General features: G+C 42.2%; 6 protein-coding genes and 1 pseudogene across 12 annotated transcripts; 1 reads left to right on the forward strand and 6 right to left on the reverse strand.

Annotated features, from left to right (window-relative positions):
* Positions 1 to 2,756: 2,756 nt before the first annotated feature.
* Positions 2,757 to 33,110, reverse strand: LOC106567871 (neuronal tyrosine-phosphorylated phosphoinositide-3-kinase adapter 1). The gene is made up of 7 exons (XM_014137703.2): positions 30,612 to 33,110; positions 10,460 to 10,707; positions 7,421 to 7,800; positions 5,582 to 7,294; positions 5,141 to 5,386; positions 4,628 to 4,734; positions 2,757 to 3,131 (listed from the first exon to the last, which is right to left on the reverse strand). The coding sequence occupies exons 2-7, from the start codon at positions 10,645 to 10,647 to the stop codon at positions 2,757 to 2,759; spliced, it is 3,009 nt and encodes a 1,002-aa protein (XP_013993178.1). The 5' UTR covers positions 10,648 to 10,707; positions 30,612 to 33,110.
* A 5,990-nt stretch (positions 33,111 to 39,100) lies between these two features.
* On the reverse strand, positions 39,101 to 45,963 carry znhit1 (zinc finger, HIT-type containing 1). The gene is made up of 6 exons (XM_014137710.2): positions 45,914 to 45,963; positions 45,381 to 45,551; positions 45,196 to 45,275; positions 44,908 to 45,077; positions 44,732 to 44,765; positions 39,101 to 39,884 (listed from the first exon to the last, which is right to left on the reverse strand). The coding sequence occupies exons 1-5, from the start codon at positions 45,933 to 45,935 to the stop codon at positions 44,744 to 44,746; spliced, it is 465 nt and encodes a 154-aa protein (XP_013993185.1). The 5' UTR covers positions 45,936 to 45,963; the 3' UTR covers positions 39,101 to 39,884; positions 44,732 to 44,743.
* A 7,512-nt stretch (positions 45,964 to 53,475) lies between these two features.
* Positions 53,476 to 56,656, forward strand: LOC106567873 (C-type lectin domain family 10 member A). Of its 2 annotated transcripts, XM_014137708.2 has the most exons (7): positions 53,476 to 53,612; positions 53,758 to 53,877; positions 54,562 to 54,657; positions 55,286 to 55,381; positions 55,630 to 55,769; positions 55,987 to 56,096; positions 56,197 to 56,656. In XM_014137708.2, the coding sequence occupies exons 1-7, from the start codon at positions 53,576 to 53,578 to the stop codon at positions 56,339 to 56,341; spliced, it is 744 nt and encodes a 247-aa protein (XP_013993183.1). In that variant the 5' UTR covers positions 53,476 to 53,575; the 3' UTR covers positions 56,342 to 56,656. The 2 variants fall into 2 exon arrangements, with proteins under 2 accessions (XP_013993183.1, XP_045548223.1); XM_045692267.1 differs by lacking the exon at positions 55,286 to 55,381.
* LOC106567872 (serrate RNA effector molecule homolog) lies at positions 56,532 to 67,557 on the reverse strand. Of its 5 annotated transcripts, none has more exons than XM_014137705.2 (20): positions 67,461 to 67,557; positions 66,551 to 66,676; positions 66,272 to 66,400; positions 66,049 to 66,195; positions 63,121 to 63,309; positions 61,409 to 61,578; positions 61,020 to 61,204; positions 60,762 to 60,902; positions 60,363 to 60,546; positions 60,090 to 60,256; positions 59,849 to 59,910; positions 59,632 to 59,710; positions 59,293 to 59,487; positions 59,038 to 59,208; positions 58,726 to 58,879; positions 58,441 to 58,634; positions 58,122 to 58,278; positions 57,791 to 57,880; positions 56,945 to 57,047; positions 56,532 to 56,787 (listed from the first exon to the last, which is right to left on the reverse strand). In XM_014137705.2, the coding sequence occupies exons 1-20, from the start codon at positions 67,535 to 67,537 to the stop codon at positions 56,712 to 56,714; spliced, it is 2,796 nt and encodes a 931-aa protein (XP_013993180.1). In that variant the 5' UTR covers positions 67,538 to 67,557; the 3' UTR covers positions 56,532 to 56,711. The 5 variants fall into 5 exon arrangements, with proteins under 5 accessions (XP_013993180.1, XP_013993179.1, XP_013993181.1 ...); XM_014137704.2 differs by having other exon boundaries at positions 66,272 to 66,415; XM_014137706.2 differs by having other exon boundaries at positions 56,934 to 57,047; positions 66,272 to 66,415.
* A 9,124-nt stretch (positions 67,558 to 76,681) lies between these two features.
* On the reverse strand, positions 76,682 to 82,353 carry LOC106567870 (E3 ubiquitin-protein ligase RNF167). Of its 2 annotated transcripts, none has more exons than XM_014137701.2 (10): positions 82,251 to 82,353; positions 80,918 to 81,114; positions 80,680 to 80,760; positions 80,443 to 80,586; positions 80,193 to 80,280; positions 79,881 to 79,971; positions 79,521 to 79,626; positions 78,790 to 78,883; positions 78,489 to 78,569; positions 76,682 to 78,383 (listed from the first exon to the last, which is right to left on the reverse strand). In XM_014137701.2, the coding sequence occupies exons 2-10, from the start codon at positions 81,014 to 81,016 to the stop codon at positions 77,956 to 77,958; spliced, it is 1,212 nt and encodes a 403-aa protein (XP_013993176.1). In that variant the 5' UTR covers positions 81,017 to 81,114; positions 82,251 to 82,353; the 3' UTR covers positions 76,682 to 77,955. The 2 variants fall into 2 exon arrangements, with proteins under 2 accessions (XP_013993176.1, XP_013993177.1); XM_014137702.2 differs by having other exon boundaries at positions 80,918 to 81,033; positions 82,251 to 82,345.
* An 11,719-nt stretch (positions 82,354 to 94,072) lies between these two features.
* Positions 94,073 to 94,828, reverse strand: defbl1 (defensin, beta-like 1). Its single transcript, XM_045692739.1, has 3 exons — positions 94,592 to 94,828; positions 94,280 to 94,400; positions 94,073 to 94,174 (listed from the first exon to the last, which is right to left on the reverse strand). Exons 1-3 carry the CDS (start codon positions 94,644 to 94,646, stop codon positions 94,150 to 94,152), a joined length of 201 nt encoding a protein of 66 aa, XP_045548695.1. The 5' UTR covers positions 94,647 to 94,828; the 3' UTR covers positions 94,073 to 94,149.
* A 1,016-nt stretch (positions 94,829 to 95,844) lies between these two features.
* On the reverse strand, positions 95,845 to 96,808 carry LOC106568043 (olfactory receptor 14J1-like; annotated as a pseudogene).
* Positions 96,809 to 144,179: the final 47,371 nt, after the last annotated feature.

The following is a 144,179-nucleotide window of genomic DNA, read 5'->3' on the forward strand; positions in this document are numbered from 1 at the left end:
TTTAATCCTAGTAAAAAATCCCTGTCTTAGGTCAGTTAGGATCACCACTTTATTTTCAGAATGTGAAATGTCAGAATAATAGTAGAGTGATTTATTTCAGCTTTTATTTCTTTCATCACATTCCCAGTGGGTCAGAAGTTTACATACACTCAATTAGTATTTGGTAGCATTGCCTTTAAATTGTTTAATCTGGGTCAAACGTTTCGGGTAGCCTTCCACAAGCTTCCCACAATAAGTTGGGTGAATTTTGGCCCTTTCCTTCTGACAGAGCTGGTGTAACTGAGTCAGGTTTGTAGGCCTCCTTGCTCGTACACGCTATTTCAGTTCTGCCCACAGATTTTCTATAGGATTGAAGACAGGGCTTTGTGATGGCCACTCCAATACCTTGACTTTGTTGTCCTTAAGCCATTTTGCCACAACTTTGGAAATATTCTTGGGGTCATTGTCCAATTGGAAGACCCATTTGCAACCAAGCTTCAACTTCCTGATTGATGTCTTGAGATGTTGCTTCAATATATCCATATAATTTTCCTCCCTCATGATGCCATCTATTTTGTGAAGTGCACCAGTCCCTCCTGCAGCAAAGCACCCCCACAACATGATGCTGCCACCCCCGTGCTTCACGGTTGGGATGGTGTTCTTCGGCTTGCAAGCATCCCCCTTTTTCCTCCAAACATAACGATGGTCATTATGGCCAAACAGTTCTATTTTTGTTTCATCAGACCAGAGGACATTTCTCCAAAAAGTACTATCTTTGTCCCCATGTGCAGTTGCAAACCGTAGTCTGGCTTTTTTATGGCGGTTTAGGAGCAGTGCCTTCTTCCTTGCTGAACGGCCTTTCAGGTTAGGTCAATAAAGGACTCGTTTAACTGTGGATATAAATACTTTTGTACCTCTTTCCACCAGCATCTTCACAAGGTCCTTTGCTGTTGTTCTGGGATTGATTTGCACTTTTCGCACCAAAGTACGTTCATCTCTAGGAGACAGAACGCGTCTCCTTCCTGAGCGGTATGACGGCTGCGCGGTTCCATGGTGTTTATACTTGCGTACTATTGTTTGTACAGATGTACGTGGTACTTTAAGGCATTTGGAAATTGCTCCCAAGGATGAACCAGACTTGTGGGGGTCTACAATTGTTTTTCTGAGGTCTTGGCTGATTTATTTTGATTTTCCCATGATGTCAAGCAAAGAGGCACTGAGTGTCACGCCCTGGCCATAGAGAGGGTTTTATTCTCTATTTTGGTTAGGCCAGGGTGTGACTAGGGTGGGCATTCTATGTCCTTTTTTTATGTTTTTGTATTTCTTTGTTTTGGCCTGGTATGGCTCTCAATCAGGGACAGCCTGTACATCGTTGTCGCTGATTGGGTGCCATACTTAGGTAGCCTGTTTTCCTTTGGGTTTTGTGGGTGGTTATTTTCTGTTTCGTGAGTATTACCTGACAGAACTGTTTGGCTGTCGTTTTTGTTATTTTGTTTAAGTGTTCACCAGAAATCAATACATGATGAGCACTATCCACGCTGCGCCTTGGTCTACTCTTTCAGACGGCCGTTACACTGAGTATGAAGGTACACCTCCAATTGACTCAAATGATGTCAATTAGCCTATCAGAAGCTTCTAAAGCCATGACATCATTTTCTGGAATTTTCCAAGCTGTTTAAAGGCACAGTCAACTTAGTGTATGTAAACTTCTGACCCACTGGAATTGTGATACAGTGAATTATAAGTGAAATAATCTGTCTGTAAACAATTGTTGGAAAAATGACTTGTGTCATGCACAAAGTAGATGTCCTAACCGACTTGCCAAAACTATAGTTTGTTAACAATAAATTTGTTGAGTGGTTGAAAAACAACTTTTAATGGTTCCAACCTAAGTGCATGTAAACTTCCAACTTCAACTGTAAGTGTGTGTGTGTGTGTGTGTGTGTGTGTGTGTGTGTGTGTGTGTGTGTGTGTGTGTGTGTGTGTTTTAAAGTGTCTGAGTCTGTGTGCTTGAACATAAGTTTGTATAAGATGTGTCTTGCTGAGGATCAGCCTGAAGTCTCATTCAAACTCTCCCTACCAATAGCCATTTGTGAGAGTGGAGGGAGAGAAAATTCATGTAAGCTGCAGTTAAATTAGGGGAAATTAGGCCTAATTAGTTAAACCAGCATTGCTCTTATAGGTTAAATTCTCAACCCTTTTTAGGCCTCAACAAAGTCTGAGTTGACTGGCATTTAAGAAATGAATAAAGAGTCAAGGAAGGGCTTGTACAATACTAAAACTAAAGTGTAAGAAATCACACTGTATTGAAAGATCGTACGTATGTCTCTTCCTGGTTTCAAATTGGATTGGTATATCCCTCAACTGAATCTTCCCAATCTTTTTATATCTCTACAAAGTAGAGTTGATCACTCTTGGCAAAATAACGATTTATGTTTCAGTTCATTATCTCTCTGGCCCACACACCTCAAAAAATCTCATTAACCTTGCAGACCTTGTATCAGCTCCAAATAAAGTTTATTTTACTATGTGAGAGCACAAAACTCTCATCTTACTCTCATGTATATTTTCACTCTTCTGTGGAGGTCGGCGGTAATCACACTGTCACTCCTAAAAGAGGAAATAGTCCTCCATCCTCTTTTCCTTTGTAGAGGGATTGTCACCATCTCTCTCCACGTGTAAACTTATTGATTCTCACCACAACAGTACCCAATAGTACTTATTTACTTGCCCCTGTTTTTCTTCTGTACCTCCGCAGCCCCAACAACCCCCCCCCTTCAGATGGCTGTGTCCCACACCACAGCCTGGGGCCTCTGACAGGGGGGCATGCCAGTCTTCTGGGGCTCAGGGGTCCGTCTCCAGCTGGGTAGGATGGGCATGCTGTCCTGCTTACACAGGTTCTTTTCTGGGCGGCGGTGGGCCTTGATCTCTTTGCATAGGCAGCGCTTCCTCTCAATGACCTCCAGCAGCTTGCCATCCCTCTGGGTTTGGGCTGCGGACGTGGCAGCGCCCCCGCTGGTGGGAGGCTGTCCCTGGGCCAGCTGGGCCAGGTGTTGGAACTGCAGCTGGAGGTGGTGGAGCTGGAGCTGCTGCTGCTGTCTGGACAGGATAGGACTGCAGGGCGTTTGGGAGGATTGGGACAGCCCATGCAACTGGACAGAGAGAGAGGCAGGAAGGGTGGAAGGAGAGGAGTTAAACAAAGATTTTTTTACCTAAAATCTAATGTGGGGTATGCATGAATACAGTTTGTCACAGTTTGTTACTTGTTATGTCAGTCACTGACAGTCATTCAATTAGCCATGTCAGCTAACAATTTTTTGATTGGTGAGATCAAATAACCAAATCTCCGGTGTTTCTATGTCAAACGGTTTTGTTATATTTCAGTCTTCTGTGTATAAAGAGTAATATTGGGATGCAAACTCAAAATGTAATACTTTCAACTCTATATCTGACATGTATTTTTTTAAGCCCATAACCATGTGTGTGAGGTGTATACTTTTGTTTCAAAGTAGATTTGTTTAAGACTATCAAGAAAGACTCTGTGTGACCATGATTAAGCCCACTGCAGTAAAAGGTTACGTCTAGCCAGCTATCTAAACTTGTAGTAATCATGGCCGAATACCAATCTGGTATGCAGGGCATGTGCCCCATTGATTTTGTTAGTCACTCTCACTCAGATATCATATTAACATGGCATAAGTTTTGTCAAAATGAGTAGAATTGCATGAAATGTGTTAGAAAATGTACATATATTGTCTCCGCCCCATGGCAAAATGTGTAGAATTGCAAATAAAATGTTTTCTCTCCGACGTCACGACTGGGCCAGTAAAATATCTTGCCCTCAAGGTGGAGGTGACCCCCAACCAAATCTCTTTTAGGGGCCCCAAAACGCTGGTATAAAGCATTTAGTTAAGAGAATTAAGTAGTTTAACTGCACAAATGGATTGATTGCACAAATCAGTAGACTGCATATGTGGGTATGGATGTGGGTACATAGACCCGTGAGCCACTGTGGCTCATGATGAGTTCAGATTTTTTTGTGGCCTCCAACCCCATCAAAGTTGCCCATCCCTGCTGTAAACACTGAATCTCTGTTGTAGCACTGAAGACCAAGCCCAGCAACCACAATAGCCATAAGAACGTGTTGTACCCAAGCCTGCCACCAGGCGGCAGTGTGACACTATATTCGAGCCTGTGGCTCCCTGTGGCGTGCAAGGGAGGGTTACGCAGCACACACGAACAGTCTCTGCAGCACAGCACAGCACACTCGAACTGCGTCAGCATTTGAGACGCAGCCAAGTGACTGGGCAAAATGCAACGCTATTGGACAGTGTCTCACTGCCCCAAAACACTGTAGAGAAGCATACTTCTTACGTCCATGCATCTCTGTATACGTCAATTAGAGCATCGCTCTCCCCTGGACTTATTCTTTAAGGCGCAACCTTATTCTGCTCACTGAACATATCTCCACACTATAAATAGCTCAGGAGGAGGGTTGTTGCTATCAGCACAGGGAATAATAAGAATGGCCATATTCTACAGAATAATTCCAATACTACTACTTGTACAAATGACAGTAATCACAGTAATACCAAAGATCATCTTCATTATAATAATCATCGTCATTATAATAATAGGTATTATTCACCTGATTCAGTACCTCTCGATGGGGCAGGCTGCTCTGCCACTGAACGTCGCTTCCACCCACCTGTCTCACCCCAGAGGTGGATGATGAGCGGCTCAATCGACCCAGTTCTGGAACAGAAAAAACAAGCACTGTTCATATAGCTGTCTATAACCACAAATCAACTGTGCTGTTCATGTTGTCAGGGTGAATGGCTGTGCGTATAAAATGGAGTGCATTATTTCATGTATCTATGTGCAACTATGCATACATGTGGGGGGAGGTATGATGTGCCTGACTGTGTGTGTGTATATATAGCTCTGGCACTACATATGCTGCCACTGATGATCTTAACCCATAACACCATGATGATGTGACTGTGGATTTAAGAAATGCACGTAATAGGATCTTCAGATAAATCTGCTATGTTGTCTCTTTTCTAAAGCGATTGTTGTGCGCTAGTGAAATCCTAGACATACCCCTTTCCTTGAAAATATTCTGGGTGAAGGAGTCTGTGCTGGGTGTCTTAGTGCTTACCTCCATTGCGGCAGGCTGGAAAGGTTTGGCAGGGGAGGGGGAGACCCCCTCTAGGCAGGGCTCGGAACCCCAAGGACCCCACCTCCATCCCGGTCAGGGACTCACTGTGGCCCAGCCCCCTTGCTCCAGTGAAGCGTACCGGGATCCCAGAGTGGCCTCCTCCTCCTCGACGTCCAGGGCCCAGGTCCTCCTTGTCTATCCTCAGGAGGGCATCGGCACTGCCATTCCACGCCCGCCCTTCATCCTCTGAGAGGGGAATGTCAGAGGGAATTGTTGAGTAAACATGGAATAATCGTCTATTGACAAAGTATATTGTAGTGACAGATGTCACTTAGCTACAGTCTAATAGTCTGATTATCCCTTCCCCAGGGATCTGAGGAACTTCTGATACATTTCAATACTCAATTCAAACCCATGATGCCGTCCAGCACGTTAACTTACTCTCTCTCTCTGTCTCTTTGCTGCCTTGGCTGAAGGACAGTTTCCTCTGCATGGGCAAGTAAGACCCGTCATCTCCAAAGCCACTGTTGTCCCAGGGCATGAACCCAGCCTTCCCCTGGACGGGCCCAGGCACCGTGCTGCTTTTGGAGGCCACATCCCCGTGACCCTGGTGGTGCAAGGAGGGCAGATGAGACCCTCCTCGCAGGCTGTCGTATGCCGGGGGTCTCCGGAAGCCCACCGAGGGGTAGGTCCAGAGCAGGGGGCTGTCTGAGGAGGGGGGCTTGTAGGCAGGTAGGCCGTGGGGGGTGTGGTAGCGGTGGAGTTGGGAGCGAGAGTGAGGGCGAGAGTGAGTGGAAGAGGAGGAGGACGAGGTTGTGGCTGAACTGGCACTGGTCTGGGATGAAAGGTTGTTGGTGGTGTTCTCAGCCTGAGAGGAGGTAAAGTGGAACCCTGCTTCTCTGTCTCTCTCCCTGTGTCGCTCTCTGTCACTGTCCCTGTCTCTGTGACTGTCCCTGTGACCATCTCTGTCCCTCTCTCTGTCCTTATCCCTCTCTCTGTCCCTGTCCCTCTCTGCTTTGTCTAACTTCAAGCAGAAGCTCACAGACTTTCCCTCCTTGCCCGAGCCCTGGGTCTGGGTCTGGGCAATGGACTTGGAGAAGGTCTCCGAGCCATTCTTGTTGTTGGTGTTGGGGTTGGGCGAGTCTCCTCTCTCTGGCTTGCGGTAGTGGTGGTAGTGTGAGGGGCGGTGGTGAGGGTGGGGATGGTGGTGGTGGTGGTGGGAATAGGGGGAGGTGGACTTAGAGGAAGGGGGCAGGGGTGTGGAGTGGCTCCTGGCCCTTAGCCCTGGTGCAGGGCCGAGCTGGCTGTCTCTATCTCTGTCCTTAGACTCCTTAGAGCCTGACAGGGGCACAGGGAGGTTAGAGGAGGGGGTGGTGGAGGAGGAAGAGGTGCTAGACGGAGCTGTCATACTGGAGGAGGTCTGAATGTTAATGGTCCCCAGTTTGGCAGAAGCAGCCTTGTGTTGGACCCCGACCCCACTGGAGGCAGCAGCAGGCTGGGGGAAGGCGAGCAGCGGGGGTCGGTGCTGCAGCAGGTTGGGGAAGGGGGCTGGGATCTTACTGTTGGACTCTGTCTCTGATTTGTTCCCCTGGAGGAGGTAGGGCGTAGGGGCTCGTGGGGGGTGCGGGCTGGAGGAGAGGGGCTGGGGGACAGGGGTGGAGGAGGTGGAGGAGGGGAGGGGCGAGGAGTGGGAGATGGACACTGTGGCTTTAGGTTTGGAGCAGGAGGGGGAGGAGGAGGGGCGAGGTAGATGGGCGGACATGCCAGAGGAGGAGTGGTGGTGTTTGGAGGATCTGAGTCTCTCGTGTTTGAGAGGGAGGCGTTTGTGTCCCTCTCTGTCCTCTGGCAGTGGGTACTTCATCTCCTCATAGATGGCCTCGCTCTGATCTGAGTCTGAATCAGGCGTGGTGGCTACGGGCGTGACAGGGTGAGGGGTGGCAGTCTGGCTCTCCCTGGTGAACACTTGGCCCACCATCTCTATGTAGACGGGCTCATTGTCCCCCTGAGGCTGAACCTCGCCCCCCTGGATGGGCGTGGCAAGAGGGGGCACACGGGGAGTTGGGGGCTCAAACGAGAGCTGAGTACTGGGGCTTCGTTTGGGCTTCAAAGGCGGCATCTTTTTGGACATGTCCCCTGAGTCAGACTTCTTCATGGCTACAGGGGAAAGGGAGAGAGCAATGAATGAGAGATAATTCAATAATTACAACGGGGACAATAATATTAACACACATTTTCACATTTCCCCACTTCACTACCCTCATTACTGTTTCCATAGCCTACCGTTCTTCTTCTCTGAGTGTTTGGCCTGCGGGTGAGTGGGCGGGGGTGGCGGAGGGGCGTCCGGTGGGGCGTGAGGTGCTCTGGGGTCCGAGGAGGAGCTGAGACGGGTGCTGGGATGGCGTTTGGGTTTAGCAGGGGGACAGCGCCCGCCGTGCTGTGACTGGGTGTCAGAGTAATCTTCCCCGTTCTCCAGACCTGTGTCTCCAGCGCCCACGGCGTGGCAGGACTGAGAGCGGGGGGCCATGGCGGAGGCACAGGAGTGAGGGGACAGGTCCTGGGAGGCAGGCATGGTCATGAAGCCCATGCGGAAGTGGCGCCGGAAGGATGCCAGGTCACGGACCTTGCCCACCGTGGCTGAGGAGGGGTCCTTCTGGCTGGAGCTGGACAACACAGGAAGAACAACATTCCCTCATTCAGCAGTTAATCACGTCTTATTGAAGGACGTTAATTTATTTTCCCATTGTGTTGCCTTCCCCTTTTCTGCCTCTCTCCTTTTTTATTTTTCTGTTAAAAAAATGGTCTCTACATAGCTTACATTCAATTGAATCTGCAGTCCTACGGCTCCCTCTACTCCTCTGCCTCTCTCACACACACACACACACACACACACACACACACACACACACACACACACACACACACACACACACACACACACACACACACACACACACACACACACACACACACACACTGCTCCTCATGCATGGATGGCACGGGGAGCGTAGTTTCCCGTTAGAGAGTGAGTGATGAGAGATTGGGCGAGGCAGTGCAGCAGCTGTGCATGCCGGTATCTGCATGGGGGGGGGGCCTCCCTCTTCAGAACTCTTCTATCCTTCCATTTCTATCCCTCCACATCTGCTCCCTTAGATCACAAGCACATTCAATTAGGAAATTGCTTCCCCTAAAACCCAGCCTTCCCAAATCTAGCTGCTCCTTTCTGACTATAATCCTCCTGTGTGTACGTTACCGTGTTACTGGGTTTCTCTAACTAATTCTTTATCTGTTTTATTTCATTGTCCCTTTACTACACTCATCATGACCTCTGCCAAGTATTGTATCTGTTTCCATGGCAACTGGTTTGCCTGTTTATTTGTTTAGTGGTTTGTCTCAAAACCTGAGAAAATGCACATGGTATTGCTTGCCAAAGTACTAAACATACTACAAACAAGCGCACAAAGGAAAAAGCACCCTTAAAACATATAATGTGTGAGGGGTGTTTAGTGCCTGAAGAAAGGTGTGGCAGTGCAGCATAAAAATCTCAACTGGAGTTTACTTGATGAAAAGTAAATACATCGGAATTTAATGTATCAACTACTGTACTGTTCCTTTGATTAAACAGACAACTAAATTCTTAATTGCTTTCTAAAGCCAATTTTACTTCAAAAAACGTCAAATGGATAATCCCTGAAGATCTTTTGAAGGTCATCATGACCTCATCCAAACTACCATCATGCAGGAATGCCACAGATTCAGAACATCTTTGGTTTCCTAATAGGAGAAACTAAACTCAATATCTCACCAATCAAGTTAATGATTGATTACATTTGAGCAGAATCCATACAACGGTGTACCTTAACGGACAATTAAATGGGATGAGGATGTTGCAGCTGACATGGTCCAAATCTGGAGTTATTACATATAGAATATACGGTATAGCTCTGTAAATGAACCTTTATAGAGGTGATTCGGCCATAACAACAGTGGCTGAAGTCAGTAGAAAAACACTGTGCTCAGCAATTACCATGAAAAGACCTGAAATGAAACCGTTCTTCACTACAACCGCCGAGAAGGGATATATTGGCTGTATAGCACAGTATATAAAAAGCCTCTACTTAGTGTGTCAACTATGGATCATCACCATTTCAACCTGTCTCTCCGATTCCAAGACCATTCCGAGAGGAAAGGAGGGGAGAGGTAACCATGGTGAGGAAGGAACAACGGGATGAATGGGTCAGATCTGACTTCCCTAGCAGGACCGGAGGAATGGAGCTGGATGCTACGACCACCTTTTGTTCCCTGCTTTGAAAGAGTGGGAACTGAGTGGGTGGGTGCACACATATGTGTGTGTCTGGTGTGTATGTGTGTATTAGAAAGAGAGAAAGAGAGAAAGAGAGAGAGAGAGAGAGAGAGAGAGAGAGAGAGAGAGAGGGGGAGAGAGGGAGGTAAACTGGGTCTCTTCGTGTGTGAAGAGAGGAGGAAGAGATGTTTTGCTTCCGAGCATGCAATCAAAGGCCTCATTTAGGAGGTTATTGCCTGTGAGTGATCCCTGAGTGCAGGTTGCCATGTTTGTTTGAGGTAGAGGAAGCAAGAGCGATAAAACGGAACAAACTACACACATCTAAATGCATGCCTTGTTTATAGGTCACAATGAGTAGTCTTGTCCTACTGATGTGCCTTAACTCTGCCATCATCCCTTATGAAGCAGTGAACCAGCAGGGAGACAATGTCATTGTACACCTTCCTATTGAGAGGGGGGGGGGGCTAGTGCAGGCAGCGAAAACAGCACTGAGCCTGTTCATCATGGAGAACAGAGATGCAACTGTTTTCTGTCTCATTGCATTACGTGAAGAAAAGCCAAGAGCAGAGCTCTGTGTGTATGTGTGTGTGTGTGTGTGTATGTGTGTGTGTGTGTGTGTGTGTGTGTGTGTGTGTGTGTGTGTGTGTGTGTGTGTGTGTGTGTGTGTGTGTGTGTGTGTGTGTGTGTGTGTGTGTGTGTGTGTGTGTGTGTGTGTGTGTGTGTGTGTGTGTGTGTGCCTGCGGGTGTGTAAGTGTGTGTACGCTTGCCATAATCTACATAGGCACCAATGGGCCACATTGTCCCTATAATGAAGGCAATAAAGCTCCTCCCTTCTGATCTTCTGTTCCTCTCTTCTCTTGTTTCTCTACTTCCTTTCGACATGGTTACACATAAAATATGAACGATAAAACTCTTCCACTTCAGCTCAGAGATTTACAACTCAACTCAACTGAATAATGTCATTCCTTCACTCCAGTCCAGCACGCTGCTGTGAGTTGAGATAGTTCACCCCTGCTCACCTCTTCTTATTGCCTTCCTGGTCCTTGTGCCTCCAGTCCAGCCGGCTCTTACGATACAGCAGGTTCATGTCGCCACGGGGACGCTGCTCCTCGCAACCAATCACAGCACAATGTAGCCGCTTGCCCCGCCTCTCTATGTCACGCAAGAAATGCTCCACCGCCACATCCTGGGCGGAGCCAGAGCTCATGGTATAGAAGACCAATAGGGAGAAGGGGATGGATGTCACTGCAGGCCACACTTCAATCACCTAGACACAGAGGAGATGGAGACAGTGGCATTGTTAATAGTCATCTACTACATGTTGAGCTGACATGACAGTCACTTCCAGTTCTCCTTTTACACAGCTCCCCTACACAGTTACACGGCTCTCATGTCGACATGCTGTATGTAGGGCAGTAGCAGTCACAGCACGATTATAGTACCTGGCTCCTCAGCCTGGTCTCATAGACTAGACATAACATAGTAAATGTAAATCTGGGACACTCAAATTAGTATGATACGGTATGGTTACATAAGACAGATGGCTACTTAAAATTAAAGTAGGATGGTTGGTCGTGATGGATGGGTAGGCGTATAATGCGAACGTCTAGCAACCACAACAGTTATGAGTTCGAATCTCATCATAGACAACTTTAGCGTTTTAGCTAATTAGCAACTTTTCAACTACTTACTACTTTTTTACTACTTTGCGACTACTTAGCATGTTAGCTAACCCTTCATCTAACCTTAACCCTAACCTTAACCCTTTTAGCTAACCCTTCCCCTAACCCTAACCTTAACCCTTTAACCTAACTCTTAAACGTAATCCTAACCCTAACCCTAACCTTACCCCTAACCCTAGCCAGCTAGCTAAAGTTAGCCACCTAGCTAGTATTCATAATATATCACACGTTTTGCAAATTCGTAACATATAGTACATTTTTCAAATTCTTAACATATTGCACATTTTTCAAATCTATAACATATGAGTTGTAATTAGTAACATGTCATACGAAATGGGTGATGGACATCCACAAATGAATATATATAATACGAAACGTCACATATCATACTAAATGGAGTGTCTCAGATTTACATATAGAATGAAATGAAATACTCCGAGACCACGTTGGGGTCTTGCTCTTCCATACAGGTGAACAGACCAGGAGGGATTCAGGGTAGGAGTTATGATCAGCGGGGAAAGTTAAAACCCAGATGAGACGCAGCATTATAAACTATGTCTGACAAAATATCTGACCAAAACATGGGAAAGCATCCAGATACGCTGCAATGCAGGAAACGTTGCTAATAAGGCTCCTTGTGTCATGGTGGATATCCTGTCCTCCAGGCTAAAACAAACTGTGCATTGGGCCAGGCACCCAGGCAGCCAGACAGTAAGGCACAGGTACTGTATATTTACTCAGCCACTGTGTTGTTTACACCAATGCCCAACCTACAGTTGATCACATGAAAACACTATTTACAGTATATGTTCATTATCCAATTATGACTATCTGAGTAAGCATGGTAACTCAACTGCTGTGTTGCTCTCTGGCTGGGGGCCTTGGGGTCGCCTGACTAGAACTGTCTGCTACCCAGGCAGTAATGTGGTTGGTCATATGTAGCGCACACAAGGCTTCGTGACCACGACATGAGGAGTCAGGCTTGTTGTGAGGCAGATATTTGAATGCCCAACAGTGTTGTGTGCATTGGAGTATGCAAGCACAGTGTTGCGATTGGCTAAGAAAAGCACAGCTGTCAGTGTGAGAGTTCAGGGGCTTTTGGTGGTTTTACTTATACTGCACGGGATACTCTTTCCTTGCTATTGGTTTTGGTTTGAGAAGCCTCACAAACACTGGATCAAAATTATGCCAACATCCAATGTGGACAAAATCAATAATGGTCTACTAGTACACATTTAATATAGCACTCAAGGAATCCACCCACACATAACTGTACCAACCCTTCTCCAACGGCACAGGGAATTAAACAAAATTTACTCCATTAGATTATACGTTTTTATAGGTTGGGATAGCCAATTTAATGTCTTATAACCAATATAAATCTCAACCTCAATCCGATTACAATAAATGGAAGATAGCAGAGCCATATACAGTATGCACTGTAAAAAATAAAATCTTGAGAAAATTCAGTCAACTTAAAATGATATGTTTGCTCAACTTGTCTCCTATGTTGATTCAAATAAAAAGAAATGATTTGGGCATCTTTACTAAGTGAGTCTGTGGAACTAGCTACACACGCACTGCTTTTGACATACAATGCTTTCAACTTACATATTTGACATGCATGACTACATTGTGCCTGTTCATTATAGAGTAATTATTATTCAACATGTCGCCACCTGGGATTTGAACTCACAAACTCCTGGTTCATGGCATATCATTCGTCCTGCTGCGCCACCTTGTCTGTGTCAATGACTGATTCCACATGTACTGTTACACCTTGCACTCCAAAGTAAATCTCAGCTTTGTTAAAAGTACTCTAAAGTAAAACAATTGTATTTATTATAGTGATTAAGGAGTCAAATTAAAACAAAGTAATATGCCCACCAACATTACACAACTAATACAGAAAACCATAAATGCTGAAATAAGTAAATCAAATCAATTAGGAGAGAATAGTCACATTAACTGATAATTGACACAGATAGCAAGAGATATAGAAAGTGAGAAAGGGAGGAGTGGGCATGGGAGAGAGGGAGAGAGAGATACAGGTGGGGAGGAGGGGAGAGATAAACAGTCCTCAAGAGTAGGATGGATAGAGATGCATAGAAAGACAGGGAGGGAGGGAGGGAGACAGCTCAGGCAGGAACTCGAGGGAGAGAGGAGAGGAGGTATTGGGAAAGATGAGGGAAGCCGATAAAGAGAGCAGGGTAGAGATAAACATGAATAGACAAAAAACGAAGTGGGGACAGATTGATAGAGAGAAAGGGAAAGGGGATAAGTAAATGGAGAAAAAGGAGGCGATAAATAAACAGTGAAAAAGGAGAAGAAGCTGGAATGTAAGAATTAGAGAATAGTCAGATTAATAGAAGATCGGAATGCCGTGAACCAAAAGGTTGTGAGTTCAAATCCCAGGTAGATTGCATGTTGAATAATAACTACTGTAAAAATGAACATGCACAATGTAATTATGTATGTCAAAATATGTATGTTGAAAACAGTGTATGTTAAAAGCACTGTTTGTGTGTGTGTAACCAGTTGCACAGACTGTTTTAGTTAAGATGCCCAAATAATAATTTCCAGTTGAATGAACATATGAGATAAGTTGCGCAAACAAATCATTTTAAGTTGACTGAATTTTTGCCTACGTTTTCTCAAGTTGGAGCTGCCCTGACCCTGAGCATACCTGCCGATCTGTACCTTTCGGACTCTGCTCTGGATTACTGACCTCTGCCTGCCCTTGACCTGTCGTTTGCCTGCCCCCTGTTTTTGTAATAAAATGTGTTACTTCGAACTGTCTACATCTGGATCTTCTCATTTTTTACATTTACATTTTAGTCATTTAGCAGACGCTCTTATCCAGAGCGACTTACAGTAGTGAATGCATACATTTCATACATTTTTTTTTCTTCCGTATTTCCGTACTCCTGAGCCGTGATAAGTTTGGGCCAACTACAAATTTTAATTTCAAGTAACATTTGAATGAAAAGTTGAGTAAACAAAAAAAAGGCTGTGGAACCAGTTACTTAATAATAATAAGTTGAAACAACTATATTGTTTTTGAGAGATCATACAGAGAGCGGTGTCATCCCATCATGGTTCTGAGATGGACCTGTGTGTCATCGTAGCTCCCGTTACTCCTGTTGTCCAGAGCCCTGGCCTCCCTACCCACAATGCCCCGCTGCATGCTGCGGCCTGGCTACCCTCCGTGGTGTGGCGTAGTATGGTGTAGCGTGCTGTGTGACTCAGTGTTAATTAGGTTAGGGAGCTGAGAAAGTGTAGGTCGCCTTCTGGCCACTGAGTTGGGCTTCCAGGATCTGGTGGCTGAGCAGGCAGCCCTGCAATTGTCGCATTACAGCTGTTGAGAAGTGTGCTGAGGATTAGGACACTGCATGGGAGATGGTTCATCAGGTTCACTACTCCACCATACAGCAGCACACCATACACACCATGTACTCCTAGAGCATGTTCTTATCAAAGCCTAAATGATCGTGGAGGCAAAAGCAGCACTCACATGCAGTCTTATTCAGCTCTTACATGTGCTACAGTATAAGCACACGGCACGTACACACATGCATGCACACATGTGCGCACACACACACACACACACACACACACACACACACACACACACACACACACACACACACACACACACACACACACACACACACACACACACACACACACACACACACACACACACACACACACACACACACACACACACTATATAGGCTATATTGTATATGCAGCCCACAATGTATATATATGCAACCAAAGCCCACACACTGACACATTAAAGCAGCAATTTGGGGATTTTAAAAGCAGTTTAAGATGCATTTACAGGGTCAGAAGTCATTCAAATCCACCTCATTAGAGCTAGGAGGCAGATGGAGGCAGATGGAGGCAGATGGAGGCGTGATGGAGGCAGATGGAGGCAGATGGAGGCGTGATGGAGGCAGATGGAGGCAGAAGGAGGCGTGATTCACATAACTGGATCTGCATGCAAGGCTGTAGATAATGTAGCCATTCAGGCACATGAGCAAACAAAACACACGGACACATGGACATATGGACATACAGACATGCACACACACTGACACATGGACACACACACTGACACATGGACACACACACTGACACATGGACACACACACTGACACATGGACACACACACTGACACATGGACACACACAAAACCCTTCGAGCTATAACCTCAAATGCTCACTGATTAAAAGGTAGAGAACTGATACAGTAAATTAATTGAGAAAAATATGAAAATGAGATATGCCCACAGTTTGAACTAACCAAACAATAATTACTGTGAGAATCATCTCTGGTTGTAAAAAGGGAGTGGCTAACCTTACAGGCTTACAGTATATTGAGGATCTGTGGTGTCAAAGGACTGTGTCTGTGGCTGTTTCTACATCTCCTATTTAAACTCAACCTTGGATGACTTCTGAATCCACGCTGTGCGTTCGCTGCCATCTGGGTTGTTTGTGGGAGACGGAGCTCCCGAGACAATGAGCCCTACATAAACTCCTCCTGTCTCCCCCTTCTCTCCTCGTTCCCTCCCTCTCGCCCTGCCTCTCTCTCTCTCCCTCCCTCATCCCTCCCTGTCTTCCCCTGCCACTCCTCCCCTCCCTCCTTCCTACCCTGCCTCCCAGTGGTGGCAGAGAGAGCACCTGGCTGTCAGGCCGTCTGCTCTATTGGGCCATGGGGCTGCTGTCTGTCACGCCACAGTGCTGGCCTGTTACGGGGCTCCACCACACCGCCACACTGTACAGCACCGCACTGTGTGCTATCATGGCTTGACCCCGCGCCGCACGCATCCACACTGTCACCCTCACCACACTCTAACAAGCCCGACTGTACGCCGTGGAAGCCCGACACGCTGCAGCCAATCAGCCTGGGAGAAAAGGACTGGGAAGGAGGGAGGGAGAGGGAGGATAAGAGGGAGAAAGAGAGGGGGGAGGGGGATGGAGATAGATAGATAGATAGATAGATAGATAGATAGATAGATAGATAGATAGATAGATAGATAGATAGATAGATAGATAGATAGATAGATAGATAGATAGATAGATAGATAGATAGATAGATAGATAGATAGATAGATAGATAGATAGATAGATAGATAGATAGATAGATAGATAGATAGATAGATAGATAGATAGATAGATAGATAGATAGATAGATAGATAGATAGATAGATAGATAGATAGATAGATAGATAGATAGATAGATAGATAGATAGATAGATAGATAGATAGATAGATAGATAGATAGATAGATAGATAGATAGATAGATAGATAGCAAAATGGAGAAAGGGAGAGAGGGGATACGTACATGGAGAAAAGGGAGAAAAGAGGAGACGATAGACAAACAGTGAAAAGGGAGAAGAAGCTGGACTGTAAGAATTGGGGGAGGGCTGCCTGTGAAACCAGCCAGTCTCTCACGCCAGTCACTGAGTGTGTGGTCTCCTAGCAACACTGTCTGCATGTGTCTCTCTCCATCTACTAAATATTCACAAAGGGGGATGTTAGCGCTGTCGTTCATTATTATCTGAATGGGAAAGTTAACATGCTACGGATCCAATTTTACCCTGCTTAATTAGTATTTCTGTGTACACCTACATCGTGTCTTAATTGTCATGGTATATCTGTAACAAATAGATACCATATGCTGTGCAGAGAGTGCCATTCTTATATATTCTCCAGATAATAGACAGTCAGCTCTCAGGCTACCAGCCAATTACACAAACATGAATTATGGAAATCCATATAGGCCTACTATGATATTAGATTGGGAGCAACCATGGTTACCATGCTGTATTTGGTGTATATGGTTGTTGTTGTTGTTGTTTTTGTTGTTGTTGTTTGGCTATAGAAAAGATAATGTACCTTTCTTATGACGGAAACAAGGCAAGAGAATACAGTGTGTTGAGTCACTGTGATGTGATGTATGGTCAGAGAGGAACCCTACTGGGATACTACATGAATTACTGCCAACCACTGGGCTGCTCACACTAAAACAAACGCATTCAAAGACCCAGGAAAAAGCATTCAATCATACAACGCATGGGAAACAGAGCGGTTTTGGGTTTCTCCAAAAGAAAAATGAATGCATGTGACAGGCACTTTTATTTATTCAGTGGAACCCATTGAGATCAGGGTCTCATTTACAATGGTGCCCCGAGGACAGCAATACAACAATTACAAATCTTCACCAAATTACAGAATCAACACTACAGTTTCAAACACCACAAGTACAATTATTTACATTCAATCCAAATCGCTGCAATTCTCATTAAATTCATTTAACATTAAAGTCCTAAACTGTCCTAAAGGCACCAGAGTCAAGATATAGGGAGATTTGTCCTCTGTCCAAAAATGGGGGGCACTAAACTGAAGGTGGATGTATCTAGATTGGTACGGACTAGTGGAACCTGGAGAGTTAACCATCCCTTTGAACGAGGTTTGGTGTCTGATATTTTAAAATGTTAACAGTGAACACACATACACACGCAAACACACGTGCACGCGCATGCACACATACAGATAAACACACTGCACACATGTAGTACACCCTCCTTGTTTGGTATATTCCCTCTTCCACCCTGCATTGGCTGCTCCTCTTCCTCGGCATTGTTCAAACTGAGTGACCAATGAATCTTTCATGGAGTTGGAACCAAAAATATACTCCAAATAAACGCCCTCTTTCCTCCTCTCACCCAGCCGTACCACTGGCTTTCTGTTCCACTAGCACACATAACTGAGTGACAGCAACTAATGGAGGATGATAATATGGCTAACTTTCATTTATGTGATGAGTATTCTGCCAATAACACATTAATACGCTACATATACAGTACCAGTCAAAAGTTTGGACTTTTATACTATTTCTACATTGTAGAATAATAGTGAAGATATCAAAACTATGAAATAACACATATTGAATAATGTAGTAACCAAAAAAGTGTTAAACAAATCAAAATATATTTTATATTTGAGATTTGAGATTCTTCCAAGTAGCCACCCTTTGCCTTGATGACAGCCTTGCACACTCTTGGCATTCTCTCAACCAGTTTCATGAGGTAGTCACCTGGAATGCATTTCAATTATCAGGTGTGCCTTGTCAAGGTGTGTGTTTGAGCCAATCAGTTGTGTTGTGACAAGGTAGGGGTGGTATACAGAATATAGCCCTATTTGGTAAAAGACCAAGTCCATATAATGGCAAGATCAGCTCAAATAAACAATGAGAAACAACAGTCCATCATTACTTTAAGACATGAAGGTCAATCAATGTGGAAAATTTCAAGAACTTTGAAAGTTTCTTCAAGTGCAGTCACAAAAAAACATCAAGCGCAATGATGAAACTAGCTCTCATGAGGACCACCACAGGAAAGGAAGACCCAGAGTTACCTCTGCTGCAGAGTATAAGTTCATTAGACTTATCAGCCTCAGAATTTGCAACCAACATAAATGCTTCACAGAGTTCACGTAACAAACACATCTCAACATCAACTGTTCAGAGGAGACTGCGTGAATCAGGCCTTCATGGTAGAATTGCTGCAAAGAAACCACTACTAAAGGACACCAATAAGAAGAAGAGATTTTCTTGGGCCAAGAGACACAAGCAATGGACATTAGAGCGGTGGAAATCTGTCATGAGTCCAAATTTGAGATTTCTGGTTCCAACCACAGTGTCTTTGTGAAACGCAGAGTAGATGAACGGATAATCTCCACATGTGTGGTTCCCATCATGAAGCATGGAGGAGGGGGTGTGATGCTTAACATCCTTATCATTTATCGCCCTCCAGGTTCCCTTGGAGAGTTCATCAATGAGCTTGACGCCTTGATAAGTTCCTTTCCTGAGGATGGCTCACCTCTCACAGTTCTGGGTGACTTTAACCTCCCCACGTCTACCTTTGACTCATTCCTCTCTGCCTCCTTCTTTCCACTCCTCTCCTCTTTTGACCTCACCCTCTCACCTTCCCCCCCCTACTCACAAGGCAGGCAATACGCTTGACCTCATCTTTACTAGATGCTGTTCTTCCACTAATCTCATTGCAACTCCCCTCCAAATCTCCGACCACTACCTTGTATCCTTTTCCCTCTTGCTCTCATCCAACACTTCTCACTCTGCCCCTACTCGGATGGTATTGCGCCGTCCCAACCTTCGCTCTCTCTCTCCCGCTACTCTCTCCTCTTCCATCCTATCATCTCTTCCCTCTGCTCAAACCTTCTCCAACCTATCTCCTGATTCTGCCTCCTCAACCCTCCTCTCCTCCCTTTCTGCATCCTTTGATTTTCTCTGTCCCCTATCCTCCAGGCCGGCTCGGTCCTCCCCTCCTGCTCCGTGGCTCGACGACTCACTACGAGCTCACAGAACAGGGCTCCGGGCAGCCGAGCGGAAATGGAGGAAAACTCGCCTCCCCTGCGGACCTGGCATCCTTTCACTCACTCCTCTCTACATTCTCCTCTTCTGTCTCTGCTGCTAAAGCCACTTTCTACCACTCTAAATTCCAAGCATCTGCCTCTAACCCTAGGAAGCTCTTTGCTACCTTCTCCTCCCTCCTGAATCCTCCTCCCCCTCCCCCCTCCTCCCTCTCTGCGGATGACTTCGTCAACCATTTTGAAAAGAAGGTTGACGATATCCGATCCTCGTTTGCTAAGTCAAACGACACCGCTGGTCCTGCTCACACTGCCCTACCCTGTGCTTTGACCTCTTTCTCCCCTCACTCTCCAGATGAAATCTCGCGTCTTGTGACGGCCGGCCGCCCAACAACCTGCCCACTTGACCCTATCCCGTCCTCTCTTCTCCAGACCATTTCCGGAGACCTTCTCCCCTTCCTCACCTCGCTCATCAACTCATCCTTGACCGCTGGCTACGTCCCTTCCGTCTTCAAGAGAGCGAGAGTTGCACCCCCTTCTGAAAAAACCTACACTCGATCCCTCCGATGTCAACAACTACAGACCAGTATCCCTTCTTTCTTTTCTCTCCAAAACTCTTGAACGTGCCGTCCTTGGCCAGCTCTCCTGCTATCTCTCTCAGAATGACCTTCTTGATCCTAATCAGTCAGGTTTCAAGACTGGGCATTCAACTGAGACTGCTCTTCTCTGTGTCACGGAGGCTCTCCGCACTGCTAAAGCTAACTCTCTCTCCTCTGCTCTCATACTTCTAGACCTATCTGCTGCCTTTGATACTGTGAACCATCAGATCCTCCTCTCCACCCTCTCCGAGTTGGGCATCTCCGGCGCGGCCCACGCTTGGATTGCGTCCTACCTGACAGGTCGCTCCTACCAGGTGGCGTGGCGAGAATCTGTCTCCGCACCATGCGCTCTCACCACTGGTGTCCCCCAGGGCTCTGTTCTAGGCCCTCTCCTATTCTCGCTATACACCAAGTCACTTGGCTCTGTCATATCCTCACATGGTCTCTCCTATCATTGCTATGCAGACGACACACAATTAATCTTCTCCTTTCCCCCTTCTGATAACCAGGCGGCGAATCGCATCTCTGCATGTCTGTCAGACATATCAGTGTGGATGACGGATCACCAGCTCAAGCTGAACCTCGGCAAGACGGAGCTGCTCTTCCTCCCGGGGAAGGACTGCCCGTTCCATGATCTCGCCATCACGGTTGACAACTCCCTTGTGTCCTCCTCCCAGAGTGCTAAGAACCTTGGCGTGATCCTGGACAACACCCTGTCGTTCTCCACTAACATCAAGGCGGTGACCCGATCCTGTAGGTTCATGCTCCACAACATTCGCAGAGTACGACCCTGCCTCACACAGGAAGCGGCGCAGGTCCTAATCCAGGCACTTGTCATCTCCCGTCTGGATTACTGCAACTCGCTGTTGGCTGGGCTCCCTGCCTGTGCCATTAAACCCCTACAACTCATCCAGAACGCCGCAGCCCGTCTGGTGTTCAACCTTCCCAAGTTCTCTCACGTCACCCCGCTCCTCCACTCTCTCCACTGGCTTCCAGTTGAAGCTCGCATCCGCTACAAGACCATGGTGATTGCCTACGGAGCTGTGAAGGGAACGGCACCTCCATACCTTCAGGCTCTGATCAGGCCCTACACCCAAACAAGGGCACTGCGTTCATCCACCACTGGCCTGCTGGCCCCCCTACCTCTGAGGAAGCACAGTTCCCGCTCAGCCCAGTCAAAACTGTTCGCTGCTCTGGCACCCCAATGGTGGAACAAGCTCCCTCACGACGCCAGGACAGCGGAGTCAATCACCACCTTCCGGAGACACCTGAAACCCCACCTCTTTAAGGAATACCTAGGATAGGATAAAGTAATCCTTCTAACCCCCCCCCTTAAAATATTTAGATGCACTATTGTAAAGTGGTTGTTCCACTGGATATCATAAGGTGAATGCACCATTTTGTAAGTCGCTCTGGATAAGAGCGTCTGCTAAATGACTTAAATGTAAATGTAAATGTAATGGTGTGGGGGTGCTTTGCTGGTGACACTGTCAGTGATTTATTTAGAATTCAACACACTTAACCAGCATGGCTATCACAGCATTCTGCAGCGATACGCCATCCCATCTGGTTTGTGCTTAGTGGGACTATCATTTGTTTTTCAACAGGACAATGATCCAAAACACATCCACCAGGCTGTGTAAGGGCTATTTGATCAAGAAGGAGAGTGATGGAGTGCTGCATCAGATGACCTGGCCTCCACAATCACTTGACCTCAACCCAATTTTTATTTTACCTTTATTTAACTAGGCAAGTCAGTTAAGAAGAAATTCTTATTTACAATGACGGCCTACACCGGCCAAATCCGGACGACGCTGGTACAATTGTGCACTGCCCAATCACAGCTGGTTGTGATACAGCCTAGATTTGAACCAGGGTGTCTGTAGTGATGCCTCTAGGACTGAGATGCAGTGCCTTCGATCGCTGCGCCACTTGGGAGTCCCATTTGAGATGGATTGGGATGAGTTGGACAGCAGAGTGAAGGAAAAGCAGTCAACAAGTGCTCAGCATATGTGGGAACTCCTTCAAGACTGTTGGAAAAACCATTTCTCATGAAGCTGGTTGAGAGAATGCCAAGAGTGTGCAAAGCTGTCATCATGGCAAAGGGTGGCTACTTTGAAGAATCTCAAATATAAAATATATTTTGATTTGTTTTTGGTTACTTTTTTGGTTACTACATGATTACATGTGTTATTTCATAGTTTTGATGTCTTCACTATTATTCTACAATGTAGAAAATAGTAAAAATAAAGAAAAACCCATGAATGAGTAGCTTGTGTCCAAACCTTTGAATTGTACTGTATATTTTACATTTATATGTTTATGTGTGTGTGTACACTTGCGTGCATAGTAAATTTGTATGACTTTTTTTGTATATTACCTCACAATTCTTTTCTATTTTTGCAAGCATATGAAAATTACAGTAAACTAGTTGTGCATTTACAGTAACCTGCCCTTGGCTTCATCATCTCTGGTTGGAATCTTCAGTAACCTGCCATTGGCTTCATCATCTCTGGTTGGAATCTTCAGTAACCTGCCATTGGCTTCATCATCTCTGGTTGGAATCTTCAGTAACCAAGGTGACTCAGTGCACTCAGTACATGAACATTCACTGGCTAACAACACACACGTGAACACACAGACACGTACAAGCACGTGCGCATTTACACACACACATACACACCTTGTGCTCAAGAAAATTTTAAATGGAGGAGAGGCCCCCCAGAGCTCCAAACACACACAACCACCTCTACTGTCTCAGACAAACACCCTCAGCAAGGAGTCCCAGACAATACCTTAGCTCTGCTTTGCTCTGCTCTGCGTGTGCATGTGTGTTTGTGTGTGTGTGTTTGTTTGTTGTTTGTGTGTGTGTGTGAGTGCGTGTGTGAGAGAGAGACAGAGAGAGAAAGAAAGAGGGAGGGAGGGAGGGAGGGCGGGAGGGAGGGAGAAGAGAGAGAGGAAAAGAGAGAGGAAGAGAGAGCGTATATACCGGCACTGGAAGCTCAGCATGTGTGGTACAGTATGTGCAGCAAACGCGCCATGATGAGAGGAGCGGCACAGCAACACACCACACTCCTCAGTGATACCATTGGGCTGCTGCTGAGTCTCTCATCCAACAGGACAGCCTGCCCTCGAGGGACAGACACAGACACACTCTGCCTCGGCTGGCTCTGTGAGCCTGAATTTACACACACTCTAAACGGCAAGGCCAGCATGACCTGCTGCTGGTGTCCCGCGTTGCCATGGGAAATTTGGTAGCCACCATCATGTCATAGACAGAAAGAAAGGCAGGCAGGCAGGCAGGCAGGCAGGCAGGCAGGCAGGCAGGCAGGCAGGCAGGCAGACAGACAGACAGACAGACAGACAGACAGACAGACAGACAGACAGACAGACAGACAGACAGACAGACAGACAGACAGACAGACAGACAGACAGACAGACAGACAGACAGACAGACAGACAGACAGACAGACAGACAGACAGACAGACAGACAGACAGACAGACAGAAAGAAACTCAATCACTCAGTCACATGCACGCACACAAATAAACAAACAAACAAAAACACACACACATACACACTGATATCCCTCCCACTTATAAATCTCTGGGGATCATCTTGGCTGGCTATGTCTGTCTACTGTCATGTGCTGTCTGTGCTGCTGAGTTCATCCCTCCCCTCTGGATAGCTGAGGAATAGAGAGGGCATGTGAGTGTGGAAAGAGGAAAGGTGTGTTTGTGTGTGTGAGAGAGAGAGAGAGAGAGAGAGAGAGAGAGAGAGAGAGAGAGAGAGAGAGAGGGTAGCAGTAATGACAATGGGAAAAATGCAGTTCCTCAGGGAGGAGGGGGCAGAAGCTTAAAGACGCACACACTCCAGAACACTAAGCCAGGATCCTTTTCTAAACAGGATCTGACTATCCTTTCGTATTTTATGCAAATTAACCTGCAACATTGCCCTGCCCCCTCCTTGTTGCTCTGAACTCCTCTATTGTATAATGCAGAGCATTTGTTTGTTTTATATGCAAACAAAATTGCATGGCAATGACATATGTACATATATTTTTAGGCAAACCTACAATGCCTCTGATATCATTGAAGATATTTAGTAGCATTATGAAGCAATGAACCAGGACTGTATGAATACAATCATCAATCGATCAAATGTATTTATAAAGCCCTTTTTACGTCAGCAGATGTCACAAAGTGCTATACATAAACCCAGCCTAAAACCCCAAAGAGCAAGCAATGCCGATGTAGAAGCACGGTGGCTAGGAAAAACTCCCTAGAAAGGCAGGAACCTAGGAAGAAACCTAGAGAGGAAGCAGGCTCTGAGGGGTTGCCAGTCCTCTTCTGACTGTGCCGGGGGATATTATAGGAGTACAAGGACATTAAGGCTAGATCGTTCTTCAAGATGTTCAAACCTTCATAGATGACCAGCAGGGTCAAATAATAATCACAGTGGTTATAGAGAGTGCAACAGGTCAGCACCTCGGGAGTAAATGTCAGTTGGCTTTTCAGAGCATTCAGAGGTCGAAACGGCAGGTGCAGTAGAGAGAGATAGAGAGTACCAACCCCTTTAACTTTATAATGGTAGTCTAACATCTCCCCAAATTGCTAACACATATTTTGTCTGAGAAGACACCAGTGTCTAAGAGTGACAACAAATACTGTAGTTGGGGTCTATTACTGAGTGGAATATATTTACATACTGTATAGCAAACCCAGATGAGAGCCATGACAATTAGCATGGTATAAGGAGAAGATAGAGCCATCCCCCTGCTGATTAAACAGCATGATCATTACACAGGTGCACTATGTGCTTAGAACAATAAAAGGCCACTCAAAAATGTGCAGTTTTGACACACAATGCCACAGATGTCTAAAGTTTTGAGGGAGCGTGCAATTGGCTTGCTGACTGCAGGAATCTCCACCAGATCTGTTGCCAGAGAATTTTATGTTAATTTCTCTACCATAAGCCGCCTCAAACATCGTTTTAGAGAATTTGGCAGTATGTCCAAACGGCCTCACAACCGCAGACCACATGTAATCATGCCAGCCCAGGACCTCCACATCTGGCTTCTTCACCTGCGGGATGGTCTGAGACCAGCCAATCGTACAGCTGATGAAACTGTGGGTTTCATCAGACTGTGTGCTCGTCATCCTCACCAGGGTCTTGACCTGACTGCAGTTCGGCATTGTAACCGACTTCAGTTGGCAAATGCTCACCTTCAATGGCCACTGGCACGCTGAAGAAGTGTGCTCTTCATGGATGAAGCCAAGCTAGAGCTCTGTTTGACATTCACAGCGACTGGGGCAGATGCTGTGATCAAGAGACCTTAAGAAAATATGCACATTTTCTCTAACCCTAAATTTACAAATATGTATTTTACAGTTCTAAGGAAGGTGAAATATTATAGTTAGTTGTTTTGTTAATTGATTATACTACGTTTAGAACAAATATAAGTCATTCCAAGCCTTACTCATCCAGTTTTGTTGAATAGGAAATACATCATATAAAATCTTTCATATTTGTGCTGTGTACTTGAGCTTGTGTCCTCAAAAGTGACTACACCTCAGAAATGTATAACTATTTTTACCAGAAAGGTGAGATTTGAACCTTTCTTGGAGTATGCAGCGTTACTAGTTATTGTTTATGGCCCTCTCATAATAAATCATTACTTTTAGGTATTATGTAGATTACATTTTCGATTACATTTCGTTACATTTAAGAGTTCATTACCATATTTTGTAAGCAAAACTATATGACTCATATTGCAATTAATTATAGATTATATTTCATAGAAATCTGGACACACTGGACAGCTACTTTAAATAGGCTACGTTGTGCACTCCAATCGCACAGCAATACTGTATGCTACCCATACTATCACATTTAAATAGGCTACCGGTCAATTTACTTTTGAGTAATGAGCAATGGATAAATGGTAGACTAATATTTGTTGTGTAGCAGGAATAAATCAGTCATGTCAGAAAAGGAGAGACATGTCCTGCAATATTATTAAGATGTAGGCCTATATAATACAAGTAAAAGAAACACATTAGGGTTAACAGACATGCTGCTATGCGATCTCCTTGCCAACGCCAAATGCATCAGTTTTATCATTAGGCCTCTACGTTATAAGGTTTTCTTTAGCATACCATTATTATAATTCCCATGCATCAAACACCTCCATTTCCCTCAAAAGAACAATATTTGCTTGCAATACAGTTGATCAACCACTAGAAGTTGTGCGTACGCATGGTCTGAGATTTTGCGTGGAGATATGCTTACTTTCCGGACAATTTCAAAATTGATAACAACCTTTGCGGGAAAACTGGCACACGCATGTTTTAGAGTCTTTTCTCTACCCACGCACTTTGATAAATGAGGCCCCTGAAGTAGAGCGAGCAGCATGGAGCAGCCTGTCTGAAATGTTTACCTCTGCTGTTTCTGGGCCAGCCAGCGGAAGAGAGGAGAGAGGGATGCTACTGGAGGGAGCTCTGCTGCTCTGCTGTTTCCCTCCCTCACTGTTGTGTATGATTCATGTTCCGTTAAACCACTTATTTGAAACATTTATGTCGCTTATCTGTTTTTCCCTATCGCTGTCCTCCTCTGTTCCTTTCAACCGCCTCTGTTGATGAGCAGGGATCGTATTCTAAATCCAACTCTCTACTTCTCTGTCTCCCTCCCTTTCTTGTTTACTATAGTCTAAATCCTCGATTAACCTTTCCCCTTTTTGAGTTTTTAGTAAATTCATGTCTGGGTTTCGATCAGATGGAGAGGAGCTCATCAACACAAACTGAGTACTATGAGGAGATGAGAGGGCTGTTAGGAGAGACACACAGCACAGTCTCTTATTGAAACACTCATCTCTGTCGTATTTATTAGTTGTATAATGGTAGTTATTATGATTGATCTAGACTTCCAGAACCTTACAAACTTTGAGGAGTTTCTGCGTAAACAAATAATTGCCATGTAGTTATGCAGGCTAGCTACTTCTCCTTTGCTATCTAGCCAACTAAATCTAACATGCATCAAGCAGCTGAAATGACAGCAATTTAGTTTGTTTTACCTTCGTTTCTATTGCCATTTATTTGAATATATCCATTATAATGATCCTGATACATGAATTTGCCTGGCTCAGAGAAGCTGTCAGTCCCGTCACGTTCATATGCATGGTACTGTGGAGATTTCACTAATCTACTACCAAATCTGGGATTGGTCTTCATCCTGTGAGCACCCAGCACCACGCTCCAGCTCCCATCCATCCCCAGCTTTAGAGAGGACTACAGCTGGACTCCACAGTCACTCTGCAGTCTGATATTACTGCACCTGCTCTGGTTCCTTAACCCACACTCACAGACACTCTCTCTCTCTCGCTCTCCCTCTCTCTCACTCGCTCGCTCCCTCCCCACAAACAGGGCTCCGAATCATACTGTATATAATCATACTGCTCACATTCTGGTCCGGTCAAATACAATTTTGGGATTCCAGGGAAACTGCAGTAAAAGATGAATCGCAGATCAGCCAGATCAGGAGCCCGGCAATGCCAGAATTCTAGTGGAGAAAGGAGCTTTAAACGTGAGCATCTGCCATGTCTGTCTGACACTCGCCAGTTCCTCCCTCCGTCTCCCTCTCTGTCTCTCTCCATCTCGCTCTCTCTCGCTCTCCCTCTGTAAGCCTTTTCTTGCCCCCTGTCTGTCGGCTCATTTGAGTATCCCTCCATCTTTCAATCACTCGTCATCTCTGGAATCCCACCACGTCTTTGTCTGGAACGACTAGCCCTCATCAAAGGGAAATGGCTAGATAGTGTGTTTGCCTTTCTCCCTTTCCCTCTCTCGTTCATTGCAGTGGACCCTCGTTTCCCTCCTTTAGTCATCATCCCCACTTACACACCTATTCACGCCGGTGTTGCTGTTTGCATCCTACTCATTGATATCTTGAAATAAAGGATACCAGAATTATGTGAGGTTTCCAACAATGCTGCTGAAACGTGTGTGTTTTTCATTCATGTTTCCTCAGTGAGAAACTGCTCAAAATATAGAGGGTTCATTGGGTTCATTGGCTCCAACTGTCCTTTCTCAGATGGAAGATAGCATTAGCAATGAAAACACTGAATTGTGTGACCTTCAGGGAGAAAGGGTTCGGTGGGAATTTGTACGTTACTACTGCATTGGCCACCTTTGTAGTAGGAGAAAGACTTTGGCGCTTTGTTCTTGTCCACCACCACTAGGAGTTGAGATTCTCTGTCTGCTATAATCACTGAATTTTGGAGGGGTTCAGGGATATTGGGTGAGGATGATGATGCTTGATGCTTTTAACTTCTGTCTTAAACAATATTGTAGGATACCTTTGTACCTAAAGCACTCTCTAATAGACACACCGACACAAACAGAGATGCAAACACACACAGAAATATCTATATGGGGATTGATTTTCAAACAGAAATATGATCCAACCCCAACATATACACGTACATCTATAGTATAATACACTATGTAAGTAAGCTTTCACTATAAAAGCAAATCATAAAACAAACATAGAAGCGAGTAAGGAGCGGTGCCATCTATATGCCAGTCAATTCATGTATTGCTCTGGAAGTTGCAGTAAATTCAACTGACCAGAAATTCAATGGACACATATTACACACATACACTCATAGGAACCTGGGAACTTTGGCAGGATATGGAATTGCAGCCTGGTCGCATAGACTAGACGTAACATAGTAAATGTCAATCCAGGACACACTCAAATGAGTATGATATGTAACGTTTGGTATGGTGCACAAGACAGAAGGCTACTTAAGGCAAAAATGAATAATGATAACGCGGATGTCTAGCAACCCAAAGGTTATATCAACTTTTCAACTACTTAATTATTTTTAGCTACTTTGCAACTACTTAGCATGTTAGCTAGCCCTTCTCCTAACCCTAACCTTAAGCCCTTTTAGCTAACCGTCAGCTAGCTAACATTAGTATTAGCCACCTTGCTAACAGTAGCCACAACAATTCGGAATTCGTAAACATATCATACATTTAGAAAACTCGTAACATATTGTACATTTAGTAAATTCATAACATATTGTACATTTTGCAAATTCGTAACATATCATACGAATTGTAATTCGTAATACATCATACAAAATGGATGATGGACATGCACAAATGAATATATACCATACGAAATGTAACATATACTAAATTGAGTATCTCGGATTTACCCAAAGAATAATATGAAATGCTCTGAGACCAGGTTGGGAATTGGATTCAGTAAAATAAATAATGTTAGCCTACAGATGTGTGTAGACACCATTGCGCATGTGGAGTTGAGCTTCTTAACTACAACTCATCGTTACGCCCATCCAAATAAAATGTAATTATGATTATTATTTATGAAAAGCTTATAATTATTTGCATAGAATGTGTGTGTAGAAATGCTCCACATTGCTCTGCAAGGGTGGGGACACATGTCTGCAGTCACAGTCACACAAAAAGCCTTGAAATCCCCCACCCCACCAACCCCCCTCCTGTAATTTAGTAGGTCTACGTTTGGTGCTTATTTGTCTGTCTCAACAACAACAAAAAAACAGCTTAAATGTATGTGTGTGTGAGTGAGCGGGAGTCACGTCTGAGCCAGTATCCAGCACTAAAATGTTACACACACAACCCGGCACGCCCCCACCTCTCTGTTTGTCCAATTTAACGACCGTGGATGTGTCATGTAGCATATGCATTCTCACGTTGGCATTACATTTATTTGAGATGAAATTATATTGGCTGAAGCAATGATATAAAATAGCTTCACGAACTCTTCAAAACAAATGATCATCCCAGCCAGACGAGCACATCCCCAACCCAACAGCCCAAATGGCAAACCAATTTACCTGACAACGCGCACAGGCGTGCGTAATGTCTACACCCGAATATTTAAACACATAAACAAAATCAACCATGTAATTATTATGAATTCCAATGAAACTATCGGTATGTTTTACGTGACGACAACGTCTGACGGGTGGTTTTCTGACACAGTGGCTCCGCTCATATGATTAAAACGATGCCATGCATGGGCTCCATCATCACAAGTCAGCTGATCGACTTCTTGTTTTCGTGTGAAATATTTACGAGCACTAGCCACTACTGAATTTAAGACCTGGGCTACGTTATCTTTATAGTTCTGTCGCAAATAAAGCAGACATGCTGACTACATTTTTTTGTGTAAAATTGCATCGCCTACAAACACACGATATGGCCTCTACTAGACTATGCTACTTGTGCTACAGCAGAAAGTGCGTAAATTGTTGTGGAAAAACACTTACACCTCTCACTCCTATAAACATTGACTTCACATGCAGTTAACCCGTAGGGTATATCACATGCAATTGCATATCAAGGGAATATGATTTCATCGATGGCGTTTGGTTATTCAAATAAGAGGCAACATTTGCTGTTCCTATAACATGTTGTGGGAAATAAATGTAAAGGCATTACCTTGTAAAAAAAAACGGAGGTATGGCTTGGCGCAGGGGTAAGTGCCGATATCCAGTAGTAAAATCAGACAACAACAAAACCACGCCGGGATGTTGATGATGACATTGCCGTCCTCTTGGAAGAACGGTAAAAAAAAAAAAAAAACTTTTTCCAGATGTGTCGAGAAATACTGAAAGATAGAATATAGAAATGGGCGGATCTTAGAAGATTGCTGGTTCTTGTTTACATGTACAGCGTTTCTATTTGTTCACCGATTAAATTGGCACTATGGGCTACCCTTTAAGAATTCTGATTGAAATCCATGGTGCAGTTCTATGCGACGTTACAAAATGCTATTCTGCCCCCCCCCAAAAAAACCATTCACAAATAAAATAATGGAACGCTCCTAAATTCTGCGCGTTATCTGAACCATCCGATAAAACATGGATGGCTAAACACAGAAATGTCGGTTCAAGCGGTGCGCTACCAGATATTTGCATTTATATTAATATTAATAATTGTTCTCCAGAGGAGGCCATTGGTTGATCAAATAGCGGATGCAACGAGGCAGGTTTATGAAGATTCCATAATGCGCGTCTCGCTCAACCGATGTGACGCTCAGGTTTTTTTAATTGTCGAGTCGACATATCTGACCGCCTTACCGAGTATACATTTTCTAAGTATTTGTTTTCTATATTTCTATGTCTGCCCTTTTCCCCGCCTCTCTCTATCGACTCAGGTTGAGTAGTATTTACAATTTCGTCTGCGGTCTCATTGCAGACGTAAGCAGTCTGGCAGCGTGTGCTTTTTATATCCGAGGTTCACAGCAGCCCATCTTTTTACCTTAGAAAATGACAGACAGAGGCTACAACATATATTAATTCACACATACAATCACACACGGCTTGGAAAAAGCACAGTGTTTACCGGTTGACATGACACATATTTACATCAAACTCATTGAACTCTAACAGACAGAGTCAAAAAAAATATTCAGAGATACATTCAACCACTTCAAGACTTAAGCAATTCATCAATTTATCTGAATAGGCAGTTATGTTATGAACAGTTATTTTAAAGAGTTATTCACCCTATCAACTTCATTGGGTTCTTCCTATTGCGCCCCTTTAGGTCTGTTTTCATATTGAGAACTGCAAACTAAATAGTGAGCAGAGTGAGTTAAATTGGGATTTTATTGGCGGTCCAAAAACTGTTTTACATTCCACGATAATTTTGAAAAACAGATATCATGTCTATTCAATTCCCCCTTTATAACAGTTGCCTATTATGCTACAAGTTCTAGGCTGTCTGTCGTAGTGAATTATTTTAATCCATTCACGTTTCTCCTCGCATTCTGCCTGCAATAAGAGGTTCCTCATTAGGCTGTCAAAGATCATCTATTATATTAACAACATAGTTGAGTGACCAGGAGGAGGCGAGATCAGGTGGGACCATTCTAGCCAATGAGAGGGCAGATAGGCCTGTGAATAGCAGGCACATTTCCGATATAAAGTAGTTTTTTTCAAAGTTGCCGAAATGCCATGCGCTTCCACTCATATAAGTGCATTCATAACAACCTAACCATTGCTAAACTTATATTTGATCAAATAAGCCTCACGTAGCATGTTAGAAATTCTTATTTTTTTGACCAAATGTAACATTCTCATTGACCAAACAGACATTTCTCACTTAGTGGTCGTCTTTTCGTGGACAGATTTGGGGCAGAGTAAACACTTGCTTCGCCTCTTCCTCTCTGGCTATATGAGCGGTCAGGGCAAGGCGCTATTCAGTGACCGTGGTGCTGAATCAACTATCAGTCTCCTGTTTAGGCTACCTTATTCCACGCTGGTCGCGGTACTGTCCATAGTGCTGAATGTTTGTGGGCCTGAGCGCTGCCCTGTTCAGTTGCCGTGCTACTGAATAGGTGATAACTTGTTTTCTTTGAGCTGATCTAGCAACTGCCCATATTGCTGAATGCTTGTGAGCCGGTAGGGCACATCAATGACATAAAAGTATTGTGGGGGGTTGTCTTGTTAGACATCAGTGCAGCTTTTGACGTTATCGACCATAGTCTGCTGCTGGAACAACTTATGTGTTATGGCTTTGCACCCACAGTTATAATGTGGATAAAGAGCTACTAGTCTAACAGAACACAGAGGGTGTTCTTTAATGGAAGCCTCTCAAACATAATCCAGGTAGGAGCAGGAATTCCCCCAGGGTAGCTGTTTAGGACACTTGCTTTTTTCAAGCCTTACTAGTAAGGCCAGTGTGTCTATGTATGCGGATGACTCAACACTATACACATCAGCTACTACAGTGACTGAAATGACTGCAACACTTAACAAAGAGCTGCAGTTGGTTTCGGAATAGGTAGCAATGAATAAGTTAGTACTAAATATTTCCAAAACTAAAAGCATTGTATTTGGGACAAATCATTCACTAAACCCTATACCTCTTAACAACACAGTCAACAAGGTAGGTTTTGTCACACCTAGACTACTGTTCAGTAGTGTGGTCAGGTGCCACAAAGAGGGACTTGGGAAAACTGCAGTTGGCTCAGAACATGGCAGCAGGGCTGGCCCTTAAAAGTACACTGAGAGCTAACATTAATGACATGCATGTCAATCTCTCATGACTCAAAGTGGAAGAGAGATTGACTTCATCATTACTGTTTTTGTAAGAGGTGTTGACATGCTGAAGGTACAAATACTAGCACACAGCTCGGACACCCATGCATACCCCACAAGACATGCCACCAGAGGTCTCTTCACAGTCCCCAAGTCCAGAACAGACTATGGGATGTGCACAGTACAACATAGAGCCATGACTACATGGAAATCTATTCCACATCAGGTAACTGATGCAAGCAGTACAGCGGGGACTGTGAAGTAACACAAACATAGGCACAGACACATGCATACACACACATGATAACGTACGCACTATACACACACGTACACATGGATTTCTGCATTGTATATATGTGGTAGTGGTGTATGGGCCTGAGGGCACACACTTAGTGTGTTGTGACTTCTGTAATGATTGTATTGTAATGTTTTTAAAATTGTATAACTGCCTTAATTTTGCCGGACCCCAGGAAGAGTAGCTGCTGCCTTGGCAGCAGCTAATGGGGATCCATAATAAATACAAATACAAAATGGATTCAAGCAGGCTAGGGATGTCTTGCAGCTTCTATCCCTAGAATTTCTAAGCAAACAGCTGGAGGCAGGGCTTTCTCCTACAGAGCTCAATTTTTATGGAATAGTCTGCCTACCCATGTGAGAGATGCAGACTCGGTCTCAACCTTTAAGTCTTTACTGAAGACTCATCTCTTCAGTGGGTCCTATGATTGAGTGTAGTCTGGCCCAGGAGTGTGAAGGTGAACGGAAAGGCTCTGGAGCAACGAACCGCCCTTGCTGTGTCTGCCTGGCCGGTTCCCCTCTCTCCACTGGGATTCTCTGCCTCTAACCCTATTACAGGGGCTGAGTCACTGGCTTATTGGTGTTCTTCCATGCCGTCCCTAGGAGGGGTGCGTCACTTGAGTGGGTTGAGTCACTGACGTGGTCTTCCTGTCTGGGTTGGCGCCCCCCCTTGGGTTGTGCCGTGGCGGAGATCTTTGTGGGCTATACTCGGCCTTGTCTCAGGATGGTAAGTTGGTGGTTGAAGATATCCCTCTAGTGGTGTGGGGGCTGTGCTTTGGCAAAGTGGGTGGGGTTATATCCTTCCTGTTTGGCCCTGTCCGGGGGTATTGTCGGATGGGGCCACAGTGTCTCCTGACCCCTCCTGTCTCAGCCTCCAGTATTTATGCTGCAGTAGTTTATGTGTCGGGGGGCTAGGGTCAGTCTGTTATATCTGGAGTATTTCTCCTGTCTTATCCGGTGTCCTGTGTGAATTTAAGTATGCTCTCTCTAATTCTCTCTCTCTCTTTCTCTCTTTCTTTCTCTCTCTCGGAGGACCTGAACCCTAGGACCATGCCTCAGGACTACCTGACATGATGACTCCTTGCTGTCCCCAGTCCACCTGGCCGTGCTGCTGCTCCAGTTTCAACTGTTCTGCCTGCGGCTATGGAACCCTGACCTGTTCACCGGACGTGCTACCTGTCCCAGACCTACTGTTTTCAACTCTCTAGAAACAGCAGGAGCGGTAGAGATACTCTCAATGATCGGCTATGAAAAGCCAACTGATATTTACTCTTGAGGTGCTGACTTGTTGCACCCTCGACAACTGTGATTATTATTATTTGACCATGCTGGTCATTTATGAACATTTGAACATCTTGGCCATGTTCTGTTATAATCTCCTCCCGGCACAGCCAGAAGAGGACTGGCCACCCCTCATAGCCTGGTTCCTCTCTAGGTTTCTTCCTAGGTTTTGGCCTTTCTAGGGAGTTTATCCTAGCCACCGTGCTTCTACACCTGCATTGCTTGCTGTTTGGGGTTTTAGGCTGGGTTTCTGTACAGCACTTTGAGATATCAGCTGATGTAAGAAGGGCTATATAAATACATTTGATTTGATTTGATTCTATTATTTCAGTTACAACACAGGGGTCCAATGGAACAAAAATAAGTTGATGCTGGATAGTGAACAATGTCGGAAAAGTCTTTATGCAAAACAAACTTCCAGAAGTAATTAAGGCACTCTCATGTAGTGGAACATTTTAAAAACCTGTATTGTTTTACGGCTTATGCATGGTAAGAATTAAAAAATCTCAACAGCCTCAACAGATTCCAGTCATGCAGTCATCAGTCCATTACATGTTTTCTAACAAGTCTTTAGCAGAGAAAATTGTAGTACTTTACCTGGTTCCTCCTGTTTTTAAAGTGTTTTCATTGTCTGTATGTAACCATAGATTCTCTATGATTATATGTAAATATCACTTGGAGAAATCCTATCCATTATGTACTGTGTATGGCTAAGCTCCAAACCAGGGAGATGGAAGAAATTTGAGAAAGCTGTGGGTATATGTGTAATACCCTTTCTAGATAGATAAAATAGTTATAGGCACCAGTTGCCTATTTGAGAAATGCGCCAGAGTTATATGGAGGATAATGAGTAGTCAAATTAATCAGAATCATGTCCAAGATAATGTAGCATATAGTGAGTCCCTTTTAAAATGTATTCATATTTGGTGACAAGTCTACACCTTGTTTTTCATATTTCACATCCCCTGAAAGCCCGATGTGGTGCTCAACACACCCCTTTGGAAGCGCCCTTCTGTCTCTACAGGGTGTAGGCCTACAGCAGGCGTCTTCAACATTTTCTTGCTCAGGGACCCCCTCCCAGGCAAACCAGCAACCCAGACCCTAGCAAAAGAAAATGTGCTTCACATCTTGTCTTTATCACCAGGTGAATGATAATGGCAAGGAGAAGTAATAAACATTTTAAAATGAATAGATTTGGTAGATAGTTGTTAATTATTTTGACTTCCACGTTATAATTGGAAGAGGAAATACAAACTCTAACATCGCCTATTAGCTAGAAAGGGAACTCCAAACACATCTTCACTAAGAGCAGCTGTTTAGCTGGTTAAACAAAGGTTAGCCATGTGTTGGCAAAAATGCATATCCTAGTTCAGAAAGCTTGCCAGAGGCACCTGTCGCACTGGTAGCCTATTCGTGGGTGCTTTTTCAAAGCCTATGTCAGACAGTCCAGTGAGTAATTGGCTCCAACGAGTGTCATTTGTTAATATTAGGAGTTGAAAAATAAAATTGACATAATTAGAAAGAAGATATCCTCCTCTTTTCTGCTATGGGTATGTAATTCCAAATGCATTTATTCTGTTTTTGCTAGCAATAGTCATCAAAATATTTTTATAAAAACTAAATATTTTCCACTTAAAGAAAGAATATATAGAGATTTTCGATGACCCCCTGCAGTACTAGGGTTCCATGGACCCCCGGTTGAATACCCCTGGTCTACAGGGATCCTCCCACGGTCTAGAAAGTCAGAAGACATATAAGGCATGTATGCAATTTGTGTAGCTGACATGCATCAGATCATTTCAATGTCAGGATAAGCATTTGACATCTCATGAACCACATCAATATAATATAATGATATGTGTATCTGGAATGCACCCATTCATGTCAGATTTCAATGCATGTTCACACTGGTACATACTTTAAACATTGTGACTGACATGACACTTGCCAAGCACTCCGGCTGAAGGTCGGCGCCCTGCGGCCCCAAATGCGCTAGTCCGGCCATGAACAAGAACCAACTCCTTTTCCAATTAAATGTTATTTAGCCAGCTTGGCCAAGTGCATTCTAGTTTGTCAAGACAAGTTTTTGGTTGAATATCAATTTTACATTGTGTTATGACAGATAGACCTTCTAAAACATTTGCCTGATCTTTTTATTGATATTCCGTAGGCTAGAACTAATAATATGCTGGTGCTCATATTATAAAAGTTAGATCATTTAGGAAGGCCTGTATACAGTCCTAGTCCTATTATGTTACGCTCGTCGTAAAGATTGGACCAAGGTGCAGCATGGTAGGCGAACATCTTACTTATATAAAAAAAAATGAACACAGAAAAAACAACAAAATACAAAGACGAATGTAAAGTTCTGCAGGCTACACAGCACCGATGCAAAAACAAGATCCCACAAACTAAGGTGGGAAAAAGGCTGCCTAAGTATGATCCCCAATCAGAGACAACGATAGACAGCTGCCTCTGATTGGGAACCATACCCGGCAATCAAAGAAATAGAAAAACTAGAATGCCCACCCAAATCATACCCTGACATAACCAAATAGAGAAATAAAAAGGCTCTCTAAGGTCAGGGCGTGACATATTACAAGTAAATATGAAGAATGCTCACACTTTTCCTTTTATCTATGTAACTACAATTTATCATTCTCATACTCAACCTGTTTTTCGACTTCAATTGTGCAAGCACATACCTAGCTCTCAAAAACCGTTCTCGGTACATAGGGTTTTCAGCGGTTACATTTAGCCATGGTTGGCTCCATGTGAACTACAATTCCGAGTGTCTAGTTTGAGAAACAGACGCCTCACAAGTCCTCAACTGGCAGCTTCATTAAATAGTACCCGCAAAACACCAGTCTCAACGTCAACAGCGAAGTGGCGACTCCGAGAGAGTTCCTCTGTCCAGTGTCTGTGTTCTTTTGCCCATCTTAATCTTTTATTTTTATTGGCTAGTCTGAGATATGGCTTTTTCTTTGCAACTCTGCCTAGAAGGCCAGCATCCCGGAGTCGCCTCTTCACTGTTGACGTTGAGACTGGGTACTATTTAATGAAGCTGCCAGTTGAGAATTTGTGAGGCGTCTGTTTCTCAAACTAGACACTCTAATGTACTTATCCTCTTGCTCAGTTGTGCACCGGGGCCTCCCACTCCTCTTTCTATTCTGGTTAGGGCCAGTTTGCGCTGTTCTGTGAAGGGAGTAGTACACAGCCGGCTTTGTTATTGTTTGAACAGCAGATTACTAACACAGGACCAGTGGCGGAACCTATGTAGGTGGCTGATATTAATTTCAAACACGTGCTGTTTATGATCTACAGTCTGTTTTCCGAAGTCCAACTCTATAGAATATCAAATCAAATCAAATCAAATTTATTTATATAGCCCTTCGTACATCAGCTGATATTCTCAAAGTGCTGTACAGAAACCCAGCCTAAAACCCCAAACAGCAAGCAAAGCATGTGAAAGAAGCACGGTGGCTAGGAAAAACTCCCTAGGAAAAACTCCCTAGAAAGGCCAAAAACCTAGGAAGAAACCTAGAGAGGAACCAGGCTATGAGGGGTGGCCAGTCCTCTTCTGGCTGTGCAGGGTGGATATTATAACAGAACATGGTCAAAATGTTAAAATGTTAAAATGTTCATAAATGACCAGCATGGTCAAATAATAATAATCATAGTAGTTGTCGAGGGTGCAACAAGCACGTCCGGTGAACAGGTCAGGGTTCCATAGCCGCAGGCAGAACAGTTGAAACTGGAGCAGCAGCACGGCCAGGTGGACTGGGGACAGCAAGGAGTCATCATACCAGGTAGTCCTGAGGCATGGTCCTAGGGCTCAGGTCCTCCGAGAGAAAGACAGAAATAGAGAAAGAGAGAATTAGAGAGAGCATATTTAAATACACACAGGACACCGGATAAGACAAGAGAAATACTCCAGATGTAACAGACTGACCCTAGCCCCCCGACACATAAACTACTGCAGCAATATGTTTCTGAACACTTACATACACTACCGTACACAGCGTTGTACGAGATCTTCAGTTTCATGGCAATTTCTCACATGGAATAGCATTAATTTCTCAGAACAAGAATAGACTGATGAGTTTCAGAAGAAAGGTCTTTGTTTCTAGCCATTTTGAGCCTGTAATCGAACCCACAAATGCTGATGCTTCAGATACTCAACTAGTCTAATGAAGGCCAGTTTTATTGCTTCTTTAATCAGAACAATAGTTTTCAACTGTGCTAATATAATTGCAAAAGGGTTTTCTAATGATCAATTAGCCTTTTAAAATGATAAACTTGGATTAGCTAACACAACATGCCATTGATGGTTGCTGATAATGGGCTTCTGTACGTCTATGTAAATATTCCATTAAAAATCAGCCGTTTCCAGCTACAATAGTATTTTACAACATTAACAATGTCTACACTGTATTTCTGATCAATTTGATGTTATTTTACTGGACAAAAAATGTGCTTTTCTTTCAAAAACAAGGACATTTCTAAGTGACCGTAAACTATTGAATGGTAGTGTGTGCCATATTTTGCATCCCTTCCTGTGGACTCACTCACCATCCCCTATTCCTCAGGTCTGGATTGTATTGGGTTGATGGTGTACCTTTTGTTAACCTCTCTGTGCCTGCTGTCTACTCTCTACTTCATATGGCAGCTGAAGGACTGGCACACACCTGAAAGAGGTACTGTCATACTGAATGTTGCCCTGAATTCTTGAATGTTGTATTTTTTTACGTGATGCTCCAGAACTTTTGTATAATTTCAGCCAGTTGTTTTGAAAGTGGTGCTCACAAGCCAAAACGGGTCCCCATTTCTTGTGTACTACATCATCCAATTGTGTACTACGTAATCCAATGATGTACTACGTCGGCCATTTCGTATGGCAATTTGTATGTTACAAATCCAATCGTACAATATGTTACAAATTTGCTGTGCTTAATTAAGATCCAACACTGCATCTTTAACTCTCAAGTAAACAGTAAACAAAAAATCTCATACCTGATTGTGTGTAACTTTATTTGATTCTGTGACAGTACTGCACTGTCACCACCAGGGGGAGAACTGCATTTGTGAGAAACTGGAAAGTAGCGAAGCATGTTAGGGACTACTTCCCAATGAAGGTACACTACATGACCAAAAGTATGTGGAAACCTCCTCGTCAAACATTTTATTCTAAAAACATTGGCATTAATATGGAGTTTGTTCCCCCTTTGCTGCTATAATAGCCTCTACTCTTCTGGGAAGGCTTTCCACTTGATGTGGGAACATTGCTGCAGGGACTTGCTTCCCTTCAGCCACAAGAGCATTAGTGTGGTCGGGCACTGATGTTGGGCAATTAAGCGTGGCTCGCAGTCGGCGTTCCAATTCATCCCAAAGGTGTTTGATGGGGTTGAGGTCAGGGCTCTGTGCAGGCCAATCAAGTTCTTCCTGGCAGATCTTGGCAAACCATTTCTGTATGGACCTTGCTTTGTGCACTTGGGCATTGCCATGCTGAAACAGCAAAGGGCCTTCCCCAAACTGTTGCCACAAAGTTGGAAGCACAGAATCGTCTACAATGTCACTGTATGCTGTAGCATTAAGATTTCCCTTCACTAGAACTAAGGGGCCTAGCCCGAACCATGAAAAACAGCCCCAGACCATTGTTTCTCCTCCACTAAACTTTACAGTTGGCACTATGCATTCGGACAGGTAGCGTTCTCCTGGCAGACGCCAAACCCAGATGTGTCCGTCGGACTGCTAGATGGTGAAGCGTGATACATCACTGCAGAGAACGCGTTTCCATTGCTCCGAAGTCCAATGGCAGCGAGCTTTACATCACTCCAGCCGACGCTTGGCATTGCAGATGGTGAATTTAGGCTTGTGTGCGTGCGGCTGCATGGCCTTGGAAACCCCTTTCATGAAGCTCCTGACGAACAGTTTTTGTGCTTGTTGCTTCCAGAGGCAGTTTGGATCTCGGTAGTGAGTGTTGCAACTGAGGACAGATGATATTTAACTCGTCAGTCCCGTTCTGTGACCTTGTATGGTCTACTTAAAAAAATTAAGGAGAGCCGCACACTCTAGGTGCTCAGATGCAAAAAAAATTAAATGTTCCAACGTTTCGACAGACAAGCTGTCTTCATCAGGGTATGATGAAAATAGCTTGTCTGTCGAAACGTTGGACATAAAAAGATTACATTTTTTTTGCATCTGAGCTCCTAGAGAGTGCGGCTCTCCTTTATTTTTTAAAAGTGTTCCACTCCGCTAGCCAGCACCTCGCCTAAATATGTGTGCGTTTCTTTCGCCTCTAGATTACCTTGTGTGGTCGACCACTTCGCGGCTGAGCCGTTGTTGCTCCTGGAAGTTTCCACTTCACAAAAAATAGCACTTACAGTTGACCGGGACATCTCTAGCAGGGAAGAAATTTGACGAACTGAATTGTTGGAAAGGTGGCATCCTATGACGGAAAGTTACTGAGCTCTTCAGCAGGGCCATTCTACTGCCAATGTTTGTCTATGAAGATTGCATGGCTGCATGCTCGATTTTATACACCTGTCAGCAACGGGTGTGGCTGAAATAGCCGAAACCTCGAATTTGAAGGGGTGTCCACATACTTTTGCATGTATAGTATGATGAATATGACAAACTTTCTAAACTGACTGGATAATTTTTTATCTTAATCATTTTAAACACCCCTCTATTCTTTTTACAGCATTGAACACAGTTTCTACACATTAATGTCCCAGCTTCTATTCCTCAATCTGTATCTCTCTTTGCCTCTGCTCAGTTGGTGCTAAAGGTGAGAAAGGCAATGCGGTAGTGATTGTGATAGGGGGCGCTGCTGAGTCTCTTCTGAGTCTGCTTGGGGTCAACACTGTGGTTATGAAGCAGAGGAAAGGCTTTGTCCGGGTGGCTCTGGAGATTGGGTGAGTTATCTATTTTATGAATGGACCTGTAGTGAGAGGCCACAAATTCACAAGACAGCACAGTGTTGTAGTTATAAAATAATACAACCATACATCACATAGCTACATCATTGAACACCAGGCCAACCAAGCTGCCTGGCTTACTGCTTTAGGCTGGGTTTAAGAATTACTTATTTGTACATTTATTAGATAAAGACCCATAATAACTCAGTGGGTCAGTTCTAATCTCTCTCATTGTTCCTCAGTGCTGACCTGATGCCCGTCTACTTGTATGGGGAGAACAATATCTTCCGCAAGGTGATCTTCTCAGATGGCAATGTGGGCTGGAGGTTACAGCAACTCTTTAAGAAGATCATGGGCTTTGCCCAGTGTCTGTTCATGGGTGAACACTGGTTCTGGATTTGTTACCACTGCCCTGTCACCACTGTTTGTAATTTTGAAAATGTCTTATGATGCACAATCACTTCCACAGAGTCGCCTTCGGTAACTGAGGTTTGGTTTTTTCTGTTACACAGTAGTGTGCAGAAGTAGTGGCTTCAGAAGTAATTTAGTAAGTTGATAGAAACTTTTGCAATTCACATATTAGAAAACCTCTTTGAGTAATCCGATTGTAGAACGCAGTGCTTGTGTAGCTTTGAACAAATGCTCTCACTCTCTATGGTATACAGCATGTACAGCAACATTGTGTTAAGTATCTCACTCTGCTTCACCCATTTTTTCATTGTGTATTCCTCTCAGTGGGTGGTCCTATCCCAGTGCCAAAATGGCCTTCCCCCACTCAGGAGGAAGTGGACCTTTATCACGGCCTCTACATGGAGGCCCTATCCAAGCTCTTGGATGGACACAAGGCCAGCTGTGGACTCTCAGACAGCCACGAGCTGCAGATCATATAGGCCAATCATTAAAACTGCTCCCACAAGGACTATGAGAATTACGTACTTTGTCATGATGCCCTTCTGTCCCTATCAGTCAGATACTGTAGCCTACCGATCTCCACAGTGAGACTACTTGAATGAAAGGAACGCATTCCAACTCAGGATCTGATCCAGTGATGTCCCAATCATCGATTTCTGGATATACAAAGCTGCCAGGCTATTTGTTTTTGACTGTATTTACTGTAAGAATGACTACAAGGGAACAGTGCATGTGCTTTATATGTAGCAATAACTTAACCATGAATCTGAATAACTCTAAGATGCACTCTCCATTACCTAACAAACAAGAGATTGATTGTGTGACTAAGGATTTATAAAAAAAACATTGTGCATACATGTTGAGTACAATCAATCAGACTTTGTAGCCACCTGCAGCATCTGAGCAGCTTATCTGTGATCATAACGTTCTTTCACTTATAATAACTCAACCTTTTTTTGAATAACTTCCGCAGTAGAGCTGCCGAGTACTGACTATCTGTAATGGAGTAATATATTGAAAGTATGACTTTCTGCTGATATCCATTTCAATAAATATGGTTTGTGGTCAGGGTCCACTTAGACCACAGGATTTTGCCACAAGTTCAGAAATTCGTTTTTTTGGCTACTGCTCAAAAGTAGCCCGTCTAAAGTGTTTGTAAATATATCATCTTTCTATTAAAAAATATTCATGGCCCAAGTGCTGGTTTAAGGTTTTAATAATTAGTGTCCTTTTTTTGCTTTTAGACAAATATCACTCATACAAGGTATGTTTTGTTGTTGTTGATAAATCCAAAAATCGCACTGAGGCGTCAAAGGTGGCCTGTTAATAAAATCCAGATTTGAATCTATACTGAACAAAAATATAAACGCAACATGTAAAGTGTTGGTCTGATGTTTCATGAGCTGAAATAAAATATCCCGAAACTTGCCATACACACATGAATATTATTTTGCTCTAATTTTGTGCACAAATTTGTTTACATCCCTGTTAGTGAGCATTTCTCCTTTGCCAAGATAATCCACCCACCTGACAGGTGTGGCATATCAAGAAGCTGATTAAACAGCATGATCACTACACAGGTGCACTTTGTGCAGGGGACAATAAAAGGCCACTCTATAATGTGCAGTTTTGTCACACAATACAATGCCACACGTTTTGAGGGAGTGTGCAATTGGCATGCTGACTGCAGGAATGTCCACCAGAGCTGTTGCCAGAGAACTGAATGTTAATTTCACTACTATAAGCCGCTTCCAATGTAATTTTAGAGAATTTGGCAGTACGTCCAACCGGCCTCAAAACCGCAGACCGCGTGTAACCATGCCAGTCCAGGACCTCCACATCCGGCTTCTTCAACTGCAGGATGATCTGAGACTAGCCACCTGGACAGCTGATGAAACTGAGGAGTATTTCTGTCTGTAATAATGCCCTTTTGTGAGGAAAACCTCATTCTGATTGGCAGGGCCTGGCTCCCAAGTGGGTGGGCGGGCCTATGTCCTCCCAGGCCCACCCATGGCTGTGCCCTGCACAGTTATGTGAAATCCATAGATTAGGGCCTAATTAATTGATTTCAATTGACTGATTTCCTTTTATGAACTTTAACTCAGTAAAATCATTGAAAATGTTGCATGTTGCGTTTTCATTTTTGTTCAGTATATGATTGTCAAATTCAGGCCTAGGCTGAAGCGCAGACGCACACTATGGAGCAAACACCATTCCCTTTCTGAGTTATCGCTATCTCATGCAGGGGCTCCCATCAGATCACCACATGCCTGTTGCGATAGCAACAGCATTGTACCCATTCAGCCACTGTCTGGTGCTATGGAAGGGAGTCATACGGCTCATTCAGACTGACTGGATGAGAGTCATATAGCTCATACAGACTGACTGGAAGGGAGTCATACAGCTCATACAGACTGACTGGATGGGTGTCATACGGCTCATTCAGACTGACTGGATGAGAGTCATATAGCTCATACAGACTGACTGGACGGGAGTCATACAGCTCATTCAGATACTCTGATGCTGCACAAAAAAGAAACCTGTCCTTCAGTTGATGACAGGACGACATATGATCAAGCAATAAAATGATGCAGCCATTCACACGTACCAGCTGAGAGCATCACACAGTCCACTTCAGACACCTGTGAGAGAAGGAGGGAGAGAGGGAGTCATGGAAAATGGTGCTAAATTAAGAGTGGAATAACTCTCACAAATTCTACCCATCATAGCACTAACAACACTAAACCAAAAGAGAAGAGCCCTCTGCAGTGCCAGTGGTTTTACCTGGTTTCATGATGTGTGCCCAGGCAGCGGACACAGCAGTAGCGTGCCCCACAGGAAATGCAGGTGTAGGGAGACGGGAAGCCACACACGGCACAGAAGTGGCGCTGCGGCAGTTTGGAGGGCTCGGCACAAGCAGTCAGGTAGTTAGGTCCCTCATTCCCACTTAGTTCCTACAGGGAGCAGGTGGGAGAGGGAATGAAACTCAGAAGGATTGTAAAGAGAAGGAGCAGATGATTGAAGTGAGGGGAGGAAAGCATAGCTGCAGAGGGGGCTGACTTATGGACCTACCTCTTCCTCCAGTAGAGCCTGGAAGTTCTTCCGAAATCTCAATTTGAAATGATCTCCTCTTGTCTTCTTCCTCTTCTTGCCTGAAGATATGAGTGGAGTGAGTCATGAATTGACAGAGCAGTCATTGCAAAACGTCTTGGAATATTAGTAATATTATATCTCTGATCTGATTATGCTTGCTTTACCAGACTCATTGCTGTCATCAAACTGAGGGAGCCTCTTGGCCAGCTGGGGTAGGCTGGCATGAGGATCATCCTGGAAATTGTCCTTTTCAAGTGCCTCTAGCTGTCTGGTTAAGCGTCGCTGGCGCGTAGCGCAGTCCAAAACGCGCCGCTGGCCTGGGTCCTGGGATCGCACTGTAAAAAAAAAAGGATGTGATAGGAAACAAAATATGAATTTGCAAAAATAACGTATTTAGTATGAATTGTTGTAATCAATTAAGAGGACACTGTACAATAAATATATAAAGTATTGTAAATTACAATGGTGGGTTTTGAATTTGCCCCGGACCGTTACTAACGTTACTGATCTTGAGATGCGCGCGGAGGATGAGCAACATGCCGTTTATTTTCATTGTGATATCTAGTTGGAGAGTGTGCTAATGATATCTCACTAGTGTAGCGTACGGACATGCTGCGAGTAATTTTTTCATTTTAATTGCTCACCAACAGCAGAGTAGATCAATCAGTTTAAGAATACAAACACCACCAAACATTACCTGCTATTTTCTTCTCCACCATCGCTGCATAATAATTTCAACGGTGGGCGTGAGGGACATTTTATTGTTATTGGACCATAATAACGCGTTTTCGATTGTAATAAAACCTCATATTACTGAAAACAACTGTAGTAAGCATATTATTTATATAAAATTACTGATATCTCTATGTTAACATTATCTATTTTCCTAACAGCTATCTACTGTCGTCTAAATATTATAAATACTTAATATTTAGTCTAGTCTAAATTGGCCTACATTACAAAGCCTACTGCATGTGGTAGCGTGTTAGGGAACAAAATTAAACTTTGGTTCTGGTGTTAGACTTTATATTGCAAGTTATAAAGAAGCTTTGCAGTAACACAAAACACTATTTCATGAGGATTGGAGTTACCATTGCTGAGATAACTTATTTTCAAATTAATGGAAAAGGTTGTGGAGAGGTCACGGCTCCCGAGTGGCACAGGGTCTGTTGTGACGCCTCTAGCACTGAGATGCCGTGCCTTAGACTGCTAAGGCACTGCATCTCAGTGCTAGAGGCGTCATAACAGACCCTGGTTCGATTCCAGGCTGTATCACAACCGGCCGTGTTTGGGAGTCCCATATGGTAGCACCAATTGGCCCAGCGTTGTCCGGGTTTGGCCGGGGTAGGCCGTCATTGTAAATAAGAATTTGTTCTTAAACTGACTTGCCGAGTTAAATAAAGTTAAAATAAAATACATTTAAAAAAACTAATCAATAATAGCACCAAATCACCTGTTTGGATTTTTTTACTCAACATGTTTTGTCCAATATCTCAGGATAGGGTGGTCATATTGTTACGATGATTCAAGTAAAGTAAAATGTATTACAGTCATTTAAGACCAGTAATTGAAGGTAGGGTGGTCATGCTATTAACAAGTCTTCATGTTTTATTCAAAACTGAGAGTTTGTAACAATTTATGAAATTAGAATATAACATGTTATACTATTTTATGCAAACTACATACTTAATATGGTAATTAGTCTGTACGGAATAAAGAAATAGAGCATTTGTTAACATATTTTGATGAGTAAGGTGGCACCCATGTGTGTGCACACATACACACACACGCCAGGAGTGGTAAGAGAGTACATATAATTGGGATTAAATAATAACGAACAAAAAGCAGAAGTGTGTGTGTAAGGAGCCTAGCAGCAAATATAATAAATGCCCATCCCCCACACCGCCTGCTGACCAACAAGATTGAGAAGAGCCAGGGCCTAGCACCAGCAGCACGAGGGTAACATCACAACAAGCACCTGCACCTCCATTACCCTAGCCACTAGCACCTGACCACCTGTTGAATCTAACCAAAACTGCACCAGTGGAAGCAGAGTTCATTGTGGCTCACCACATTCTTGAAAGGTGAAATCGCAACCACAGACAGGAACAACACATGGATCCCACTCAGTGTTCTTCAACGATAAGGAGGGCCTTTGTCAGCAATGCTGACTGTGCTGTTGGCACTGAAACATGAATAACATTTCTGGGGCATCTACAGCAATGTGCGATAATTCGTTCTCCACCCTGAAGAACATATTCAGTGAACACAGACTCTGAACACAGAGCATGTTACATTAACAAAAAGCCCAACTTATCCAGCTGGCATTTGTGAGGAACCTAACAAGTACATTTTACCAGGAAGGAGAATGGAATCCGAAACTTCTCATGAGGTTCAACACGGCATCGAGGAGGCTGCAACTCTTCAAAATGCTAAGCTACAACCTTTATGGCCATGGCCGCCGTGCCAGAATAATTTATTAATTGGTTTTCCCTCATGTAACTGGTTGTTTGGCAAATTTTTTAATGTACGGCTTCATTTCGTATAGACTTGTATATATCGTAGTGGGGCGCATATCTTTCTTGTGTTATTATATAAAACGACGGTTATTGGTGTGTACGGCTACCAGTAGCAATTTTAGCATGTAAATCTTGGTGGGGCAAACAAAACAAAAAAATTGGGGATGCATGCCAGCAAAGCTACTACACAACACAACATTAAGCAATAAGTTAATTGCACTATAACGGTGACAAATGGTGCCCACAAACTGTTAGGGCCTAAATAAAGCTGTCCCAACAGCAGTCCCAACACCTTACCAGTGCTACACCTGGCTATCAGCGGAGCCTTGTCTGGCAGCGAAACAGTTCCTTCAGCCTCATTTACTGCATTTTAAGGAATCTTAACTGATATGGCTGACTTGTTTAAACAAATGTGGTTTCTGCTGAAAATTGAGATGTACACAACTATGGCATAAGGGGACGACAAGCGGAAAAGAGGCAATCCGTATTTTCGATTAAGACATTAATGAGCGAGCTAGGACGGACGTAGTCAATATCACTATTTGTTCAGCACTTTTGAAATGTACAGCAACAGAAATCAGAACATGGGCGGTTCTTACAGTGTTCTCCCTGTACACCAAAAAAAAAAAAATGACTAAAGTCAGAACCGTAGGATAAATAAAGGGGCCATATAAGCAGACAATGAAAGCTCTTACAATATTCAATGATTACATTTCTTTAAAACAGGTTATAGGCTACATGTGCACCAACAAGTCAGAACAGTGGGCAAAATTAAGAGTGGAAAATAGACCAAATTATTAGGGAGAGGCACATGGGCTACTAACAGCTTTGAACACAACACAAAGTTAGTATTACTTTCTTAGCTACAGTATACATATCTCCCTGGCATATTACATAACGTATGCAGCAGCAAACAAGACATTTTTGGACTCACCTTGTTGTGCTGTGCTCACTTGAACAGGAAGGTGGCGCGGCAATCTTTCGAGGGCAAATTTTTCATCAAACCTTGTCATCAAAGTCTGCCATTATCTGGATTTATGATGCTTTCAAGACAACTGGGATCTCGGAAAAAAACAAAGCCGAATCATGATGACCTCAGTGATCTTCAGGTCGTAGCTCTAGTAAGAGGCACGAGTTCCCGACTTACAATTCCGAGTCGGATGACCAATCAAAACATATTTTCCCAGTCGAGCTCATTTTTCCCCCGAGTTCCCAGTTGTCTTGAACTCACTGAAGTCAGATTTCCCAGTTCAGAGTTAAAAGTTGTTTTGAGCGAGGCAGAAATCATGCTGGATTGACAGCATGGCCAATATTGAATGTTTTTAAGCTTGGAAAAGAGACCCTTAAACACAGATTTGGGACCACACACTCACTCCACCGAATAGCATGCTAGTGATTGCTTTGCAATACTTGCAGTTAGCCAATAATTCCTTCCAAACCACTCATTGTTGAGCTTGCAATTTCCAACTTGTTGTGTAATGTTTATTTCCAACGGCCGACGAGCACCAATTTATCTATAATTTCTCTTAATTATTTATCTTCCTATGACAAGGATTAAAAAGGATTTGCCTGTAGATTGTCGACTTGATTCATGATGATGACTGCTAGCTAAGATTTTGAAAGTATGATGTTAACATGATCAGTCCAATCAAAGCTACCGTAGATATAACGTGAATTGATGTCATTTTATCTGTGGCCAATGAACTTGAGCCTTCTTGGAGGGCACTTCTAATATAACTCTATGGCAGCACCCAAGGGGCTTGCATTTTCGAGCTCTACCCTTAGATATGGCGGTGAAGTAGTGTCCCCGTGAGTAACAGAACACTGAACCAATCACGGCGCAAATAGAGAACATTACCCCCACCCCCACAGAAAGCACTGAGCTAGGCTGAAACACCTGCATTTTGGAGCTGCCTTACTCAAAAAAAGCAAAAAGAGACCATGTTTGTATGCGGCTTTATTAACTCAATGATTTTATATATTTTTTTACATTGTTTGCAAACTGATATGTGACACGTGTAAATGAACTAATGAGGAAATAACACACACCTGGCCATGGAAAAAGTGAGCAGCCAATTGTCCAATTAATTTTGGACAATAAAAGTGCTGTAATTCCTACACCGATTGCCTTATTTGGATGTAAATCTGTAAATGTAAGTCTGCACATTCAGTTCACAGCAACTCCAATATGCTGTGGTAGACAGCTAAAATAATAATAACTTGGTCAATGTCCAAATATTGATGGACCTGACTGTATGGAATCATGTAGATAGCAAAAAAGTGTTAAACAAATCAAAATATATGTTATATTTGAGATTCTTCAAAGTAGCCAACCTTTGCCTTGATAACAGCTTTGCACATGCTTGGCATTCTCTCAACCAGCTTCATGAGGTAGTCACCTGGAATGCATTTCAATTAACAGGTGTCTTGTTAAAAGTTCATTTGTGGAATTCCTTTCCTTCTTAATGCGTTTGAATCAATCAGTTGTGTTGTGACAAGGTAGGGGTGGTTTACAGAAGATAGCGTATTTGTTAAAAGACCAAGCCCATATTATGCCAAGAAAAGCACAAATAAGCAAAGAGAAATTACAGTCCATCATGACTTTAAGACATGAAGGTCAGTCAATCCGGAAAATGTGTAGTCGCAAAAACCATCAAGCACTATGATAAAACTGGCTCTCAGGAGGACCGCCACAGGAAAGGAAGACCCAGAGTTACCTTTTCTGCAGAGGATAAGTTCGTTAGAGTTAACTGCACCTGAGATTGCAGCCTAAATAAATGCTTCACAGAGTTCAAATAACAGATACATCTCATCACCAACTGTTCAGATGAGAATGCGTGAATCAGGCCTTCATGGTCGAATTGCCGCAAAGAAACCACTATTTAAGGACAACAATAATAAGAAGAGACTTGCTTGGGCCAAGAAACACGAGCAATGGTACTGTATGTCGGTTAATTACAACAACAAAAATCCCCAAGAGTGCTTCTAATCCAAGTACCATCTGACTTACAATATACTATAATGCAGCGTACAAGAGCTCTGTGTAGCTGTGTCAACTTATGTTGCTTCCTAAAAATATGATTGTTTTGTCATGCATAGCAATGTTTCAGTAAGACATTGAAAAACAACTCTCTAATTCTAAGAAAACAGAATTGAAACTAATAGCTTTAAATTCAAAAGAATTTAAGGCAGGAAACCCCACTCTGCAAAAACTGGTTGAATCATTATCACTTCCATATTATTTCAACCCAGAAAAACTATCAACGTGGAAAAACTGATTGGATTTGCAAAAAGTTCTCATAAGGGCATTGTCTTTTTTGACCCAACTTTGAACCTGTGGTGTACTTACAGTAAGTAGTATTTTGTGGTATCTGTACTTTACTATTTATATTTTTGACTACTTTCACTTGTATTCCACTACATTCAAAAAGGAAAAAAAAAGCATTTTCTCTGACACACAAAAGTACTTTTTGAATGCTTAACGGGACAGGAAAATGGTCCAATTCACACTTATCAAGAGAACATCCCTGGTCATCCCTACTGCCTCTGATATGGCGGATTCACTAAACACAAATGCTTCATTTGTAAATTACAGTGAGGGAAAAAAGTATTTGATCCCCTGCTTATTTTGTACATTTTCCCACTGACAAAGAAATGATCAGTCTATAATTTTAATGGTAGGTTTATTTGAACAGTGAGAGACAGAATAACAACAAAAATATTTTTTTTAAACGCATGTCAAAAATGTTATAAATTGATTTGCATTTTAATGAGGGAAATAAGTATTTGACCCCCTCTCAATCAGAAATATTTCTGGCTCCCAAGTGTCTTTTATACAGGTAAGAGCTGAGATTAGGAGCACACTCTTAAAGGGAGTGCTCCTAATCTCAGCTTGTTACCTGTATAAAAGACACGTGTCCACAGAAGCAATCAATCAATCAGATTCCAAACTCTCCACCATGGCCAAGACCAAAGAGCTCTCCAAGGATGTCAGGGGCAAGATTGTAGACCTACACAAGGCTGGAATGGGCTACAAGACCATCGCCAAGCAGCTTGGTGGGAAGGTGACAACAGTTGGTGCGATTATTCGGAAATGGAAGAAACACAAAAGAACTGTCAATCTCCCTCAGCCTGGGGCTCCATGCAAGATCTCACCTCGTGGAGTTGCAATGATCATGAGAACGGTGAGGAATCAGCCCAGAACTACACGGGAGGATCTTGTCAATGATCTCAAGGCAGCTGGGACCATAGTCACCAAGAAAACAATTGGTAACACACTACGCCGTGAAGGACTGAAATCCTGCAGCGCCCGCAAGGTCCCCCTGCTCAAGAAAGCACATATACATGCCCGTCTGAAGTTTGCCAATGAACATCTGAATGATTCAGAGGACAACTGGGTGAAAGTCAGATGAGACCAAAATGGAGCTCTTTGGCATCAACTCAACTCGCCGTGTTTGGAGGAGGAGGAATGCTGCCTATAACCCAAAGAACACCATCCCCACCGTCAAACATGGAGGTGGAAACATTATGCTTTGGGGGTGTTTTTCTGCTAAGGGGACAGGACAACTTCACCGCATCAAAGGGACGATGGACGGGGCCATGTACCGTCAAATCTGGGGTGAGAACCTCCTTCCCTCAGCCAGGGCATTGAAAATGGGTCGTGGAAGGGTATTCCAGCATGACAATGACCCAAAACACACGGCCAAGGCAACAAAAAAGTGGTTCAAGAAGAAGCATATTAAGGTCCTGGAGTGACCTAGCCAGTCTCCAGACCTTAATCCCACAGAAAATCTGTGGAGGGAGCTGAAGGTTCGAGTTGCCAAACGTCAGCCTTGAAACCTTAATGACTCAACCAAATATAAATCAAAACTAGACGTTGAACTGATGTCTGTGCCCAGTGGGACAGGACTATGATGACCCCATGCAGACTAACATACTGTGCAAGTTATTATTTTCTGAGGAAATATGATAAGAGAAGTGAGCCTTGAAACCTTAATGACTTGGAGAAGATCTGCAAAGAGGAGTGGGACCAAATCCCTCATGAGATGTGTGCAAACCTGGTGGCCAACTACAAGAAACGTCTGACCTCTGTGATTGCCAACAAGGGTTTTGCCACCAAGTACTAAGTCATGTTTTGCAGAGGGGTCATATACTTATTTCCCTCATTAAAATGCAAATCATTTTATAACATTTTTGACATGCGTTTTTTCAGGATTTTTTTGTTGTTATTCTGTCTCTCACTGTTCAAATAAACCTACCATTAAAATTATAAACTGATCATTTCTTTGTCATTGGGCAAACGTACAAAATCAGCAGGGGATGAAATACTTTTTCCCCTCACTGTATGTCTAAGTGTTGGAGTGTGCCCTTGACTATCCGTAAATAAATAAAAAAAACATGAATATTGTGCCGTTTGGATTGCCTAATATAAGTAATTTGAAATGATTTATACTTTTACATTTACTTTTTTTACATTTAAAACCAAATACTTTTAGACTTGTACTCAAGTAGTATTTTACTGATTGACTTTCACTTTAGTAATAATTTGGTTGATTTCACGTTGGTTGACAACTCAACCAAATATAAATCAAAACTAGACGTTGAACTGATGTCTGTGCCCAGTGGGACAGGACTATGATGACCCCATGCAGACTAACATACTGTGCAAGTTATTATTTTCTGAGGAAATATGATAAGAGAAGTGAAACATCAACCATCACCCCCCCCCCAACCCCCTCAATTCACAGAATACATAAGGACTACTCAAACATTGAACCAATCTCTAACAGTTGCAGCAATCAATGACATATACGAAATAATTGGTCCAAGAGCTATTCGCTATGGATGAAAATGAAGATAAAGCATGGTGGAGACCAGGTATGGAAATTTACTGTATACTATGTATTGAATAGGAACCTTGTGACTCCAGGATTGCCAAGAAAGGAGATAGGAGATATAACAACAACATCACCATGTATGGGCCAGGGCAAAATGAAAGTTCATGTATCTTATGTGTTTCCAGAATCCTCTCATGGGTACGCTCATCTGCTGTCTGCTGGCCGGTCCCAGTGGTACCTGTGTGCAGCAATGTGTGTTACCCTCACTCTCTCCTTGTCTCTGCTCATCCTGATGCCCAGTCGGTGTGAGTACTGTACATGATTTCTCAAAAAATAAAGGATATATTATTTTATTTTACCTTGATTTATACAGGTTTTTCTCATTGAGATAACATCTCTTTTCCAAGAGAGACCTGGTCCAATAGCAGGAGGGAGAACAACGTTTCAGACAAAACAACTTACATACGCTAACACAACATTAAACACAACTATAAACACACATACAGTACAACAAAAACATTTTACGTAAAAAAAACACGAAAGTCTTGACTAAAAACAGCTGTCCTAAAGACAATTACATTCTTCTATGATATATACATCGATCAAGTGTTTAAACTCCACCAACGAAACTAGATCATCAAATTTTAAAATGTTCAGGAGAGAATTCCAGGACCACGGGGCTAAGTAACCATGACATGTTCTAATTTTTAGTACTGTTAGAAGCAAATGAGAATAGGACCGTAATTGATATTTATTTACTGACTAAAAACGAACAGAGATAAAATTGCATTTTAGCCAATATGGCCTTATAAATCAGTGTATACCAATGTTTAAGCCTACGCAAGTACAATGACGACCAGCCAACAGCGCATATCCCAAATCCGGATATGAGCTCTTACAAATTCTCATTTTATTACCCATATATAGTCTATCTATATCAACATTTCCTGTTTTATTAACCTGTTTACCACCATGGGAATTTTCTGTAGTTGGCAGTGTGGACAGAAAGTTATCTGATTTGGAGAGATCCGTGTCAAATCTGACTGAATCTGTGTCCCTTCACTTATCAAAACTACATGAGAAAGGTTGGTCCATATTCAAATTCTTATTGATTATCTTGGACATTGTTGTATGTTTTTTTCAGCCTACTTGTCAGTTACAGTGTTCAGAAATCACGATAGATTAGATTAAAATATATAGAACACATCACTACGAATAACTTGTTATGCAGTTAAAAACAATAGCTACAGGAGCGTGAGTGAAATGAGAAAATGCTATATATATATATATATATATATATAACACAAATGAATAACATGAAACAACACAACAGTTCAAGTCCATGGTCTACGATTAAATGGTTCAGGACAGAAGGTAGCCGACTAAACAACGATTTACGATGGATTTGAGCGGACCTATTGCGGGTGGACTGGCGCGCCGACGTCACATAAAATTACGTTTTTATCCGAAACTATTGATGACAGCACCCAAAGAATAGCACGCTATTACATAGATCGGTGTAATTGCGGACTATTGTTTAGGTGTTGAAATCTGTAGTTATATAAAAACGTAATTGTATTTGACGTCGGACCTCAAGTCCGCCCACACTAGTCGCAGTTCAACTAACGCTACATCATAAATGGTGGAGTTGAGTTTAATCGGCTAGACAGAATATGACAATGTTTGTGTTATCATCACGTCCATTTTCTGCAGTTGGTATTCTGGAGATGAAGTTATCTGATTTGAAGAGATCAGTATTAAATATGACAGAACGTGTGTCCTTTCACTCATCAAAAGTACCGAAGAGAGGTTGGTCCATATTCAATTTCTTATTAATGGTTTCATGGATATTAGTGTATCAGATTTTTCAGCTGCAGTGCTTGGGATACATTTTGATTAAAATATGGTCATCATGACTATGATTTGATCTCTGACACGCTCTTAACCCCGGTCCCTAGATTAGTCCTATTCAATCTCAGTATTATATAATAGTCAACTTCATGTGACACACTCTGCAAATTAACTGTATCCATCCGTATCTCTCCTACCTGTTAAAGTGGGCTGTCCTGATGGCTGGTCTCTTCACAACTCCAGCTGCTACTTCTTCTCGGCCTACCAGGCTTCATGGTACACAGCCCGAGACTCCTGTAGGTCTATGGATGCCACACTGCTCATCCTGACTAACGAAGAAGAGTGGGTGCGTCACAGTTACACACACCTATATCCGTTCTTAGAACTTCTTTGTTCGTTGCATTTAGTTCACTTTCCAAGTGGTTCAGTATGGACGCAGAAGATACAGAACTGGCGTAATTCGGGACTCTGAGGGCTTCACACTGCCCTCTGCTGTTCATCAAATGCATTTAGACATTGCTTTAGAAGACCCTGTCCTGACACACTCATTCCCGCTTTAACAGGGCTTTGTAAACAGAATGAGTGTTGGTCGCTCCTTCTGGCTTGGCCTGTCAGATGAGAGGACTGGAGAGTGGGAGTGGGTCAACGGGAGTCCTTACATCATGGACCAGAGGCAAGTACAATCAAGTCATTATAAGTCGGACAATTACCTTTCTCATTGTATGTCAGGTGCTTGAATAGTGCAATTACTGTATTTCACTGTGTGTTTGCAGTAAATGGAAGCCAGGCCAACCTGATAACTGGACGGGGCATTCTATAGGGGGCACAGCCCATATCTCCTCTTCTGGGAAACTCAATGACAACCACTGCACTACTGCCTATACATTCATCTGCAAAGCTAGACCAGCATCCAACTAATGAAGTTAAACATTTCTATGCTTTATGATTAAAAATAGAACATAAACAGGATTAATTTGAATTAAGCAAGTCCTGTTTTCTATGTGATTGTCACATTTGTGGATTTTTGCATGCCAAAATATGTGGTCTGCTGTATTCCTTATCTAATACTCACATATAAAAAAATATATATATTTGTAAAAAATTGTGCTAATGTCAAATTAGTTTTTAATGAGGACATTTCTTACAATTCAAGTGTGTTCCAATTGCACCGAGCATTTGCTCTGCAGACATAAGACATAAATGCTAATGAATCATTACTTTACATAAGGGGACGAGACAGGGAAATTACACAATGATTAGAAACAAAATAAATAATACAATTAATAGTCTAGAAGAAGTCGATGTCATCAGGTGCATCGAGGTCACGGTATTCAATGATGTTGCGTGGATCTCCCCGGGACATTCTGAAGGAAACAGCCAGGATGCAGAGCGGAGGGGAACAGTATAGAAATGGACAAAGAGAGAGAAACATTTACGGAGGTTTCTAAATGCAAATAAGTCATTAGCAGAAAAGGAGAAGCTAGTGGTGCTATGTTTGTCCATAACTGACCAAGGTCTCACCTGTTGTTGCGGGGTTTACCAGGGTAGCCACCAGCCTGTCCACGAAAGTTGTCATAGTTACCCCGGCCACCTCCGTACTGGTTTGGTGGGTAAGGAGGTCCACCTTGAAGAGAAAGGTAGTGTCATGTCAGAACACCTGAGAGCTGCAACCAAATGAATTACATAGTTGTAAACTGCCTTTGAACAAAATGTCAGGACAAGTGGTGATGTAAAAACAGTGGTGTAAGGTACTTAAGTAAAAATACTTTAAAGTACTACTGAAGTAGTTTTTTGGGGTGTGTACTTTACCATTTATATTTTGGGCAACTTTTACTTCACTACATTCCTAAAGAAATGTAAGTACTTTTTACTCCATGGATTTTCCTTGACACCCAAAAGTAGTCGTTATATTTTGAATCCTTAGCAGGACAGGAAAATGGTCCAAATCAAGCACTTATCAAGAGAACATCCCTGGTCATCCCTACTGCCTGTGATCTGGCAGACTTACTAAACACAAAAGCATCTTTTATAAATTATGTCTGAGTGTTGGAGTGTGCCCCTGGCTATCCGTAAATTTTAAAAACAAGAAAATAGTGCTGTCTGCTTTGCTTAATATAAAGAATTTGAAATTATTTATACTTTTACTTTTGATACTTAAGTATGTTAAAAACCTAATACTTTTCGACTTTTACTCAAGTAGTATTTTACTGGGTGACTTCCACTACTACTTGAGTAACTTTCTATTAAGGTATCTATACTTTTACTCAAGTATGACAATTGGGTACTTTTTTCCACCATTGTTTATTAAAAGGGACTTAATGAATCAATGTGATTGGTAATATGACAGGTGGGAAGGTAGAGCCTCACCTCCGTAACCCATGACAGGAGGACAAGGCTGACCGGGCCCGAAGCCCATGAGGCCCTGGGGAGGGAAGAGCATGCCTGGAGAGAGAACTCCTACAGAAAGATGGAGAGAGACAAAGTCAGTGGAAAAATAATATAGACAAAAAGGATTCAATGATACAGCATCACCTACACCTAAACTATTCTAGAAGCATTATGGGCCTGTTCAGGAAGATGTAACATTACAGAACGTTAAAAAAAAAATGGATGGTGTAGAACAGATATGATTGTCAGAGAGAACAGGGAATCGTGTCAGCTCTATTGATTCTATTTCTATGTGCAATGTGTCCCTCACCTTGTCCTGGGCCGAGCGGAGGAGGGGGCTTCATCTCTGGGAGGGATGGTCGCTTGGCATCCATGAGAAAGTTGTTGAAAAACACCACCTCCCTTTTCACCTCCTCAATCTTGTCCCCGTGTTTGTTCAGGATGTGCTTGCGCACAAACTCTGGGCCCTGGCCAGGCAGAGGGAACAAATTCAGTCACATTTTAATCTGCACTACACCTTGGCAAGGGCGATAAGGACCAGGACATGCTCAATGCTCTTTGGGTATGCAATATTTACCCTTTGACCAATTTACTTCCATCCTAACACAGACACACAAATACAGATGCACCTTGAACTTCTTGCCACTGAGGGGGCAGAGCCACTTGTCCTTGCCCAGCTCCTGGGTGTTGGCCAACACAAACTTCTCCACCTCCTGCTCCGGGTCCTTCCGGCCCATTTTTCCTGCCTCCTCCTCCGATAGCTTCTCCTTCACACTGAACAGGGGGCTCAGCCTCTCCTCAAATGTCTTCTGCCACTCCAAGACTGGGTGCATGACAGGGGGAGACAGTCAGTCAATAGTGTGTCAGTGTATGATGCCCAGCCAGTGTTGAATATACAGTAGTGTGGTGCTCACCTTCCCCGTGTGCGATGCGATTGGGAGGGATGGGCCCGCGCACATGGATCATGCCACAGCGGTTGGGCATCTCATCCTCGCTGGGGTACTCGCAGTTGTTGTAGTAGTCGATGGAATGGACAATACGCAGGTACAAGAGAAGACGGTCCAACACCTGGGAAGAGATTAAGGAAATCAAGTCACCTTTAGATAATTTACTTTACCATTTGACTACCTGTACTTTAGCATCAGGCAAAACCTACACAGTTCACTGCCTACAAAGAGCGTGTAAAGCGGCTGTGTATCAGTGTGAGCCAAGGCAGATGGACAGACCTTGACCAACTTGTCGTCCCTTTCCACAGTGATCTCGGCTGGATAGCCCTCCTTGGTGCCCTCCTCTGCGTCAGCTCCACCCACACTGCCCAGAAGCTCCTCCTCCTCAGCGCTCACCTCCTCTATCAGGTAGTCAGTGATGTTCTTCAGGATGGGGTTCTGAGCCGCCACCTGATACCACATAATACAATATTGAACATACAAGAAACTCATATGTATTGCAAAGACACCCAATTGCTTTCTCTGTGTGTGTACCTCCACAGCAGACACTGCCTCTCCACGGGACTTGTGGCTCCATAGCCTGCCTCTGTGGTCCAGGGAGTGGATGAGTTTGGCTGACAGCTTGATGTCGTTTCGCAGCACCTGTTTGTGCTGAGTAATACCATTGATGTTGCGGACCCTCCGGGCCAGGTCTCTGTTGACCCCCGGAGCAAGCTCACAGTCACGCAGCTACATGCAGCAGAGAGGGGACATACAGGGTCAGACCACTCACTAACCAGCTGTGTGACTCAAGTGCAATATCTTGCTCATCACCGGGTTCCAGGTCCAGAACTACCTAATTTTGTAGTCTTGATTAGAGGTTGTTAAACTCACTCTGATGTTCTGGAGGTTCCAGCAGGTCTCCTTGATGTTGACACTACGGTCAAACGTCACCCAGCAGCGACGGAAGAACCTGACATTGGATGGAGGTGGTTAAAGGTATACAAACATGAGGTGAATGACAGAAGTTCAATTTTTAACAGTCCACTATAGTCCATTAGCAGCAGAGGGGGTCAGGCTGTGGGTGTGGTCAGATGGAAGTGGAACTAACCTGCGCTCTGGTTGGGGATCAGACAAACACACTCGCATGAACCCAGGATATCTCCGACACAGCTGAGGCAGAAACAATAGGTTAGTTCTTCCTCTTGGATGCCTAAGGTCATTGTGTGTGTGGGTCCAGCTGTATCGGAGTCCTTTGCATCAATGTAACTTTTCATACAGGAATTCTGAGTAATTCTGACAGTCCATTCAAGTGTTCAGTATGATTGTACAGTCAGATTGAATGAACTCACAGCTATGATCTCTGCCTTGGAGATGGAGGGGGCGATGCTCCTCATGAAGAGAGAGCAGGTCCTGTGGAGAGGCCGGGGTCTCGGGGGCTGGTCCTCCATGGGTTTCTTCTCTTCCTTCTCCCTCTCTCTTTCCTTTGGTTTCTCGTCTTTGATTTTTTTTCTGTCAGCTACACGATTTGTGGGGTGCAGAGAAGGCATTACTAGAGACTTAAATATATTTGAATATTAAAAATGTTTTAACAGTGACCCCATCTTGGTCCTGTCGTCGCTCACCTTCACACTCTTCTTCCTCCTCTTCATCCTTGTCCTCCCCTTCCTCACCCTCCTTTTCCTCACCCTCCTCCCCCTCGGCAGGTTTATCAGAGGAATGATGGGAGTTGGAGTCTGAGTCTGAGTCACTCTCAGAGGCACTGGCCTCATCTTCACTGTCTCCACTGTGCTTCCTCTTCCTACTCAGCTAACACACGGGAAGGAAAATAGGTTGTGGTAAGGGTCAATAGATCCAAACTTAAGATCTGTGTGTAACTCCTGTACAAATGTATCATTGTCATCAATACAAGATTACACAAACCTTCACACAGATCTCAAGGTAGGATTCGGCCCCTTTAAGTGCACCACATTCATTCTAAAGACAGAAAGAGCAAATAAGACACATGGAGGCTACACACTAACCTTCTTAGGCTCAGGCACAACCTCTTTGCTTTTCGTCTCTTTTTCTCCTTCCTCGTCTTTCTCTTCTCCCTCACTCCCTCCTCCTGCTGCCTCACCACCACCATTTGCACCCTTCTCCATGCTGCAGGCATCATTCTCCCCCTGTGGCAGAGTTCACTTACATCAATGACCAACTGACAAGAGGGATTTTTGTTCTGAAGGGCAAGAGTAGAGCAGGCCAGGGCAAAGAAAAAGTTGTTACGACATGAGACAGCATACCTTCTCTTTGTTAGCTGGGAGTTTGCCATCATTGTCCATATCCTTAGGCTCCTCTTTTTTGGGGGGCTCAGTTCCCGGACCCCCAGCTGCCGCCCTGTCAGCTCTCCCTCTTTCCTCTTCCTCCTCAGACGGAAGCTCCAGGATGCGCAGGTCATAATCTGTCCCTCCCTCCATCTTTATCACAGCTAAAGGACAGAGGAAAGGACTGGGTTAGGATATAGAACCTGTTGAGATTACTAATACTCACCAACAAATACAAACACTTCACTCCTCCTGACACTGCTTAAAGCTAAGGTTGACAGCAAAATACTCTCCAACAGAGAGATTAATGAAGCCATTAGAGACACCTCCCACAGCCTCCCCCTCCCTCAGCCCTCCCACGACTCTACCTGCATCCAAGACCTTCATGATAGCCTGGGCCTTCTCTATGTCCAGGGAGACCGTGTCGAACCAGCAGTTCTCCACTAGGAACATGTAGACATTCAGCCGGTTCTGCAGGGCACTGTGGGACTCGGCCTTCCGCCGGCCCGCCTCATCCGGGTGGTACTTGGATCGGAACCTGCGTTTACAACAATGTCCCCAAAAAGGCACAGGAGAGAGACGGGCAGGGATGGAGGAATATTAAAGAAAGCACTTGTATGCATGGCCAGGCCAAATAAACTGGCCTACAGCACTGAACTGGGCCCTATCTACTTCAGTTCTATACCCAAACAGTAAATCAAACATTAAATTTAAAAAAACTAAGGACACCTGGTTTTTCTGAACCTTCCTGAATCCTGCAATGTTTTATTAGGGAGGAAAACAGCATGTCCATCAATTAAATGCAACTAGCTAGGCCTACTCAAGTGACTGCCATATGAAGAAACTGGCCCTGAAAATGCTAGGTGCTCTCTGGGGTTTGAGGTGCTACTGTAGATTTTTCACAAAGTTTGCATGGTGTTATGTTTGTGTGTGGGTATAGCTGTTTGTGAAACATAACAGGATGCTTTAGGTTAACTCACCAAAAATAAGGCAGAAAGGCAAAAAGGACACAAAAAAAGAAAGAACATAACAGTTCAGAATTTTACAGTTCAGAAGGGCAAATTTGCCATGGTGTGGACTAAATTTACCTTTTCTTTGCCCAGTATAACAACACACATATATACTGAGAGGGGTCTCTTCTGTAAAAATGCGCTCCACTTCACCCCCCTACTGTGTTTGTGTGCACACAATTTCATTTTCGGGATTCGCTTTGATCCAAATACAACAAAAAAAAATAGGGGAAAAAAGCATCACATACTAAAGAAAAGAAAAAATATTTCCACGCGCGCAAAGTGGTTTATTTGCCTGTCTAGCTAGGATCCCTGGTACTGTACGTCTAAGAGCAACTGCATTGTGCGCAGTGCAAGCCCTAGCTGTCTAACAACGATTCCTGTGAGGAGTTCCAGTGTCTCGTCTTCAAAAACCTTGTTGTGAAGGACAGGGGAGGAGTGGGAGGGAAGAAGGTTTGGTTAAGTTAAGAAAACTAAAAAAAGAGCATTGACATTGTATGATCCCTGGACACACCGTTGAAAAAAATGGTGATAAGCACCAGAGACAATCGTATTCTATTTACAACTGTGACAACTGACAATCCGATCAGATTCACTTCAGAGCTAAATCTTTATAACCTGTTTATTAGCTAGGCTATTTTACTGATCCTCAATGATGGTGCCAAACCATTGTAATAACCCACCATTCATATCTAAAATTGGCATGGAATGCATAATAAGCCTACCCCAAAAACTAGGTTCTCTTATCACTATCAATAACAGATCAAAGTCATTTTTAAAATAATGATGTATGTTCAGGATGCTTTAGATACAGCAATTCGTCCATACCATTTTTCAATTACACTCAACTCTCACACGTCTTGATATCGCACCCGGTCAAATAAAGGTCTAATATCTTCCACAAACTACACTGTCTTTACCAAGCCATTAACAAAAGGCTCCAATCTCAACTATCAGATCTATTTGACAGAGACAATTTCTGTAAATAGAGGTCGTCAGTGTAGCCAGTCTAATTCACAGCACACTGATTATTAATACGAATAGTTCAGCAAAGGCTCTGATAAACGTACCACTCTTCATCTTTGTGAGCAAGGAAGAAGTCCTGCATCTGCTGCCGTCGGAAGTCTATCTTGTACTCATTATAACGCTTAACTGCCTCAGTCTCATCCACAGAGTCATCCAGGGACAGCAGAAACTCCTTAAAGCTCTTCATCACTGGAGGCGGTGGGCCCAGGTCCATATCATGGATGTTACCTAGCCTAGAAAACATAGGACAGGGTTAAAAAAAGAGAGTGAAATAACATTGACCCAAGGGCAAGATAATATATTTGGTGGAACAGTCCAGTGTTAGTTTAACCTGCAATTTTAGATTTAGTTTTAAAATACCTTTTAATCTTAGTCATAACTTCCTTCATTAAGTTTGTTATTATCGACTAAAACGATGGACGATTTTAGTCTAGTTTAAAGAGACATTTCAGGTCACAATATTAAATAATGAATATATAGGCTACCTCTAACTTCCATCATGTGCACATTCAGACAGCCTTGTCCAACTAGGCCTATACTATCCCCTCATAGTCCTTAGCTGAAAACATTGAGATGGTGCCAGATTGTAACCAATGCCAGCCATAATTAACCATATAAAGCCTTGGCTACAGGTTGAACAATTTACAGCTCAGATTTTCTCCCCATCATAACCCCTCAGGGGGTAAATAACAGTAGTTTCCTTGAAAAGGAGAGTTTCAGCTTTACAAAAACGCATAAGTATTACTATACTCCTAATATTCAATTCGCATTTGCAGGCCGCAGCGCGGGAGCAGCAGCGCAGAGGAATGAATAACAGAACAAAAATACTCTACATGGAAGTAAGAGAGCGTAAACATGGTTTCTAGTTGACCTTAGTTACAAATCAAGTGTCCTGGCTTTACATCAGTTCAAAAGATTGAGGAGTGGCTGACGTGACCACCAGAGAGATGTGTGGGAGAATACTATATTCTAGTCATGGCTCATCCTAGATAACTACTCCTGTACACACCTTTTCTAGTCATATGCTGTCCATACTGTCTTCATACACACAACAATATAAAACGCAACATGTAAAGTGTTGGTTCCATGTTTCATGAGCTGAAATAAAAGAACCCAGAAATGTCCCCATACGCAAAAAAAAGCTTTCATTTTTGCCACAAATTTGTTCACATCCCTGTTAGTGAGCATTTCTCCTTTGCCAAGATAATCCATCCACCCGACAGGTGTGGCATATCAAGAAGCTGATTAAACAGCATGAGTATTACACAGGTGGTCCTTGTATTGGGGACAATAGGCCACTCTAAAATGTGCAGTTGAGACCTAATCTGTGGCATTGTGACACAAGTTGAGAGGGAGACTGCAATTCACATGCTGACTGCAGGACTGTCCACCAGAACTGTTGGCAGAGAATTGAATGTTCATTTCTTTACCATAATCTGCCTTCAACGTCAGTAGAGAATTTGGCAGTATATCCAACCGGCCTCACAACCGCAGACTACGCGTAACCACGCCAGCCCAGGACCTCCACATCCTGCGTCACCTGCGGTATCGTCTGAGACCAGCCACCCGGACAGCTGACGAAACTGTGGGTTTGCACAACCGCAGAATATCTGCACAAACTGTCAGAAACCGTCCCAGGGAAGCTCATCTGCGTGCTCATCGTCCTCACCAGGGTCTTGACCTGACTGAAATTAGGTGTTGTAAGCCACCTTCGATGGCCATTGGCACGCTGGAGAAGTGTACTTTTCACAGATAAATCCCAGTTGCAACTGTACTGGGAAGATGGTAGACGTTGTGAACAAAGTGCATAAGCTACGGACAACGAACACAATTGGATTTTAGCAATGGCAATTTGAATGGAGGCCCATTGTTGTGCCATTCATCCGCCACCTCGTTTCAGATTGATGATGCACGGTCCCATGTCGCAAGGATCTGTACATAATTTCTGGAAGCTGAACATGTCCCAGTTCTTCCATGGCCTGCATACTTACAAGACATGTCACCCACTGAGCATGTATGGGATGCTTTGGATCGAAAGCGCGTTCCAGTTCCCGCCAATATCCAGAAACTTCACACAGCCATTGAAGAGGAGTGGGACAACATTCCACAATCAACAGCCTGATCAACTCTACATGAAGGATACTGTTTTTTTGATTCACAACCCTACCTTTTTTAAGAAATCTTTGATCAACAGATGCATGTCTGTATTCCAAGTCGTGAAATCCATAGATTAGGGCCTAATTGATTTATTACAATTAACTGATTTCTTTATATGAACGGTCACTCAGTAAAATATTTGAAATTGTTGCATTTATATTTTTGTTCAGTGTATATTATATGTATACATTTATATTCCGGTCTCTGACGTTGCGCCTTCTGACATTTCTTAATTTTTCTGGATTGTGTGTATTATTTTTGGGGGTAAATGTATTGCTAGGTATTACTGCACAGCTGGAGCTAGAAACACAAGCATTTCACTGCAACTGCAATAACATCTGCAAATTCAACAAATAAACTGATTTGAGAGCCAGGCAGATCAGCCCAATCAGACCGCACAACTGAAAGATGTAAATTCAGCCAATGAGAGGTTTGAATTAAATAATCTGCATGCATACATGTTTAGGATTGGACAAAACAGAAAAGGAGATTCATGTCATATTAAGTGTCCATTAGTCTCATATGAAATTCTCGTCTTGTCACATTTTCATTGACTAAAATGAAAAGTAATAGTTAGTATATAAATGTATATATTTATTTTATTTTACAGGGCATCTAGTCTCATTATCATAGTTTGTCAGGAAAAATAGGCAAGAGACAAATATTTTTTGTCAATTGTGGTTGACAAAATTAACACGAACAATCACAGCACCAGTGAGGGACATGGTGCCGTTTGATGGTTATCCGCTTTCCACATACGACTAAACGGCATCTCAGCATGAACAGGTTGGTTGTGCCCAGTCAACTCTCCTCACCTTGCCTGGATGGGGATGCCATGGTGAGGCTGCATGAGGTGCAGATCAGGGTGGCCCCAGGGCTGTGGAGGAGCGTAGCTGGGGCCTCCGCCACCACCATAGCCCAAGTCATACCCCCCATGGTAGGGATCTCCGCCATGGTCATCCCTGATCAAAGCAGAGGGAGGATTAGATCAAACATTTTAGAATTGAAGACAGTGATGTAGAATAATTTGATTCTCACCAGTCTCTCCTCATGCGTTTTTGTTGGGGACTCATGTCGTGCCTGGGTGGGGAGAACCTCTCCCTTTGACCCCTCTCGTAGTCCCGATACTCCCCCCGGCTACGACGCTCCCTGCCCCTGTCCCACTCCCTGGCAGATGGGCGCCAGTAAACAGAAAAAGCAAAAAGATACATGTGAAATACCACGCATGAAATGGATTGGAAATGTTCTCTCATTTAGAATAGAGTCACTTCCCATGTTGGGGGTGAGGGAATACACTGTCTATTCCCGCTTCCTCACCTGTCATTCCAGTCTTCCCTACGCCTGTCCTCTCTCTCTCGGGAGCGGTCATAGTTGTCGCTCCTCTCACGACGGAACTTGTCTCTCCTTCTGCGATCATATTCATCATCACTGTCTGCCATCTCCCTAAATTTTAAGTCTGTCTACAAATTAGCATAAACATTCAAATAGTAAATGGTAGTTAGCTTTGTAGGTACCAAGCAAATGAAATATATCAAGTTACACTGGGCCGCCCTTAACTAGTAATATAATCAACTGAACATCTACATGACTTTGTCCTTAACTATAATTTGTCGCAAAGCATTTGCCTGCTGATTGATCTCTGCTAGTGCTGCTACTGGGAATCACATGACAAATTATAGTAGCTAACCAACATCTTTCATGACATTTCAAGTAGCTACAAAGATACTAACTAACCCCCTTTTGTATGGTGTAGCTACCTAGCTGTTTGTTTCTAACTAGGTAGGTAACATTAGTGTTTGAGCCACGTTAGCTAGCTTGAAAAGGCGTTTTCAAAAGTAGGTTTAGTGAAATTAGCTAGGTATTATACTTATTTTTCAATGTTAGCAAGTTGTAGCTTAAGTAGGTACTTCCAATTTACTAGTATCTTAGTTTACATTTTCAGAGTAGCAAGCTAACGTTAGCTACCTGACCCAAAGCTGTAGCTAAGATTGCTAGCTAACTACCGTTAGCCGTTACTATAGTACTAATAGCGGCAGACGCAAACAAAGCAAGGTTTTACTAGGCCCAGGCCGAATGCCGTTATATTTTACGTGCTACAAAGCGTAATATGCTGTTACTTCCTATACGTAACAAGGACGTTAGTATAGCTACATCCATTGACAGCATGATATTAAACTTTATAGGAGGTACATTACTTATTTTTTTAAATCACGTTATTTTAGCAAACCTGTTTGGTCTCTCTTCCTGGCGTGGAATGGCGAAACAGCTTCTTCTTCTTCGGTGGGATTTATCAGTGGTTGGCATCCAACGTTATGGTGTATTACCGCCACCTACTGTACTGGAGTGTGGGGCAGAGACAGGGAGAAACTAAATCCCACCTGCCAGCCCCGTTGCTCTTAAAAAAAGATAACAAAATATTTGAGAATATATCTAATGACGTTCATTCAATATACTCTTTAAACGAATTTCCTGTATCCCCTTCTCCCTCATACTTGATCTCATCCTCTCTCTTTCCCTCCAATAATGTCCACACTGTATCAATACATGCTCCACTGTCTCTGTTTCCTGGCAATACTCACATTTTCCTGTTGGATGCTTTCCTATCACATGTAAGGTCTTTTTAAACTGGCTGTGTCCCACCCTTATTCTTGTAAATATAGCCTCCTCTCATCTGTCCCTTCCTGCTGTTCTCCCCTCCCCAACTTTCCTCTGTACTTGAAATAAATGCCTGCCCTTAGTATCTCTATTCCACTGCTCCTGCCAGTTCTCCACCATCACTGTCCATATCATGCTTTTTCCCCTCTGCCTTGCTCATTGAAACTACCACATCAATATCCCCACTACTTAGTGCTTGTTTAGCCAGTACATCAACTGCCTTGTTCCCCTCCACTCCCACATGAGCTGGGACCCATGTAAATATTATCTGAATACCCATTTGTTTACTCCTGCCATGGGTTTGTAGCGCCTCATAAAGCAGTTCTTGCCTGCTACGTGATATAAAGGACTGGAGACTCCTTAGCACTGCACATGAATCAGAGCAAATAACTACTCTTTCTTGCTTAACTTCCTCCACCCATTGCAAGGCCAACAGTATGGCCATCATCTCTGCCGTATATACAGCCAGATGATCTGTGATACGTTTCCTGACTCTCACCCCACATTCCTGCACTACAAATGCTGACCCAGTACATCCTGTCCTTGGATCTTTTGAACCATCTGTGTATATGGCCACAAAATTCTGATACACAATATCCAGACATCTCTTAAACCAATCAGATGGATCAACACCCTCCCTATCTTCTAGATCTACTACTGGAGGTGGGAGTAGCCATTGTAGATTCACAGGGATAGCTACCGTTGGACTAACCTCCCTTCAATGCAGTCCCATCTCCTTGTGAAGCAGCTGTTTCTTCTTTTGAGTTTAACAACGGTTGGCATCCAATATGTTACATTACCGCCGCCAACTGGACTATAATATAAATCCATTATAATTTGTGATACTAAATGGGAAAAGGAAAAAGGAAAAAAATTAAAAACAATAATAAAAATACAAAAAATAAACCCTTCTAACTAACCAACCACTCATTAAACTCCCACTACCAAATTCCACTACTTTGACCATATCTACTCTTGCACCATCCAAAGGCCTGGGAGGACCCCCACTCAACACACCCTGTAACTCTTCTGAAGTCAAATCCTGTATGCCCAAAAACTTCTCTACTTTCTGTGATTTACATTCCATTTCTGTGGTACAGTTGATAACCATTGCTATGAATGCCAAGAAGCCAACCTTACTGAAGCATATATCACTCGTTGGCCTATCCCTCTATGCTGGCACAGATCTACTACTCACATCAGTGGAGGCTGTTGAAGGGAAGACGGCTCATAATAATGGCTGGAACGTCGCAAATGGAATGGAATCAAACACGAAAAAATTATGTTTGATACTCATTCCGCAACTACCACTAACCCATCCACAGGTGGATTGGAGTCCACCTGTGGTAAATTCAATTGATTGGACATGATTTGGAAAGGCACACACCTGACTATATAAGGTCCCACATTTGACAGTGCATGTCAGAGCAAAAACAAAGCTATGAGGTCGAAGGAATTGTCCGTAGAGCTCCGAGACAGGATTGTGTCGAAGCACAGATCTGGGGAAGGGTACCAAAAAAATGTCTGCAGCATTGAAGGTCCCCAAGAACACAGGGGCCGCCATCATTCTTAAATTGGAGAAGTTTGGAACCACCAAGACTCTTGCTAGAGCTGGCTGCCCGGCCAAACTGAGCGTCTGGTAGGGTGGCCAGACGGTAGCCACTCCTCAGTAAAAGCCACATGACAGCCCGCTTGGAGTTTGCCAAAAGGCACCTAAAGACTCTCATACAATGAGAAACGAGATTCTCTGGTCTGATGAAACCAAGATTTAACTCTTTAGCCTGAATGCCAAGCATCACGTCTGGAGGAAACCTGGCACCATCCCTACGGTGAAGCATGGTGGTGACAGCATCATGCTTTGTGGACGTTTTTCAGGGACTGGGAGACTAGTCAGGATTGAGGGAAAGATGAACAGAGCAAAGTACATTTGCAAACATTTCTAAAAACCTGTTTTTGCTTTGTCATTATAGAGTATTGTGTGTAGATTGATGAAGAAAAAAAACAATTGAATCCATTTTAGAATAAGGCTGTAACAAAATGTGGAAAAAGTCAAGGGGTCTGAATACTTTCCGAATGCACTGTGTATGCTTTCAGAGTGACATCAAACGTTTTCAAAAAGGGCAAGTACACAACTGATGTGTTACGCCTTTTTTACTAACTGTATCTATTTTATAAATGCAAAGTAAAAAAAACAAAGTGTGTGGGGGAAGCCTTATTCAAAGAAAAACAGTCAGGGAGAATATTGTAGCCAGCCTTGTTGAGCTATGCTCCCTGTTAATCAGTGGTTAAAAATAATACTTAAGTCGTTTTTTGTGGTATCTCTACTGTACTTCACTGTTTTATATTTTTGCCAACATTTACTTCACTACATTTCTAAAGAAAATAGTACATTATTTACTCCATTCATTTTCCCTGACACCCAAAAGTACTCATTACATTTTGACAGGAAAATGGTTCAATTCACACACTTATCAAGAGAACATCCCTGGTCATCCCTACTGCCACTGATCTGGCGGACTCACTAAACACATGCTTCATTTGTTGGAGTGTGCCCCTGGCTATCCGTCAATAAAAAAAGACAATTGTTCCGTCTGGTTTGTGTAATATAAGGAATTTGAAATGGTTTATACTTTTACTTTTGATACTTAAGTACATTTTAGCAATTCCATTTACCTTTGATACTTAAGTATATTTAAAACCAAATACTTTCACTTCAGTAATTTTCTATTAAGGTATCTTAACTTTTACTCAAGCATGACAATTGAGTACTTTTTCCACCACTGATGTTAATTAGCCTAATGACTGAACTCTGAGGCATATGCTTATAAATTAATTAATGGGTTTTTGACACAGTATAGGAACGACTCAGGGATTGGGACTGTTTCAATCCATTGACCATAACCATTCATGGCTGAAATGGAACTGCAGGGCTGGTAAACTGCTGGGTAATAGATGCAAATTCATGCTTATGGTACAGTATGAGTCACTAGTTCTGCAGTTAGTTGGTAATGAACGGAACATTTATCTTTCAAGAAATTGCTTTTCAACTACTATTCTGATTTCAAAGACCATTGTGAATCATATGACCGTTACTCTTCACTTTCCAACTCAGAGAGTCAATACACCCTTCCTGCTACTCATGGTAGTTTGCTGGAGGGAGAGGGGTATCTATGGTTTTCTAACTGTAATGTCGATAGGCAGTTGATTGTTTACTGATAAAAACTCAAGACCTAAAACAGATTGTGTGTGTAAATTTAGTTTTATGGCACCAACTTCAAATGTCACAAGACTCCAGAAATGTTCAGCAAAGTGAGAAAGGTGGTTATGGAAAAGCAGAAGTCAAAGATTAACCAACAATGACATAATAAATGAATGAAGAAGACATACACAGTTAAATATAACTTCAAACTTGGTCCCTATACTTGGCATGAGCACCACAGAAAGCTTTTAGCCATGATTACTACTGTGAATAGTGTTCTGATTATGTGCTTAAAAGTACATTTTGACAAAATACCTTCATCCAACACAAGTGATTTCAAATATATACATCATGTCATATGGGAGGACAGTTCACAATGTAATTTGTCAACAAATAGTTGCATATTCTGGTATTCCTAGTGTCATGACGTTGGCCTCTTTTGGTACAGGGAGGACAGTTGACCCCTCCCTTTTGCACACAATCCACCCTGTGTGTAAAAGGTCGTAAAAACTCTAAAATTCCAGGAGAGTCTCTGACCAATGGCCCATCGAGAGACACAGGAAATTCTTCCAACTCATAGAATTAGAGAGCCAAGCGACATTTTGTGTTCTGGAGAAGGTATGGAAGATTGGTGAAGAACCCAGCTACGAACTGATCCGCTCGGTACCATTTTGTGATACTCAGAAGAGACAATATAGCCATATTACCATAAAACTGTTTATATAATAGACTCAGTTTAAGACTTGCCTCATATGGGTGTATGGAATGTATTAATAAGGATAAAGCTTTTGTAAGACATTGAGATGCTATGTACTGATGTAATGTGATAGAATTGTATTTCTGTAACCAAATCTAACTCAGTCATAGGCACGCCCCAGGGACACATAGAGGACCAGGCGTCATTTGACCAGCCTGTTCGATGGGCACTATAAAACACTCCCTGATTTACATTTCCTGAGACCAGGCCTACACTCCGTTGGCACATAGGTTCTACCTTCCAATTCCTCTACTGAAAGTGAACCATACCACGTGGTTAACTTTTAGACTATTGATACCGACAGAATAAGAACAAGTCTTTGATATTAATTATTAGTCTGCAGCTAAGTAAATTATATCATCGAACGCGAAGACCAACGAAACCACCATTCTATGACGACATTAATGAATGTCGCTCTGAAAGATCCATTCTAACCGAGAGAGAGAGAGAACGCGGACAAAACTCCCCAACAGAACTACTCTCCAACAAGAATCAGAACGACACACTGAGCGTAAATATATATATATTGATTGCAATTGTTCCCGAATGAGTGAGCCTTCAATTGTCAATTGTTAATTAACTCTGTGTAAACTTCTCAGCTGAACATTTATGACCCATTGTTCAACAGGCCGACCAGCCTGTTTAGCCCACAAGGGCACATTCCGATACCAATCCTTTGTTGACAATAATTACTGTTTGTATGTTTTTCTGTTAATTACTTAGTGTAGTAAATGATTTTAAGACAATTGATGTATGGATGATTTTAGTAAAGACTGGGTTCGTGCAGATACAACAATTTACGACGTTTTGGAATGAGACTGGACTAGAGGTAAATACACCATTTAAACTTAGAAGATAATCGACCTATACTATAATAGAATATAATATTATAGTACAGGAAAGTTATATTAGGAAAATTATAGCTTTGTAATCTGAATATTCTCCTTGGTGCCCCGACCTCCTAGTTAATTACAATTAAACGATTAATCAGTTTAATCGCGTGATAATAATTACAGGGAGCTAATTGATAAACATATCTTCAGTTTAATGGTACCCCCAAAGACACGACACTAGGAAGGCAATGTATAGAGACAATCAATAAATGGCATACAGAAAGCAATAGATTTATAGCTGTGATGGAGACAACCCGTAAATATGTAAAATACTGGAAGTACTGGTATCCCTCTTCTCCTGCTCTTTCCAGAGAGTGTAGTTTGATGCATGTGCATATGATCCTATGTTATATACAATGCATGGTAATAGTCCATTAAGATACGCACTATCCTCCTAACAATAATCTGTACTTCTACAGGTAGACAAAGAATGATGGAAGGAGTATTTTACCAAGAATTCTGATATGTCAATTCCATAAGGAGTGAATGTGTTCCTATTCCTGAGTTTGTTCAACTTCTTCAGAAAGCAGGCGGAATCTCTTTTAAAGAGACCATATTATATGTACATATTATAAGTGTACCTACACACATATATATATATATATACACACACAGTGAGGGAAAAAAGTATTTGAGCCCCGTGCTGATTTTGTACGTTTGCCCACTGACAAAGAAACGATCAGTCTATAATTTTAATGGTCGATTTATTTGAACAGTGAGAGACAGAATAACAACAAAAAAATCCAGAAAAACGCATGTCAAAAATGTTATAAATTGATTTGCATTTTAATGAGGGAAAAAAGTATTTGACCCCTCTGCAAAACATCACTTAGTACTTGGTGGCAAAACCCTTGGTGGCAATCACAGAGGTCAGACGTTTCTTGTATTTGGCCACCAGGTTTGCACACATCTCAGGAGGGATTTTGTCCCACTCCTCTTTGCAGATCTTCTCCAAGTCATTAAGGTTTTGAGGCTGACGTTTGGCAACTCGAACCTTCAGCTCCCTTCACAGATTTTCTATGGGATTAAGGTCTGGAGACTGGCTAGGCCACTCCAGGACCTTAATGTGCTTCTTCCTGAGCCACTCCTTTGTTGCCTTGGCCGTGTGTTTTGGGTCATTGTCATGCTGGAATACCCATCCATGACCCATTTTCAATGCCCTGGCTGAGGGAAGGAGGTTCTCACCCCAGATTTGACGGTACATGGCCCCGTCCATCGTCCCTTTGATGCGGTGAAGTTGTCCTGCCCCCTTAGCAGAAAAACACTCTCAAAGCATAATGTTTCCACCTCCATGTTTGACGGTGGGGATGGTGTTCTTGGGGTCATAGGCAGCATTCCTCCTCCTCCAAACACGGCGAGTTGAGTTGATGCCAAAGAGCTCCATTTTGGTCTCATCTGACCACAACACTTTCATCCAGTTGTCCTCTGAATCATTCAGATCTTCATTGGCAAACTTCAGACAGGCATGTATATGTGCTTTCTTGAGCAGAGGGGACCTTGCGGGCGCTGCAGGATTTCAGTCCTTCACGGTGTAGTGTGTTACCAATTGTTTTCTTGGTGACTATGGTCCCAGCTGCCTTGAGATCATTGACAAGATCCTCCCGTGTAGTTCTGGGCTGATTCCTCACCGTTCTCATGATCATTGCAACTGCACGAGGTGAGATCTTGCATGGAGCCCCAGGCCGAGGGAGATTGACAGTTATTTTGTGTTTCTTCCATTTGCGAATAATCGCACCAACTGTTGTCACCTTCTCACCAAGCTGCTTGGCGATGGTCTTGTAGCCCATTCTAGCCTTGTGTAGGTCTACAATCTTGTCCCTGACATCCTTGGAGAGCTCTTTGGTCTTGGCCATGGAGGAGTGTTTGGAATCTGATTGATTGATTGCTTCTGTGGACAGATGTCTTTTATACAGGTAACAAACTGAGATTAGGAGCACTCCCTTTAAGAGTGTGCTCCTAATCTCAGCTCGTTACCTGTATAAAAGACACCTGGGAGCCAGAAATATTTCTGATTGAGAGGGGGTCAAATACTTATTTCCCTCATTAAAAAGAAAATCAATTTATAAAATTTTTGACATGCGTTTTTTAAAAATATTTTTGTTGTTATTCTGTCTCTCACTGTTCAAATTATCCTACCATTAAAATTATAGACTGATCATTTCTTTATCAGTGGGCAAATGTACAAAATCAGCAGGGGATCAAATACTTTTCCCCCCTCACTATATATATATATATATACACACACACACACCCGGTCAAAAGTTTTATAACACCTACTCATTCAAGGGTTTTTCTTTATTTTTTACAATTTTCTACATTGTAGAATAGTAGTGAAGACATCAAAACTATGAAATAACACATATGAAATCATGTAGTAACCAAAAAAGTGTTAAACAAATCAAAATATATTTTATATTTACCTTGATGACAGCTTTGCACACTCTTGGCTTTCTCTCAACCAGCTTCATGAGGTAGTCACATACAATGCATTTTAATTAACAGGTGTGCCTTTTTAAAAGTTAATTTGTGGAATTACTTTCCTTCTTAATGCGTTTGAGCCAATCAGTTGTGTTGTGACAAGGTAAGGCTGGGTATACAGAAGATAGTCCTATTTGGTAAAAGACCAAGTCCATATTTTGGCAAGAACAGCTCAAATAAGCAAAGAGAAATGACAGTCCATAATTAATTTAAGACATGAATGTCAGTCAATACGGAAACATTCAAGAACCTTTCAAGTTTCTTCAAGTGCAGTCACAAAAACCATCAAGCGCTATGATGAAACTGGCTCTCATGAGGACCGCCACAGGAATGCAAGACCCAGAGTTACCTCTGCTGCAGACAATTAGTTCATTAGAGTTACCAGCCTCAAAAATTGCAGTCCAAATAAATGCTTCAGAGTTCAAGCAACAGACACATCTCAACATCAACTGTTCAGAAGAGTCTGCATGAATCAGGCCTTCATGGTAGAATTGCTGCAAAGAAACCACTAAAGGACACCAATAAAAATAAGAGACATGCTTGGGCCAAGAAACACGAGTAATGGACATTAGTCCGGTGGAAATCTGTCCTTTGGTCTGATGAGTCCAAATTTGAGATTTTTGATTCTAACCGCTGTGTCTTGTGAAATGCAGAGTAGGTGAACAGATGTGTGGTTCCCACCATGAAGCATGGAGGAGGTGGTGTGATGGTGCTTTGCTGGTGACATTGTCAGTGATTTCTTTAGAATTCAAGGCACACTTAACCAGCATGGCTACCTCAGCCTTCTGCAGCGATACACCATTCCATCTGTTTTGCTCTTACTGGGACTATCATTCGTTTTTCAACAGGACATTGACCCAACACACCTCAAGGCTGTGTAAGGGCTATTTGACCAAGGACAGTGATGGAGTGCTGCATCAGATGACCTGGCCTCCACAATCAACCGACCTCAACTCAATTGAGATCGTTTTAGATGAGTTGGACAGGAGAGTGAAGGAAAAGTATCCAACAAGTGCTCAGCATATATGGGAACTCCTTCAAGACTGTTGGACAAGCATTCCAGGCGAAGCTGTTTGAGAGCATGCCAAGAGTGTGCAAAGCTATCATCAAGTCAAAGGGTGGCTACTTTGAAGAATCTCAAATATATTTTGATTTGTTTAACGCTTGGTTACTACATGATTCCATATGTGTTATTTCATAGTTTATGTCTTCACTATTATTCTACAATGTATAAAATAGTATAAAATAGTAAAAATAAAGAAAAACCCTTGAATGAGTAGGTGTCCAAACGTTTGACGGGTACTGTATATATATATATATATATATATATATATATATATATATATATATATATATATATATAATATAAAAATAAAAAATATATAAAAATATAAAAAATATATCTCACAGGACCAGCTATACCAAAAATAAACAGAGAGAAAACCCCCAAAAATATTACAACATCATTAAGAAAATGTTTTTATAGAAGAGGTTGAAATAGAATTACACTGGACAAATTCGGACCTTTTGAAAGTAGTAAAAGTATTTAAAAGAAACGATGCTGGACAATAAAAACGTATTACAGTGAAGTTTACAATATATATATATTCTCCTTTGACATGCCATGATTACTGGTTCAGGGCAAATTAACTGTCCAACAGATCCATCAGAGAGAAAAAAAACTCCATAAAACAGTGAATGAAACTCACCAGAGAGTAAATTATACTCCCACTTACCCACAATATCATGAAAGAAACCAGTTACAGAGATGCATACAGGTTACAGTATACTACTAGCATGGGGAAGATATGTTATTTGTGAGACAGCAGCACTGTAGTTTCCTTTCTGGTGAATGAGTTGAGTCTCTATTCAATCACTACCAAAGAAAATCATGCTACATTGATTTTACACAGTCATCTCAGGTGGGTTATCTCCTGGTATGTTCATTGAAAAGAAGAATTTGGGGTATGTCAATTATCAAGTAGTGCATTGACAGGATTTCTTCAACCAAATACCTACAGTTAAAGAGAAATGTCAAAATGTTTCAATATTATATTTATAATCTCCGGCACCACTCCAACATCAACATGCAATATGTGAAAATGGCACGTTTCTATGTTTTGAAGTAAAAAAAGATAGAGGAAGATAAGCGTTTCCAATGACATCATCAACCAATTAGTAGACAATTAGTAGGCAATGCCTACTCATAATTGGTTAAAAATCACACAATAAACACTGATGATGTCATAGGAAACAATTTTTTTTACTACAAAACAGAAATGCACAATTTTCACATATGTTGATGTTGGGGTGGTGCTTGAGATGAAGAATGTGAAGTTGAAAAATATAGAAATTTCCTTTTAAGATTGAGACTACCTGGCAGTCACATCATTTTGTGAAAATATACATTTTAGGAGGGGGGTGGGGGGTTAGAGTGCACTGGCAAAGACTTAAAGCAAAATGTTTAACTGATTCACTGTACTTAATGTGTGCCTCATGTTTAAGACAGGTTTAAAAAGGACTGCTAAAACCTAACAGAATCTTGGCTTTATATTACCATCTTAGAGCTAGCAACATTGAGTGACAATAGTGTTCTAGAAAGTCTATGACTGAGACAACTTCATAGCCACAGCTCCATAAACCAGTTTATCTTTTTTTGTGTGATAAAAACACACTGGGGGACAAGACTGACCCTTTTCAGCTAGTAGAAAGTAATTTCATCTCATCTACCTCCAGGTTCTCAGACCCCCACTGTGCCCCTACCAATGAGCTGGGCAGTGTCATCGTCTGAGGGGTGGGAGTCTACCCCTCCCTGCTCAGTATCAGAGTCTAACACCTCCTGAGGGGAGTAGTAGCCCTTATACTCCAGGATGGGCGAGTCGCAGTGAGTGGGAGAGGCTAGGCACTGCGCGGTGGTTACTGTGGTGACAGTGGCAGAATAGGCCCCTGGATTGCCAGAGGGGAAGCCTGGGTTGGAGGGGCGGAGGAGAGGGGTGCGCTCGGTGTCAGCTTCGCCCTCCCCCCCCTCTTCGTCTCCACCACGTGCCCTCTCATCCTCAGACTCGGACTCAGAGTACTCCGGATTGGGCCGGGTTACACGTTGTTTGCACACAGGGCAAGTTTTCTTAGTCCCTGTAAGCCAGGGGTCCACACACTTGCTGTGGTACGCTGAAGAGATGACAGAAATAAAACAGTTACTGCAACCATGACCTTGGAACTGTGAGAAAAACATATGCGAGTTAGACAGGGACAAACATTATCATTTATAATTACCGTGTGAGCAAGGCAAAACTCGCAGTTTGTCTCCCTCTTCATACTCATCCAGACAAATAGCACAAACATCATATTCATCACCTAGAAAAATAATAAGATTCACATGTATGTGTAAATGCATTGTAATGCTAACTGTAATGTTATGCTAACAGGAGCAGACAATCAGATTGGTATTTTTGTTATTCGGGTTTCTCAACATTCTAGGGAAGAAATAGAGTACTGCTGTTCCAGAATGTGTTTGACCAGTTATACTGGTGACTGATTCTCATTTTAATGTATGGTGGGACACTCCCCCAGTTACCTTTAGTGAACTTGTGAATGGGGATCCTCTTTAGTTGTTCCCTGGTCAGCCTGTTTTTCCTCATCCTTTTCCTGTACTGCACACAGCGCACAATCTAAACCAAGACAAGACAGGGAATGAAGAGACAGAGGCTGTGTCCAGATACCCATACTTAAGTTCTAAACAGTAGGCAATTTTGGTATGCTAAAATATAACGTTTTATAGTATGTGAAATTTCAAAAAATGAGTATGCTTTAAAAGCCAGGATGTCATTACACATTTTGGCTTTTCAACATCCTGGCTTTTCATCTAGTAGAATTCGCTGCACCCTATTGACTAAAAGCATCCTTTTTCAAGAGCCACGTGTGTTTGACAACATTATCAGTTAGAGCCACGCCCTGTACAGGAATGAACAAATGGTGGGAATAAATGCAATTGCACACTAGATGAAGCACTCTCAGTATTGATGAGCCTAGTATGTTGATATGTGTTGCTTACTGAATTTGATTTAACTAAACAATACATTCTAAAGTATGATTAGTACACAGCATGCTGTTTTAGTGAGTAGTAGGCAAGACAGATTTCAGACATAGCCAGTGACCACACCAACACCTAAGGATGACAGTCATAGGGCTTTTAATATCCGGGGGGTGGAAATGATTTACGAAATAGCAATGAAATCAATAACTATTCAATTGTGAAATGAATTCCACATTCATTACAAAATGAGGCTGTTCCCCAAGGGCACTTACCAGGAAGACAACCATCACAAGGACGATCATGCCCACCACTCCGGTGAAGGGGATGAGATAATACGAGAGTGGAAAGGCAAATTCCGGCTTGAGGATCACATAGGCCCTGCATACCAAATACAGCACCATCAGCTTTGTATGGGGGCATTTTTCAGAAAAGCGACTATGACTAAGAGGGACAACACTGCCAGACAATACCATCTCCAACATGGTGATGACGTCCACATAGGACCAGACACTCAGCGGGGCTGACGTCATGATGAGTGCAAAGATGTTGTGAAGAATATGACAGAATTTCAGTGCAACTCTAATCAATAAAGCTGCGCTTGACAAAAATAATAGAACATCAATGGAAATCACCCTTGTTCAGGAATGATGAAGGTCCTGAGAATTTGGGAGGCGTAGTAGCTGGTGAATACTGAGGGGATCTCAATCTCCTCTGCAATGGTTTCTACACACACAAACAAACAAAAAGGGGAGCACTGCCATTCAGCATTACCAAAGTATTTACTTCCTGGGAGGATCATACTGGTTAAAGACTACTTGAGGTTTTGAGAAGTGAGAACACAAATCAGTCAACCTGGTTAAGGGGAAGTAAACTAACAGAACTGATTCTGTAAGAAATGGAAAAAGGCAGCTTAGGGAAGTTGAAGACGATTTCAGGATCCTCACCATTGCTGTAGTTCATGTTGAGTAGAGTCTCTGAGTACATGTTGTGAACGATGGCTGCACTGAATCCCGCTTGCTGTGCATGCAGCACCTGCATTAAATACAAAATCATAATTCACACTATAATAATTCTAAACACTACACGCAGTGTAGTTTTACACTGAATATGTTGCAATAAATAAATAGGTTGAATTCAAATTGAATTAACACAATATGTCCTAAGCAACCCAACAGCATAGCGACACACACTAACCTTGATATCAAAATTGCAGTCATAGCGTCGGATGAGGACTATGTAGTTAGTAGTGGTCGTGTTGGGATCACTAGATGTGGGCCGTGGTGGTGGAGGTTCTATCGGAGTGCAGCCGTTGAGTGGACGAGACTCTACTAACACACCCTTGAAGACAAAGAGAAAGAAAATGAGGTCATTTTAGCCAATTTATCCATTGGATGAAAGAGCATGTTATCCCCTCCCCTCCTCTCCTCTCACCATAAGTCCCTCTTTGGGTAGTGATGATCCAAACAAGGCAGACAGGTCCTCAAACAACATGTTAGTCATATTGCTGTAATGCTACCAGACAGAGAAACACAAGTTTTAAAATCAATGCCAGCGCACAGGGACTGTAAACTGCATTTTTTTTAATGACAAATGCAATGGCAAACATCTAAAATCACTAGTAAATCCACAACAAACTTGATCATACAGTTCTACAATTATGAGGACTCACAGCATAGATGTATCCGTGTGCAGGTAAGGGAGCCAGTGTGCAGCACATCACCAGAGTGAGAAGGCCCAGTTGGGCACCCATGCACCACAGGCCCAGCATCCTGCCTCACTGTCTGTCTGGAGAATGGGATGAGTACGGCAAGGTAGCAGGGAAGTTCAGCCCGAGGAGTGAAAATAATCCCTCGATTATAGTGATCCCTTACAAAAAAAGATTGTAGTTTTGAAACTGCAGTAAATGTGCAGTAACAGCAGTTGACTGTGGTATTTTGAACGCAGTAATTGCAGTGTACTGCCGTTAGCCTGCAAAATTACTGCAGTAAAAAAATGTTATTTTGGACGCAGTATTTGCAGCAGTTATATGGCACTCTAACTGCAGTTACAAACTGGATGGTTCGAGCCCTGAATGCTGATTGGCCGACAGCCGTGGTATATCAGACAGTATACCATAGGTATGACAAAACATACATTTTTACTGCTCTAATTACGTTAGTAACCAGTTTATAATAGCAATAAGGCACCTCGGGGGTTTGTGATATATGGCATATATAACACGGCTAAGGGCTGTGTCCAGGCACTCCGCGTTACGTCGTGACTAAGAACAGCTCTTAGCCGTGGTATATTAGCTATATACCACACCCTCTCAGGCCTTATTGCTTAATTATACTGCACTCTAACTGCAATCTTTTTTCGTAAGGGATTAATAGCATTATAATAAATTATTCCAATACCAGTCCAAATAAACGTAAAAAAATTCACAGTATAATGTTAATACTTTCTATGATCAACGTTTAGATATGGTGGTGCCTGTATACAAAACACAAATACAGTACAGTAGCTAGCTAACGTTACTCGTCAGTGATAACTACAGAAGCTAACTAGTTTATACGTAGCTAGCTAGCAACGTAGCCAGCTAGCGTTAAATTAACACACAGCTAAAACACGTTAAACATTTTGGAATCAATGCTTGGGGACAAAAATAACACATTCGGTCCGGTGGACAAAAGTATTATTTGCCTTAATAACTCAGTTAGCTAGCTAGTTTACTTCGCTATTGGCTAGATAATCTGACGTTAGCTAGGTAACATTAGGTGTGCTGCTAACAACAACAAAGACGAATTTGATTTACCACGGCACGGATAACTAACGTTAGCTAAGTTGAGTCGATCAACAGTAGCTAGCTACAACTAAGATTGTAGCTAGCGATCTGAAAGTTACAGTATTTTATGTCAGGCTGCCCCTCAATACTGATAATCAGAACAGTCTCAATTATGGAAATGTAAACATATCTATCTAGCTAGCTAGCTATCTGGGGAAAAGTGGTATGATCCTTGTACCAGTCAGTGTCTTGTTGTTTTGTCCAATTCTTCACTGCGGTAAAGTTATTACCGTTCTCCTAGCAGCAGGATATTATGGAGGCAACACGATCGCGGATTTAATTTTTTCAAAATAAAAGTCCCAAGCAAACAATATACTACATTTTGGGAATATCAACAACAAAAAATGGACTCAATTGCAGTACAACTGTTTTTCACAGAATGTTACATTTTATTTATACCAACATGTATTTTAAAGTTTACACAGATACTGGTATGTTGAAATGTATTGGGTAGGCTATGTTTAAAGAAATACACTTAAACTAAAATACACATTTATTGTAATGACTGAGAATAAACCATAAATGAGCGAATGTCCACAACAATTCTTGAGTCGCTGTCCACCAACCACAAGAACGCCTGGCACTGAAACATTCCAGGTATTCCATTGATTGACAGACAGCAGGGGGACTGGCATACTGGCATGCTGGGACTGGCATGCAACTTTTCAGGGAAGTTAGGAACCAATATGCACAGGCAGTTAGGAAAGCAAAGGCTAGCTTTTCAAACAGAAATTTGCATCCTGTAGCACAAACTCAAAAAGGTTCTGGGACACTGTAAAGTCCATGGAGAATAAGAGCACCTCCTCCCAGCTGCCCACTGCACTGAGGCTAGGAAACACTGTCACCACCGATAAATCTACAATAATCGAGAATTTCAATAAGCATTTTTCTACGGCTGGCCATGCTTTCCACCTGGCTACCCCTACCCCGGTCAACAGCTCTGCACCCCCCACAGCAACTTGCCCAAGCCTCCCCTGCCTCTCCTTCACCCAAATCCAGATAGCTGATGTTATGAAAGAGCTGCAAAATCTGGACCCCTACAAATCAGCTGGGCTAGACAATCTGGACCCTCTCTTTCTTAAATTATCCGCCGCAATTGTTGCAACCCCAATTACTAGCCTGTTCAACCTCTCTTTTGTATCGTCTGAGATCCATAAAGATTGGAAAGCTGCCGCGGTCATCCCCCTCTTCAAAGGGGGAGACACTCTAGACCCAAACTGCTACAGACCTATATCTATCCTACCCTGCCTTTCTAAAGTCTTCGAAAGCCAAGTTAACAAACAGCTCACTGACCATTTCGAATCCCACCGTACCTTCTCCGCTGTGCAATCTGGTTTCAGAGCTGGTCATGGGTGCACCTCAGCCACGTTCAAGGTCCTAAACGATATCTTAACCGCCATCGATAAGAGACATTACTGTGCAGCCGTATTCATCGACCTGGCCAAGGCTTTCGACTCTGTCAATCACCACATTCTTATCAGCAAATTCTTATTTGGTTTCTCAAATGACTGCCTAGCCTGGTTCACCAACTACTTTTCAGATAGAGTTCAGTGTGTCAAATCGGAGGGCCTGTTGTCCAAACATCTGGCAGTCTCTATGGGGGTGCCACAGGGTTCAATTCTCGGGCCGACTCTTTTCTCTGTATACATCAATGATGTCGCTCTTGCTGCTGGTGATTCTCTGATCCACCTCTACGCAGACGACACCATTCTGTATACTTCTGGCCCTTCTTTGGACACTGTGTTAACTAATCCCCAGAAGAGCTTCAATGCCATACAACTCTCCTTCCGTGACCTCCAACTGCTCTTCCTAATCTTACTACATTTGCACACACTGTATATAGACTTTTCTATTGTGTTATTGACTGTACGTTTGTTTATCCCATGTGTAACTCTGTTGTTTGTGTCGCACTGCTTTGCTTTATCTTGGCCAGGTCGCAGTTGTAAATGAGAACTTGTTCTCAACTGGCCTACCTGGTTAAATAAAGGGGAAATAAATAAAAATTAAATTAAATAAATGCTAAACCCTGCAAAATAAATAAACATGACCAGAAACTCATAAACAGTTACACATAACTGACCAGGGAGAACAAACAAAGATTCAGAGGTCTACTTTGTATGCACAGGCGTGATGGGGACAGAGTGTCCACTCGTGGCAAAGGGAGTGCAGTCTATGGCATGGGCCTGTCCCTCTTGTGCACAGGGGATGAGGGCAGGGACAGGGAGAAAAGGATGGGGACACAGGGGACCTATCAGTGACACAGGGGGTTAAGGTCCCTCGGGTTTCTGGGGGCGAAGAGGCCCCTCTGTATGGGGCTAACCTGACCAGGTGCAGTGCCACCTTTCTCCCCCTGGGAGGCAGCTGGACCTGGTACACCACTTCTCCCATCCTATCAAGGATGCTGCAGGACCCCACCCAGTGCCTGTTGAACTTGGGGCAACAGCCTTTCTTCCTCCGGGGGCTGTAGACCCAGACCATGTCCTCCGCCTCAAAGTGCCTCCCCCAGGTGTGCACAACGTAGTTTATTTTCTGCCTCACATCTGAATTCCCCAGATTCTCCCTAACGAAGGTGTGGGCTGTCTCAAGACAGTCCTGAAGTCTCCTGGCTTACTCTGGCACCAGTGGAACAGAAGGGCTATCAGGGGGTCAGCCCAAACGCCATCTCTGCAGGAGTGCGGATCTCTCTCCCCAGCATGAGTAGGCAGGCATGCAGGAGGTGGAGTCTTAGACAGCGGTGCAGCATGCCATGAGGACCATGGACAGGTGCTTGTCCCAGTCACGCTGGTATTTGGCGGAGATGACAGGCAGCGTTTTGTTGAAATGCTCCATGAGGCCATCACTCTGTGGGGGAAGCGGAGTGGTGCGGGCCTTGTGCACACCCAGGCGCTCACATATGGTTGCAAACACAAAGGACTCAAAGTTTCTGCCTTGGTCGCTGTGAATGGACTCTGCAGCGCCAAACCTGCTGTACATACCCACTGTGATGGCGTTGACGCTGGTCTCTGCTTTCTGGTCAGGCAGAGCATTGGCCCCAGTGCACAACTGAGCAAGAGGACAAGTACATTAGAGTGTCTAGTTTGAGAAACAGACACCTCAAAAGTCCTCAACTGGCAGCTTCATTAAATAGTAACCACAAAACACCAGTCTCAACATCAACAGTGAAGAGGCAACTCAGGGATGCTGGCCTTTTAGGCAGAGTTGCAAAGAAAAAAAACATATCTCAGACTGGCCAATAAAAAGAAAAGAACACAGACACTGGACAGAGGAACTTTGCCTAGAAGGCCAGCATTCCGGAGTCGCCTCTTCACACAGTATATTTTACAGTAGTTATCTTTTGTTTGTTTTTAGTCCTATCCTTAAGCTCCACTTAACCACTCCCATCTGTCTCTGAACAACATCCAGTTTTGATTTCTATGTGCCATATATTTTTTAAACTGTTCTGTGATGTTACACAACATTTCTGAACCTTTCTATTCTCATACATTCTACATATTGTAAATTTAAGATAAACATTTTTGCTAAGAGTATTATTATATGTATTATTGATCGATTGACTATTACTTTTTAAATCACCCAGCAGTGCTATCTGCAGAGGGGGACATAACTTGCAGGGGGTCTGGGGGTCCTCCCACTGTAGTTTACTACGTTGCCTAGAAATTGGCCTAAATATTGATCACCCATATCTCTCCTCTTTTCAATCTACATCTAGCATATTGGCTGATATAGCCTAGTAATACAATATAAGGGCCATGTGAGAATCTCTGGTAATTTAACCTATTTCTTAATTAAGTTATTTTGCCCATTTGATATTGCCTATAGGAAGCTAAATTACTGGGACCATGGCTGGCAAGTGAGCTACTTCACATACGCCTAACTTAACATTGTGGGACTGCGGTTGGGTTTGGGACCAGTCCTTGCAGTAGCAGGTGGGAGTCGGACAGAAAGCCAGCGGGACCTCTACTGTGCACCATGACAGTGAAGCCTGTAACACTTTAGAGCTGTTTATTATTGTGTCAGTGTGAAAAGTAGGGAATTAGCTAGGTAAACTGACAGATCAATAACGTTACATTGACATACTGGCTAATATAACTCACATTGCACTGAAAAAAACATAAAAATGTCATCTTCAATCGTTTGGCAGATGGTTTCATAATTTCATTCAGGTCTAGTTTGATTGAGGCAAAAATAATAGCTGAGCCAACTTTTGGCCAGCTCTCTCTGTAACGGTACATCAACGGCGAAAGCTTGCCAAGTTTATTTACTTCTGTAACGTGACAAAACAAAAGCTACAAAATATTTTCATACAAACAGCTGCAGTTACATAGTAATAATAGCCACCTCATATCGCTATCTGACAGATAACTAGAGGCTAGAGTTGACCTAGTGTAACCGATGTGAAATGGCTAGTTAGTTAGCGGTGGTGCGCGCTAATAGCATTTCAATCAGTGACGTCACTCACTCTGAGACTTGAAGTAGGGTTTCCCCTTGCGTTGCAAGAGCCGCGGCTTTTGTGGCGCGATGGGTAACGATGCTTCGTGGGTGTCAGTTGTTGATGTGTGCAAGGGTCCCTGGTTCGAGCCCGGGTTGGGGCGAAGAGAGGGACGGAACCTACACTGTTACATTGATGCTGTTGACCCTGATCATTGGTTGCTGCGGAAAAAGGAGGAGGTCAAAGGGGGGGTGAGTGTAACCGATGTGAAATGGCTAGTTAGTTAGCGGTGGTGCGCGCTTATAGCATTTCAATCAGTGACGTCACTCGCTCTGAGACTTGAAGTAGGGTTTCCCCTTGCGTTGCAAGGGCCGCGGCTTTTGTGGCGCGATGGGTAACGATGCTTCGTGGGGTGTCAGTTGTTGATGTGTGCAAGGGTCCCTGGTTCGAGCCCGAGTTGAGGCGAAGAGAGGGACGGAACCTACACTGTTACACTAGCTGTGGTAGCTACTCACTACTGTAGCTTATTCATCCACCTCAGTCGAGAGGGGATGAAACATTAGCTAAAGTTACATGTCAGTTACAATACTAGCTCAGCACTATGGGCTCCTAACCAACTGTGTTATTTTGTTTGTTTTTTTTCATTGTTTGTAACTTATTTTGTACATAAAGTTACTGCTACCGTCTCTTATGACCGAAAAGAGCTTCTGGACATCAGAACAGCGATTACTCACCTCGAACTGGACGAAGATATTTTCTTTAATGAGTCCGACGCAAAGGATATACTGCTTCCCTGAGACCAGGCCCAAATCCCCGTCATTCGCGTGAAGAAAAGACATGCAATGCAATCACTGGAAAACAAACTGAATGATCTACGGTCGAGACTATCCTACCAACGGGACATTAAAACTTTAATATTTTATGTTTCACCAAGTTGTGGCTGAACGACGACAAGGATAATATAGAGCTGGCTGGGTTTTCCGTGCATCGGCAGGACAGAGCAGCTACATCTGGTAAGACAGGGGGCAGGGGTGTGTGTCTATTTGTCAATAACAGCTGGTGCGCGATGTCTAATATTAAAGAAGTCTCAAGGTATTTTGCTCGCCTGAGGTAGAGTGCCTCGTGATAAGCTGTAGACCACGCTCTCTACCAAGAGAGTTTTCCTCTATATTATTCGTAGCCATCTATTTACCACCACTAACCGATGCTGGCACTAAGACCGCAATCAAAAAGCTGTATAAAGCCATAAGCAAACAAGAAAAATGCTCATCCAGAAGCGGTGCTCCTAGTGGCCAGGGACTTTAATGCAGGCAAACTAAAATCAATTTACCTAATTTCTACCAGCATGTCACATCCACTCCATACAGCCAGCTCCATGCCCCAGGGAGATGGGGGAAGAGGGGAAGGGAGTTCTGGGGCCGTCCAACCAACCCTGCTATGCCCCACCAGAAGGACAGAGTCACTCATCCAGTCATCCAGTCACACTTGCCTGGCTACCCAAACTTTTGCGAAAACATTCAGGGCCATCTGATTGGTCCAGAAACCGTTGGGCCAGAGGCTGAACACATATTAGTAAAGCGGCAGTTTGACAATTTGTCATAGGCTTTGATACTCTGATTGGTAAGAGGCGATCCAATCGCTGATGACTTTGTTTTGTACAACAATCCTTGTACCTCTTGTCACCAGAAACGACTTCAATGCTGTCAGTCTCAAACTAAAGTATGTAGCGAATGACAGAGCAGTCTGAGCCTCACTGCTGCCTCACCCTCCTTGGCCCTCTCTGCAGCTCCAGACAGTCCCCCCACTGACCTGGTGACCTCTTCCCCATTCGAGGCACCCCTGTATGGGCCTCACTCCTGCCACACCCTTATTGACCCTCTCTGGAGCTCCAGATGACCAGATGATCTCCAGATGACCTCCACTGACCTGGTGACCTCTCCCCTACTCAAGGCACCTCTGTCTGGCTCTCACTGCTGCCTCATCCTCTCTGGAGCTCCACGCCTTATACTGGAGCTCTACAGCCTAAGTCCAGACCTCCAGGCTTCTAGGCCCAATACTCTCGGCCCTGCCTGCCTGCCTACATGCCCTTTCCCTGGGCCTAAGAGTCCAGCTTACTCCCACCCATAGAATTCAATTTTTCTTCTCCACATCGATACCTCTAGGCCTTTTCTCCCTGCCCTGCTTGCCTACCCAGTTGTGTAGTTAGCTAGTGCTGTTCATTGTTGAATCTCACATCACTTGTCATGACGTGCACTCGTACTGCTCTCATCTCACGTGCCTGCTGCAGAGCTCTCTCAACACACACACCCCTCTGGTCCTCCTCCTCCCTACCAATGATTGCATATGAAGCTCCCTCCCCACCACTCACTCATTCACTTACTCAGCAACAGCCTGCCTCACTGCCTGATAGTCAGCAGCAGGTCAAAGTGAAATGAAAACATGTACAAATATATATATATATATATATATATATATAATAATGCCATGGTGGCCGCGGAGCAATTTAGAAGTAGCCCAAAAACCCATAATCAATACATTTTCACCCACAACATAGTTCTCAAAGTAGCCCAATTTGCAGTAAAACCATGGACATGGCAACACTGGTTGTGATTGAATGGCAAAGACACACCCAAGAAACACCCATATCAAACCACACCCCCTAGACAACCTTTGTTTGCCTTCAGTCATGGTCGCTAGCGTTTCTTAATGAGCATTGAGGAAAAGAGGCCAAATCAGGAGCCCTTTAAGCTTATGGATGAAATGAACTCCACAACTGGGTTATCAGCTACCAGTTCCCAAAACAGAAAACTGCCAGCAAGGTTTGGGGACGTGCATCACAAGAGGTTGCTGAGGGGAGACCATTTCACTAATTCCGCTCCAGTCATTACCACAAGCCCGTTCTCCCCAATTAAAGTGCATGTTACATCTACAATGGGGAAAGCAGCCCCCGTTAGGAGCAACTTAGATTTACAGGCATTACAGAACTAGATATTGGACAGACAATTTATGGCACTCAACAGTCAACCAGTACCAGGGGCGAAAATCTGATATCAACTTTGGAGGGGACAATTACATGACATTTTCTCAAGAGCAATTCATGAGGGGGACACCAAAAGTAGTGCTGTAACACATAGCCTACATTGTAATATGGTAAATGTATATTGAGGAACCAAAGAAATAAGGTGTTTGCCGTACTCCTAACTACCGGTACCCAAAACTACACAACTAATCACAACAGCAATACCATTGCCTTTAACAAATGTTAGTTCAGTCACCAGTTTAAGTTGAGAGTGGGGGTATCCATGGCATTTTCCAATTATGTTCCTATTTTACAAGTAAAAAAAATTGAGAACCTTTCATAATGTTGCCAAACAAAGACAACAAACTTACCTGAGACTCCCTGTCTCTGCCAGTCTGTCCCTGCATATCTGTCCCCAACTCTGCTGTCTGTGTGCCATCTGTTGCCTGCTCTGCCTAATGACATCATTGTGAAACATTTCCATTAGAATTTCATTTCTTTCTTATGAACATTTTATCAACTAGTCTTTGAGATTTTAGGCTACTAGGGTTCTTACTTTGCTTTTTGGTGTACTGAAAAATACTCTGATGTCCGTCTTTAATTTTTCTGCCATTTTTCTACCTGGCTGGCTGGCTACACACACACACAGTGTGTAGGTTATTTACAGTAGGAGATGGGCTTCTATCATCTTATCTTTTATCATTCTATTTGGGCTTTGATCTAAAAGGTAGCTAGCAAATGTGAAACGGATTAAAATGACAAGAGTTGACAGCTGTATGAGTTCACCATTTACACAACATATGCTGCAACCTTTTGTAATTTTAATAGTTTGTTTCATATTGGCTGGCTTCCAACAATAGCTGAATTTGCAAAGCTAGCGAGCACCAATTCCGTTTCAGTGGTGTTTGCTATAATCTTTGCTACCCGGGTTAAATAAAGGTGAAATAAAATAAATAAATAAAAGTTCCCTTGCGACAATTTAGCTTTTGCAACGAGACCATTAAATATATTTAAGACAATGGTAGAAGAGAGTGTAGTTCTGTTCAGTTTGGACTTCAGTTTATCGCTAACCTTATCACAGGGACTTTGAAGCACTAACTTACATCATCTGCATGCTGATCTTGGAATAAATTGACGATAGCAAAGATTCCATCTTTGACGAGGCCACATAAATGGAATAGGTACTAGCTAGCTTAATAGTTAATATTTGCCCGCTAGCTCTGCATATTCAGCTAGTGTGTGTGCGCGATTGACTGGATTAACCTCACGTCAGTTACGTTCATTGAGTGCCTTTCAGACAGTGGATACCACCCCTCTGTTACCTTGCCAAATAAGGAACTGGCAGTGGATCAAACCATTGTGAGGCAAAGGGTGGGGGGGGTCGCAATCTTTTGAAACTTAAAAACGCACTATTAAGTGTCTATAATCAGCACAGTTGCTTTCATTGCGTATTATTAATATTATTTAAATTACATAGTTATGTTTCAGTGATATATTGGGGGGACAAATCATATTTTTCCCAGGATGGGGGGGTCGTGTCCCCCCCCGTCCCCCCCGGGATTTCCGCCCCTGCCCAGTACCCATTACTGCATTTCTGTAGACAACGCAGAACTAACTGTTTTTCTATAGCAGCTTAAACTAAAGCAAGGTTTCCTAAACATGGTCCTCGGGACTCCAAGTGGTGCACCTTTTTCTTTTTGTCCTAGCGCTACACAGCTGATTCAAATAATCAACTAATCATCAAGCTTTGATAATTGGAATTAGCTGTGTAGTGTTAGGACAAAACAACTAAACATGCACTGCTTGTGGTACCGATGACCAAGTTTGGGAAACGCTGAATTAAAAGGTACAAGAGGGTCGGTCGCCTTCAGGCAAAAGAGCTGATCAAGGGACTACAGGAAAAGGCAGGCCCAACAGGCCCCTATTAACATCAACAGGGCTGTAGTGGAGCGGGTTGAGAGTTTCAAGTACCTTGGTGCCCACATCACCAACAAACTATCATGGTCCAAACATACCAAGACAGTCGTGAAGAGGGCACGACAGCAACTTTTCCCCTTCAGGAGACTGAAAAGCTTTGTCATGAGTCCCCAGATCCTCAAAAAGTTCTACTGCTGCACCATCGAGAGCATCCTGACTGGTTGCATCACCGTCTGGTATGGCAACTGCTCGGCCTCCGACCGCAAGGCACTACAGAGGGTAATGCGCAAGGCCCAGTACATCACTGGGGCCAAGCTTCCTGCTATCCAGGACCTCTATACCAGGCGGTGTCAGAGGAAGGCCCAAATAATTGTCAAAGACTCCAGCCACCCTAGTCATAGACTGTTCTCTCTGCTACAGCACGGCAAACGGTACCAGAACGCCAAGTCTAGGTCCAAAAGACTTCTTAACAGCTTCTACCCCCAAGCCATAAGACTCATGAACAGCTAATCAAAGGGCTACCCAGACTATCTGAATTGTCCCCACCCCACCCCCCATTTTTACGCTGCTCCTACTCTCTGTTTATTGCCCATGCATAATCACTTTACCTCTACCTACATCTACATATTACCTGAATTACCTTGACTAACCTGTGCCCCCACACATTGGCTCTGTACCGGTACTCCCTGTATATAGCTTACCTACTGTTATTTTATTGATGCTCCTTAATCATTATTAATATTATTTTTTAAATTGTTTTAACTTTTATTTTAGTAAAGACTTTCTTAACACTTTTTTTCTTAAAACCGCTATTCTTGGTTAAAGGCTTGGTAAGTAAGCATTTGACTGTAAGGTCTACACCTGTTGTATTCAGCGCATGTGACAAATAAAATTTGATTTGATTCAAGGGTCAGCCCATGCATGAGTTGACTTGAGGTAGAATATGAGGTCATTGCTGGCAAGTATTTTGATAAAATGTCATGTTGTAGCCTATGCCTAGGCCTTGCTAAATGTAAAGGCTTAACTATCTTGCAAGTTCACGCTCATCAGAACCACTGGGAGAATTTAGACAGGTGAGTAATGTTGTAAGTGTAAGGGTGGGGAATTAGCTCGCTGGTTTAGGGTTATGAACCCTATATGCTATCTAACTGGCTATGGGACAGCCCCTCTGCATTAGGTACTTGAACCACCCCCCAGTGCTGGAAACATGTAATAGGCTGTAGCAGCCTCCAGACCAGCAGTAGGCTACCATCAGTTACATCGGGATTCAAACCTAAAGGGGCCATGAAAACCTATAAGAGACCTAGGGCTTCAACCTTAAAACACATGGCACTGGCAACTAGAAGGTGTTGGTGGAGTGGAAGAAGGGATTCGAGGCACCAGGAGTTTAAAGTCCTACTCCAGTCGCTTTTCCACCTAATTTATGACCTGATTTATTTAATAAAAGGCACATCTCAATAGGTGGTCCAGTTGCCTCCTTACATTATGGCACAAGTGGGGGAGGTTTGTTCCTCAAGCAAGGGGGGAGGCCGATGACATCAGCGGGCACCATCAGACCAACTCCTTGAATGCCCTACTCCTTGAAGTTTGCAGTCTAAAAAACACTAATTTGTGCAAAACATATATTTTTACTTTTTAGTAAAAAAAAGCACTGATGTATTTATACTTGGGATATCGCTTAACAGGAAATGTTCAATAATCTCTGGAGGACGACTTTAAGTTTATTGTTTTTTTATTTATTTATTTATTTATTGCACCAAAGAGCAAAAAGTCACAAATCCTGCAGGAACGTTGTACAAGAGATATTGAAAAATAATATTGCAGTAACAAAAGCCCAGAAAGGCTACCTCACCAGAGAGTGAGCATAAACCTGGTCCTGTACATAGCCATGTTATTGTTATGTAATTTTCTTGTCTTACTTATTATTATATTTTTTTACTTTTACTATATTTATTAAATATTTTCTTAACTCTATGTCTTGAACTGCATTGTTGGTTAAGGGCTTGTATGTAAGCATTTCACGGTAAGGTGTACACGTTGTATTCGGCACATGTTACAAATGCAATTTGATTTGTGGGCTAGATGCAGCCAAACTTGCAGCCACACACACCTCTTATTCTAGGAGATCTACATAAACCTGCCAGATAGCTGCTTAAATACCCCATGTGAAAGCTGTGCAAGGGATGTATAGACTTTCACTAGGGGCTGTATCATGAAATTAATAGTGAAAGAATGGATGTAGCAATCCAAGATTGCCCTTTTTTAAGTTTGATAAATTCTTCCAAACAAGAGTGGTGAATAACATAATTCCACCATAATGTAACATACAATTTTTTTACCTCCACTCCTCACAGGAGAACACTAATACATACAATTATTGCATTGTTTTCCCAGTGTATTATCACCCCACCATCTAAGCTGCTTTTCTACAATTTGATTCTTGCAATGAAATATATATATTTTTTTACTCAGTACTGCCAATTTGATTACATTAACCCCTGCAGTTGAATGTGTTAGAAATGGAAAAGTGCAACAAATAAATATACAGGTAGTTAGATACACAGTTAAGTCATGGAAGGCAGTCCACAGAATTCCAATATCAGGTGGAGGGACATAAGAAGAAAATACCATAAACTGTGGTGGTGGTGATGTCTTTATTCACATATGCCCCATTTGTTCATGATCAGAACTGATCTAGGAACTATTCAGTTGTCATAAGAAATGAGAAACACAGCACCTGAAAATAAAATAATGGATTAGTAAATCCACATGTTCCAAAGGAAAGTGTGTCCCATTATGTAGTACATTTACTTGATGTGGAACTGTTGAAATATAAACTTACAAGAATCCCTTTCCACAGCCGAGTGGTCCAAAGAACATCTCTGTTGGTAGGCAAACTTTTCGACAGACTCCACTCAGGGTGGGGCAAGAGAAGGGAAATGATGCAGCCTCATTCTGCACAACTATAGTTAGAACCAAAAGGAGTACAAATTGGAATCAATAAAACAATAGAAACTTAAGAAAAACATACTGCATATACTGTATTACATGCAACTTAGATGTAATTATTGAATGCCAATGCATTCATATCACCATTTAATTTAGAAGTGCTATTTTCATTAGGCATGTAAACACAAATTGAATCCAGACTTACTATTAAGTGATAGGAAAACCAGGAGCACCAAGATGAGCACACGTTGACAAGACATTCTAGCTGCTGAAGATGATTATGTTACTACTCCGTCTTTAACACAGAACTGAACTTTAGTCGTGTTTTGTATGTTGGTCTTGAGGGAGGAGTGACTTTAATAAGGAACACTATGGTCACTGTGAGAAAAGCTCAGGATGGAATTATGTGGATGTCTGAATAGACATACTGTTCCTAATCACATTTAGTAAAACTGCTTCCCTGCAAAGAGTAGGCTACTCATGATGCAGTAGCATCACAGGACAGGAGCTCGAGAGCAAAAATTGTTTTCACCTGATCTAAAACTCATGCAATAGTCCGTATGTTAACAATTTCCAGGGAATGTTTTTCTCTCTGTGAGAGGCAGCAATGTTACCCTGAAATCACACGCAACTTCAATGTATGTTGTTTATATAAAATATACTTATTTTATATTTGCAGAATATATATGTTTGGGGGTAGTCTCATAATCTTTGACCTCTGCTGTCTGCCCTTTTAGGCCATATTTTCCAATGGCAGTGAGAGACCTTCAAACTTCTACATACTGTAGGTGAGTTTTTTGCATCACTGAAATTTGCATAATGTACCTACATTATCACATTACAGTAAACCTCCATAAATGTTTGCTGCCTTCTGATGGATCACACAGTTAAGGTTTGTAAAGACATGCCTGTATGGAAGGTAGGACTACTAGGGTCGCATTGTACTAGTTCTGCTTCTTGAGCTGTTCTTATGGTTTGAGGTTTTTTCTTGGGTTTGAGTCGTCCGGGTTTGGCCGGGGTAGGCCGTCATTGTAAATAAGAATTTGTTCTTAACTGACTTGTCTAGTTAAATAAAGGTTAACTTAGCATCCAGCATGACTTAGCATATAGCTTTTGTTTTTATTAACTCAGTTTTCTTTTTACATGTGCTGATAATTAGATCCTGTGTTCCTTACACAGTAAGTGGAAACAGAGAAAACCTTATTATTGAATAAAACAAATTCCCCTACTAAATATGCATCCAGAATGGCCCATTTAAATGTGTTATTAAATTTGCAGTACTGTACATGCAGATTATTTTCAAGAATACTTCGTATTAGAGGTAGAATAGCTCAACTAAGTTTACTCCATTACTCATTTCAATCCATGTTTTCTGGCGGTGTTACTTTAGCTCTGATTCTATTGTTTTAAACAGCTTAACTAACTGTGTGAGGGAGAAACAGAAAACAAAGAATACAACTAATCAGCAATAACCAATTCATGTTTAATGATCAATATAACACTACAAGTATTTAACTCTGTATCTGCTGAAAATGTTTTTTTTATCTGTGTCCTGATAGGAGTTAGTTTGACACCATATATAATGGGGTTGATAAATGGAGGGATGACAATAATAGCAACTGACATGAGCTTTCCTAATACCTTTGGACCATCTATGGATCCAAACAGAGAGTCCATACCATCAAATATTGTTAAAATAATAAAGTTGACAAGGGCTATTAAATGAGGCAAACAAGTAGACATAAATTTGTGTTGATTTTTTGGGAATGCCAACAAGCAACAATCATTTTGACATATGAGATAATAAGAAATGCTACAAGTAAATTAAACCACACAAAGAAAGACCCATTGACAATATGTTTAACAATGTCCTCTTGGCAAGCAAGTCTATCAATGCCCAGTTTTGACAAAAGAGTCAGTCTATGTGTGATCCACAAAGAGGATACCTGAGCATTATTGAAATGGGCACTCCTGTTGTATCACAGGGCAACAGCCAAATGAAAATGAGCAACTTGCAGATTGCTACTCTTGTCATGACAGTTTGATAATGCAGAGGTCTACATATTGCCATGTACCTGTCAAGAGCCATCACAGTTAAATTAGTAAATTCACATAAGAAATATGTCATGATCACAAATATCTGGAGAACACACTCACTGAGTGAGATTATATTTGATCCTGTCAGTGTATACAAGAATGCAGGGTAGAAACCAGTGGATCCATACAGCCCGTTAATGCACAAGAAAATATACATGGGCTCGTGGAGAGATCTGTGTAAAATTATAATCACAAACAAGGTCAAATTAAGAACAATTGTCAAAATAAATCCCAGGAGAGTAAAAACAAATATTAATCATCTATTTGTCCAAGATTCATCCAGCCCTGAAAGTGTGAACATTACTATCAATGATATGTTGTCCATTTCTCCATCAATTTCAATGTTGATGTTTGATGCTGAAATAAAACAGATTAGCATGTTTCAATCATAGCATTGTTTAATAAAATAAATTAAACAAATCACAGGTAGATTGCCATAATGACTTTAGTTGACCTGAAATAACGTAATTTCATTAACTTCATTTGCAATACAAAACAAATTTATATCATACTGCATTACACAGAATTCCAATACTACATTTATACTGCTATACCTTTTGTACTTGCCTTTCACAGTGGTTTCCCAAACTGGCTTGATGACAGATGAGTGTGCTTGCATTTATATTACCTCTTCAAGAGGGAGGTCATTCTCTTAACAAAATATACATAATTAATTGCTACTGTGAGCAAAGAGGGAATTGATTAATCCTTAAGTAAACTATTTGTTATTCATAACATTGTTGCATTCATAACTCGTAGGCCTCCCCATGTTGTGAACATTGAGTTTGACCCTGATGAGAACAAGACCACAGTTATGTGGTCTCGAGTGGCCACGAGATCAAGACTGACAAGATCAAGTACATCCACATCCTACTGTGACGCCAATGACCAAATGAGCAACATGCATAATCCATAATCCTATAATTTATGTTACGCTGTTTGGCTGAAGAGGTTATAGTTCACTTTTTTGCACCTTACACTTAGAATTCGGGTTGACTCGGGGAATCCTGGACATTCTCAATGAACCCTGGAGTTCCCTGAAGAACCATTGCAGTCAATGCACCTTTGGTTAGTTAAGTGGTTCTTGTTGTAACCTTTAATTTTTCAATGTTGCGAAGGGTACCTGGAGGAACCTTTTTGCTGGCGTGTGCGGAGCACTTCGAACTTCGCCATTGGATTTGTTGCGCTGCCAGACTCGGAAGAAGATGAAAATATGTTTTTTTTGGCGATGGCTTTATTGGACAGCTAGCAACTTGTAAACAATTACCCATTCCTATAGGAGTACTATTTTAATAGCAATTTTGAATAATACAACACTGGCTTTCAAGTCAGTTATATTATTTGACTGCAGCCTCCTGTTTTAATCCTTTAACTGTATTTTCTTGAAAAACGTTTAAAAAAAGTGCAATTTGTATAGCATTTCTACTCATCTCAACAATATTAAAAAATTACTTAGGTCTGCTTCAATGGGTTTTATAGGTAGGTTAGCATTGTTAAATGAAGATTGATGTCAAATATCTACAAATTATGGTAATTTCATATAAAAATATGAATTTTCTATTACATTGAAATTAATGTGTGGCCTTTCAGTTGGTCATCTCGGGACAAAAACAGCTATGGGGAGTTCGCTTACTGAAGAACATTAGAATCCCACCTGACAAGGCCAATGAACACCGAGTCAGGGATTTATTCCTTCCTTTCTTCCGCTCTTCACCAACAGCTGACCAGAACAATTCATATGCATTTCTTAAAAAACAAACATTGTAAAAGCAAAATGTATCAGGCTTTACTCCAACTTAACACTCCCACTTAAGGAAGGTGTGCTCATCTTTCTCGATGTTGTGTGTTAAAGTTTGGTAACTAGTTTCGTGAAGTTCCTTACCAATTTTTTGTTATTCTTCTGCCTGTTTAACGTATTGGTTGTAAGTAAGATGACTAGCACGAACGAGTCGACGAAGGCTGCTATGCCGGGTTCGTGTTCACAACCTTGCCCACAGTCATGTGGTTTCACCATGCCTTTGAATCATACTCACAAGTATAGTCTTGTATTTCTCGACTGGGTGCATGGTCAGGCTTCCCTGGATCAAACCAGCTCGTGCGAACACAGTCGGCGGCTGCGTACAAGAGAGGTGTGTAGCCTTCCTTAGAAGGCTTGGTGGGACTGAAGTTTACTTTCCTCCCCTGGATGCCTGTATCTCGGCAGAATCTGAATTGCAGGATACGGGGGTGGATCTGGGCTTCTGGTCGGATCACATAGAGCTATCTTCGCAGCATGGCAATATACTGTGGAGCTGACTGATATCTAGGTCTCCTTCGTTATTACACAGGACTCAAGTTTGGATGACGACGTGGGCTCTATGTCCACTTGCCTTTTTTTACAGACGACCTGGGCACAGCCGCATTCAGCCAAGCTGATGTTACATGGATATTCCCACTTCATAGAGATGGAGGGGGCGGGGCTGGTCCACACACAACTCTGGTGGATGGGAAGCTAGCTGGCTACCTAGCCCCATTGCCTAACAAAGGGATGGCTAACCTCAACCCATCGGCTGTTGGCTGACCTGGCCACGGTTCTGCTTGCTGGGGAGCCACAAGCAGAACTCTGGCTGATATTGTCTTGCATGTGTCCTGTTGCAATGTCTCGGCCTGGGTGCTACCATGATGGCGAAGTGGCACACACTTTTGGTTGACTTTGGCGCTGGTTCCGGAGAGAGACAGGCAGATGTACTTGGACAAGCAGATTTCTCCTACGCTGTGCTGCGTGTCTTCCTTCCTATGAGGATCTTTGCTGCTGCGGCGGCATTGTCTGGTGGGGTTCATCAACAGACAGGGAGGGGTGCGGTCTCGCTCTCGGGAGTGGAGGCTGCACCCCTGGGTGGTCTCCCAGATATGGGAAATGTTTGGCAGCAGGGCCGAAGTAGATCTTCAAGCATCGCAAGAAAACTTGCATTGTCTGCTGTTTTTCTCAATAAGGGACCTGAGTGCTCCATTGGGAACGGATGGTCTCGCACACCAGTGGCCTCGGACCCATCTTTTACGCATTTCCTCCTGTGGACCTGAATCAGCCCACACTGGGAAGGGTGCGTTGGGAGGGCTTGTTGTTGAGCCATCATTCGCATTTTAGGCGTCGACCCATAGCAACTCCCGTTGTGCAACGACCTGTTGTCCCAGGAGCAAGGGCAGGTCTGGCACCTGCAGCCGGGGATTTTCGAATCTGTGGGCTTTGCAGCTGAAAGGTTCAATCTGATGGCAAGGCGTTTACCTCTGAACATTATTGCTACTACACAGTCCACAAAGGCACCCTCCACGAGATGGATATAAGAGGTGGGCATTCTGGCTTTAGTGCCAAAATCTGTTCCTTTTCAGAGCTCTCTGGTATACACTTTAATGTTCCTACATGGGCTTTTCGTGCAGGGCCATTCAATCTCCACCCTGAAGGTATATATTGCTGTCACACCCTGATCTGTTTCACCTGTCTTGTGCTTGTCTACACCCCCCAACAGGTGTCTCCCATTTGTCCCCATTATACCTGCGTATTCAGTTTGTCTGTTACCAGTTCGTCTTGTCCCGTCAAGTCCTACCAGCGTGTTCCCGTGTTTCCTGTGCTCTAGTTTTAGTTTTTCCTAGTCTTCCCAGTTCTGACCTTTCTGCCTGTCCTGATACTGCTTGCCCTCCTGTACCCGCCTGACTCTGATTTGGATTACGACTCTTTGCCTGCCTTGACCTACCAATTGCTTACTGTCATGTAACTTCCTGACTCTGATTTGGATTATGACTCAACAGTACCCCTTGTACTTTAATAAACTCTGAGACTCGTACTATCCACCTCCAGTGTCTGCATCTGGGTCTTAGCCCGAGCCGTGATAATGGCAGCTATTGTCATGTGGGAATTGATGGTACCATGGGCTAGGCTTCGGTAGTATACCGTGTTATTTGGAAAAAGCCACTGGATATTTTTAATACATTTTAGTATTTGTAGCTACTTTTTAAAGTAAATACGTGCAGTCAACTTGTGCAATATGTTACGAGATAAAGACAATTGCATTGTTTATTTAACATGTCACATTATTATTTAGCTTATGGTAGTCTCCTGGCAGGTCATGTGGTGTTTGTTTACAAGCACACAACCATGAGAGACCAGATCCTTGTGAGTCACTCACTGTCATGCAGCAGGCTCCAGGTGATCTAAGTACAGTATGGAATTCACAACTACAGCACATTCGGAAAGTATTCAGACCCCTTGACTATTTCCACATTTTGTTACGTTACAGCCTTGTTCTAAAATTGAGTAAATGTTTTTTTCCCCCTCACAATACCCCGTAATGACAAAGCAAAAACAGGTTTATAGAAATGTTTGCTAATTTATAAAAACTTCAAAATGGAAATATCACATTCACATAAGTATTCAGACTCTTTACTCAGTACTTTGTTGAAGCACCTTTGGCAGCGATTACAGCCTTGTGTCTTCTTGGGTATGATGCTACAAGCTGGGCACACCTGTATTTGCAGAACACATGAAACATTGCTGCTGCTAGCTAATTTGTCCTGGGATATAAACACTGGGTTGTTTGGTGATGAGCTTGGAGGGGACTATGGAGTTGAATGCTGAGCTGTAGTCAATGAATGGCTGCTATCCACTGCAGCGCCATCTTGCTAACATCAGTTAAGTCATCATTGCTATTAAAATAGTACTCCTATAGGAATGGGTAATCTTTTACAAGTTCCTAGCTTTCTAATAAAGCCATTGCCGAAAACCATACAGCTCCTACGGCTCCCATGGGCTCTCAGAAGGCGGGAAAAAGCTGAACGATGTAATTCCATCCCCAGGCTGAAACACATTAGCGCGTTTGGCAAGTGCTCTATCAGAGGGCCATTAGACTGAGGCTCGTGCATGAGGGGATAGCATGCTTTTACTTTCACTCTCTTTGTAATAAAAAACGATTTCCCGGTCGGAATATTATCGCTTTTTTACGAGAAAAATTGCATAAAAATAGATTTTAAACAGCGATTGACATGCTTCGAAGTACGGTAATGGAATATTTATAATTTTTTTGTCACGAAATGCGCCATGCTCGTCACCCTTATTTACCCTTTCGGATAGTGTCTTGAACGCACGAACAAAACACCGCTATTTGGATATAACAATGGATTATTTGGGACCAAACCAACATTTGTTATTGAAGTAGAAGTCCTGGGAGTGCATTCTGACGAAGAACAGCAAAGGTAATAACATTTTTCTTATAGTAAATCTGACTTTGGTGAGTGCTAAACTTGGTGGGTGTCTAAATAGCTAGCCCTGTGATGCCGGGCTATCTACTTAGAATATTGCAAAATGTGCTTTCACCGAAAAGCTATTTTAAAATCGGACATAGCGAGTGCATAGAGGAGTTCTGTATCTATAATTCTTAAAATAATTGTTATGTTTTTTGTGAACGTTTATCGTGAGTAATTTAGTAAATTCACCGGAAGTTTGCGGGGGAATGCTAGTTCTGAAGTCACATGCTAATGTAAAAAGCTGGTTTTTGATATAAATCTGAACTTGATTGAACAAAACATGCATGTATTGTATGACATAATGTCCTAGGGTTGTCATCTGATGAAGATCATCAAAGATTAGTGCTGCATTTAGCTGTGGTTTGGGTTTATGTGACATTATATGCTAGCTTGAAAAATGGGTGTCTGATTATTTCTGGCTGGGTACTCTGCTGACATAATCTAATGTTTTGCTTTCGTTGTAAAGCCTTTTTGAAATCGGACAGTGTGGTTAGATTAACGAGAGTCTTGTCTTTAAAATGGTGTAAAATAGTCATATGTTTGAAAAATTGAAGTTTTTGCATTTTTGAGGTATTTGAATATCGCGCCACGGGATTACACTGGCTGTTGAGTAGGTGGGACGCAAGTGTCCCACCTAGCCCATAGAGGTTAAACAGCGTTTGACATGATTTGCAAGCGTCCCACCTAGCCCATAGAGGTTAATGTAGTATTGGAATTCTGTGAAATGCAATATGATTTTAATTTGTTTTGTATCGCTAATGAAGTTAATGGAGTCATGTTATTTTAGGTCAACTAAAGCAACATTGTAAAAAAACTGTGTAAAAAAAACTGTGAAGTAACACGTATGGCTCTTGTGTTTCTTGGTCCAAGCAAATGGCTCCCCATGCCTCAGCTGGTTCGTCAGGCTCCCCATGCCTCAGCCGGTTCGTCAGGCTCCCCATGCCTCAGCCGGTTCGTCAGGCTCCCACCCCTCAGCCGGTTCATCAGGCTCCCCATGCCTCAGCCGGTTCGTCAGGCTCCCACGCCGCAGCCGGTTCGTCAGGCTCTCATGCCTCAGCCAGTTCATCAGGCTCCCACTACTCAGAGCACTGCTCACACTAGATGGGATAATGGCGCAGGAGGGGATGGCTGCCGTATTACGGGCTCCTAGCCAACTGTGCTATTTTGTTAGTTTTTTTGCATTGTTTGTAACTCTTTTTGTACATGATGTTGCTGCTACCACCTCTTATGACCAAAAAAGCTTCTGGACATCAGAACAATGATTACTCACCTCGAACTGGAAGAAGATTCTTTTCTTTAATGAGTCCGACGTGAAGGATATACTGCTTTGTCATGACAAGGCCCAAATCCCCGCCATCAGCGTGAAGAAAAGACAGAGAAAAAGGGGAAGGAGGGCGGGGTGCCTTGTAAGAATTTGCTGACGAGTAGGTAAACCAACACCACCCTCGGGATAATTGACAACGTGCAATCATTCGAAAACAAAACGGATGATCTATGATTATTAAGACTATCCTACCAACAGAACATTATGAACTGTAATATCTTATGTTTCACAGAGACGTGGCTGAATGACGACATGGATAATATAGAGCTGGCTCGCTTCTCCGTGTATCGGCAGGACAGAGCAGCTACGTCTGGTAAGACGAGGGGCGGGGGTGTGTGTCTATTTGTCAATAACTGCTGGTGCGCGATGTCTAATATTAAAGAAGTCTTGAGGTATTGCTCGCCTGAGGTAGAATACCTCATGATAAGCTGTAGACCACACTATCTGCCAAGAGAGTTCTCATCTATACTATTCATAGCCGTCTATTTAACACCACAAACCGATGCTGGCACTAAGACCGCACTCACCAAGCTGTATAAGGCCATTAGCAAACAAGACTATAGGAAAAGGAGGGCTGAACAGGCCCCCATTAACATTGACGGGGCTGAAGTGAAGTGGGTTGAGAGATTCAAGTTCCTTGGTGTCCACATCACCAACAAACTATCATGGTTCAAACACACCAAGACAGTTGTGAAGAGGCCAAGACAACACCTTTTCCCCCTTCGGAGACTGAAAAGATTTGGCATGGGTCCCCAGATCCTCAAAAGGTTCTACAGCTGCACCATCGAGAGTATCCTGACCAGTTGCATCACCGCCTGGTATGGCAACTGCTCAGAATCTGACCGTAAGGCTCCACAGAGGGTGGTGCGTACGGCCCAGTACATCACTGGGGCCAAGCTTCCTGACATCCAGGACCTATATACTAGGCAGTGTCAGAGGAAGGCCCAAAAATGGTCAAATACTCCAGTCACCCAAGTCATAGACTGTTCTCTCTGCTACTGCATAGAAAGCAGTACCGGAGTGCCAAGTCTAGGACCGAAAGGCTCCTTAACAGCTTCTAACCCCAAGCCACAAGACTGCTGAACAATTAATCAAATGGCCACCCGGACTATTTACATTGACCCCTCCCCACCCTTATGTTTTTGTTTTTTACACTGCTGCTACTCGCTGTTTATTATCTACGCATAGTCACTTTACAAATTACCTCGACTAACCTGTACCCCCACACATTGACTCAATACCGGTACCCCATGTATATAGCCTCGCTATTGTTATGTGAATTTCTTGTTTTACTATTTGATTTCATTGATTTTCAGCCATCAACCGCAAATCTGCTATTTGCCTACATTTTACAAGCTTCAGTGTTACGTTTTACTCCGGGTTTGCTCTGGCTAAAAATGTGTGATGTCCACCCTGCTTTAGAAAGCGCTCTACCACAAGCCAGATTAGCAAAACAGACAATGATACCTCTGGTCCGCTCAATGTACATGCATAACACTCATACCGGACACCGGGCATGTAACCTCGGCTGCTCCTCAGAAGCAAATGGAGGAGGCGAATAGGGAAAAAGTTTAAAAGCGAGAGACCTGAAGGACATAGTAATGACCTTTTTGGTGAAGGCTGCATTTGGACGCAACGTCACCTTAGAGTTTCCAAGGGCAAACTCCATACAGGAGGGATGAACAGAAACGCATGGAGATCTCCAACTTGTTTACCCAAGGCTAAAGCCATGAGCAGGGCTATCTTGTAGGAGATGATCTTCAGATCCACAGACTCCATCGGTTCAAAGGGGGCCGCACGCAACACCTCCAAAACCAAAGCCAACTCCAAAGTGGACACAATAGGTTCCAAAACCAGCCTGAGATGGCACACACACCACCAGGGGAAGAGCGCATGGTAGGGTTTGGCAGTATCCAGATTTACAAACCTTCATACTGTGCCTCTGCCATCCCGGGATATATGGAATTACAGGTAGTACACATAAGGGGCGCAATTATTTTTTCAAGTGTAAAAAAGGCACAAAAAACATCACTTACCAGAATGCTAACAAAATGCTAACAATTACTAAGGGACTCTCATAGCAGATGCTAGATAAATGCTAATGAGCACATGCAAACATTTACTACTAGGACAGACAACCCAGCTCATAATGTCATGCAAGTATCTCAAAACACAGTTTGCAGCACACACAAAACAACTATTATCTTAATCCAGGAGGGTATTGTCTCTGCTGCTGTTACCAAGAAGCTTGATCTTGCAAGCTAACGTTAGCCACTTAGCTAACATTACCAAGTTAGCAAAACCCAGCTGGAGAGAATTTATTTGGCACATCTTAGATAGTTAACTTAATAGTTGCAAGATATATAGCTGGCAAACATTAGTAGTGAATTTCATACAAGTGTAACTTGATCACCTCACTTAAGTTGCACTGCAGAGATGACTCACCTCACAAAGCTACCATTTTGTTCATCGTGCTTCTTTATAAAACAAACACATGTGACTGACTCAAACCATAACTAGTACCGGTAAGTTTCATAATGAAAAATATTCATAATGAAAAATTATCAAACGGGCGAAATGATGAACGCAATATGCTTTATCTATTACCTGGTGCATAAGTTCATCTCGGGCCTAACAACTAGCGTACCAATATATTCTCCAAACACCGGCTTCTTAGGCATTATCACTTAAATGTAAATACTGTAGCTACCTCAATTACCTCGTACCCCTGCACATCGACTCGGTACTGGTTCTCCCTGTATATTCCCATGCTATTTTTTTACTCGTTATTGTTATTCATTATTCACTGTGTATTTATTTCTTGTGTCACTTTATCTTTTCCTTTAACTCTGCATTGTTGGAAAAGGACCCGTAAGCAAGCATTTCACTGTTGTCTACACCTGTTGTTTTACGAAGCATGTGACAAATAACATTTGATTTGATTTTAATGACTTTAGCCTCCTGTTTTAATGGTTTAACTGTCTCTTCTTGAAAAATGTGTTGAAAAAATTATTTCCCGCTTAAATTCCTATTACTCACAATTCAAATAAGAACTTTCAATTATAATTTTTTTTCTTCATATTTATTTTGGAAGTAACAGAGCTCTACCAGGTGGTTTGGAAATCAAAAGTAGGTCATACCAGAAATTACATATTTTATAGATGGTTAGCATTGTTAAATGAGGACTGATGTCATATTTTACTGAATGATTGTATGTCCATACATGAATATTCAATTACATTGAAATGAATGCGTTTTCAGGTGATTTATTGTGCAATGTCCCTGAAAATGGGGGTGACAAAGGATTCATGTTCTTCCACAATGTTTCCCACCTGTTCAGACTACATTTTGAGATAATATGTGCAGTTTTGTATTACTATTTTAGGCATTATTTTATAGGCAACATTAAGTATTCCCAGAGGGCTTCCTCTAGCAACCTTTTTTTTAACCTGAAAGGTTCCTCCTGTAAAGGTCTGTGGGTAGCTGATGCAGAGGAGTCAGGCGCAGGACAGCAGAGATGAGTAATAAAAGTAACATTACTCAAAATTACCAAGTACATGTAGTAATACCAAGCCCACACAAAAGGAACGACATACATAAAACAAACACACACAAAAACCAAGGGGAAAACAGAGGGTTAAATAATGAACATGTAATTGGGGAATTGAAACCAGATGTGTAGAACAAAGACAAAACAAATGGAAAATGAAAAGTGGATCGGCGATGGCTAGAAGGCTGGTGACGTCGACCGCCGAACGTCGCCCGAACAAGGAGAGGGACCGACTTCGGCGGAAGTCGTGACACCTCCACAGTGGCAATCTTCTGAACCCAGAAAAGTTATTTGAGGCTCCTTTACTTCTAAGAGTGTACAGTAGTTTCAACAAAACTGTGCCTAAATGACAACATGTATCGGTATGAAATGGGTGCAACAGAATTTCCTTTTGAAGTGCCAATGGAATTGTTAAAGATCATATTTTCTATGTGGGTAAGCATTTCTCTGTTATTGAAATTAATTGACAGATGACATATAGACAGTGTTATTATGAAGAGTGTGTCACTTTATAGTTATAACTTTAAAACTATAGATGTTGTTATCCAATTTTATCTGACATTGTGGACATTCTGGAGTGTTCTCAGTACCTTCTGGGATATCGCTGACAAACTGCACATAACTGCACATGGATAAACATGTTTATCAGAGGTCATAAACATGTCTATTAGAGGTCATTATCCACTTGATACTTTCATCCCCTGGGAAGCAATTAAAGGCCACACACTGATGAGACGCAAAGGACACTCCGATCCAAATGGAGCCCTCTGTGGCTGGTGTCTAAGGGATAGTGTGAGCAGATGAGGACAGACCTGTAATGACCTACCGTCAGACAGCACTGATGTAACTCTGATGAAACTGGAGGGATGGAACAAGGAGCCATGTGCCCTCTGTGTTCTTTGTAGCCATGGAAATGGTGGCAATTGAAGAGTTTGAGAGGGTAACTACTATATCTCTCTGACCTTTGCATCTAGCGTTACCTTCCTGGCTCGGGCCTAATTGTAGTTGAGAACTTAGGTCAACCAGTGGCGGCTCCTCAGAGGAGGTCCATCATCCTCAGTGAATTTCCTGAAAATAAAAATGTGGAAATATTTTTTAAGTTATCCTTTTTAGATTAAACTATACTAAATATATTCACAGAACCCAATAATTGACTAAAACACACTGGTTTGCAATGAAGGTCTACAGTAGCCTCAACAGCCATCTGTTGGGTAGCACTATGGGGTAGCCGGAGGACAGCTAGCTTCCGTCCTCCCCTTGGTACATTGATTTCAATACAAAACCTAGGAGGCTCTTGGTTCTCACCCCCTTCCATAGACTTACACAGTAATTATGACAACTTCTGGAGGACGTCCTCCAACCTATCAGAGCTCTTGCAGCATGAACTGACATGTTGTCCACCCAATCAAAGGATCAGAGAATGAATCTAGTACTGAAAGCATAACCTACAGCTAGCTAGCAGTGCAGTGCATAAAATGTGGTGAGTAGTTGACCCGAGAGAGAAGGACAATAGTTGAACAGTTTTAAACAAATTAATTTCTTCAAAAATGAAGGAGAATCAAGAGAGAGAGTCATTTTTTTCACTTTCAGTTTCACTTAGCTAGAAAATGCAGCCTACTCAAACACTTAGCTTACTTAGCTGGCCTACTCAAACAGAGGGATGCTATCTTCGCTAGCTGGCTATGACTGTCCAACACTGGAACTCTAGGTAAGCTTCAAGGTAAGCTTTTGGTTTTATTAATTTATTGCCACCGGTGTAACTGCTAAACTGCTTACTGACAATACACTGTAATGTTACTGCATGATTGTATTGGGTTTACTAATGCATTCGTTTTTATTAGCTATATTGACTAGGACATTACATTAGCTAATATGGGGTCAACGATTTAGGCTGTGTGTAGCGGTTATGACATGGTTTGGCTTGGAAAGGTTTTTTCGCCTGGTCACGTTGAAGTCCACAAACGAAGCGAAAAGGTGAGAGGAGGAGAGGGCATTGACGCGAGAAGGAATAGAACGTGGCTGCTATGAAAGTGAACTGTGTTTACACGTGATCAGGGGTGCATCCATTCCACTGGTTCTGTTGAAAAACGTTTCTTAAACGGAAGCAAATGAAACGGGGATAAAATACCTGAATTTGTCCAATAGAAACTCTTGTTTGCAAATGTTGGACTAATGATTACATCCTAGATAAGCTAGATGCAGGCAAGAGTGTGCAAGGCGATGTTGAACGTATCACTCTCTGTCACCTCTAATTTCTCTCTCAACCTGTGTGTACCTACATTGTAAACTTTAATTCATAGGCTAGGTTGTAACAACCTCATGATGGTGTCGTGACGTGACTTTCATTAATCTGATGACTGTTATTTATTTAATCCACTAACTATGTTTAATTTTTACCCGATTTAAATAAATCATGTAACAATTAACTCATTATGATTTGGGGCACCATGGAATAAGTTGTTTAACAAGTTACCATTTCCCGAATTAAACTCTAGCGGATATATAAGTTATATATCTAACAGTCACTTATTAATCATATCAGTCTCATTCTGAACAGTCGTAACCTTCTTGGATCCACAAGAACCCCAACCTTGAGCCTTATTCAGTACTACACAAATTGATTTAATTATTTATTTACTAACTAACTAAATAATAACACAGAATACACATACACACTTACATGAGACAAAGGTCCCTAGTGGACTGACAAGATATTGCGGCTTATTACACAGAGATGGAGAAGGGAGTGGGGGAAATGGCGAGAGAGAAAAAGGGACATTTATCGTGGATACATTCTAGGACTATTTGATCCAAACTTGGAGTTGGGGTCCCATGTTGGGTCCCTAAGAAAAACTGTTAATGTAAACATCTCCCCATGGCCTAACTTCCCTATAGGCCTACATTACTGCAAACAATACAGTTCTACAAATATAAGTTTGTTTATATTGGTGGTTGTTCGTCTTATCTCGATTTGCCTATTTGAGTTAGTTTACCCATTACTCACCATTTTCCCCCCACTACATCACTGATGTTAATACAGAATCACAAGTAATATTCTAATAATTCATTTGAATGTGATAATACGATCATCTGTGGGACCCAGTGATGTCTGTTTGTGCAAAGCTTTCTTTTTAAAGATAAAAAAAAAATGAACCCTTCCACCACCCTGTGGAATGTTGTCTCACTCCTCTTCAATGACTGTGCGAAGTTGCTGGATATAGGTGGGAACTGGAACACGCTGTTGTACACGTCAATCCAGAGCATCCCAAACGTGCTCAATGGGTGACATGTCTGGTGAGTATGTAGGCCATGGACATTTTCAGCTTCCAAGAACTGTGTACAGATCCTTATGACATGTGGCTGTGCTTTATCATGCTGAAACATGAGGTGATGGAGGTGGATGAATGGCACAACAATGGGCCTCATGATCTCATCACGTAATCTCTGTGCATTCAAATGGCCATCAATAAAATGCCATAACCCCACAGCCACCACGGGGCAATCTGTTCACAACTTTGACATCAACAAACTGCTAGCCCACATGATGCCATGCACGCTGTCGGCCATCTGCCTGGTACAGTTGAAACCGGGATTCATCCGTTAGGAGCACACTTCTCCAGAGTGTAACTGGCCATCGAAAGTGAGAATTTTCCCACTGAAGTTGGTTACAACGGCGAACTGCAGTCAAGTCAAGACCCTGGTGAGGACGACGAGCACGAAGATGAGCGTTCCTGCAGTCAGCATACCAATCCCGTGTGGCGCAGCGGTCTAAGGCACTGCATCTCAGTGCTAGAGGCATCGCTACAGTCCCTGGTTTGATTCCAGGCTGCATCACAACCAGCCGTGATTGGGCGTCCCATAGAGCGGTGCACAATTGGCCCAGCGTCATCCGGGTTTGGCTGGGGTAGGCCGTCATTATAAATAAGAATTTGTTCTTAACTGACTTGCCTAGTTAAATAAAGGTTCAATAAAATAAATAAAAATGACTCACTCCCTCAACTTGAGACCTCTGTGACATTGTGTCGTGTGATAAAACTGCACATTTTAGAGTGACCTTTTGTCCCCGGCACAAGGTGCACCTGTGTAATGATCATTCTGTTTGATCAGCTTCTTGATATGCCACACCTGTCAGTTGGATGGATTATCTTGGCAAAGGAGAAATGTTTACTAACAGGAATGTAAACAAATTTGTGCACAAAATGAGAGAAATAATAAGGACATTTCTGGGATCTTTTATATCAGCTCATGAAACATGGGACCAACACTTAATTTTTTTGTTCAGTATATACAGTATTTTGAATCCTAGTTTATTGCACGATTGTAAAATAAATTGCACAGCGTTGCAGATACCTTTTGACAACCACATAAACAGAATACATAGTTAACGTAGGAGCAGCAACAGAAATTATGCAGGTTACTGGTATTCATTTCCACCACATTAGAAGTTTTGTGATAGACATCAAAGACAATATTTTTTAGGACCTATTTAAGAGATTTCATTAGAAAAGAATTATGCCCTAAAAGTAAGAAAAGCTATTCAAGAATTGACAAAAAAAATTATTGAAAAAATGCTCTAAAAACTGTACTAGGTTAAAAAAAATCCATGACATAGTGATATCGGATAATTCTCTGGTGTCACGGCCGTCGTAAGGATTGGACCAAAATGCAGCGGGTACGTGAATGCTCATATGAACTTTTATTGAACACTACACAAAAACAAGAAAACGAATGAACGACAGCTAAACAGTTTTGCGGCTAAACACAGCAGTGCAAAAACAACTTCCCACAAAAGACAGGTGGAAAAAGGGCTACCTAAGTATGGCTCCCAATCAGCAACAATGATGTACAGCTGTTCCTGATTGAGAGCCATACCAGGCCAACACAAAGAAATACACAACATAGAAAGAACATAGAAATACAAAACATAGAACAATACCCAAACCCCCTCCCCCAACAAAAAAACAAACACACCCCTGCCACGCCCTGACCAAACTACAATAACAAATAACCCCTTATACTGGTCAGGATGTGACATCTGGTATAATGCTTAATTACACCAACAGAAAAATACTCTTAGCGACAGAATATGGAGAATGAACAGAGCGCATCTTCGAGGTCCCTTAAAGTATTAAATATGTAAATAAAAACATAAAAACCTTTACAATTACAAATGTACAGTACCAGTCCAAAGAGTGGACACACCTACTCATTCAAGGGTTTTAATTTTTTTTTACTATTTTCCACATTGTAGAAAAGTAGTGAAGACATCAAAACTATGAAATAACAAATATGCAATCATGTTGTAACCAAAAAAGTGTTAAACAAATCAAAATATATTTGAGATTTTAGATTCATCAAAGCAGCCACCCATTGCCTTGATGACAGCTTTGCACACTCTTGGTATTCTCTCAACCAGCTTCATGAGGTACTCACCTGGAATGCATTTCAATTAATTTCAATTGCTTCACCTGGAAGTCTTGATGGAGTTCCCACATATGCTGAGCACTTGTTGGCTGTTTTCCCTTCACTCTGCTGTCCAACTCATCCCAAACCATCTCATTTGGGCTAAGGTTGGGTGATTGTGGAGGCCAGGTCATCTGATGCAGCACCCTTACACCTCCTCCTCCGTCCTTCACGGTGGGAACCACACATGCGGAGATCCTCCGTTCACCTCATCAGACCAAAAGACAGATTTCCACCGGACTAATGTCCATTGCTCGTGTTTCTTGGTCCAAGCAAGTCTCTTCTTATTATTGGTCCTTTAGTAGTGGTTTCTTTGCAGCAATTTAACCATGAAATCATGATTCATGCAGTCTCCTCTGAACAGTTGATGTTGAGATGTGTCTGTTACTTGAACTATGTGAAGCATTTATTTGGGCAACAATTTCTGAGGCTGGTAACTCTAATGAACTTATCCTCTGCAGCAGAGGTAACTCTGGGTCTTCATGAGAGCCAGTTTCATCATAGTGCTTGATGGTTTTTGTGACTGCACTTGAAGAAACATTTTCTGCAGTGACTGACCTTCATGTCTTAACCTGTTGGGGGTAGGGGGCAGTATTTACACGGCCGGATAAAAAACGTACCCGATTTAATCTGGTTATTACTACTGCCCAGAAACTAGAATATGCATATAATTATTGGCTTTGGATAGAAAACACTCTAAAGTTTCTAAAACTGTTTGAATGGTGTCTGTGAGTATAACAGAACGCAAAAACCTGAGAAGATTCTGTACAGGAAGTGGCCTGTCTGACCATTCCTTGAGCTTCTTGACTCTGTTTATTGAAGACTGAGGATCTTTGATCTTTGCTGTAACGTGACATTTCCTACGGCTCCCATAGGCTCTCAGAAGGCGGGAAAAAGCTGAATGATGTAATTCCAGCCACTGGCTGAAAAACATTAGCGCTTTTGGCAAGTGCTCTATCAGAGGACAATGGGCTGAGGCGCGTGCACGAGTCGACCCCATGTTTTATTTTCTTTCGTCTTTGAACCTAAACACGCTTTCCCGGTCGGAATATTATCGCTTTTTTATGAGAAAAATTGCATAAAAATTTATTTTAAACAGCGGTTAACATGCTTCGAAGTACGGTAATGGAATATTTAGAATTTTTTTGTCACGAAATGCGTCGTGCGCGTCACCCTTCTTTACCATTCGGATAGTATCTTGAACGCACGAACTATGGATTATTTTGAACCAAACCAACATTTGTTATTGAAGTAGAAGTCCTGGGAGTGCATTCTGACGAAGACAGCAAAGGTAATAACATTTTTCTTATAGTAAATCTGATTTTGGTGAGTGCTAAACTTGGTGGGTGTCTAAATAGCTAGCCCTGTGATGCCGGGCTATCTACTGAGAATATTGCAAAATGTGCTTTCACCGAAAAGCTATTTTAAAATCGGACATAGCGAGTGCATAGAGGAGTTCTGTATCTATAATTCTTAAAATAATTGTTATGTTTTTTGTGAACGTTTATCGTGAGTAATTTAGTAAATTCACCGGAAGTTTGCAGGGGGTATGCTAGTTCTGAACGTCACATGCTAATGTAAAAAGCTGGTTTTTGATATAAATCTGAACTTGATTGAACAAAACATGCATGTATTGTATGACATAATGTCCTAGGGTTGTCATCTGATGAAGATCATCAAAGATTAGTGCTGCATTTAGCTGTGGTTTGGGTTTATGTGACATTATATGCTAGCTTGAAAAATGGGTGTCTGATTATTTCTGGCTGGGTACTCTGCTGACATAATCTAATGTTTTGCTTTCGTTGTAAAGCCTTTTTGAAATCGGACAGTGTGGTTAGATTAACGAGAGTCTTGTCTTTAAAATGGTGTAAAATAGTCATATGTTTGAGAAATTGAAGTAATAGCATTTCTAAGGTATTTGAATAACGCGCCACGGGATTCAACTGGCTGTTGAGTAGGTGGGACGATTTCGTCCCGCCGACCCTAGAGAGGTTAAAGAAATTATCGACTGTCGTTTCTCTTTGCTTATTTGAGCTGTTCTTGCCATAATATGAACCTATAGGGCTATTTTCTGTATACCACCCCTACTGTGCCACAACACAACTGATTGGCTCAAATGCATTAAGAAGGAAAGAAATTACACAAACTTTTAACAAGGCACACCTGTTAACCTCTATGGGACCCCCTTCTCGTTCTCATCCCAGTAACGGGATTGCTTGACAAGATAGCAAAAATCGAATAATTTCAATTTCTCAAACAATCAACTATTTTACACCATTTGAAAGATAAACATCTCCTTAATCCAACCATGTTGTCCGATTTCAAAAAGGCTTTACGGCGAAAGTATAAAGTTAGATTATGTTAGGACAGTACATAGACAAAAAATTACACACAGCCATGTTCAATGCAAGGACAGGCGTCACCAAAAGCAGAAAACCAGCTAAAATTATGCACTAACCTTTGACAATCTTCATCAGATGACACTCCTAGGACATTATGTTAGACAATACATGCATTTTTTTTTATCAAGTTCATATTTATATCCAAAAACAGCATTTTACATTGGCGCGTGATGTTCAGAAAATGTATTTCCCCCAAAACTGCCAGTGAATCAGTACTACAATTTACAAAAATACTCGTCATAAACGTTGATAAAATATTAAACTGTTATTTAAAGAATTATATATTAACATCTCCTGAATGCAACCGCATTGACAGATTTCAAAATAACTTTACTGGGAAAGCACACTTTGCAATAATCTGAGTACTGTGCTCAGAAAAATACACTATGCAATACAGATAGCCGCCATTTTGGAGTCATCTAAATGCATAAATAGCATTAGAAATATTCACTTACCTTTAATAATCTTCATCAGAAGGCACTTCCAGAAATCCCAGGTCCACAACAAATGTTGTTTTGTTCGATAAAGTTCATAATTTATGTCCAAATAACTCCATGTTGTTTGCGCGTTCAGTAAACTACTCAAAATGTAGGACCCGTGAGGAAAATGTCACGACGAAAAGTAAAAAAAAAAATCTATTTACGTTCGTTCAAACATGTCAAACGTTGTATAGCATCAATCTTTAGGGCCTTTAGAACGTGAAGATTCAGTAATATTTCAACCCGGACCATTCCTGTGTCTTGAAAAACGTTTTGGAACAGAGCTACCTCTCGCGTGAATGCGCGCCAATAAACTGACATCCTTCCCTGGGTTACCAACTTCCCAGCCTTCTCATTCGGTCTCTGTTCATCATAGACGCCTCAAACAACTTTCTAAAGACTGTTGTATTTTTCTCAGGTTTTTGCCTGCCATATGAGTTCTGTTATACTCACAGACACCATTCAAACAGTTTTAGAAACTTCAGAGTGTTCTCTATCCAAATCTACTAATTATATGCATATTCTAGTTACTGGGCCAGAGTAGTAACCTGTTTAAATTGGGTACGTTTTTCATCTGGCCGTGAAAATACTGCCCCCTTGCCCAGACAGGTTAATTGAAATGCATTCCAGGTGAGTACCTCATGAAGCTGGTTGAGAGAATGCCAAGAGTGTGGAAAGCTGTCATCACTGCAAAGGGTGGCTACTTTAACCTGTTATGGCTAGGGGGCAGTATTTTCACGGCTGGATAAAAAACGTACCCGATTTAATCTGATTATTACTCCTGCCCAGAAACTAGAATATGCATATAATTATTAGCTTTGGATAGAAAACACTCCAAAGTTTCTAAAACTGTTTGAATGGTGTCTGTGAGTATAACAGAACTCATTTGGCAGGCCAAAACCTGAGAAGATTCTGTACAGGAAGTACCCTGTCTGACCATTTCTTGGCCTTCTTTGTCATCTCTATCCATTACAAAGGATCTCTGCTGTTACGTGACACTTCCTACGGCATCCATGGGCGCTCAGAGCCCGGGAAAAAGCTGAATGACGTAATTCAAAGCCCTGGCTGAAACACACGAGCGCTTTTGCTAAGTGGTCTATCAGAGGACAAAGGACTTAGGCTCGTGCACTGGCCGCCCCCATCTTTCTGTTTTTCCCTCTATTTACCGAAAAGCAGATTCCCGGTTGGAATATTATCGCTTTTTTACGAGATAAATTGCATAAAAATTGATTTTAAACAGCGGTTGACATGCTCTGAAGTACGGTAATGGAATATTTAGAATTTTTTTTGTCACGAAATGCGCCATGCGCGCGACCCTGATTTACCATTTTGGATAGTGTCTAGAACGCACAAACAAAACACCGCTATTTGGATATAACGATGGATTATTTGTGACCAAACCAACATTTGTTATTGAAGTAGAAGTCCTGGGAGTGCATTCTGACGAAGAACAGGAAAGGTAATAACATTTTTCTTATAGTAAATCTGATTTTGGTGAAGGCTAAACTTGCCGGGTGTCTAAATAGCTAGCCCGTGATGGCTGGGCTATGTACTTAGAATATTGCAAAATGTGCTTTCACCGAAAAACCATTTTAAAATCGGACATATGGAGTGCATAGAGGAGTTCTGTATCTATAATTCTTAAAATAATTGTTATGCTTTTTGTGAACGTTTATCGTGAGTAATTTAGTTGGGTACTCTGCTGACATAATCTAATGTTTTGCTTTCGCTGTAAAGCCTTTTTGAAATCGGACAGTGTGGTTAGATTAACGAGAGTCTTGTCTTTAAAATGCTGTAAAATAGTCATATGTTTGAAAAATTGAAGTTTTCGGATTTTAGAGGAATTTGTATTTCGCGCCACGCCCATCATTGGATATTGGAGCAGGTGTTCCGCTAGCGGAACGTCTAGATGTAAGAGGTTAAAGAATCTCAAATATAAAATATATTTTGATTTGTTTCACACTTTTTTGGTTACTACATGATTCCATATGTGTTATTTTATAGTTTTGATATCTTCACTATTATTCTACAATGTAGAAAATAGTACAAATAAAGAAAAACCTTGAAGGAGTAGGTGTGTCCAAACTTTTAACTGGTACTGTTCATAATTTTGACCAACATAACACATAACACACAGTACCTGTCGTTCTTGATGAAGCCGTCTGTGTAATAAGGGGTGTAACTTGGGCCACTATCAGAGGCCTCATGATCGTGTCCTTTTCATAGGAGTCATGGGAGACACTGGCAACAATGGAGGTGTCAGAAGGGTACTTGTGTTGCGTGGGGGATGCAGAAAAAAATGACATTGCCCGCGCTGAAGACTTCTATATAGGTCCACTAATCAGTGTCGATTTTAGCATATAAATCTCAGTGGAGCAAACTCAAAACTATTTTTTTTTAGATGCATGACACCAAAGCCACTACACAACACAATACACTTCATTGGACTATAACGGTGACAAACTATGGCCACAAACTGTTAGAGCCTACATAAAGCTCTCCCAACAGCAGAGTCCCAACAGTAGTCCCAACACCTTATTACTGTTACACCTGGCCATCAGCGGAGCCTTGTCTGGCAGCGAAACAGTTAATTCAGCAGCTAGCCATGTAGCCAGCAGGGTTACATCGGTTTAGATTGGACTAGACTAGAGCTTGCTAGGTAGTTAGCTAACATTGTCTATCTAGGTAACAAACACTAGCATTGCTAGCATGCTAATGTTAGCTAGCTAATGACAATACACCATAGTCGTGGTCCACAAAATCTAGCAAATGGCACTGAACTCATGAAATAAAACATGTTTTGAAATTGCAGTTGCTATTGCTGTTTTCGTTGTTAGTTTTTTGCTTTGTGACATAACGAATATCATATTTTTTACATTTAACTCTGATTTAACTAGCTGTATCTAATCTGGTTTGGAAATTATGACTAAAGTCCCAAATTCCTGCGAGATACTGTGAGAATTTGCGCAATCACGGATATGGAGCCTCAGAAATAAAAGATCCGGTCACAGATTAGGAGCCACTCCCTTGAGATAAAGGCATGGGGCATTTTGTGGGGTTTATGCAGTGTAGCTACATAATTTTTTTTATATATATATATATATATATATATATTTTTTTTTTTAACCTTTATTTAACTAAGCAAGTCAGTTAAGAACAAATTCTTATTTTCAATGACAGCCTAGGAACAGTGGGTTAACTACCTTGTTCAGGGGCAGAACAACAGATTTGATCTTGCAATGTTTCAGTTACTAGTCCAACACTCTAACCACTAGGCTACCTGCCGCCACTAGGCTACATGATGCTGTCATTAGATTCCTTTGAGAACAAAACAGTATATTTCTCTTTTGGGATCAAGTTGAAGGTAGAATGATGCTTGTTTCTGTTGTCCCTGCTACAAGGACAATTTATTTGCAAACCAGTTAGTTAGCTTGTTGGCTTCGTCTGCTCTGTGTTTGTTTCTGGTGGCTGTAATGTTAGTTTGAAAGTGACTTTCACTTCCTCTCCAGCTTTGTTCAAAGTGAAAACACTACACAAGAAGTGGTGACCTGTGGATTTCTGCTTTAAACTTACTCTACCGGTTGTCTGTGCGGTTTCTCCTTCAGCTCCAAAAAATGCTAGACAAAATATCCAAAGGAAAGTATTTCTAGAGAGCTAGTAGGTACAGTTGAAGTCAGAAGTTTACAAACACTTAGGTTGGAGTCATTAAAACAAATTTTTCAACCACTCCAAATTTCTTGTTAACAAATTACAGTTTTGGCAAGTCGTTTAGGACATCTACTTTGTGCATGACACGAGTCATTTTTCAAACAATTGTTTACAGATGGATTATTTCACTTATAATTCACTGTATCACAATTCCAGTGGGTCAGAAGTTTGCATTCACTAAGTTGACTGTTCATTTAAACAGCTTGGAAAATTCCAGAAAATGATATCATGGCTTTAGAATCTTCTGAAGAGCTAATTGACATCATTTGAGTCAATTGGAGGTGTACCTGTGGATATATTTCAAGGCCTACCTTCAAACTCAGTGCCTCTTTGCTTGACGTCATGGGAAAGTCAAAAGAAATCAGTAAAGACCTCAGAAAAAAAATTGTAGACCTCCACAAGTCTGCTTCATCCTTGGGAGCAATTTCCAAATGCCTGAAGGTACCACGTTCATCTGTATAAACAATAGTACGCAAGTATAAACACCATGGGACCACGCAGCCGTCATACTGCTCAGGAAGGAGACGCTTTCTGTCTCCTAGAGATGAACGTACTTTTGGGCGAAAAGTGCAAATCAATCCCAGAACAACAGCAAAGGACATTGTGAAGATGCTGGAGGAAACAGGTACAAAGGTAACTATATCCACAGTAAAATGAGTCCTATATCGACATGACCTGAAAGGCCGCTCAAAAAGGAAGAAGCCACTGCTCCAAAACTGCCATAAAAAAGCCAGACTACGGTTTGCAACTGCACATGGGGACAAAGATAGTACTTTTTGGAGAAATGTCCTCCGGTCTGATGAAACAAAAAGAGAACTGTTTGGCCATAATGAGCATCGTTATGTTTGGAGGAAAAAGGGGAATGCTTGCAAGCCGAAGAACACCATCCCAACCGCGAAGCGGTTGTTGTGGGGTGCTTTGCTGCAGGAGGGACTGGTGCACTTCACAAAATAGATAGCTTCATGAGGGAGGAAAATGATGTGGATATATTGAAGCAACATTAAGACATCAGTCAGGAAGTTAAAGCTTAGTTGCAAATGGGTCTTCCAAATGGACAATGACCCCAAGCATACTTCCAAAGTTGTGGCAAAATGGCTTAAGGACAACAAAGTCAAGGTATTGGAGTTGTCATCACAAAGCCCTGACCTCAATCCTATAGAAAATCTGTGGGCAGAACTGAAAGCGTGTGTGCGAGCAAGGAGGCCTACAAACCTGACTCAGTTACACCAGCTCTGTCAGGAGGAATGGGACAAAATTTACCCAACTTATTGTGGGAAGCTTGTGGAAGGCTACCTGAAACGTTTGACCCAAGTTAAACAATTTAAAGGCAATGCTACAAAATAGTGTATGTAAACTTCTGACCCAATGGGAATGTGATGAAAGAAATAAAAGCTGAAATAAACCATTCTCTCTACTATTATTCTGATATTTCACATTCTTAAAATAAAGTGGTGATCCTAACTGACCTAAGACAGGGAATTTTTACTAGTATTAAATGTCTGTAATTGTGAAAAACTGAGTTTAAATGTATTTGGCTAAGGTAAACTTCCGACTTCAATTGTATATGGTTCGGTTAGGTACCTTGGTAAAGTTAGTTTTATATTAGATATTCGGTTTTCTAAGCATGCCATGACAATGAAAATGGTAGATTCTGAATCAGGGGAGGATGGAGAACAATCAACCCATTTCTTTGAAGACTGAAATCTGAATAAAATGAAGTAAAAATTCACACAAAAAAGGTGTTGATTGTTCTCCAACCTCCCCTGATTCAGAATACACAATTTTCATTGTCATGGCATGCTTGGTTCAATGGCTATTAATGAGAGAAAACAGAATATCCAATATAAAACTAATTTTACCTTGGTGCCAAACCAAACCCTTTACTGTAACTACCGGCCTCTCTAAAAAGTTGGGTAAGCAAATGTCTGTGTCCACTTAGAATTTTGAAAATGTCCCGTTATTAAAATAAATAAACGTTTTGCTCCATGAAGTAATCCAACAATGTGTACTGCCGTCTTGTCTATTTCATTTTTTTATTAAACTAGGCAAGTCAGTTTAAGAACAAATTCTTATTTACAATGAAGATTTTAGAAGATACATGTTTGGCAGAATTGAGAATGGAGATAATATCGCCAAGTTAAGGTTGGTTGTAAATTCTCTGTGCTACACCAAACAGTACCTAACCTGTAACTCGCAGTAATGATTACCAAAGATCTTAATCTCATTTTCTGGTGTAACAATCTGTAGCTACAAACACGATGAGTTGTCCGCATTGCTTTTGCATGTGAGGAGAAGTAGCACATATTGAAAAATTGTGGCATAGTGGTGATGAAATGGACAATGCTGCTGAAATTTTTCCTGTAATTTCAATTTATTTTTCTTTATAATATCAGCTAGTGACTGACACCATGGAGCCTGAGGAGAATGAAGAGAGTCCCCAGCTGACAGCCCAGACCAACAAGGAGACCCTGGTTCCTATCATAAAGAAGCATGTGAAACGTCAGAGTATGGTAGTCAGTGATGAGGGAAGAGTTTATGCAAGTCTCTCACAGGAAGTCTACAGGCATGTGAAGGTCAACCATTATCAGAATTATGTAGACCCGCTTACAGGTCTGCATACTCAGAATATCGAGAGGGCGTGGGAGACTTACAAGAAGGAAGTGTGGCGTCTGCGTGTAAACCGTTCAGAGAAGTTCATAAAGAGGCAGCTCTGCTTCATAGAGTGGAGATACTGGTTGGGCAGGAGACAAACATGGAGTCCTTGGTAGACTTTTTAAGGACATAAGGAATGTGAAAAACCGAGTCTGTGTTTTCATTATGGTTGTGACCTTTTTAAATGCAAAACTTGTGCAGCACCCATGTGCAGCACAAATCAAATTTATTTATATAGCCCTTCGTACATCAGCTGATATCTCAAAGTGCTGTACAGAAACCCAGCCTAAAACCCCAAACAGCAAGCAATGCATGTGAAAGAAGCACGGTGGCTAGGAAAAACTCCCTAGGAAAAACTCCCTAGAAAGGCCAAAAACCTAGGAAGAAACCTAGAGAGGAACCAGGCTATGAGGGGTGGCCAGTCCTCTTCTGGCTGTGCAGGGTGGATATTATAACAGAACATGGTCAAGATGTTAAAATGTTCATAAATGACCAGCATGGTCAAATAATAATAATCATAGTAGTTGTCGAGGGTGCAACAAGCACGTCCGGTGAACAGGTCAGGGTTCCATAGCCGCAGGCAGAACAGCTGAAACTGGAGCAGCAGCACGGCCAGGTGGACTGGGGACAGCAAGGAGTCATCATACCAGGTAGTCCTGAGGCATGGTCCTAGGGCTCAGGTCCTCCGAGAGAAAGACAGAAAGAGAGAAAAAGAGAATTAGAGAAAGCATATTTAAATTCACACAGGACACCGGATAAGACAAGAGAAATACTCCAGATGTAACAGACTGACCCTAGCCCCCGACACATAAACTACTGCAGCATAAATACTGGAGGCTGATCCAGCACACACCATACATATACACAATTGCTCTCTGGGTCATCCTGATTATACCATTCTTCAACTGGTCATTCAGCACCGTACTGTTTCCTTTGAATTAAACAATGCACACCATTTGTCAAACTGACAACATTAGAAGATGGTGGGTTATATTCAAGTAAAAGCAAAGATTATGGATATACTGACAAGCAATGTTCCCTAATTTGTGCCAAATTTCAGGTCTGCTGAGCGCAAACTTGAACATTTTTAAAATACTGTGCAACTTCCGGCACACATTACTGTGAACACTGAGGCTGTACCCGCTTTAAGTTACAGTTTTAACCTCTTGGCCGAGTAGGCTACTGTGGCTATTTGATCATAATGTAGGCCTACCAGAGTGGCCTACCATCAAAAACACAATGGAGAAAAATGCATCCCATAACATTTTAACATGGAAATAGCAGCAAATGTGTGGTGTTCAATGTAGGCCTAAATTCCATGAGTCTTTTGAAAAAAACATGAGGGCTTGACATTAACCTGTTAATCCACTGAAAGGTTGTGTTGTTTGATGCAAGAAACCACTTTACAAAAATAAAATCATTATTATTACCATACCATTATTACAGAGAATCAGCCAAATTATGCTGCCCTCTGCCTATTGGCTACTTAGCTTATTCAAGACCGTCTCAAAATACAGCACTGCCCCTTTAAGACAAAAAAAAGCTCTTTACCTGACTTGATTTTCAAAGATAGAAATGCACACATTTTGTGCTATTGTAGGAAGCAACAACTCCCCCATTGTTGAATAGAAATTAGCTATAACTGGGCTAATAACTCACTTACTAGCAAGAAATTTGAAGAAATGTGCACGGGTGGCTACAGGCACATCTACTCAAGTTCAAAGTGAATGGCACAGATCCATATATGGCAATGGCTATTTGCATATAGGCTTACTGCAGCTCTGATTGGTTATGGTGCATCGGTCTGTGTAGAGTACGGTCCTGAGTCATGCATGTCAATGCAATTGAATCCTACTCCAATGCGCTCTGCTTACAAGAAAATCTCTTGAACAGTTAGTTTTACATAGTTGAGGCCTCCTGAGTGGCGCAGCGGTCTAAGGCACTGCATCACAGTGCTAGAGGCGTCACTACAGACCCGGGTTTGATCCTGGGCTTTATCACAACCGGTTGTGATCGGGAGTCCCATAGGGCGGTGCACAATTGTCCGGGTTAGGGGAGGGTGTTACCGGGGGAGGCGTCTCTTCGCGCTCTAGCGACTCCTTGTGGTGGGCTGGGCGCCTGCAGGCTGACCCCGGTTGTCAGTTGAACGGTGTTTCCTCCGACACATTGGTGCGGCTGGCTTCCTAGTTAAGCGGGCGGGTGTTAAGAAGCGTGGTTTGGCGGGTCATGTTTTGGGGGACACATGACTCGACCTTCACCTCTCGAGCCTGTTGGGGGTTGCAGCGATGAGACAATTTCGAAATTAGGTGGGAAAAGGGGGTAAAATAAAAAATTAAGATTTGCATAGTTTTGTTTCAGTATGTTACATGGAAAGTGATTAATATTGTGTTGATTCGAGCACAATTCCCACAGCAGAGTGAAATGTTGATAGTGTTAACTAAAGGGGGAAACTCTAGAAAATTCAATCTCATGCTTCTCTGCGCAGGCTGATATTTCATCTGAGCAGCAGTCCGAGGTGAACACGCACAGTTTATATAGACTTTTACACAGGCTGTTTTTCAGTTTCTCGGTCCCAGCTTTGATACACCTGTGCTGACCTCGCCTTCTGGATCGAAAAGCACAACTGTTTCCGGTCACAACTTGCAGACTTGTTGATGCTGCTGTGCGTTTTGTTGCCGATCTTACTTTGCTACCTGACGGTTTTTTACTTTTTCATTACCGTATATTTTTACTTTTTCCCTCACTCAACTTTTTTCATTCAACTTTTTCACCCCGGAGGTTTTATCTGGACATGGTTCGTCAGGACTTCAAACAGCCGAAACTAAGTAACATTATCCTCTATGGGCTAGGTGGGACGCTAGCGTGCCACCCGTGGTGCACTCCATCAACAGCAGGTGCATTTCAAGAGCGGCAAATTTGAATCCAAATAAATGTCAAAATTCAAATTTTTCAAACATACAACTATTTTACACCCTTTGAAAGATAAACATCTCCTTAATCTAACCACGTTTTATGATTTCAAAAAGGTTTTACGGCGAAAGCATAAATTTAGAGTATGTTAGGACAGTACATTTACAAGAGTTGTGTGTAATGTTTTGTCAATTCAAAGACAGGGTCACCAAAACCATAAAACCAGTTAAAATGATGCACTAACCTTTTACAATCTCCATCAGATGACACTCCTAGGACATTATGTTAGACAATGCATGCATTTTTAGTTCTATCAAGTTCATATTTATATCCAAAAACAGCGTTTTACTATGGCATTGATGTTGAGGAAATCGTTTCCCTCCAATAACCTGCAGTCAAGTCAGCGTCACAAATTAAATAATTAAAATTAGAAAACATTGGTAAAATATTATATTGTCATTTAAAGAATTATATATTTACATCTCTTGAACGCAATCAACTTGCCAGATTTAAAAATAACCTTACTGGGAAATCACACTTTGCAATAATCTGAGCACTGCGCCCAGAAAAATACGCGTTGCGATACAGACTAGACGTCATGTTGGGGAGATCTAAAATCGAAAATACTATGTAAATAATCCATTACCTTTGATTCTCTTCATCAGATGTCACTTCCAGGTATCACAGGTCCATAACGAATGTAGTTTTGTTCAAAAAAGCTCATCATTTATGTCCAAAAATCTCCGTCTTGTTAGCACATGATCTAAGCCAGCCGGACTTCTCGTCATGAACGAGGGGAAAAAATATATTTACGTTCGTTCAAACATGTCAAACGTTGTATAGCATAAATCATTAGGGCCTTTTTAACCAGAACATGAATAATATTCAAGGTGGACGAATGCATACTCTTTTATAACGTATTGGAACGAGGGTACCCAACATGAACTCGCGCGCCAGGTGTCTAATGGGCCATCATCGTTCCATGGCTCTTGTTCGGTCAGATCTCCCTCCAGAAGACTCAAAACACTTTGTAAAGGCTGGTGACATCTAGTGGAAGCAATAGGAAGTGCCAAAATATTCCTCAGCCCCTGTGTTTTTCAATGGGATAGGTTTAAAGGTAATACAACACATCAGGTATCCACTTCCTGTCAGAAAATGTCTCAGGGTTTTGCCTGCCAAATGAGTTCTGTTATACTCACAGACACCATTCAAACAGTTTTAGAAAATTTAGGGTGTTTTCTATCCATATGTAATAAGTATATGCATATTCTAGTTACTGGGTAGGAGTGGTAACCAGATTAAATCGGGTATGTTTTTTTATCCAGCCGTGTCAATACTGCCCCCTAGCCCTAACAGGTTTAACATGATGCCTTCTAATTGCAGTCGTTGTACTTATAATATACAGGAGAACGATCGCCTTACGGCAAGGATAGCTGTGCTGCAAGCCCAGCTTCAGACGCAATCGTTTGGCAAGGGTAATTTCAGTGTAGGAAAGGATGAAACAGCGTCTGTGCCACCAGTAAGCACGGTCCCCGCAGCCGGACAACTTTCTCATGGCTTCTGGAGGGAAACGCTGTAGGAATGCTCAACCGGTGTCGCTTATTCAGCCGACAGAAACTTTCAACCGGTTCTCCCCATTAAGCGAGTCGGAGTCGGAGGCCGAGACTTCTCTGGTCTCTACTCCTCCCGTTGTGGGGTCTGGGACGCCAACGGCTCCCACCATTAGCTCTGACAAATTGAAAACCCTAGTCATTGGCGACTCCATTATCCGCAGTATTAGACTTAAAACTAATCATCCAGCGATCCTACACTGTTTACCAGGGGGCAGGGATACCGACGTTAAGGCTAATCGAAAGACGGTGCTGGCTAAAGCTAAAACTGGTGAGGTAGAGAGTATAGAGATATTGTTATCCACGTCGGCACCAACGATGTTAGGATGAAACAGTCAGAGGTCTCCAAGCGCAACATAGCTTCAGCGTGTAAATCAGCTAGAAAGATGTGTCGGCATCGATTAATTGTCTCTGGCCCCCTCCCAGTTAGGGGGAGTGATGAGCTCTACAGCAGAGTCTCACAACTCAATCGCTGGTTGAAAACTGTTTTCTGCCCCTCCCAAAAGATAGAATTTGTAGATAATTGGCCCTCTCTCTGGGACTCACCCACAAACAGGACCAAGCCTGGCCTGTTGAGGAGTGACGGACTCCATCCTAGCTGGAGGGGTGCTCTCATCTTATCTACGAACATAGACAGGGCTCTAACTCCTCTAGCTCCACAATGAAATAGGGTGCAGGCCAGGCAGCAGGCTGTTAGCCAGCCTGCCAGCTTAGTGGAGTCTGCCACTAGCACAGTCAGCGTAGTCAGCTCAGCTTTCCCCATTGAGACCGTGTCTGTGCCTCGATCTAGGTTGGGCAAAATTAAAAATGGCGGTGTTCGCTTTAGCAATCTCACTAGTATAAAGACCTCCTCCATTCCTGCCATTATTGAAAGAGATTGTGATACCTCACATCTCAAAATTGGGTTACTTAATGTTAGATCCCTCACTTCCAAGGCAGTTATAGTAAATTAACTAATCACTGATAATAATCTTGATGTGATTGGCCTGATTGAAACATGGCTTAAGCCTGATGAATTTACTGTGTTAAATGAGGCCTCACCCCTGGTTACACTAGTGACCATACCCCCGTGCATCCGGCAAAGGCGGAGGTGTTGCTAACATTTACGATAGCAAATTTCAATTTACAAAAAAAAAAACAATGACGTTTTCGTCTTTTGAGCTTCTAGTCATGAAATCTATGCAGCCTACTCACTCACTTTTTATAGCTACTGTTTACAGGCCTCCTGGGCCATATGCAGTGTTCCTCACTGAGTTCCCTGAATTCCTATCGGATCTTGTAGTCATAGCAGATAATATTCAAATTTTTGGTGACTTTAACATTCACATGGAAAAGTCCACAGACCCACTCCAAAAGGCTTTCGGAGCCATCATCGACTCAGTGGGTTTTGTCCAACATGTCTCTGGACCTACTCACTGCCACAGTCATACTCTGGACCTAGTTTTGTCCCATGGAATAAATGTTGTGGATCTTAATGTTTTTCCTCATAATCCTGGACTATCGGACCACCATTTTATTACGTTTGCAATCGCAACAAATAATCTGCTCAGACCCCAACCAAGGAGCATTAAAAGTCGTGCTATAAATTCTCAGACAACCCAAAGATTCCTTGATGCCCTTCCAGACTGCCTCTGCCTACCCAAGGACGTCAGAGGACAAAAATCAGTTAACCAGCTAACCGAGGAACTCAATTTAACCTTGCGCAATACCCTAGATGCAGTTGCACCCCTAAAAACTAAAAACATCTGTCATAAGAAACTAGCTCCCTGGTATACAGAAAATACACGAGCTCTGAAGCAAGCTTCCAGAAAATTGGAACGGAAATGGCACCACACCAAACTGGAAGTCTTCCAACTAGCTTGGAAAGACAGTACCGTGCAGTATCGAAGAGCCCTCACTGCTGCTCAATCATCCTATTTTTCCAACTTAATTGAGGAAAATAAGAACAATCCGAAATTTCTTTTTGATACTGTCGCAAAGCTAACTAAAAAGCAGCCTTCGCAAATGGAGGATGGCTTTCACTTCAGCAGTAATACATTTATGAACTTCTTTGAGGAAAAGATCATGATCATTAGAAAGCAAATTACAGACTCCTCTTTAAATCTGGGTATTCCTCCAAAGCTCCATTGTCCTGAGTCTACACAACTCTGCCAGGACCTAGGATCAAGGGAGATACTAAAGTGTTTTAGTACTATATCTCTTGACACAATGATGAAAATAATCATGGCCTCCAAAACCTCAAGCTGCATACTGGACCCTATTCCAACTAAACTACTGAAAGAGCTGCTTCCTGTGCTTGGCCCTCCTATGTTGAACATAATAAACGGCTCTCTATCCACCGGATGTGTACCAAGCTCACTAAAAGTGGCAGTAATAAAGCCTCTCTTGAAAAAGCCGAATCTTGATCCAGAAATTATAAAAAACTATCGGCCTATATCGAATCTTCCATTCCTCTCAAATTTTTGAAAAAGCTGTTGCACAGCAACTCACTGCCTTCCAGAAGACAAACAATGTATACGAAACGCTTCAGTCTGGTTTTAGACCCCATCATAGCACTGAGACTGCACTTGTGAAGGTGGTAAATGACCTTTTAATGACGTCAGACCGAGGCTCTGCATCTGTCCTCGTGCTCCTAGATCTTAGTGCCGCTTTTGATACCATCGATCACCACATTCTTTTGGAGAGATTGGAAACCCAAATTGGTCTACATGGACAAGTTCTGGCCTGGTTTAGATCTTATCTGTCGGAAAGATATCAGTTTGTCTCTGTGAATGGTTTGTCCTCTGACAAATCAATTGTAAATTTCGGTGTTCCTCAAGGTTCCGTTTTAGGACCACTATTGTTTTCACTATATATTTTACCTCTTGGGGATGTCATTCGAAAACATAATGTTAAATTTCACTGCTATGCGGACGACACACAGCTGTACATTTCAATGAAACATGGTGAAGCCCCAAAATTGCCCTCGCTAGAAGCCTGTGTTTCAGACATAAAGAAGTGGATGGCTGCAAACTTTCTACTTTTAAACTCGGACAAAACAGAGATGCTTGTTCTAGGTCCCAAGAAACAAAGAGATCTTCTGTTGAATCTGACAATTAATCTGGATGGTTGTACAGTCGTCTCAAATAAAACTGTGAAGGACCTCGGCGTTACTCTGGACCCTGATCTCTCTTTTGAAGAACATATCAAGACTGTTTCAAGGACAGCTTTTTTTCCATCTACGTAACATTGCAAAAATCTGAAACTTTCTGTCCAAAAATGACGCAGAAAAATTAATCCATGCTTTTGTTACTTCTAGGCTGGACTACTGCAATGCTCTACTTTCCGGCTACCCGGATAAAGCACTAAACAAACTTCAGTTAGTGCTAAATACGGCTGCTAGAATCCTGACTAGAACCAAAAAATGTATCATATTACTCCAGTGCTAGCCTCCCTACACTGGCTTCCTGTTAAGGCAAGGGCTGATTTCAAGGTTTTACTGCTAACCTACAAAGCATTACATGGGCTTGCTCCTACCCATCTTTCCGATTTGGTCCTGCCGTACATACCTACACGTACGCTACGGTCACAAGACGCAGGCCTCCTAATTGTCCCTAGAATTTCTAAGCAAACGGCTGGAGGTAGGGCTTTCTCCTATAGAGCTCCATTTTTATGGAATGGTCTGCCTACCAATGTGAGAGACGCAGACTCAGTCTCAACCTTTAAGTCTTTACTGAAGACTTATCTCTTCAGTAGGTCCTATGATTAAGTATAGTCTGGCCCAGGAGTGTGAAGGTGAACGGAAAGGCTGGAGCAACGAACCGCCCTTGCTGTCTCTGCCTTGCCGGTTCCCCTCTTTCCACTGGGATTCTCTGCCTCTAACCCTTTTACAGGGGCTGAGTCACTGGCTTACTGGTGTTCTTCCATGCCGTCCATGGGAGGGGTGCGTCACTTGAGTGGGTTGAGTCACTGACGTGGTCTTCCTGTCTGGGTTGGCGCCCCCCCTTGGGTTGTGCCATGGCGGAGATCGTTGTGGGCTATACTCGGCCTTGTCTTAGGACGGTAAGTTGGTGGTTGGAGACATCCCTCCAGTGGTGTGGGGGCTGTGCTTTGGCAAAGTGGGTGGGGTTATATCCTGCCTGTTTGGCCCTGTCCGGGGGGTATCATCGGATGGGGCCACAGTGTGTTCTGATCCCTCCTGTCTCAGCCTCCAGTATTTATGCTGCAGTAGTTTATGTGTCGGGGGGCTAGGGTCAGTCTGTTACATCTGGAGTATTTCTCTTGTCTTATCCGGTGTCCTGTGTGAATTTAAATATGCTCTCTCTAATTCTCTCTTTCTCTCTTTCTGTCTTTCTCTCGGAGGACCTGAGCCCTAGGACCATGCCTCAGGACTACCTGGTATGATGACTCCTTGCTGTCCCCAGTCCACCTGGCCGTGCTGCTGCTCCAGTTTCAGCTGTTCTGCCTGCGGCTATGGAACCCTGACCTGTTCACCGGACGTGCTTGTTGCACCCTCGACAACTACTATGATTATTATTATTTGACCATGCTGGTCATTTATGAACATTTTAACATCTTGACCATGTTCTGTTATAATATCCACCCTGCACAGCCAGAACAGGACTGGCCACCCCTCATAGCCTGGTTCCTCTCTAGGTTTCTTCCTAGGTTTTTGGCCTTTCTAGGGAGTTTTTTCTAGGGAGTTTTTCCTAGCCACCGTGCTTCTTTCACATGCTTTGCTTGCTGTTTGGGGTTTTAGGCTGGGTTTCTGTACAGCACTTTGAGATATCAGTTGATGTACGAAGGGCTATATAAATACATTTGATTTGATTTGATTTAGAGGGAACATTGCTGACAAGATACATGTCTCTCCGCCCTAACAACGGGAGCCACAAAGCGGCACGGCGGGCAGTCTAGCTCCCTCCTATCCTTTCTTTGGATTGGTTTATACATCTCACTATTCTAATCCTTTTTTGAATATTCGATGAGGGTTGTTGACAACTACCGCCTGTACTCAATGGAGAGAGATGCTATGCGTCTAGCCTCATACCATGAATATGCATAGCCATCTCGACAACTCAGATATAAAGTGTTTTTTCTCAAAGTTGCCGGGATGTCACGTCCTACTCATATCAGTACTCTCGTAACAACTTAAGCATTACGAAACTTATTTTACATAAAATATAACTCATAGCAAATAATGAGCCATACATTTTTTGTTGTTGACCAAATTCTAGACTCTCATTGACCTCCAGACAAAAATTCCTTGCTTGGTGGGCTGTCATGTCCTGACCCTTGTAAGAGGTCATTTTCCATAGTAGAGTGGTCAGGGCGTGACAGGTGGTTGTTTTGGGTGGTTTTGGGTTTTTCTGTTTATATGTGGGCTTTTTCTAGATTTCTATTTCTATGTTTTGTTTTCTATGTTTTGGCCGGGTATGGTTTCCAATCAGAGGCAGGTGTCTATCGTTGTCTCTGATTGGAAGCCATACTTAGGCAGCCTGTTTTTCCTTTGGGTTTTGTGGGTAGTTGTTTTCCGTTTAGTTTGTCAGTGTACCTCACGGAACTGTTGGCTGTCGTCGTTGTTGTTATTTTGGTTTAAGTGTTTTCATGAATAAAGGAAATATGAGCACTTTACACGCTGCGCCTTGGTCCCCTTTCGACGACTCTTGTGACATGGGCGAAACAATAAAAAAACGCCTACTGCTGCAGTGGAGCAGGTTGAGAACTTAAAGTTCCTTGGTGTCCACATCACCAACAAACTATCATGGTCCAAACACATTAAGACAGTCGTGAAGTAGGTACGACAAAGCCTATTCCCCCTCAGGAGACTGAAAAGATTTGGCATGCGTCCTCAGATCCTCAAAAGGTTCTACAGCTGCATCATCGAGAACATCCTGACTGGTTGCATCACTGTCTGGTATGGCAGCCTCCGACCGCAAGGCACTACCGAGGGTAGTGTGTACGGTCCAGTACATCACTGGGGCCAAGCTTTGTGCCATCCAGGACCTCTATACCAGGCGGTGTCAGATGAAGGCCGTAAAAATGGTCAAACACCCCAGCCACCCCAGCCACCCTAGTCATAGACTGTTCTCTCTGCTACCGCACGGCAAACGGTACCGGAGCGCCAAGTCTAGGTCCAAAAGGCTTATTGACAGCTTCTACCCCGAAGCCATAAGACTCCAGAACAGCTAATCAAAGGACTACCCAGACCCCTCAGACCACTGCTGCTACTCTGTGTTTATTATCTATGCATGGTCACTTTAACTCTACCTACACGTACATATTACCTCAATTATCTCGACTAACCAGTGCCCCCGCACATTGACTCTGTACTGGTACCCCCTGTATATAGCCTCGCTATTGTTATTTTACTGCTGCTGTTTAATTATTTGTTACTCTTATTTTCTATTTCTTTTACTTATCTATCTTTTACTTAACACATTTTTCTCCTTAACTTCTTAAACCATTGTTGGTTAATGGCTTGTAAGTAAGGATTTCACTGTAAGGTCTATACCTGTTGTATTCGGCGCATGTGACAAACACAATTTGATTTGATTTGCTGGAGTGAGACAGATTTTCCACTGAGTTGGGCCTCTTTTCCTCTTCCTCTCTGGTAAAAGAGAAAGGGGGAGATACTTCCCTTCCAACTAAGATAAGCGAACAAACATGTTTTTCTTGTTGCAGGACAAGTACCTTGATACATTCGAGACTACAGGTACTAAAAAATATATTTTATTGAACATTATGTCAAATGATGGTATTGTGATACTACTGAAGTTTAGGTATACCATGCAACACTACTGTACACATGCCCCTGGTGGAGGCACACACACTTTCAGTTGCACATTTACAGTGGTGTTATACAGTACACTGAAACTTTGGTAGTTTTGTGATACCATAATTTCACAAAATGTTCAACATGAGATTTTTGTAGCCCTTATTTATCAGGTTCAGCAAGGTTGGAGCAGATTTCACTGACTGCACCCTGTGTTCTGTCTAAAACGGGCAATGATGGAATTGTGATACTACTGAAGTTTCTGATACCATGCAACACTACTGAACACGTGCCCCCGAAAAGTTTGTGGTGGAGGCACACACACTTTTCAGGGGCACATGTACAGTAGTGTTGCACGGTACACTAAAACTTTGTGTTGGTTGAATAAAACTACATTGGTCCTACAATGTCTCTCTCTCACTCATTCCCTCCTCAGGTAACAGCCCGACTTGCACTGGCAGCCTTTAGCCATTTGGCCCAAAACTTTTGTTGATATTTTGTGTTTTTAGTTAATTCAAAGTTAGATTTTAACATTATGTTTCTGATGCGTTTCTACATCACCAACAGGAAAGACAAGTTTAAGCATAGTGATTGTTTGTTTCCCTCTCGATTTATTTCCCCAGGTGCTCCAGTATCAAAAAGTCATTTCAGTCATCCCAACAAGTCGCACATTTGGATGTGTTCAGTGATTATTGCATATTAACTTCATTTAACAGTCTTACACTATATTTACATAGTCCCAATTCATATCTACAGAGGGTTACAAGAGTGCTAGTGAATGCACTGAACATGCTCATCCATTTATACATATTTGAATGTGAAGTAGATAATCTGTAGATCAACTTGTGTTTCACTTTATTAGGATAGTCCCAAAGCATATCTACAGAATGACAACAAATATGCTGTTAAGTTGTTACTGATAAGCAGTTGAGATGCTGCTGATAGTCTCCTGATTGTTTGTTGATGGGCTTGACATTTGTGCAAGTGAAGGTATACAGTATACTGTTGAAATAGTACTGACAGGCTACAGCTATGCTGTTGAAATGGTACTGATAGTATACATATGATTTGTTGAGCATCTACAGATGGACTATACACTACCATGTTGAAAATGAAGCGCTACACTGTTGAAATGCTACTGAAAGGCTAAAGTCATGCTGTTGCCATATTACTGGTAGTCTGTATATACTCTCTAGAGCGTCGACAGATGGGTTATCCAAATAAAATGTTTTAAATGCATTTATAATTTTCACATTCCTATTTAGTATTTAAGCATTTCATTTTCAAAGTGGCACTAATAATCTTTAATTAGTTACTTCACTGATGTCTTTGGTAGACATTTGGCACATTTTGATATTGACAAAATGCTGACAGGCAGGTCTACAATTGCAGTCTAGTTATAAACTTTTCACTTTTCAGTTTTATTTTCATTGTCAGTTTCTTCTGGGATATTCTTGGTTGTTCTCAGTACATTTTAGGAGTTAGCTGACAACTAGTCTGATGAAGAATATGTTTATCTGGGCTACTAGGTCATTAATCCACTCATCCCCTGGAAAGCAATTAAAACCACACTGATGAGACCTAAAGGACACTCCGACCAAATGGAACTCTTTGTGGCCGGTGTCTGGAGGATAGGGTGAGCAGATGAGGACGAGTTGTAATGACCTCCCGTCAGACAACACTGTTGTAACTCTGATTTAACTGGGGGAGGGAGCATGGAGCCATATCCCCTCTGTGCCAATGTTTTATACAGTCACCTCAAATTATTGACACCCTTGATAAAGATGAGCAAAAAAGACTGTAGTTAAATAACACAAAAAACAGAGCTATATTTATTACTTTTTATACTTACAAAAGAGAAAGAGATTTTGTTTAACAAGTAATATATATTTTTTCTCTCAAAAAGATCCAAATTATTGCCAACCCTCTTTTCAATGCTTTGTGCCAGAGGTTTCATTCCCTTAGGGGGCACAGGGGCACATGCCCCCTCAGATTTGTCCTGTTTAAAAAATAAATAATAATACTAATTTTTATTAAAACATTTAGTTTCTCTGTAATATTCCTAGCCACCTAGCAATTTTATAAAGTTGGCTTAAGCTAGCCCAGATAGGTTCCCAATCTCCCAACCTCATAACTAGCTACCAAGAAGCCATTTCAGGCTATCAATCAAGTAAGAGTAGCTAGCTTGTCTAACTATCTTAGATGGCATTCATGTTGGCAAGGTTGGTAGACTTTAGAAAAGCAAGCAATTACTAAATGTACTGAATAAGACTCACATTTCATTCAATCTTTTACCCAGATTTTAGCAGAGATGCAGAGAAGCATATTTTCCTTTAAAAAAATAACCACCAGTCAAGAGGCAAGTATAATGATCATGGCTGTAGATGAGAGGGAAAAGCTGTTTCAGGTGTTTGAAAAATGCTAAATTCTCTAACTGAGAGCCTAGTCCCCATCCAGACTACTCCCCAGCCATGCTCACGTACTTTGTGCCCCCTCAGATTTTGGGGTTGCATGACGCCCATGCTTTGTGTACCCTCCCTCTTGCAAGGATAAAGGCACAGCCTTTTTCTATCATGTTTTATGAGAAGGGAGAACACATTGGGAGGGATCTTAGACCATTCCTTCATACAGAATCTTTCCAGATCCTTGATATGCTTAGGTCTGCGCTCATGGTCTCCTCTTCAATTAAAAGCACAGGTTTACAAAGGGCTTCAAGCCTAGAGACTGATATGGCCTTTGCAAAATGTTGATTTGTGGTCAATTAACCATTTCTTTGTGGATTTTTCTGTGTGCTTGGGGTCATTGTCTTGCTGGAAAAGCCACTTGTGGCCAAGTTTCAGCCTCCTGGCAAAGGCAACCAGGTTTTGGGCTAAAATGTCCTGGTACTTGGTAGAGTTCATGATGCTGTTGACCTTAACAACGGTCACAGGACCAGTGAAAGCAAAACAGCCCCATAACATCAAATATCCACAACCATATTTTACAGCAGGTACAGTATGAGGTTATTTTCTGCATATGCATCCTTCTTTCAAACTCACCGCTGGTGTGTTTGGCCAAAAACCTCTATTTTCATCTCATATGACCATAGCTCCTGGTTCCAATACAAGTGCCAATGCCATTTAGTAAACTCCAAGTGTTTACAGTTCATTCGGAAAGAATTCAGACCCCTTGACTTTTTCCACATTTTGTAACATTACAGCCTTATTCTAAAATAGATCATATAATTCTTTCCCCTCATAAACACCACATAACGACAAAGCAAAATTGTTTTTTTACATTTTATTAAAAAATATAGTATGTATGTCACGAATCCCACCGAAGGTGGCTCCCCTGCCTGTTCGAGCGGCGCTCGGCGGTCGTCGTCGGCGGCCTACTAGCCACCACTGATCCCTTTTTCCTTTTCGGTTTGTATGGTCTTATTGGTTGCACCTGTTCCCTATTGTGTTTCTTGATTTGTGTTTATTTAAGCCTGTTTAGCCCGCCCAGGTTTGTGCGGGATTATTTTCACTGTCGTGTTATTTTGGATGTGCTGGCTGACTCCTTATTTCTCTCTCCGGACTGTTTGCCCTGTGTTTTGGGTTGGTCATTTATTTTACGCGCCCGTCTGTTTTGGCGTGACCGGTTTGTGCCGGAGAAGATAAAGACGTTGTACTTTACCCCTGCTCTCTGCGCCTGACTCCAACCACCACTCCTAGTATCCCGTGACAATATATCACATTTACAGTGGCTTGCGAAAGTGTTCACCCCTTGGCATTTTTCCTATTTTGTTGCCTTACAACCTGGAGTTAAAATTGATTTTTTGGGGGGGGTTGTATCATTTGATTTACACAACATGCCTACCACTTTGAAGATGCAAATCATTTTTTTTATTGTGAAACAAACAAGAAATAAGACAAAAAAACAGAACTTGAGCGTGCATAACTATTCACCCCCCAAAGTCAATACTTTGTAGAGACACCATTTGCAGTACTTTTAGCTGCATGTCTCTTGGGGTATGGCTCTATAAGCTTGGCACATCTAGCCACTGCGATTTTTGCCATTCTTCAAGGCAAAACTGCCCCAGCTGCTTCAAGTTGGATGGGTTCCGCTGGTGTACAGGAATCTTTAAGTCATACCACAGATTCTCAATTGGATTGAGTTCTGGGCTTTAACAAGGCCATTCCAAAACATTTAAATGTTTCCCCTTAAACCACTCAAGTGTTGCTTTAGCAGTATGCTTAGGGTCATTGTCCTGCTGGAAGGTGAACCTCCGTCCCAGTCTCAAATCTCTGGAAGACTGAAACAGGTTTCCCTCAAGAATTTCCCTGTATTTAGCGCCATCCATCATTCCTTCAATTCTGACCAGTTTCCCAGTCCCTGCCAATGAAAAACATCCCCACAGCATGATGCTGCCACCACCATGCTTCACTGTGGGGATGGTGTTCTTGGGGCGATGAGAAGTGTTGGGTTTGCGCCAGACATAGCGTTTTCCTTGATGGCGAAAAATCTCAATTTTAGACTCATCTGACCAGAGTACCTTCTTCCATATGTTTGGAGAGTCTCCCACATGCGTTTTGGCAAACACCAAACGTGTTTGCTTATTTTTTTCTTTAAGCAATGTTTTTTTCTGGACACTCTTCCATAAAGCCCAGCTCTGTGGAGTGTAAAGCTTAAAGTAGTCCTATGGACAGATACTCCAATCTCCGCTGTGGAGCTTTGCAGCTCCTTCAGGGTTATCTTTGGTCTCTTTGTTGCCTCTCGGATTAATGCCCTCCTTGCCTGGTCCGTGAGTTTTGGTGGTGTATTTCAGAACAGGTGTATATATACTGAGATCATGTGACAGATCATGTGACACTTAAATAAAGTCCACCTGTGTACAATCTAAATAATTACGTGACTTCTGAAGGTAATTGGTTGCACTAGATGTTGTTTAGGGGCTTCATAGCAAAGGGGGTGAATACATATGCATGCACCACTTTTCCAAGTAATTTTTTTCATTTCACTTCACCAATTTGGCTATTTTGTGTATGTCCATTACATGAAATCAAAATAAAATCCATTTAAATGACAGGTTGTAATGCAACAAAATAGGAAAAACACACAGAGGTTGAATACTTTTGCAAGGCGATGTGTATAAGTATTCAGACCCTTTACTCAGTACTTTGTTGAGGCACCTTTGGCAGCGTTTACAGCCTCGAGTCTTCTTGGGTATGACGGTACAAGCTTGGCACACCTGCATTTGGGGAATATTCCCATTTTTCTCTGCAGATCCTCTCAAGCTCTGTCACGTTGGATGGGGAGCATCGCTGCACAGCTATTTTCAGGTCTCTCCAGAGATGTTTGATTGGGTTCAAGTCCGGGCTCTGGCTTAGCCACTCAAGGACATTCAGAGACTTGTCCAGAAGCCAAACTGAGATTAACTTAAATAAGTAAAATGTTAACGCAGATTGAATTTTGTTTGTTATTTATAAGAATCTTTAGGGGTGACAATCATTTTTATACTTTATTTTTTAACATCTCTTTGTCTTTTTTGAGCATACAATGTAGTTCGGTGTTTGTATTATTTATTTTATACAGTTTGCTCCTCTTCATCAAGCAAGGGTGTCAATCATTGGAGATGACTGTACAGGTGGGTGCATTTTGGAGGTGACTGTACTCTATTGAGTGGGGTCTGAAATTATTGGCACCCTTGATAAAGATGAGCAATAATGACTGTATAAAACAAATAATCCAAATACTGAACTACATTAATGTGGATGCTACCATGATTACGGATAATCCTGAATGAATCATGAATAATTCATTTACAGAGGTTCAAAGATCATACACCAAAGACATGTTAACCTCTCACCATTACCAATAACACGGGAGGTTAGCATGTCTTGAGGGTATGATCATTGACCCTCTGTAACATTCTCACTCATCATTATTCGCGATTCATTCAGATTTTTCCATAATCATGGTAGCATCCACATTAACGTAGAAGTGTTTAGAAACATTATATTCTTATTTACAATAAAAGTTAGTCCAAAATGACAACACATTATTTATGATAAATTTTTATTGGGCACAAAACAATCTAAAACATAACCAAAATGAACTACAAATGCATACAACAAGTTTGTAGAGTCACAAGCTTGATGTAGTCATTGCTTGCTAGAAATATGGGACCAAATACCACACTTAACTACTTTATTTATAAGAATCCTTAGGTTGACAATAATTTTGACTGCTACCTTTTTGAGAAAAAATATACAGTACCAGTCAAAAGTTTGGACAAACCTATTCATTCAATGGTTTTTCTTTATTTATACTATGTTCTACATTGTAGAATAATAGTGAAGACATCAAAACTATGAAATAACACATATGGAATCATGTAGTAACCAAAAAAGTGTTAAACAAATTAAAATATATTTGAGATTTTTCAAAGTAGCCACCCTTTGTCTTGATGACACCTTTGCAAAATCTTGGCATTCTCTCAACCAGCTTCATGAGGTAGTCACCTGGAATGCATTTCAATTGTTAAAAGTTCATTTGTGCAATTTCTTTCCTTCTTAAAGCGTTTGAACCAATCAGTTGTGTTGTGACAAAGTTGGGGTGGTATACAGAAGATATCCCTTTTTTTAAAAGGCCACGTCCATATTATGGCAAAACAGCTCAAATAAGCAAAGAGAAACGACAGTCCATGAAAAAGATGGCACCGAAGACCATGGCTGACGTTTTACATTCTCCCAACCAATGTGCAATTTTTTGTGTTTTTATATAACTTATTTTTTAACTTATTGTGTACATAATGTTGCTGCTACCGTCTCTTATGACCAAAAATATCTGGACATCAGAAAAGCGACAACTCACCGCGGACTGGAAGAAACTTTTTCCTTTAACGAGTCCGACGAGAAGGATATCCTGCTTTCACTGGAACAGGCCCAAATCCACGCCTTTGCGTGAAGAAAAGACGCCGGAAGGAGACGCAGATCGGGGATCCTTGAGAATCCAGAGGCGAGTGAGTAAACTTCCAATGCCTTCCATTCTTCTTGCTAATGTGCAATTGTTAGAAAATAAAATTGATGACCTAATATTAAGATTATCCTACCAACAAGACAATAAAAACTACAACATCTTTTGTTTCACCGAGATGTAGCTGAATGAAGAAACTGACAATATAGAGCTGGCGGGATTTTCCATGCACCGGCAAAACAGAGACGCTACCTCTGGTAAGACAACGGGCGGGGGTGTGTGTCTTTGTCAATAACAGCTGGTGCATGATGTCTAATATTAAAGAAGTCTCAAGGTATTGCTCTCCTGGGGTAGAGTACCTTATGATAAGCTGTGGACTTCACTATCTACCAAGAGAGTTCTCATCTGTATTATTCGTAGCCATCTATTTAACCTCTATGGGCTAGGTGGGACGCGTCCCACCTACTCAACAGCCAGTGTAATCCCGTGGCGCGTTATTCAAATTCCTAAAAAATGCAAAAACTTCAATTTTTCAAACATATGACTATTTTACACCATTTTAAAGACAAGACTCTCGTTAATCTAACCACACTGTCCGATTTCAAAAAGGCTTTACAACGAAAGCAAAACATTAGATTATGTCAGCAGAGTACCCAGCCAGAAATAATCAGACACCCATTTTTCAAGCTAGCATATAATGTCACATAAACCCAAACCACAGCTAAATGTAGCACTAACCTTTGATGATCTTCATCAGATGACAACCCTAGGACATTATGTTATACAATACATGCATGTTTTGTTCAATCAAGTTCATATTTATATCAAAAAACAGCTTTTTACATTTTAAAATAGCTTTTCGGTGAAAGCACATTTTGCAATATTCTCAGTAGATAGCCCGGCATCACAGGGCTAGCTATTTAGACACCCAGCATGTTTAGCACTCACCAAAGTCAGATTTACTATAAGAAAAATGTTACTACCTTTGCTGTCTTCGTCAGAATGCACTCCCAGGACTTCTACTTCAATAACAAATGTTGGTTTGGTTCAAAATAATCCATAGTTATATCCAAACAGCGCCGTTTTGTTCGTGCGTTCAAGACACTATCCGAAAGGGTAAAGAAGGGTGACGAGCATGGCGCAATTCGTGACAAAAGAATTCTAAATATTCCATTACCGTACTTCGAAGCATGTCAACCGCTGTTTAAAATCCATTTTTATGCCATTTTTCTCGTAAAAAAGCGATAATATTCCGACCGGGAATCTGCATTTAGGTAAACAGACGAAAGAAAATAAAGCATTCGGTCGACTCGGGGCACGCGCCTAAGCCCATAGTACTCTGATCGGCCACTTGCCAAACGCGATAAAGTGTTTCAGCCAGAGGCTGCCTCGATATCGTTCAGCTTTTTCCCGGGCTCTGAGAGCCTATGGGAGCCGTAGGAAGTGTCACGTTATTGCAAAGATCCTCAGTCTTCAATAAAAAGAGCCAAGATGAAACACAACTTTTGAAACAATGAAACAATACTTATTTCCCTCATTAAAATGTAAATCAATTTATAACATTTTTTACATGCATTTTTCTGGATTTTTTTATTGTTATTCTGTCTCTCACTGTTCAAATAAACCTACCATTAAAATTATAGACTGATCATTTCTTTGTCAGTGGGCAAACGTACAAAATCAGCAGGGGATCAAATACTTTTTTCCCTCACTGTACATGATTCCATATGTGTTATTTCATAGTTTTGATGTATTCAGTATTATTCTACAATATAGAGAATAGTAAAAATAAAGAAAATCCCTTGAATGAGTAGGTGTGTCCAAACTTTTGACTGGTACTGTATATTACTTGTTAAACAAAATCTCTTTCTCTGAGCAATTGTATTAGTATTAAATAATATAGTTTCCCCCTTTTTTTTATTTACAACATAGCTCAATATTTGAATTATTTATTATATACAGTCATTATTTCTCATCTTTATCAAGAGTATCAATAATTTCATACACCACTTCATATATTATTGTTGTTATGGACAGTGATAGTTGGAATGTAGAGGGAAGGCAGATGCAGAAGGAGACAAAGAGAAAGGGCTAAGATGGGATATATACCCACGCAAGGGGTATATGTGGTCCACAGTGTGGTGGGCTTACCACTACACCAGACTCCAGCACCTTCTCCCATTCACGGTTTTTACAGCAACTTTAATTTATTGTACTATGTCAATATGTCTTTCTTGTAAATGTTATGGCACCAAACTGGTGGATGTTTTGGGTAATTGTGATGCATGCTAGTTGCTTGGAAAATGGCTGTGTGGTTATTTTTGTCAATGTACTCTCCTAACATAATCTAATGTTTTGCTTTCGCTGTAAAGCCTTTTTGAAATCGGACAACGTGGTTCGATTCAGGAGAAGTGTATCTATAAAATGGTGTAAAATAGTCCTATGTTTGAGAAATAGAAATTATTAGATTTGGTTTTGAATATGGCGCTCTGATGTTTTCACTGGCTGTTGATCCCGCTAACGGGATCGGAGCGGCAAGAGGTTTTAAGGTTAGGGTTAGGTAAAGACATAAAAGTTAACATTGGGTTAGTGTACCGCCGTCCCCTGACATACATTTTCTGCCGGTTAAATATACAATGCCCAAGTATTAACCCTGCAAACAAAAATGTTCCCTTAGGATAACCCCGAAATGTCAAGAAATGGTCGCTTAAAGTCATCAGGACATTGTGTCATGGTCGCATGTAGGTTTTTGTCTAGTTCCCATTTTTATTCAGGGATGTCCCCAAAGGTGTTTATAGGATGTTCTTAGATCATTCTGTCATGGTCCCCTGGATGTTGTTGTCTTGTATCCGGTTTGTTCCGGGGACATCCCCAAGGACGTTTATAGGACGCTCTTATAACGTTCTGTCATTGTCCCTTGGAGGCTTTAGTCTAATTCCCAGCTTGTTCCAGGGACTTCACCTGATGATCGCAAAGAAACGGTCTCCCAAATAAATTACAACATTCTACCCAGGGCACGCGCACCCTAGTTTCATTACACATCACCCATTGTTACTGTTGCCAAGCCCATCAAGGTGAACCACTGATCGATTCACAGCTCTTTATCTGTTGGCAATATTACGGACACCCCCACACACACGGAAACAGTGCTTTTAACATTCTGGGTCCATATTGAGAACATTAGAAAAAGTTTAAACTGATAAAATCTGCATCAGCCAATTAAAATCGCCAATGTAGTTGCGCATGAGACAACTCTACATGTTAGCTCTTCTCATGAAATAACATGGCACATTGTTATTTTTATTTTATTTAACTAGGCAAGTCAGTTAAGAACAAATTCTTATTTACAATGACGGCCTACACCCGCCAAACCCGGACGATGCTGGACCAATTGTGCACTTAGCCCTATGCTTATAAGTGATTACTTCCTGTATCAAATTCTGCATCAGCCTATCAAAGATCTTAGACTTATATCCACCAACCAATGTAATTTCTTAAAATAGGTCAACTTGGCCAGCAGAGGGATATTTTAAACCTCCAAAATCAAGGTATAGGTCGCGTTCCCTTGCTCAGATGTTGTGTGCATCAATCAATGGTTAAATGCCACGTCATCGACTGTGTCGTCGGGCACCAGATTGCTATAACATATGATGTGGTTAGATGATGTGTAAAATACATCATGATGATGTGTAAAATACTAAGTGTTGTAAGATCTGACATCCATCAGCAACACCTGGCAAAGGAATGCGCCCTTACTTTTGTCCCGCTTGGTCTGTCACAAATGTAGTGTGCCAATATTGCATGATGCATCCTTGACTAGTCGACTAGCTAGTAACGTTAGACAAAATTCCAAAGGCTCGTTTTCACATATATGCCAAAATCCTACGTTTCACACACATCCATGTGATTTTACGAAAAGAAAAGATAAAGGTCTGTTAATTAAAATGTCCAGCTTCAGTCAGCTGATTCTAGCCATCCTTTATGGTCAGTTCTGGTCGGCAGCTTAGTCTCCTTTTCAGAGGACCCCCACTTTTGTTAGTGTCTTATTGGTCAAGGTCACGCCAAATACTTATCAAATTAAATACCATTTTCTTTGTCACGTACACGTGTTTAGTAGACGTTATAGCGGGTGTAGCGAAATGCTTGTGCAATACATGCTAACAATACACACAATCTAAAGTAAAGGAATGGAATTAAGAACATATAAATATTTGGACAAGCAATGTCAGAGTGGCATAGACTAAGATACAGTAGAATAGGATAGAATACAGTATATACACATATGAGATGAGTAATGCAAAATATTTAAACATTCTTAAAGTGGCCAGTGATTTCAAGTCTATGTATATAGAGCAGCAGCCTCTAATGAGCTAGTGATGGTTATTTAACAGTCTGATGGCCTTGAGAGAGAGACTGAAAAACTGCTTCTCAGTCCCAGCTTTGATGCACCTGTACTGACCTCGCCTTCTGGATGATAGCGGGGTGAACAGGCAGTGGCTCGGGTGGTTGTTGTCCTTGATGATCTTTTTGGCCTTCCTGTGACATCGGGTGCTGTAGGTGTCCTGGAGGGCAGGCAGTTTGCCCCCGGTGATGCATTGGGCAGACCGCACCACCCCCTGGAGAGCCCTGCG

The sequence above is a fragment of the Salmo salar genome, chromosome ssa13 (assembly GCF_905237065.1).
Source record: "Salmo salar chromosome ssa13, Ssal_v3.1, whole genome shotgun sequence".
NCBI lineage: Eukaryota > Metazoa > Chordata > Actinopteri > Salmoniformes > Salmonidae > Salmo > Salmo salar.

Bases quoted from the DNA above. Each gene is read 5' to 3' on its own strand.
- LOC106567871 (XM_014137703.2), bottom strand. From the start codon at position 10,647: ATGAGCTCTGGCTCCGCCCAGGATGTGGCGGTGGAGCATTTCTTGCGT. The intron at 7,295-7,420 runs GTAGGCTATGGA...TTTCCCCTGTAG, and splicing joins ACACTCAGAGAAGAAGAACG to CCATGAAGAAGTCTGACTCA. The intron at 5,387-5,581 runs GTAAGTTAACGT...TTCCCCTCTCAG, and splicing joins CAAAGAGACAGAGAGAGAGA to AGGATGAAGGGCGGGCGTGG.
- znhit1 (XM_014137710.2), bottom strand. From the start codon at position 45,935: ATGGTGGAGAAGAAAATAGCAG. The intron at 45,552-45,913 runs GTAATGTTTGGT...TTTTTTTTACAG, and splicing joins GGTGGAGAAGAAAATAGCAG to TGCGATCCCAGGACCCAGGC. The intron at 45,276-45,380 runs GTAAAGCAAGCA...TCATATCTTCAG, and splicing joins TGATGACAGCAATGAGTCTG to GCAAGAAGAGGAAGAAGACA.
- LOC106567873 (XM_014137708.2), top strand. From the start codon at position 53,576: ATGGATGAAAATGAAGATAAAGCATGGTGGAGACCAG. The intron at 53,613-53,757 runs GTATGGAAATTT...ATGTGTTTCCAG, and splicing joins TAAAGCATGGTGGAGACCAG to AATCCTCTCATGGGTACGCT. The intron at 53,878-54,561 runs GTGAGTACTGTA...AATTTTCTGTAG, and splicing joins CATCCTGATGCCCAGTCGGT to TTGGCAGTGTGGACAGAAAG.
- LOC106567872 (XM_014137704.2), bottom strand. From the start codon at position 67,537: ATGCCAACCACTGATAAATCCCACCGAAGAAGAAGAAGCTGTTTCGCC. The intron at 60,547-60,761 runs GTTAGTGTGTAG...CCCGTGTGTTAG, and splicing joins TTGTGCCTGAGCCTAAGAAG to CTGAGTAGGAAGAGGAAGCA. The intron at 59,911-60,089 runs GTGAGTTCATTC...TTTCTGCCTCAG, and splicing joins CCAAGGCAGAGATCATAGCT to CTGTGTCGGAGATATCCTGG.
- LOC106567870 (XM_014137701.2), bottom strand. From the start codon at position 81,016: ATGCTGGGCCTGTGGTGCATGGGTGCCCAACTGGGCCTTCTCACTCTG. The intron at 80,761-80,917 runs GTGAGTCCTCAT...TCTGTCTGGTAG, and splicing joins CACACGGATACATCTATGCT to CATTACAGCAATATGACTAA. The intron at 79,972-80,192 runs GTGAGGATCCTG...TTGTGTGTGTAG, and splicing joins CAACATGAACTACAGCAATG to AAACCATTGCAGAGGAGATT.
- defbl1 (XM_045692739.1), bottom strand. From the start codon at position 94,646: ATGTCTTGTCAACGTGTGCTCATCTTGGTGCTCCTGGTTTTCCTATCA. The intron at 94,401-94,591 runs GTAAGTCTGGAT...TTCTAACTATAG, and splicing joins GGTTTTCCTATCACTTAATA to TTGTGCAGAATGAGGCTGCA. The intron at 94,175-94,279 runs GTAAGTTTATAT...TTTTATTTTCAG, and splicing joins GGCTGTGGAAAGGGATTCTT to GTGCTGTGTTTCTCATTTCT.